This window comes from Argiope bruennichi, chromosome 11 (assembly GCF_947563725.1).
Source record: "Argiope bruennichi chromosome 11, qqArgBrue1.1, whole genome shotgun sequence".
Taxonomy (NCBI): domain Eukaryota; kingdom Metazoa; phylum Arthropoda; class Arachnida; order Araneae; family Araneidae; genus Argiope; species Argiope bruennichi.
In genome coordinates, this window is record NC_079161.1 from 17,579,306 (window position 1) to 17,708,579 (window position 129,274).

The 129,274-nt window shown below is 29.9% G+C and overlaps 5 protein-coding genes across 7 annotated transcripts in view; 3 read left to right on the forward strand and 2 right to left on the reverse strand.

Annotated features, from left to right (window-relative positions):
• Positions 1–28,122: 28,122 nt before the first annotated feature.
• On the forward strand, positions 28,123–28,629 carry LOC129957352 (histone-lysine N-methyltransferase SETMAR-like). Its single transcript, XM_056069637.1, has one exon. It carries the CDS (start codon positions 28,123–28,125, stop codon positions 28,627–28,629), a length of 507 nt encoding a protein of 168 aa, XP_055925612.1.
• Positions 28,630–45,114: 16,485 nt separating this feature from the next.
• On the reverse strand, positions 45,115–70,591 carry LOC129957222 (crossover junction endonuclease EME1-like). The gene is made up of 12 exons (XM_056069449.1): positions 70,297–70,591; positions 68,772–68,901; positions 67,794–67,907; positions 64,545–64,688; positions 59,917–60,084; positions 56,791–56,883; positions 56,418–56,536; positions 54,785–54,863; positions 51,862–51,977; positions 50,624–50,822; positions 48,152–48,208; positions 45,115–45,575 (listed from the first exon to the last, which is right to left on the reverse strand). The coding sequence occupies exons 1-12, from the start codon at positions 70,422–70,424 to the stop codon at positions 45,462–45,464; spliced, it is 1,461 nt and encodes a 486-aa protein (XP_055925424.1). The 5' UTR covers positions 70,425–70,591; the 3' UTR covers positions 45,115–45,461.
• Positions 70,592–70,960: 369 nt separating this feature from the next.
• On the forward strand, positions 70,961–72,238 carry LOC129957175 (ubiquinol-cytochrome-c reductase complex assembly factor 1-like). Its single transcript, XM_056069367.1, has one exon. The coding sequence runs from the start codon at positions 71,277–71,279 to the stop codon at positions 72,057–72,059; it is 783 nt and encodes a 260-aa protein (XP_055925342.1). The 5' UTR covers positions 70,961–71,276; the 3' UTR covers positions 72,060–72,238.
• Positions 72,239–75,220: 2,982 nt separating this feature from the next.
• On the reverse strand, positions 75,221–120,139 carry LOC129957665 (uncharacterized). 3 transcript variants are annotated; one of them, XM_056070113.1, is made up of 7 exons: positions 119,866–120,139; positions 91,976–92,114; positions 89,670–89,827; positions 88,110–88,150; positions 86,220–86,356; positions 80,579–80,738; positions 75,221–75,602 (listed from the first exon to the last, which is right to left on the reverse strand). In XM_056070113.1, the coding sequence occupies exons 2-6, from the start codon at positions 92,099–92,101 to the stop codon at positions 80,637–80,639; spliced, it is 564 nt and encodes a 187-aa protein (XP_055926088.1). In that variant the 5' UTR covers positions 92,102–92,114; positions 119,866–120,139; the 3' UTR covers positions 75,221–75,602; positions 80,579–80,636. The 3 variants fall into 3 exon arrangements, with proteins under 3 accessions (XP_055926088.1, XP_055926087.1, XP_055926089.1); XM_056070112.1 differs by having other exon boundaries at positions 119,732–120,139; XM_056070114.1 differs by lacking the exons at positions 91,976–92,114; positions 119,866–120,139 and adding an exon at positions 90,040–90,076.
• Positions 120,140–128,050: 7,911 nt separating this feature from the next.
• LOC129957204 (RIMS-binding protein 2-like) overlaps positions 128,051–129,274 on the forward strand; it is a 388,720-nt gene continuing 387,496 nt past the window's right edge. Inside the window, exon 1 of the mRNA XM_056069422.1 lies at positions 128,051–128,079. The gene's annotated coding sequence lies outside the window, so the exon portion shown is untranslated. The remainder of the gene's footprint in view (positions 128,080–129,274) is intronic.

The following is a 129,274-nucleotide window of genomic DNA, read 5'->3' on the forward strand; positions in this document are numbered from 1 at the left end:
TTTACTAATTTAAGTAACGTGGGATGGAATTAATTTATCTATTTCCTGCTTACTTCTTAAATTTGATTTTTTTCAAAGCTATTTATTTAATTTCTTTATTGGAGTAAACCATTTTCTGAAATATTTGAATTAAATATATATGTCATTTCTTTAAAATGTTTACTTTAGTTCTATATTCTACCAATAGATGGCGCCAGCAGTAAACAGAATATATGCATTCAAAATCATGCCACAAGCAATTAAAAATGATCGTTATGGAATAGCGCATCGTCAAATGCAAATATTGGAAAGTCAAGGTTACTCCCATGACGTGGAGCAGTGACTTCGCACTTTCCAGTGAAGTCACCGCTTCGATAAATTTCAGTGATACGATAATTCCAAGATAAATCCGTTCACTTTTCAATCCATTCACAGATTTCTCCTTTTCTGTTGTGTTCGAGAGCTTCCATTGGACAGATCGTATCGATTTTTACTTTCTATCGTGATCTTAGAGCTGTAATCGAAATATCACCAGTAAGATCGTATCAAGGATTTGAATAACCCACCTCTATGAAAAGTATGGATCACTGGTATTTGTGACTTTTTGATATTGGTTAGGTAATAATCGCTCTTAAAATATTCGTCATCCCTAATTAAATCACGAAAATTAAACAGATCATTTTGATCTTTCTAAACCAAGAGTCTCCTTTTGGTTTTCATAAAAAGAGATCTAGAGTATAAGAACATATACCGAAGTGTATATTCGATAAAGATTTGGCTTACTTTTTAGGTTCCGCACTAATTTCGAAATGCAACTCGGGATCCATAAAACTGCTGACTTCTCTTTTTTCTTTCACTGGATCAAAAATATCTCCAACAAATCTGCGAGTCAAGAAGTAAGTGGCCAGTCCGCAAAGGATTGCATTTTCTTCGTAGTTGTTGTAGGAAAGTTGATGAGCAGTTTTTATAGCCACACCTATCACTGAAAATGAATACGATCTTTCACCTTAAGATTAGATCCAATCTAATAATAAATTTTTTTAAAGGAATTATTTCAGAGAATTGAAAAAAAATATTATAACGCCATTAATGTGCCAGTAGTTCTTAATAAAAATATATAGAAAGAAATGTTATGATTTTGCTAGAACAATAAAAGAATAAAAATAAATTATATTAATCATTATTTTAGATATGATTTTTAAGATTAGTTTATTTAATAGCTACTTGATAACCTAGATCTATTCGTATCAAATATTTTTGGTGTCCCCACATTCTTTCTTTTTTCTACATATATTATCACTAACTTTCCCCATTAAGCAGTTTTGACAATGGAGAATAAACACACAACTTAATCCATTAAAAACCATAAATATAATTAATAACATTTAAAGTATTTTTACTACTTGGTGAAGTCATATACGATACACATCTATGATCAACGAAATTTAAAACTTGAACTGCAGCAAAATCAAATAGAAATGATAATATTGACAATGCTCTATCAGATATTTAATTTTAATAATAACATAGCATAATAATTAGCTGCTGTTGCCAACGCCACAGGTATAATGCATTTGAGCTGAACAATTTGAGCTCCTATTGCCAACGCCACAGGTATAATGTATTTGAGCTCCTGTTGCCAACGCCATACAGTTAAGGCCAATTTGAATTCATGAAACCAAAGAACACATTGAACTTTTTCCATCATTGGTGCTATTTTGATACAAATCGAATATAAAACCACTATTTCTGCATTACTTGCGTTATCTATTGGTCTAAAAAACAATTACGAATACGATTATTTCACAGTGAGGATTTTGTAGTATTATATCCAATGATTCTTTTGTAAAGTGAAAAACGTTATGTCTACACTGTGCATAGATACATGTATAGTATTGTAGAAGAGTTGGAAGCCAATAACTGTTCAACCACAGACAATAATTTTGGAATATCCTGCACCGTATAACCTATATGTCAAAACAAATAAATACAAGTCCGTTTGGTACAAGCCCATTTCACTGATACCCCAAACACTGAATAAATGTCTGCAACCCCATTATTATGCATTTCCTTTCAACATCAAATGTTTACTTATTTGACTCATATGGTTCGTTCCATATCTCATTGCTTGCCCCCATTTATGAGGTGTTATTAAGGATTGCAATACCGGGATACCGAATACCGGTATTTTGAGCCATTTGTACAATTTTGTAATACCGGTATTCACAAGTTTAAATACCGGTTTTTCGGTATTCACTAGAAATTTTTTAAATTCTTTCCACTATATGTTCAGGGATCACCAACATAGCAAAATAGAATACGTTTTTGCTTTTATTTCTTCCCAACGGGCGAAATCAATTAGACTGTGAATACAAAGTTGCATCGTACAATCAAGAGAAGTGATAAAATATTATTTGACAACGAATTGTAAAACTCTTCACGTTTTTGAGCATGCTTTAGGATGGATGGGTTTAATTTGACAAAAAAGGGGTGAGAGGAAAGATGAAAGGAGATGCTTACATTTAACAATGAAGACTCGCGGTTTTATGAGACATAAAAATTACAGATAATTAGTAATATAGAAAGTCGTACGGTATTTACATAATTTTAATTTTAAAAATGAAAATGAAAAAGAAGAAAAGAGACTAACCAATTTAAATCTGATCAAGTTTATAATAAATTTTCTTTAAATTTTTTATCCACATTCAGAAGAATTCGGTAGAGTTATCGAAGATTATGATGACACTAATGTCGATAGTGAAAAGGAATTGTTTCTTGAACAAAAATTAGAATTAGCAATAAATAAAAAAATGTCAACAAACCAAAATATAGAAATCAGCTATATTCAAAACCATCCGACGAGAAATCTGTTTATTTGAAGATGAGGGATTTAGAGGTAAATACTTGGAAAAAGTATATCGCACATTGCCAACAGTACCACCAACTAGCGTAGATGCCGAAAGAGCGTTTTCGACAGCTGGTCATTTTTGCACAAAATTACGTTCCAAGTTTAATGACAGTACAATTAATGCATTACGTTTTTTAAGATCACATTTCAAAAATTTGTAATAGTAGCACAGACTGAATAGTGATATTTACACTTTTTTTTATTTAAATAAATAAGATGTTCCTTTACTTTTTTGTGATTATATACTGTTATAATTTATAAGTTACAAATCATTTTTGTGATGTTTACACTCTCTAACAAAACTGACAAATAAAACAAAGAAACACCTGTGTTTTCTTTCTTTTTCTAAAATTTCGAATACCGATATTAAAACCGGTATTAAGATCTAAAAAATACCGAATACCGGTATTGAACTTTTGGTCCGATATTGCAATCCCTAGGTGTTATGCTATTATAGACAACTTTGGAGTATTTTAAGGCCTTTATTAGACTCAACATAGCGATATACATGTTCCAAGCATCCATTACAGTTACAGGCAAGTCAAGCTTCTGACTCACGATATAATGAACCACAAAGGCTTTACTTGTAGTACAATTTCAAGCAGTGCTCTGTGTAATTCGCGATTGATGTTTTTATTTGTAGCGAATACCTATCCGAATTTGATTTTTGCTGTATGATACTACCCGCTCTATTTCTAGTATTTCATGTATATTTTTAAAGAATCCGTTCATGCAACATTTTAAATGCAAAGAGAAGGATTAAAATGCAATTCTTACGGCACCATTCCATTCTAGTGGGAGGTCCAATAAGTCCGCAAAATATCAATCCACTCGATATGCCTATATTCACCTGCCTGCAAAGAAAAGACGAGAAGAATATAAATAATGTTTTTCTTGTACCGTCAATGTATGAAAAAAGAATTTTATAATGATCGACATATTCAGTTTTAAGACGTTGATTAATCTTTCCAAGTTTTTCACATCCAAAATATCAATCAGTTATTTTTGGGGGAAAAATAACTCTTTGGGAATTGTTTGCGTATATCCATTTGTCACCATGCTTAAACATCATATGTATATGAACATCATTATGAAAAATAGAGGGACGAACTATTGGATAAAATTTAGAATAATCTTGTACCTAAAATTACAGATTTCAACAGAATTCCGGAGAATTTCATACAGGAAAAGATAACAACTTCCATTCTTAGATTGATAATTTTATTTATTTGTCTTGAAATTTCATACAATAAAGTATAATAAAAAAAGTCTCTGCATAGCGTTTAGAAATTTCTGGAAGAGTTTGAGCACTCTTCAAAATGGCGGTTAAAAAATAACTTGTATTTTCGGTAAAAAAATACGAGGTCCTTTTAGCTGCAAAATAAGTTGAAGAAAGTCTATTTGGCAAAAATATTCTTTATTCCTAACGAACCCTTATTTTTTATTCTTTATTGTTATCATTCTTTATCAAATAATTGATGCATATTTATAATTTTGGTGTAAAGGCTGATAATCAAATTTCAGCCATGCTCTTTTGTTGCAGATTTTGACAAATGACAATTAACTGATACTCATAGATTAAATTTTCGCACTAATAAACTAAAGATTTCTAAGATAATCTTCTCCGATTCAGGGATATATGCATAAAATTCTACTAAATCGAATATACTAACTTTATAACAGTTTTTCTGTGTATATTAATTTTTTCAATGTGTACATGAATAGGATAAAAGTTAATGTTATATGTATATTGTTATGAAATTTCCCGGGGTTCGTTTGGATAGTGGGGGTTATATGGTGTGAAGAACGCTCAATCAACAGGCGGTAGTAGAAAATGAAACAACGACGTTTATTTACACGAACACACACAGGACAGCACAAAGACGACAACTATATACAGCACAGAAGACGATTATCTTCAGCCGAGACGTGCAGCATACAACAGCAGCTCTAATCCGTCGCTACTCCGCTAGTGCCTGAAAGACGAGTTCTTCACTGTCGCTTCCGACTACTCCTCGACTCCACTGGTCGACGACTCAATTCACCGTCGGTTCACAACTCCACCCCGGCAGCTACAGGCTGCCCCTTTTATAGGTCTCAGGAGGCGGGGCTAGAAGCCTCTCAATCAATCAGGAACGTTCGAGTCGTAACTCGGTTCCTACTGGACGGTTCGGGAAAATTCTCGATGTTTCGGGTATAATCTATTTTGGCGCCAAAGTCGCCGAATTCGTCGCCAAGTCGCCACATGGTCGCCAAGTTTGTCGCCAAGCTCTGGGATCTCCTATGGAACCCACTATGCTGGGAAGCCGCATCACAGGTTCGTAATAATATGATAACGATACAATTTAACAATTTTTATAAGCAAATATTATGGGCAATATATTTTCGTTGCAAAAAATAAGTAAGTAAAACAAAATACATACCATGCTCTTTCATTTTGCTGTTTTTGCGGTTATTTCAGATAGAAATATATATTTAACTTCTAAAATAAATCTTATATGATAAATATATCCTAATTTTTGAGAAAACGCTTAAAAGGTTACTTACAAACCAGCTTGCTTGAGTGTTTTAAAAACTTCTTGGCTGAATTGCACACTTCTGATAACGTCATTTGAGCGTTTAAAGCCAGGATATCCAAAATATACACTGACAATTATACCCTGAAAATAATGTAGTTAAGTAAAATAATTGCTATAAAATTGCCAATACTAGTTGAATTTCTGTTCAGCCTTTGTAACATAATAATGATAAAAATCCTTTTAATGCTCACGAAATAGAAAGTTGCGTTTTAAATCGATGTTACAGTCCTTGCACATGTTTCTATGCAATTTTAGTACATTTCCTTAGCAACAGATGGTCGTTGGCTGTTACTAATTTGAATGAGGTCAAATGCCGGCTTCCTGGCATAGGGGTAGCGTCCTCTTCCCCGTGATCTGGTCGTCCCGGGTTCGAATCCCGGTTCGGGCATGGTTGTTTTTCATCTGTGTTCTATCTGTGAGGTGTGTGAATGTGCCCCCACCCCATGTAAAAAGGGGTTGTTCAAGCGAATGTGTGATTTTCATCTTCATATGAGCTAGAAGTCAGACTTCTGCCCTCGGGTGCTCAGGGGTCTTTACCCCCTTTCCGTGGTAACGCGGACACGACATCATCATCATCATCATCAATGAGGTCAAATTTGTACAAACACAGGAAAAAGAAAAATTAATCCTACCAGTGCAAACTTTTGCGTGATGTTACAATAAACAAAACAATTTCTCCAATTTACTTAATACTTCCACTAATATGGTGGAACACTTTCAAATGTTTGTATCGAAAAATTCTCATTTCTTCAGTTTTTTTTTTATTATTATTATTATTATTAAAGATTCGAATATAAAAAATACATGTTTATTATTAGCAAAAAAAAAAGACTACCAAACACACGAGTTTTTAAAATAAAAATTTGTATAATAAAGAGTTAATCAATAATGAAAAATGTATATATTTTTATAATAAGGTTAAATGACTAACTATGATACAACGCTGTTCGAAACGAAGCATCGCGGTATTTCATCTAAATTTGATGCTTGTATTAATTTTTATTTCATTAGAGTTAAATAATATTTTAAAGGAAAAAAAATGAGAGAACCATCCATCTAGTTAAAATAAATCATTGATGATTTTATTAATTATATATTTCAAAATGTTGCCATTTAGTTTTTAAACCGGTAAATCCCATGCATCCTCTTTAAAATTTGGTATGCATTTGATTTGTTTTTGGAGTAATATGTGAACATTAAAATCGATTTTAATCAATGATTATATTGAAGTTCTCTGTAAAAAGCGATTGCTAAAAGATTTTGATAATTTGCCTAAATACAAGCATTTATGAGAAATGAAAATATTTAAAATTATTATTTCTATTCTTCTTTAAATCATTAATTAAGAATTTTTAATTATAATTTAGAAAATAAAGATAGTATGAATATTTCTTTCTCTGAAAAATGCATAAATATATTTTATGCCTTGTAACATTCCCCGCTTCCCAGTACTGATAAGACATTTACAGCCAGCTGTGTCGTCGCTGTTACTTACTAAACTCCTCGAGATAGCCAGATGGTGGATCTTTTCACCTTTGTGGTCTCGCCTCTGTCAATTAGCGACTACAGTAAAAGACCACATGTGGAATTCCTCGTCCAAGACGTATTGATCGTACCTTCAAAGAGAAAAGGATGTCCAAACATCTGAATGCTAAATGTTTCTCATTGTAAAAGGACTATGATAACTCCGTGTTCCAGAATAGTCAGTTGTGAAAGGTGCGTCCCACAAAGGACCTTCCCACGACCGACTGGCGCCGCTGAGAGAGCATATTGCTGAACCCCGATTGGTCGAAAGAGAGCTCAAATGACCAATGTAAATGAAGAGGCGGAGATTATCGCCGAAATAAAGTGCGGAGATTTTTTTTAAGAGAAGAGAAGAAACGAATTGCAGGAGACTGTTGGACTACGCCCACGAGTTCGGAGAACTACCCCTATAGTGGTCTTGTTGACTATCAACCTGTGAGTTCCCTGTCGGGTTGTTTCTCCGTATTGATGGAGAACTGAGTTTCAAGAAAACCTTCGATTTCGACTGTTGTGTCTGCTACTACAGGTGTAAATAACTATTTGTTTAACCAAGATTAGAACAAGTTGTTCTTTTGTATATATATAGGGCTGTAAAATAAAGAATTATCTGGAAATTCTGCTTCGTTATTTGATCAGTCTAGATCAAGACATTACAGCCTCCCACAGACTCATATTCTAAATGAATGAATACGAATTTTAATGATTTACCTGATTATAAAGAATTCTTTTCACGACGCCTGTGAAAAGAAAAAAAAATGTGTTAGTTTTTATGTCATAGAAAATATATTAAGGACCTAGTATTTTAGCTTTAGGAACGTTATCTCAGTGTCTGCTTTTGTTATTATTCGTAATCTTTTATATTCCCTTTGATTAAATTGATTGCGAAAAATCAAATTTTAGAAAATAGTACAACAGGACTTAAATAATTCTTACTAAAAATGTATCAAATAGAGAAAACTTATTTCTAATATTTAGTTATTTTTAAGGGGGTATGGAGTATATTCCAAGCTTTTAGTTTAGACATTAAAGTTCTAAAGCAGAATACAGATTTTCAAACCCTATTATCAATATGATAACAGGGCAACATTGGCAAACTATGTGTGAATTTCGACAATCATAATGAAAAAGCAATAGCTTGATTGCAATATTTAACATTTTGTCACTTCTTACGTAACAGTTTGTTGTAAAAGGGAATTTTCAAAACTGAATTAGGATTTTGATTATAAATTAAATACTATTTTAAATATTTCTTGTTAGTAACTTCAAGGTACAGGGTGGTTATAATTAAACTTCCCTTATAAACAAACATCCTACGAGGCAAACGGGTGAACGGATTGCAACGAAATTTGTTATATAGACTATACACGAGATACGCTCATGCAATTTGGGAGGGGGGGGATTTCAGTTCCAAAATGCCCGCTAGAGAGCGCCTTTTTCGGAGAAACATTAAATTTAACACAATATACGACCAAAACGGAATACAGAAACAATATTAAAATTTATTGACTAGTTTCTGATCACCTTGTCATCGAATCATATTAAATAAAGGTTAATAAAAATAAATGAAAAAACAAAATATATATTATAATAATAAATAAAAGTACGCTGTTTGAGAAAAACAGATCAGTTTACAGAAACAAGAACAGATTAGGACGAAATTGCAAGAGAGGAGCAGTTGTTAACCGCGTCCATGATGATGTTGGGAACAGTTAGGGATGATGAATATTTTAAGAGCCGATATTAGGTAACCAACATCAAAAAGTCACAAATACTAGTGATCAATACTTTTCAAAGAGCGGTGTTATTCATAACCTTGATACGATCTTACTGGTGATATTTCGATTACAGGTCTTGCATCACGATAAAAAGTAACAATCGATACGATCTGTCGAAGGAAGCTCTCGAACACAACAGAAAAGGAGAAATCTGTGAATGGATTGAAAAGTGAACGGACCGGTTATAGAGATGCATAATCCACAATTTTTTTAATAACAAATAATTTTGTTATTGTTATTTTTAAATATTTGCTCAAAATATCTGTTATTTCAACCATATTATTAACTAAAAATTATTAGTATAAAATATAAAATTTATTAATTGTAATTAATAGTTAATTTACTAATTTAAGTAACGTGTGATTGAATTAATTGATCTATTTCAGCTTACTTCTTAAATCTGATTTTTTTTCAAAACTATTTATTTAATTTTTTTATTGGAGTAAACCATTTTCTGAAAAATTTGAATTAAATATATGTGTCAATTCTTTAAAATGTTGATTTTAGTTCTATATTCTATCAGTAGATGGCGCAGCAGTAAACGGACTAAATGCAAAGTCAAATCACAAGCAATTAAAAATGATTTGTAAGAAATAGTGCATCATCAAATGCGAATATCGGAAAGTCAAGGTCACTCTCATGAAGTGGAGTGGCGATTTCACACCTTCTAGTGAAGTCACCGCTCCAATAAAATTTCAGTGATATGCAATTCAATGATACGATAATTCCAAGATTAACCGGTCTGTTCATTTTTCGATCCATTCACAGATTTCTCCTTTTCTGTTGTGTTCTAGAGCTTCCATTGGACAGATGGTATCGATTGTTATTTTCTATCGTGGTCCAAAACTTGTAATCGAAATATCACCAGTAAGATCGTATCAAGGATTTGAATCACACCCCTTTTTGAAAAGTATTGATCATTGGTATTTGTGACTTTATGATACGACGATGTGATGGGTATTTCGACAGAGCACCTGGACTCGTAGGTCCTGAATCTCCGAAACCTTATAATAATTTTATAAATTTAGCACTAGTATTTATGATTTAAACCTGAATATTTAATTGCCTGAATAACTATTGAAACTTTATGATATTGGTGACCTAATAACCGCTCTTAAAATATTCATCATCCCTAATCGGTTATTCTTGGTATTATCGTATCATTGAATTGCATTTCACCGAAATTTTTCGGAGCGGTGACTTCACTGGAAAGTGTGAAGTCACTGCTCCACGGCATGGGAGTGACATTGACTTTCCAATATTTGCATTTGACGATGGCGCTATTCTATAACGATCATTTTTAATTGCTTGTGGCATGATTTTGAATGCATATATTCTGTTTACTGCTGGCGCCATCTATTGGTAGAATATAGAACTAAAGTAAACATTTTAAAGAAATGACATATATATTTAATTCAAATATTTCAGAAAATGGTTTACTCCAATAAAGAAATTAAATAAATAGTTTTGGGAAAAAAATCAAATTTAAGAAGTAAGCTGAAATAGATAAATGAATTCAATCTCATGTTACTTAAATTAGTAAGTTAAGTATTAATTCCAATTAATAAATTTTATATTTAATACTAATTAATAATTTTTAATTAATAATATGATTGAAATAACAGATATTTAAAAACAAATATTTAAAAATAACAACAGCAAAATAATTTGTTATTCAAGAAATCGTGGATAATGCATCTCTAGGAACGGTGCTCCATGTGACCACCCTCATTCACCTGCAAAACTTCAAGTCGATGGACAGTGTGTTCAACAGCAGATTGTAACTGATCAGTTGTGATGCTTCGCACATGAAGCGTTATGGAATTCTTTAAGTCATTCCATGTCGCAACAAGATACCGTCATCATTACAGCCGGAAACATCGACATAAAACATGACAACGCCTGCAAAGTATCTTATCATAACCTGTTTTGCATAAAGCTTCCTCATCTTCGCAAGCATGCAGATCTCGACATTTTTTTTCCAAGAATTGACAGCATTTCCCGGTTTTACATTTTATTACTTATAATTCTTGTTCTGGATGAATAATATTGTTTCTGTATTCCGTTTTGGGCGTTTATTGTGTTAACTTTAATGTTTTTCTGGAAAAGGCGCCATCTGGTGGACATTTTGAAACTAAAAGATTTTTTTCGAAATTCCATGAGCGCATCTCGTGTATAGTCTATATATCAAATTTCGTTCATCCGCTTGCTTTGTAGAATGTTGTTTATAGGGGAAGTTTAATTATAACCACCCTGTACATCATCACTAAAATAAATTTTTCAGTGATGTCAGTTTATTTCCTCTTACATTTATTTTTAATTTTAATGAATTTTCAAGCATATTTCAAGCATATTTTACGTTATTATGTTTTATTGTTTTAATAACTATGGTTATTTTCATGAACGTCGAGATGGTAAAAAATCTAATTTTTGTAAGTACGTTATCTTTGCTATATGATTAAGACTAAATCTCTCTATTATAAAAAATGTATGTAAATATTGCATTATATTCGCATTGTGATTGGTAGATAGTAAGTCACCTGACCCATGACATTTGAAATTTGTTTTACTGTCTGTCGATCACAAGAACAGCTCCCGCCAAGAAGTCTATCTAGTGGCGGTCGCTGTAGTAACTAGTTAGTTCATTTCTAATGGGGATTAAACGTGTAGGGAATTGCCGGAATTAAAGGTTACATCACGTCATTCGTCTTCTGGGATTTAAAAGACTTGCACGCGTTATCTTATCGTTGTGTTTATTTTGCTTTTGCTTTTAAAATTATTTGTTCCTTACTGGTTTAATTGATTTTGCTAATTTGCTAAACTTGCAAGATGTAAACAAGTTAAGGAAGGGTGAAATTTTGAAATCGCAGGCACGTAAAATTGTATATAATGTTGCGGAATTTTGTTCCAATGAAGCTTCATCGAAATCTGCGTTAATTCCCCTCCCACAAGCTCTGAAAAAGGCTTCTCAAGCAACTGGAATTTCTGAAGCTACAATAAAAAAATAAGAAAGGAAATTTCATCATCGGGCTCATCGACAGCTTTAAAATCACCCGGTAAACACCGTAAAAGATCTAGTGAGCGAAACTGTGAAATAGACGACTTGGCAAACAATTCAAGACTTTTACATAAAAGAAAGGAAAGTACCATCCCTCAGAAAATTACTACCCGTGTTGAAAGAAAAAATTGGATTTTCATGGCAAAAAGACACATTGTGCAAAGTCTTACATTCAATGAATTTCCGATGGAAGAAGTGCGTGAATAATAGAAAAGTACTTAATTAAAAGTAATTAAAAAGTTAAATAATTACTTTTTTATTGTAATAATTTTCATCTTTATTGCATATTCATTAATATTTCATTTTTATGTCTAAAAGTTTAAATATTATTATATAATTAATATATTAAACAATTTTTTTCACTCTTTATAAATCAATTTAAAAAAATCTCCAATACGTTATCAAGGCGATCAGTAAGCCAACATGGATTTCTTTTTAAATCCCCTATTGAAAATAGAGCAGGTCTTGTTTCAACGGCAACAGACTATCGTAGACATATTGGCGAGAGCTATTCTTGAGGTAGACAAACAGTACCAGTATTGTTTGTTAAGAATTGTTAACCACTTGATCTTCCTGGGTGAAGCTAGAGCTGCCAATCATGTATCACGTGGTCTCCCTGTTGTTTAGTATACTTTTTTTTTCAGTAAAGGCGAACTTCACTCCTGTACTAGGGGAGAGTGTGATCTCGGCTCTCTCTCTCTCTCTTCCGTGAAATTTTTATGTGTAGTTAGTTCTCTAGGCCTACTTCACTATGGCGTATTCATGTGCCTTTTATTGTTGATGTTACCAATAAACCACATAAAAGACAACATGTGTCTTCAAGTCATTTCACCCAGACCACAATCTTCACTAAAAAATAAATTATTGTGTGTGGTGGTAACTTGATAAGCCAGATAACAACTTCCAGACACGAGTGTAGACTTTTGTCTAGTGGCTTTGTTACTCGGCTATGAACCCTAACGTTGCGAGTTCGAACCTCAACTTGCACATATGTATACAAGAAACGCAACAGTAATTTTTACATTGTTTGAAACATGTAATAAAAATTATTACTATTTTGTAGTAAGTATTTATATTGCAAGTTTTTATTAACAACAAATTGACATCAAATGAGTTTAAAACAATATTATTTCTCAATTCTTCTTTTAAACACACCGTTTGTAGTAACACTAATGTATAGCTTTCCGACTGTTTACGTTTTTCTAGTAACGGAAAATTTTCGCCACTCGGCTAGTAATCGTCTGAATACCTAAGCAATACACAATTGTAACCTGCATTGTTTTTTCTTTTTCAAACATAATGGAGCGACCTGCTGCGTTACTATTTAAAATGAAGAAAAAATACGAATAAACACCGAGCAAGAATTTGCCAATTTAAAAAATAAACACTAAAAAGGAATAGTATGTATTTATAGATATATCAGTAATAAAAAAAAAATAATTTCTAATGATGATTTTTTATAGATTATTCCTATTTTCGTTTTCTATCATTCCTAGCAATTGGACGTTTATCTGCTTTTTGGTTTTTAGGTTGTAGGTAATCAACTGATGTAGTTTTTCATTTGAAAACTTTGTTTTACTTTTATAAAATTTAAAATATTACCTCGTTGCTTCTGAGCAATTTCAGTGATATTTTCAATCGTTTCATGTAGATGATCTGGCGTACTCAAATCTAGTTCCCTGATTAAAATGGCCACACAAACCACATCGGACACTGAACATAAAAACTGGATCTGCTGAGTTGTATTAACCTGGTCATTGAAATAAAGGCAATTGTAAATTTATTTTATTTTATTTTTCCCTAAAATCATTTTATTTTCGTTTTTATAATCATGTTTTGGTTTTAAAGGTTCTAGTTCTTTTACCTAACTCATTTACAGTAATTTAAATTTTACCATTTTATTTTATTGGATACCGTCTCATGTAAGAAATCTAGGCAATGAAGAAGCAAACAGGGCTGCCAAATTGGAAAGTATTCCAATAGATAACTCTACCCCTGTGAGAGATTTAAAGAAGTACACGAAAATGTTTCTTTATTCTAAATGGCAGATACAAAGGGACCTTGAAAATAAAAACAAACTCATGCTGTCAGACCTGTTGTGCAAACTTCGCCTTCATTAGTGAACAGAAAAGTAAATAGAGGTTTAACTCGTTTACGCTTTGAGTTACGCCCATGTTCACTTGTTGATGGGTGAATAACCACCATTGTATTTTTAATGTGATTCTCAAATGTCTGTTTAACATATCTTGTAAGAATGACAAAATCTCTATACACAGCAGTTGCAGCTTTTTCATAAACCTACCATATCTTTATTTACTTTACTTTATAAAACACAATATACTCAAAGTTTTGCATTTTTGAAGCCCACAAAGCTGTATCCAATCGTTCAAATCTTGTCCGCAATTTAGAACATCTTCTTACTTCGCCTTTTTTTTCATTATATTGATTTGATTTTACATCTTGTTTGGTGCAACTTGGTCAGAATCATGGCTTTTGTGCCAAAAAGAAAAAAAAAATCTAACTCACAAAAAATAGCACAGCGGGTATCTGATAGTAGAGTTTTTGCTTCAGGAATAAAAAGTTCCAGATTCGAAACCTTGTTTCCTTAAAGGTCTGCCATGAATAATTTCAAATGATTGCTGAAATATGGCGCCGAAGGTAAAGCGCCTTACAGTGAAAGCTTGGAGAAGAAAATGTAGGCCGAAATATATGCCATGATTTTAACTATGATTTTATGAATTCAGTCCCGAAATTCCCAAGGGGTTGCTTTAAAACACAGTAATAAAATTAAACTAAAAGTTGTAAAGTTTAATTTCTATTGCTCTGTATTTCTATAAGTATGAAAACCAATTCAGCCATGGATCAGTTTTATTGTTAAAATTTATTCTTTTCCTTACTTTTAATAAATTATTACGGAAAACCTTCCTTCCACATCATAATATTGTTATGAAATTTCCCCGGTGCTCGTTTGGATAGTGGGAGTTATATGGTGTGGAGAACGCTCAATCACCAGGAGACAGTAGAAAATGTAACAACGACGTTTATTTACACGAAGACACACAGGACAGCACAGAGACAACTATATACAGCACAGAAGACGATTATCTTCAGCCGAGACGTGCAGCATACAACAGTATACACAGCAGCTCTACTCCGTCGCTGCTCCGCTAGTCCCTGGAAGACGAGTTCTTCACCGTCGCTTCCGACTACTCTTCGACTCCACTGGTCCACGACACTACAATTCACGACGACGAACCTGGTTCACTACTACTCTGCTCTGCTCTGTCGCTTCCGACTTCTCCTCAATTCACCACTGCCCGGCAGCTGCGGGTGCTTCCTTTTATAGGTATCAGGAGGTGGGGCTAGAAGTCTCTCAACCAATCAGGAACGTTCAAGGCGTATCTCCGTTCCTACTGGACGTTTGGGGAAAATTCTCGATGTTTCGGGTATAATCTATTTTGGCGCCAAAGTCGCCAAATTCATCGCCAAATCGCCAAAGGGTCGCCAAGTTTGTCGCCAAGCTCTGAGACCTCCTATGGAGCCCACTATGATGGGAAGCCGCATCACAGATTCGTAACAATAAGAATTCATGAAACAATTATTTTTAATATTTAAACATAAAGGAACGTTACATTTGCTACATGACCACTATATGGTACCCTTACATAGCGGAATTTTTCACCTCAATTTGTTTGAAAATATATGCCAGTGATCAACCTGTCTTTTCGTATATCCATAGATGGCAAAGAATGAGATTACCCTCTAGGTTTAGTGAACTAATGTAGAACCGATTTTGCATATTGATGTGCTTTTACATAACAGAAAAAACTACATTTTTTTTGCATAAATTTATCAGTATGTGCAAATATATAAATATATTATTCGTGGTTATTAACTTATTTCTATTCAAAAACAGTTTCCCCTGTATGTTTTTAATCCACTGGTCCACGACTCAATTCACCACTGCCCGGCAGCTGCGGGTGCTTCCTTTTAGAGGTCTCAGGAGGCGGGGCTAGAAGCCTCTCAACCAATCAGGAACGTTCGAGGCGTATCTCCGTTCCTACTGGACGGATTGAGAAAATTCTCGATGTTTCGGATATAATCTATTTCGGCGCCAAAGTCGCCAAATTCGTCGCCAAGTCACCAAATGGTAGCCAAGTTTGTCGCCAAGCTCTGGGACCTCCTATGGAACTGACTATGCTGGGAAGCCGCCTCACAGGTTCGTAACAATATTGAGGGAATCACAAAATATATTCGACGGAGATAAAAAAAAAATTATGATTTTGTCTTGATTATTAAAATGGCCTTACTTACGCCTTGGTGCAAAGGATGAAGATAATTAACGAATTCTTTTCCATATTGCTGCTCATATGATTCCAGTGAAAGATCAGAAGAGCTTGCTGCAAACAAACAAAAATCTTTTGTTAGCAAAATGACAAATCTTCTTTCAAACAAAATGACAAATGCATTCAGCAGTGAAAGCTGTTAATGGTGGAGAAAATTGAAAGAAAGTAAAGTCGTTTTATATATGGATGCGTTCAGATCGGAACAACCCTCTGTAATGCGGTTTTTGATTCTTCGACTGCCATAGACCACGCGATTGATTTCGTGCCTCAAAGGAACACGATCAATTCTACACAATAATGCAGCACTCTGATGAAACTACGGAAATCAATCAAAAGCAAACGGTCGGGCCTTTTCACATAACAAGTGATCCTTTCCCATGACAATACCGGTCCAGACGTCTCCCGTGAAACTCGGACGATCTTAAAAAAATTCCGTAGGGAAATGTTGGAACATCCACAGTCCGGATTTGTTACCCTATGACTTCCACATCTTTGGGTCATTTAAGAGAGGGTTACAGGAAACAAGTTTCTATTCGGACGACGAAGTGAAGAAATCTGTGCATGACTTTCTCAAGAATCAATCACCATCTTTCTACAGCAAAGCCATAGACCTGCTACCTAAACATTGAGACATGTGTTACAACGTCCTTGGCAATTTCGTCTGATTTTCAATAAAGGTATTCTTTTCACTCAACTTGTCCACTTTTCATTTGGACAACCCATCATTGGTCCTCAGATAAACTTCTTTGCCAATATTAGAATTCTCTCTTCCAATGTGCTGATATTTGTTGGAGTTCAGCAGTTCTGTTTTTTTTAACTCACTGTTGCACTTACTTGTCTTACGTGACCCTCGGGGGGGGCACCTCGAAATGAGGATGAGATGCTTCCGGCATGGTGGTTGGATCTCGCCACCCTGGAGGGTACACTAATAGGTGGGGAATCTGGCTCCTCCCATCGATGACGGGACGTACTTCCTTCGGGGAGGGTTGTACCGTGGCCGGTGACGGCCCTTAGGACTCAACCACAGTTCCCGCCAATTGCTGTTGCGGCGGTCCGGTCATTCAGTTTTATGGTTTAAATCCGTGTGCCTTAGGGCTGGTCGGAGAGTTAGATGGTTGACTTACTTGTCTTACGTGCACCGTGTACGTTAGAGTAGGAAAATCGAAATGCGGTTCATGAAATCAAAGACCTACTTAGCATTATGTTAAACAATGTATTTTCCTTTCCATGTCAAAAGTATTTAATGCTCATTAATGCTTTCAGTTTTAGTTGAATTGATGTAGCAAAGTATTGTTACAAAATTTTTCTTCTACATATACCGCTAATCAATCGCAACACATTTAATCGCTAGTTCAGCAACTTGCTTGCTTGCTGTCTAATCCTCTCCAAAAATCCCTCGGTCTCGATTGCTTGCTTTTTTTATAGTCTTCCCACAGGAAGTGATGTCATTTACAGGAAGTGGCGTAATCTTAGGAAAGTCCCAGAACTTTCTCCAAGTTTCAAGGAAAAACTGGTCTCGGTGATATAATGTTGGGACCATCTGGAGTCTTCTAGAAAATTCCTTTCGTCGCCAAGTCACCAAATTTGGTCGCCAAGGTCGGCATGTTAGGGATACGTTTTTATCACTTCGTAATAGTATGCACTCATCTTACGTTCTCGTTTAATACTAAACATTTCTGTCGGATCTAAGATATGAAATATATGTAAAGCTCGCTCTTTCAAAAAATTAAGGAAACTTACCACTAAGAGTTTGTTCACTTGACGACGATTTACTTGCCACTACTTCAGGATCCGCCGATACATCGCTATTCTTATCCACAGAGTAAATCTAAAAATACAACAAAAATGTATCATTTAAGGCATGAAGAAATTTGTTGAAGAATTTTACTAGAAACAATTTACTGTCGAAAATATACACCTTTATTTAAAATACCATTTTGCCAATTTTAATGTAAAATAGATCATTTCTTGTTATATGTAAGAGTAGGACTTCTTATATGTAGCAGATTTATAAAGAGAAAGTATCTAATCGTCAAATTGTTGAGAAATGATGTTTTGATGAATATCCATAGCTCAGATTTCTGGGGAGTCCACAAAATCTTTTATGGAATTTTGTTGTTTGCCTGTAAATGCGATATCACAAAAATGCATTGAGCGAGATGAAAACAATTTCGTATATGATCTTTAACCAAAAGCTGTAAATTTGCTTCAGGTTTTGGCGAAAATCCGTCATTGTGAAGTCTGTCTATTTTGTTCGCGTACATAATAAATGTTCGTTGTTAACATAACAATTCAAAAACGTCATTGCGTTTTAGAATTATCGCTTTTACATGTATGCGAAAGTACAGGCGGACAGATGGTCGGCCTAAATGGATTCAAAATTTACTCCAAAGTCACATTTTAAATGCTATTTGAGTACAAAATTTTATTTACTTAGGTGCTTACATTTTGTCATTATTATGTTCACTTGTCTCATGAAGACAGACAAATTTCAGATGAATGGATTTCGTTCAAAATTTGCTAGAAATCTACAAACTTGATATAAAGACCTCATACGAAATTTCAGTTAATCAACTTAAAATGTTTTTGATTTATCGTGTTCACAGACAAACAGAGATCTTTTTATTTCCTAGTATATGTAGTACAGAGAACATATTGCAATTGTCAAAAAATTCGAACACGAGATTCTGACGAATCTTTACGTTTTAAACGCTCCTGAGCTCGAAAAACATATTGTTACGAAATTTCCGGGGTTCGTTTGGATAGTGGGAGTTATATGGTGTGGAGAACGCTCAATCAACCGGCGGCAGTAGAAAATAAAACAACGACGTTTATTTACACGAAGGCACACAGGACAGCACAAAGACGACAACTATATACAGCACAGAAGACGATTATCTTCAGCCGAGGCGTGCAGCATACAAAACTCTACTACAGACAGTAGCACTAACTTCACTCCGTCGCTGCTCCGCTTATCTCTGGCAGGCCAGTTTTTTATCGTCGGTTCCGACTACTCTGCCCTAGCAGTTGCGGCCGCTTCCTTTTATAGGTCTCAGGAGGCGGAGCTAGACGCCTCTCAACCAATCAGGAACGTTCGAGGCGTATCTCGGTTCCTACTGGACGCTCGGGAAAATTCTCGATGTTTCGGGTATAATCTATTTTGGCGCCAAAGTTGCCAAATTCGTCGCCAAGTCGGCAAGGTTGTCGCCAAGCTTTGGAACCTCCGTCCAGTACAGATGACTGTAAAACATTATTTCCGATGGTGGAACCAACTATGCTGGGAAGCAGCATTACATATTCGTAACAATATTTTTGGAAATTGTCAGTCTGTCTGACAGTGACAAAGATAAATCTAAAACGCTTTGAGCTAGACGGTTGAAATTTCGTTTAAGGGCTTTGCACCAAATTTGCAGATTTCTATAAAATCCTTTTAGGAGAGACCTGTCTATCCAGTTGTTTGAATATAAGATTGCACGATAGGTGCAAAATGAAGAGAGCTGGATAGATAATATTCAGTACAGAGATTAACATCTATAACGTAGGCATCCATCAAATTTTGAGCCAAATCCAACAATGGGTTGACCGTCTGAGAGTCTGTACTTTTAGAAACATGTAAATGCGATAACTCAAAATATGACTTAATATATTAGGCAAAGTCTTATATACTTAGTTTGGTATGAGATTTTATGAGTATAAGTGCAATTTTGTAGCAAATGTTTGTTTTATTCAGATGGGAAAAACGTATCTAAATCACAAATTTGGTTCTTTACAATTACTATTAACCGTATGCCAGGAATTAATCGCCAAAAAAAACTCGCCAAGGAACAAGTGATAGATTCCGTAAAAATGCTAAATTCACGCCAAAGATTAATATTTCGTAACTATTGTAAGCTAATGCCACGTAAGGCGTTCTCTGGCGTGACAAATTTATTAGAAAGTATGCGAGAAAGCTTTGGGGAAACCGCGCCTTTTGGTTTTAAATGTGTCTTTCCAATTCAAGGAGATCTAAAACTTTAAGATACATCAGGATCTCGAGTTGAAATTATTTGAAGATTACAAAAGTTTTTCTTTGTATACAAGATGTAAAGCTCACCGTGACATATTCATCGGGCAGAGTCTGGTATTTATAGTCTTCTATCTGAATGACGGATTTCCAAAATTCTCGTGAAACGACGACTTCGTTGCAGCCGCATTGAGAGGCTGCATGGAAGGAGTTACTCACAGCATCACCAATGAGGACGAAGTGAATCGTCTTGCAGCCGACAAAAAAGCATTTGATGTCCCCGCAGGAGATGCCTAAAGATATGTAATTTATGGAATTCTTTTTTATATGTTTTTAGAAATATAATATAAAACTAAAATGATAACTAATGACACTTTGGTTAAAACATGACACTTTTTTTTATAGCTGACTGGAAATTGATCTAAAATCCAAAGAAGATTTAAACTCCAGTAAAAAAACGAGATATTTGACAGAAATATTATATGTGAGTGGCTAAAAAGTCAACAAATGAATAATTTTACTTCCTCTTCTGGTTAAGTAAGGCTCTACAGAGATGCTGAAAAATAAGGGATTTTTTATTATTTTAGAAATAGCTAAAGAATAAAAAATTTCTTTACAATAGCAAATTTGATAAACCATTTTTTTCTCCTGTTTTTTCAAATGCTTTCCAAATATACAACAAGTAATATAATTTTTTTAATTCAATTTCTGCATAGGTCAACAAAGAAATTTTTTATTTTAGTTACTTTTTATTAAATAATTATCAAAAAAATAAGTATAAAAATTTTCAGATTAAATTGAAGGCATTATTTAATAGAACCTATAGAATGTTTTTATTGTAACCATAAAATTTCTAGAACTTCCACAAGGACAAAAAAAAAAAAAAAAAAACTTTGAGAAACTTACTATTTACTTACTTTGTATAGTACTTTGTAAAGTACTTTGGGATTATCCCATCGACCTGTCAACGCTCACGAAAATGCGCCAAAGGATTGGCAAGAATGCGCCAAGGATTGCGCATTCTTTTGGCGATAATATCAGGTTTGGCGAAAATGGTAGACGGAATTAATTAAATTTAATTAATGAATTAATATTTGAAAAAAACCGTATTAACATCAAGTGTCATCCATTACAAGTTTAAAAAAATATATTTGAACTTGAATGGATGAATAAAAAGTATTTTATTAACGATTGAAAATTTGAACAAGATATATAAATAAATATATATAGGGAGAATGTGAACTAATAGTAGGAATATGAACTAATGATGAACTAGTAATGAACTAATTGTAGGAATATTGAGGTTTATGTTTTTATAAAAATAAGATTACAAATTGTAATGATGCTTCCCAGCGCATTCGCTTTCAGGGTAAGGAATGTAGTTTTACGCATAGCTTTAATGGATGACAGATCAATGACTTCCGATTTTTGCATAAAATTTGACGACCATTTGGCGACTCATTTGGCTAGTTAGGTGACAAAATAGAAGCTTCCAGAAACAGCAAGAACCTTGGTGATATATTGATTAGGAGCGAAGTTACGATGTTTTCCGGGAGCTTCTTTATTCTGCTATGAAAATTATAAAAATCTAGGAGACAAATCTGTAATTGTCGAATACTGAGTAAGTAGTGAGTCAGTCGATTTTGACTTCCATTTCTTGATTATTTTTTTTTCCTTATCTCCTGAGTTGAGTCAAAGAGAATAGTTAAGCGATTTCATTCTTAACGTTTTTGCTGTTTTCATTATTTATTAGGGATTTCAAACTAGTGAGCTACTATTTACTGCAAAAATAAAAAATAAAAAGTACACAAAATTTGTACTCTTTAGGTTTTTTCTTTTTTTCCTGCCCTTCTTTCCCTTCTTTCTGCATCCACTGCACGGGACCTTGATATTTGAAAAATTTTGTATAAAAATATCGTAATACAAAAACATCATTGATAAATAGCGCTACCATGAATGTAGCCTCCTGAACTATATAATGAGCATAGCGCTATTATGAATGCACCTTCCTGAACTATATAATGAATTTAATGCATGAATTTAAAAACATTTAACTGCTGTGCTGTGCCATCTATTTCAACAATTCGCTGATTCAATTAAATAGATAATGCATTTTGTAAAACTACATTGTCTAATTACAGATAGCATTCGTTCAGTGACTTCCTCGTCTGTATTTCAAAAGTTGGTTCGTTAAAATGGTATTGATATTGGACGCATTGAAATTTTTATTTGCTGTCAAATATCCGCCATTTTAGTAACACTTTTAAAGAAAATGTCATTTCCGTATCACCTTTTCTTTTTTATGCTACTTTTAAAGTGCTACAAAATTTCTTTAGAAATCAAAAGAGGGTCTATAAAAATAATCAAAACTGGATTGTATATTTTGCCTTTGTGGTGAATAGCTTATAAGCCAGTTAACAGTTACGCTACCCGAGCAATTGCTTTTGTATCGTGGTTATGTTCTGGACTGCGAACCACAAGGTCCCATATTCTATCCTCGCTCATCGCAAATTTGCTACACCTTAAAATCCCTTATTGCAAATCAAACATTTTACACTGAATTTGTGTGAAAATTGAAAGACAGGGATATAGTTTTCCAGTCATCCTTTTAACTAAATTTCAAAATAATTCTTAAATCTAAAAGTTAAAAGTTGATTTCACAAGTCATGTCCATTTACAAGAGAATTTTTTTCTGTTAATATTCATATATACTCAAAATAAATCTAGATTATTATTTTTTTCTTTTCTTCTTTTTACCTATTTGATTTCTTATCGATCTGCCGAATCGCGTTTCTGTGTTTCCATATTTTCTCTGTATAGAAAGAGCTACGTCCAGAATTTTTGACGCAAGGTCGCTCATTTCTTCCAATCTTGCCAACCATAAACACTGGATGTATCCAGCTAAAAGAATACATAGAGAGAGAGTAAAAAAAAACCAGGTTTTTATATTTTATTTTTTTTAAATAAAATAATTTTTTTATTTAAAAAAGTATTTTAAAAATAGATTAATGCTTAAAATTAATTTAACCGTCTGTGTTTTAATTAGTGAAATCGTGCTCTTTCTGTAAAATATGTAAAGATATGACTCCGGATCAAAAAACACGAATCAGCTGTGCAATAAAACTCTGTTGAGGTTCATTGATTAAATTTTATTTTTGATTGAATATTCTATTAATGTTCATTGATTAAATTCAATCTTTGGTTGTATATTCTATTAGTGCTCATTGATTAAATTCTATTTTTGACTAATACTCTATTAATGTTCGATTGAATTATGTCTATTTTTTAAATATCCTAGTTATCCTATATGTTGAAAACAATCTCATTCCAGTTCAAAGAAGCAGAAAGAAATTGACATGATGCTATCATGACTCAGTTTTTATTAAAGAGTAATTTAAATCATGTAATGAATTTCACTGCTTATGCTACACATTTGTTACCGATTTCTGTTCCTCCAGATGGCGCTGTCGAGCGTCATTTTTATAATTGGTATGAGCCTCACTTTGTGTGGCAGGCAACGGAATGGAAGATTGGAAGACACTGGAGTTGTCTAATAATTTGCTCCCAAAGTAAATTTACTGTACATAGTTTATATAATTTCAAGTAACTTCCAAAAATAAATTATTGAAAAGACAATTTGAAATTCTTGATCCACTGGACCACATATCCAATAGTATTATTCTATTTCAAGCCATCTTAAGCTGTGAAGCGATCTTGCATTATTTTTCATTTTACACAATGCACATTGGAATAGCAAATTAAATTAGCATAACACATTTCACTTGAGCATCAAGATCAATTCACACTACCATAAAATATGCTCTGTAAAACTCCAGTTCAAATGTTGCATCTAATGTATACCATGTAAGTATTGTTCTTGATGGAAGAAAAATACTTTTGGAGTTCGAAATTATCATTAAATCCTTGCTCAATAATTTTTTGGACGTACAATTCTCATTTCGACATTAGAATCTTGACTAAAACTACATAGAGGTCACACTTTTTTGCTTTTTATTAGTGATTAAATTCTTTTAGCTATTTATTAACTTTTTCTGTTTGTATTAAAACATATAAGCATTGCCTCTGAAAGTAAGAACAGTTCTTTTGGAGATTTTAATAATCTTCTTCTTACTTTATGATTTTTCAAGATATATAATTCTTGTTCTTACATTAAAACCTTACTTAGAATTTGCTTTAACTATTTAAAACCGTTTTCTGTTGATGTTAAATCATTCATGCTCAGCTCTTTATTAGAAAAGTGAAATTTAAATCGTATTGATGGCATTTGAATTTGTTCCTAGTAGTCTAAAATTGCAGTTATTTTAAATTATATTGAAATTTTTCATTTTTAAAGTACTGATAACGAATGAGCACTTTAGAAAGAACTAGGATTTAACTAGAATTATAATAAGAACAAGAAATATAAGAACATTTTGTTCTTTATTAGTTTTTCAGTTTTGTTTAGCTATTTAAAAGACGTTTTCTGTTTATGTTAAATAATTCATGTTCATCATTTTTATTAGAAAAGTGAAATTTAAATCATATTGATGGAATTTGAATTGGTTCCTAATAGCCTAAAATTTCAGATATTTTAAATTACACTGAATTTTTTCTTTTTTATATGATGGATAATTAATGCATACTTTTATGTTTAAAAAGACACAGGATTGTACAGCTCTACTGGCTTTCATTGTATATTTAATAAGTCAGGATTCAATAAAAAAAACTAAACTAAACTCAGTGGCACGATAGCCCATATGGACTAAGGCTTACAGTGTCCATATCTGCTTTCTTGACCCAGGACCCTGGGGTGCAAGGCATATGCCCAGGTTAGGTGGTCAGCCTAACGCGGAACCCCCAGTGTTTAGTTCTCAAGCATGTGGTCCTCAATTTATCGACCTACTAAGGGGGTGAAAGGCTGAGTCGACCTTGAGAAGAAAGAAATAGATTAGAGATTAGACTTCGCTAGAAAATATTTTTTAAATGTTTTTAAATATTTTCTAACGAAAACTTCATTTCAACTTTTGTGTTATAACTGTTAGAAGCAATAAGATATTTTTCCTCAAAAAGTTTGGGTGAAATTCCATAAAATATAAATGCAGCGCAAAAAATTATTTTATATAAGGATGGAATTGTTTCAGACTTTATAAGATTTAATTACATGTTTAAATGACCTACACAGTTATTTTTGACATGCTGCGAAATCTAGCAGCTACAATTTTATGATTATATATGTAGTTAAAAAAAATGTTTAACATTGCAATTGAAATTCCTTGTGACTTTATGAATTGATTTTTATATCTTTCATATTTATAATTTTAAATTTTTATCATTAATGGAAGTTGTTTTCTTTAATTACATTCGCAAAATTGTATTTGAAAAAGAAAGCAAAATGTATTTAAAATACATGTATGTTACCTTCCAGTCCTATGACGTCACCTCCTGCGGCCATGACACCTATAATAGCAGTTAAAAAAAATATAGTCAGTTATCAGATATAAATAACTTATTCTGATTTTAAAAATATGGAAATTGAAGATTTGACGCACTAAATGTTACACAGTACACTGGCAATCGTATGTGTGTTTCTGAGGGCGATATATGATAACCTACACCTGCTCTGGATTGGTCAGTGTGTGTGTGCGTGTGTGTGTATGTCTGTGTGTGCATGCGTGTGTATGTATGCGTGTGTGCGCGTCTGTGTGTGTACTACATACATAGTGGAATTACGCGGCTTTATAAGGTTACTGTTTTATGTTACTTCATTTAAATTTGAATTACGCTAATAGAATAAAGAAAAATTCTTAAAATAATATTTTTAAATACTGTATTCTTCATTTTTGTTTGTAAAATTCTAATAGTTATTAACATTAGTGTAAATCCGTAATATCTAAACGAAGTAAATACTTGTAGAATGGTGTAGAAATATCCAAAAGAGCGCAAGGAAACTGAAACACAAGTAGAATCAAGATTGGAGTAGGCATGAAATCCACACAGTAAGACGGTAAGAGAAACCGTTTCACCAATGTAAACGCTATAAAAACTATACGTTTCTGCTCATATTCTTAATTTACCCTCTAGTAATGCTTTTTTTTATGTGTTTGTTATTCTAGACATGCTTTGTATTTTCACCTTGAATTTGTACCATTCCCCTATTTTTCACTTTATATAATGGGATAGATATATGATTTTAGATATTGGCACATTGTTTGATATTTCTATATGTCTATGTCTACCAAACTACTATGTCTTCCATCCTTTGGACATTGTGATATTTTTTTAAGCTTATGTGTGTCGCTGCTTTCTATATGTACTTTTCAACTTAATCTCCTGAACTCAGAGTTGGTTTGCTAACTATTCAATTTAAATGAACTATAATGTATACCATAGGTTCCCAAAGTGGTCCAGATGGACCCCCAGGGGTCCATAGGAGGCCACACGGGGGGTCCACGTAGACGGGAAAAAAAACAGGGGTTCACAAGTTGTAAGTGGGGGTCCACGAAGAATTTTCTGGTTTTCATAATAAAGAACACAAATTTTGGCTTGGATTTACCTATCAACGCAGGTAGGTAGCATCATTCACCAGGTAGGTACTCTGAAATATTCGAGACTCAGTTCAAACACAGAATTAAATAGAACAATAGATAATAGTACAAGTGTACACCACATGTCGAGACTTCCAAAGTGCCGCCCGTGCGCCCGCTCGTCCGGAATGCTTGTTTAGGCCTGCAAAGGGATGAAATGCGACTTGCGCTGTGCTACTTTTTTAAAACTGAAAATGTGCTACTTTTTTTTTCTTCTTAACACCCCCAATTTAGGGTGATATTTTTTAGGAGTTTTGAGAATACAGTAGAAATGTAGCAGCAGAGGGTCTACCGAAAATAGTAAAACTTTGAAAGTGGTCCACGTGAAAAAAACGTTTGGGAACCTCTGATGTATACCCTTATTTACCACCCATATTCTGGCGATGACTGCAAGTCTTTTATAAATAAATAACGCTTCCCTTCCCGGTGACCTTTAAGATCTAACACTTTTTCGGTTAGGCAGGTAGTCGCGCGGTAAAAGTTTGACCAATATGAACGGTTGGTTACCTATTCAGCCAAGACAAGTAATTCTGATATTACTAATTTTTCAAGTTTCAATCCAATAAATCATTAACTTACAATCGACATATATGTATACAGCATAAATAATTAATAATAGTGGTAAACAATACGAGTTTGATACAAATAGTGGTAAGAATTTTGCATACTCATTAAAAGATTGTTTAGGTTTTTCTAATAATATCTTTCCAACATTTAATACTATAATATTCAAAATTTTAAATATTTTTGTTAACTTCATGATTTCTATAATGTATTGCGTTTCAAAAATAAATTCCTATGCTGCTTACAAAAGACAAAAAAAAAAAGAAGAATGGAGTCTTTTTGACACCATGTCTCTGGCCACGTGAGGAAATTCGTCTCCAGTTACGGGTTAACGTTCTTTATATTGGCTTGGTGCATAATTATTAGGCGTGTCTTTGACGTAATGTATTTTAATGGAAAAAAAATTTTTAATTTATAAATTTATGAATTAAAATATTCTTCTACTTTTAGATTATAAAATTGCGTGTCTATAGTCTGTGGTGATGTTCATGTAGAGTGTTGTATAAAGCATTTCATCGCTATTAGAAAAATAAACTCTTTTATTACACTAACAACTATCGGAACATCGCTGCTTAGCGCACGTATACATAGAACGGGGATTCCCCGGGAGAAGTATTAACATAGATTGTATTAGGGAAAGTAGATAGGTAGCGCTTTAGAATGACATGAATAAAAGATGGCGCTACGATCACTACAAGTCATACTCATGTTATATTGCACCACTTTGAGAAAGGTTGGAATTCAGCGCAGTCATTTCCGATCTCAACGAACTTTTCACTGAGGTCACAATCAGCGAAAGTCGATGCAGGAATTGTTTTCCCGTTTCAAATCTGGCGACACTAGCCTGGAAGAGAAGCCAGGGAGAGGCCGACCCTCGGATTTCGATGACAAGCCAAATTTGGCAACCGTGGAAGGGGACGAAAGCTTGACAACTCGAAGGCTGGCCGACAACTTCAATGTGGGCCATTCAACCATCCTCCGTCGTCTCAAAAATCTTGGAAAGATATGGAAATTGGCCGAATGGGTCCCCTACGAATTCAGCGACAACAATAAAGCCGAACGTGTTCAAATTTGTACCGATTTGCTTCAACGAAACGAGCGGGGTTTGTTTCTGAAGGATACAATCACTGCGGATGAATCATGGCTACTCTTCAGAAATCTCAAAAGGAAGAAGGTTTGCGTTTCTCCAGGAATTTCACCAAAAGGAATAATGAAGGATATGCACTGTAAGAAGGCAATGCGGCGCGTTTGGTGGGCCAGAAGCGGAATCACTCATTGGGAAATCCTCTTTAATGGGATTTGTTATTGATGAAATGGCGACGATGGGCATCAACAGTGGCGAATTCCAGACAAAAAAGGCAAGCGGTAATTCAACATCAAAGCAATGTCTATCTGGCTCAACTCGGCCGCCTTCACGCTGCAATCGTCTGATAATTTAAAAACGCCTGCTAATTATGCACTAACCCAATAGCATTCGCATTTATTCACTTGATTTTTTTTTTTTTTTTTTTTTTTTTTTTGCAAACTCGCCAAATAATTTATGGTATTTTTTTTTAATGAAATAATTCCTTTTTCTCATGAAACTTAGAAGATGTCACACAATGCGTCAAACATATTACAGAACTGAAAGCTTGATACCATATAGCAATGGGATTTGGAGCTCCAAATTACGAATTTTCATTGACAAGCGTCGAACATTCGAGTTGAAAGATGTTCCAGTAGTTGGTCTTTTTCATCAGAAACGCGAGAGAACGATCATGCAGTGTTAACGGACTTAGAAATTTTCTGAGTTGGAATGAGTTTTTCTGCGCATGCTCAGATTTAAACAGGAGAAAACGAGTAATATTCACTCTATTACTTAGTAAGAAATGGAAAATATAAATGAGCACAGAGAAGGGTTTTTTTTCCGCATTTGGAAATCGAAGATTTTAAGAAAGATGCCATTAGATTTTAGAAATTTTTCTATTTACTAAAAGAAAAAAAAAACTGAACAATTAGGACACACTAAATTCTGTCTTGGTTACGATTATTCATATGAAACGCTGTATTTATCTTCTTTGATGCAGATATAACTTTGAATTGCTTTTAAAATTTCTTCCAAAAATATCACGGTATTCTGTGATATTTGGATTCTATTCATCTTCACGTTCCTCCCTGTGATCATCCCCTGATGAATTCACGATAATTCGATTTAAAAACGTATTTTGAATGATTCGCGCATTTCTAAACAGAAATCTGTGCATACTATAAGAGGAATGCAATTAGCAATCACGTTTCAGGCAGTAAACAATGACCTTGCCCTTAATACTTTCGCCTATACCAACACAGAGTGAGAGACATCGATTAGAGGGGCCTAGTATATATTTACCCCTAAAAAATAACCCCTATAAAAACCCCTAAAAAAAGTCCGATAACACTGTATGATCGTTCTCTCACTATCCCTACTTTTTTCATCCGTGCCAAAGGAAATCTTCAGAGTTCGAAGCAAACCATTCATTTGAGTTTGCGTGTGGCTGCACGGCATGGGTCATTTTGCTGTCATTAAAAAGTTACTTATTTTGTCTTTCCTATAGGTCTTTCTTATTGTACTTATGATTCTTTAGTATATTTGAGAAATTATTTTGAGGGAAATAAAGGTTATTTGTGCTGTCGTAAGTTGACGAATTTTCATTAATAGTTGCAGCATACTAGATTTTTAATAAATACAAGATTTTTTTCATATTTAGCCAAATAAAAAAAGTGGATATGTTTCGAATGATGATAATCTGGGTTATTTCATTTGTTTCTTTAAATGTTTGCACTAATTCAATGTATAAGTACCATAGCATTGAAGCTTGGAAGAGCATCTAATCTTACTTAATTGTCCTTAAATTAATATAAATTCAATAGAATATAATCTCAATTCCACCAATGTCACTTGACACGAGCTCGAACCCCGCTATTCGAAGAATTCTCACGTGTGTGGTAGCTGGCGCACGTATAAATCTGTCGTGGTCACAAAGTCCTCCATGTCGAGAGTAATACCACTGGGGATACCGGGTCAGGGATGACCGTTCTCTGACTCAGGTCTAAAGTACGATCTGTGGATAAGCGAGTGAAATGCATGAATGAAGTCCGCACCGTAAAAAGGGTTGTGACGTGTGTGTAGCTAAGTCGTACTCTTGGCCCTAGATGGCGCTACTGAAAAACAAGAGACGCACCCTTGGTTTAAAATCTAAAGTCAGTGGGCTTGTCTATGATAAGTACCATTAGAAACAACAAGAGCTTCATAGATGTAATAATAAAGTCTTCCAACAGAACTAATTATTGCTCTCTTAAACTGAAACAATATCATTTAAGTATTAAATATTCTCAACCGTTTTTATTAACATTCTATATTCGGACAGCAGTCTTGGGATTAAAATTTATAAGGTGTTTTCCCCCCTTCCATCGACAATTTTTCTCAATATGCATGCGAAATTAATTTCAAAAAGTACCAAAACAATGAAAAATAGTTTAAAGTCAAACTAATGAAAAACTTTTTTACTTTTTATCAGGTTTGACACATGCTGGTTCAACAAGTAAGAAATGTCTTCTGTAGAATAATCAATGCTGATTGAATAATAGTAGACGATATCGGCCAAGGCTGAAACAGAGTCGCATAGAAATTCATTTATATATGTAATAGTTTATGAATATTTTTGCATTTTGTAATAGTTTGAATTTTCATAATTCAAAACACTCAGGATATGAATATTAGACTACACAAAAATGTACTCATATTTGTATACATATTGTTACGAATCCTTGATGCGGCTTCCCAGCATAGTGGGTTCCATAGGAGATCCCAGAGCTTGGCGATAAACTTGGCGACCATTTGGCGACTTTGGCGCCAAAATAGATTATACCCGAAACATCGAGAATTTTCCCGATCCGTCCAGTAGGAACCGAGTTACGACTCGAACGTTCCTGATTGATTGAGAGGCTTCTAGCCCCGCCTCCTGAGACCTATAAAAGGAAGCAGTCCTGCCGCTGCCGAGAGTCGAGGGCCAGTGGAGTCGAAGAGTAGTCGGAAGCTACGGTGAAGAATTGGTCTTCCAGAGATAAGCGGAGCAGCGACGGAGTCAAGCTAGTGCTGAACTAAGCTGTGTGCTACTGTCTGCAGTAGAGTCTGTTGTATGCTGCACGTCTCGGCTGAAGATAATCGTCTTCTGTGCTGTATATAGTTGTCGTCTTTGTGCTGTCTTGTGTGTCTTCGTGTAAATAAACGTCGTTGTTTTATTTTCTACTGCCGCCTGCTGATTGAGCGTTCTTCACACCATATAACTTCCACTATCCAAACAAACCCGGAAATTTCGGAACAATATTTTCATTAATGGGCAAGACTCATATCATTAAGCTTTGCCTTTTATTTGGAAATTAGTCATTGAATTGAAATATTGGACTTGCTTGAAATATTGGACTATATTTCATCTCAGTTAAATCCTTTGAGTATAACGTGATACTCATAAATTCTCTTTTAAAAAGTACAAGAATCAGCTTCTGACACACAGTAAAGAAGGGTTTAAGGCGTGTAAAATATTTAAACTGCATTATTTTACAAACCTTACATACGTTCTGCTTATTGTGTGAATGAAACTTCCTAGTGATACTTGAACAAGTCTGTCACAGTATCACTAAAAGCGAAACTGTCTGAATCATGTTCTCTTTGCCTTTCGTAAAACTGTAACCTCTCTTTCATAATCCTCATGAAAGCTGCGAGAATGTTAAACATAATTTTTCTTCCTTAGCTTTTATCAACGGAAGGAAAATAAGAACATTTAAATATTTGATGAAACAATAAAAATACTATAGTAAATTATTTTTTTAAAAAAAACCAAGAAAGAAATTCTTTGAAAAATTATCAAAATTCAAAACAAGTCATATAATTAAATTACATTACTTTAAAAAAAACATTTTTTTTTAAAATTTAAACTAGTATAAATATCGTTTTGTGCTATAACATTTAAAGAAATTATCGTGAAAAAATGCCAAAAGATTGCTTATTTTTTTAATCGAAATTTTAAAAAACACTCCAAGGTACACATTACCCCTTTCAGAGTGCCAAGTTTTGTGCTCCAGGTCAAACAATCTAACATGTAGACAACAGACATAGAGATATCCTTTAGTATTAGTAAAGACAGAAGTATAGAAATATAAAATGTTGTGCGAATTATAATACAGACTTTGAAAAAAGAAATGTTGTCAGATTTTTTTTCTATGAATAGGAAAGCAGCTTTTTTTAGATAATAACAGTACCTTTAATTTTACTTACTCTTTTCAACTACAGAACAATTGATAAATACCACATTTCATGGTAAAAGGAATCAGTTAAGAAGACATCACAGTATAGGTTATTCTATGTTTTATGGTAAAAGACAGCGATAGTCTGATGTGAGTTATCTTCGGATTTAAAAGATCGATAATCCAGCATATAAACTCATCTCTTGCCTATTGCACATTTACTGTTTTATATAGAACTGAGTTAATGTGGCGTAAAAATATGGAGATTTGGTTGCACACTCCGGTATCATCAGATCATTGATTAAAAGTTACTAACTCTGTTAGAAAATAGCATTACATCCGTGTAACTTCAATAGATACATTATTACGGAAGAATACATTTTAACAGTTGTTTCAGCACAATATATTCTCTCTAAACATCTTGCGCTGTAGAATCCAATCCAATTGATATGAGACGTTAATTTAACTATTTCGTTGACATTATTTCTTTTTAATTCTAAACCTTATAATATTCTTAATTTCATACCTTAAAAACCACTCTGATCTCCAAATAAAATCTTTAATTTGTTGATTCTGTCAGAAAACAGTTGTCACGGGTTTTGGAAGATCTCAGCACTTAATTTTTTTCTTGATTAAAATCGAATTTTTAGATTAATTTAAAGTCTTATTGATACTTTAGTTTTGAAAACATTGATATATTGAATTGACATCGGAAACACACTACTATAAAAAAAAACTTAAACTCGAATTTTCCAACAAGCGATTTAAAAAAATCGATAACAAAATTTCATGTTAAAAAACAGGAAAGAAATCAAATTGAATAAAATTAATAATGTTCAATATGTTTTAAAGAAATTATAAAGTGCTCATCTATGAAATTGAACGAATAGTTAATTATCTGTTCCCTGTAACCCACGTTGTCTTGAATGTATTAAAGAAATGTTGGAAAAGAAGTTAATGAAGAGAGAAGCAAGTGCTTCATCTTCCACCTGGTATTTCAAAAGTCAGAACGATGCCTGATGTTTTCTTTTCCATTGGCTTCCTTTCTTCATATTCGGGTCTTTCTCCCTGCAACCTTATAAACTTTCTTACAAATTCTGGCAGGAATACAGCATTGCAGAAGGTTTCTTGCCTAGGATCACCTAAAAAGAAGCCAATCAATGTTCGAAAACCAAATTTTTTTTTGAGTAACTTGATATTTCACTAAAGTTTATCATTTACTTATTTGTAAAAAATTTTATTTTTCCAAAAATACTTTTAGATCTCAAATTTTTAAAAAAAATTGCTTAGCTAGTGTACAAGTTAAAAACGAAGAAAAATTACTTAGCCAATATACAAGTTAACAATGTAGAAACTTTACATAGTAAATATAAAAGTTAACAACGAAGAACACTCGCAATTAGGGCACCAATCAAACCAAAGGGATGCTTGTGCAGCTATTCTGCTTGATTGTTTGGCTTCACAAACTTAACTAACTTGTGGTGGTAACATCATAAGCCAGATAACAACTTCAGGAGAAGAGTGGACACTTTTGTCTAGTGGCTTTGTTACTCGGCTCTGAACCCTAATGTTGCGAGTTCGAATCTCAAACTCGCACATTGGTGACCCTGGTTCTGAACAACCGCATCCTTCATTCAGCTGTCGTGGCTCCATCTACCGGCAGCAACCACTCACACACGCTTGCTGTCGCCCGCCAAAACACTTGGCGCGATAACAACATTCGTCGCTCGCCATAACTGGCGCGATAAACTCTACCGACTCGTTGGACGGGGACTGTTGTGGTGGTAACATCATAAGCCAGATAACAACTTCCGGTGAAGACTGTACACTTTAGTCTAGTGGCTTTGTTACTCGGCTATCAACCCTAAGGTTGCGAGTTCGAATCTCAAACTCAATTACAGATTCTAATGCTTATATTCTGCACTTCTGTAATTCATATTAGATATTTATACTGCAGAAATTAACATACTGTTGTCATTACAAAATTTCATTTATTTTAGTTCAGTCTGAGATTTTAATTTCTTGATTCAAGCTTTAAAAAAATGTCCAATTGACAAAATTGACCATCTTTTGGTGATTTCTCGCCATATGAAATACTCCTGACAATGTTTACTATATTCCTAAAGCAGCGTTCACACGAGGCCAACTATTGCCCTCAATCGAAAGTCACGCCTTCTTCAGAAAGATCACGTGATAGTAATGGGACAAAGGGAAATAGTTTTGATGAGGCAACCATTTGTTATTGTCCCAATGTGGTCACGTGATATTCCTGAGGTTGGCGTGACATTTCGATTGTGCGCAATATTTGCCTCGTGTGAATGCTGCTTAAGTAATTTGTTACCATCCAAGATGATGGACATTTAGCACGATTTTGGCATACTTGGCGGATAACTGTACATTATTCATTAGTCTGCTTTTTCAATAAGTTGTTTCGTCAGGGTAAAAGAAAAAATAAAAGAATGATTTGTTGATTGATTGAAATAGGATGTGAATGGGATTTTAAATGATTTGTTCTGAACTCTGTATATTACTTATTATCTACTAGTTGCCTTTGATGACCAGCTGTTTCACCGGGGATAATGATTATCTTTAATTTCATTTAAATTATTTAGATTTATCTTCGTATCCATGATTTGAAGTAATATCTGAATCGTTATATCTAAATTTTGAATATCCGTGAAATTGCCAGATATTCAAAATGTGTTATTTTTATTGTAGTTGTAGGTCAAAAGGTCTAATCTGCACAGCGCCAGCACGCATACTTTATTAATAGTAGAGATTACTTCAGTAGGTATAATTAGAATAAAATGGAAAAAACTGCTTATTTTTTAAAATGCGAAATAAACAAACAAAAAACATATCAAAATTTGTGCTTGAACAATGAATAGTCAAAATCATTTAAATCAAAACTTTTTTAATAAAAAGAAATATTTTTGCACAAATTTTTTACCTGAAAATCTTTTTTCCGTAAAAGTTTCAAAAGCCTCTTCTTCGGTTGCTTTTTTCTGCCAATTACAACAAGGACATATTCTTTTTACAATAGAATCCTCTGTACAAATTATAATGAATAAGTATTATGAGCACATTATTTAGCTTCCAATTGTTAAATTCTTTAAAATATTAAAATTCACGAGGAAAACATATTTCTTATTTTATAGTGGAGATGAAATTCTGAAAATAAATATCATTCGAAATAATCAGTAGCTTTAGAAAATTGTAACATAATCGAAAACTAAATTCGAATATATATTTTTGAAATTGATTGTGATATAAGTTATTGAAAACAGAAACAATATCCAAATGATTAATAAAATTTCGTTAGGATCAATGTTAAAGGCAAGAATTGATAAGATTTAAAGACAGTTGTACATTAACTGCATGCCAACAATCAGCAACAACAACAACAAAATAAATAAATAAAAAGCAAAAGAAAAATTGCCAAATGGCATACGGTTATTACATGTGGGATTTCAGATTAAAGTTCGGTTTCTTTCGAAGCACGACAAAACCGTGCCAACTATCCAAAAAACTCGCCATTATTCTACAAAAATAGTAGCAAACGACATTTAAAGTTGCAACAAAATTATAGGATTACTACTACGACAAGAAATTGCCAGAAAATTTTTACTTTAGACAACTACATTACATTTAAGTCAGACTTCAGGAAATCTTGCTTTCTACTTTGTCTTTTTCAGTAAATTTCAATTGAAATATAATAGTAGAAAACATATTAAATACGGAAATACATTCCAAAAAATTAAATATACATTTTTATTGTCAATCATAGCAAAAATTTTGTTTAAAATTAGAATTGAATTTAATGAAACTAATTATTAAAAATAATTTTAAGTACACGTACCTTCCATATTGAAGGTGACTTCTTTTCTCATAATAAATGGATAAATATAAAATAAACAGATTTTAAGACGATGCCAATGAAGTAAGGTAAAAAAAAAAAAAAAGAAGCAAAATTCAGCCGATTTGGAGAAATATGATTTGGTCAATAGATTAAGCAAAAAAAAAAAAAAAAAAAAAAAAAAAAAACATGTATTGTCTAGAAATTTAAAAAGAGCAATTTAAAATGAAATCACCAAATGAAATTTTTTAAAATTAATAAAACTATAAGTAATAAATTCATATCTTTTATATTTGCACACAGTGGAAAAAAAATCAGATTCTGTGATATCTAGTCACAGCCGACTAGATTTTACTCAAACCCATTTCTGAGTTCGGGCAAGGAAGTCAAAGTTATGATGGGCGCTGATTTAATAAAAATTTTCCACCCAAATATTAAAATTAAATTAATTTAAATGTCTTTACTAGCTTTGAGTAGCAAGAGAGAGAAATAAATTTAATTTTATACTTATTGTAAAATTGCAATTTAATTTTATACATATTTTTATAATTGTATAATATATAAATGCTATTACAAAATGTTTGTAATCATTAAATAAAAAACTAATATTTAATATTAAATATTAACGTAATCTTGAACATCTGAAGAGTAATTCTTCTTCCACTACGTGTTGTTTTAAATTTTGTATCTTCTGCCTTTCCATTTCCATTCCCGTTTAATGGAATATTTTTCTTTCTTTCTTTTTTTTTCTTCTTTTTTTTTTATTAAAGATGTAAAGAATCATTTTCACCTGAGACTAATATATAAGCTTATTTCAATCGATCGACAGAAAGATGCGGTCCTTTCTTTTAATTCTCACTGTATAATCCTGGTCATTTCTGGTAACCGCAAGATACGTGTGACAGGTGGATGGACACTTTCTGTGCCGCTTTCTGTGGTTGGGTATAGGGATGACGAATATTTCAGGAACGCTTAGTACGCAACCAATATCATAAAGTCACAAATACCATTGATCAATATTTTTCAAAGAGCGGTGTGATTCAAATCCTTGATACGATCTTAATGGTGATATTTCGATTTCAGGTTTTGGATCACGATAGAAAGTAACAATCGATACGATATCACTGAAATTTACCGGAGCGGTGACTTCACTGGAAAGTAACAATAGATAGGATTCCTCCAATGGAAGCTCTCGAACAAAACAGAAAAGGTGAAATCTGTGAATGGATTGAAAAGTGAACGGACCGGTTATTGGAATAATCGTATCATTGAATTGCATATCACTGAAATTTATCGGAGGGGTGACTTCACTGCAAAGTGTGAAGTCGCCGTTCCACTTCATGAGAGTAACCTTGACTTTCCGATATTCGCATTTGATGATGCACTATTCCATACAAATCCTTTTTAATTCCTTGTGACTTGACTTTGCATATATTTCGTTTACTACTGGCGCTATCTATTGGTAGAATATAGAACTAAAGTAAACAATTTAAAGAAATGACATATATATTTAATTCAAATTTTTCAGAAAATGATTTATACTCCAATAAAGAAATTAAATAAATAATTTTGAAAAAAAATCAAATTTAGGAAGTAAGCTGAAATAGATAAATTAATTCAATCACACGTTACTTAAATTAGTAAATTAAGTATTAGTTACAATGAATAAATTTTATATTTAATATTAAGTAATAATTTTTAATGAATAATATGATTGAAATAACAGATATTTGGAACAAATATTTAAAAATAACAATAGTAAAATTATTTATTATTCAAAAAAAACGTGGATTATGCATTTCTACTGTCAATCGGGAGCTTTCTGCAAACTGTCGGTAAAATCAAAGAACCCCGGAAAATCACAAATCAGGGGAAAGAGGGCGAAATGCACTTGTCTCAAGACGCGTAGGGCAGTGGGAGTAGGGAGTGTTTGGAATCTGGCTTGGATCATCTTTCTTCTATTCGAGGGCAAAAGTAGCTTCTCCGTAGAAGGAGCGTGACAATACTCATCCTTTGTCTAATCTTGACTAATACTCATCTAGAGTCTTCACAAATAGGGAATTCCTCTTTATGGACTACTTTTACATATTGTTCTAACATTTTCGGCTTTCGCACCCATTTTGCTGGTTTTGAAAAATCAAGACAATAAACACAGTAAAGAAGAAAGATATAATTTTAAAAAATCTAAGCAAATGCAAAATAAATATTATTAAAATTCAAATAGTAAGCAAAATATTTAATATGCTGCACGATTGAGATGAGATGTTATTGCAATCGCACATAGATTTAACAGGAGCAATACGGTAGCTATGATTTCGGATGGTAGCTGGGGGCGCTGTGGTCGTTGATCAAACTTCTGAGTGAAATCTCTGATTCAATTTCTTTGTGAATTATCCCATAAGTAAAATTCAGCAGAGCCAGGTGAATTTTTTAAATACATAATTTCCATTGTTGGCATCTTTAACATGATATCACAAAGAAAGATAAGACCACAGAGAAAGAGTCAGAAATTTCACTCAGAAGTTTGGTCAGCAATTGCAGCGCCTCACATACAGTTTTTGTTAATCTAGCACTGTGCGATTGCGACAGGACGTATTAAAAATAATACAATCTATTTTTCTTACTAATTGGTATTTTAATATTATTTATTTCATGTTTTCTTATTATTTTTTGCTTAGATTTGTTATTTTATTTCTGTTTTTTTTTCTCATATGTCTCATTTCTTATTTTTTCTCAGTTTTCATATTTCCATTTCTTGGATCATTTTTCATATTCATGGAATTATGATAATTTAAATAATTTATTTATTCACAATAATAAACTAATTAATTAAATACGGGAATTTTGAGAGGTAGTAATGTAAAAAAAAATGATACTACATAATCTGATTCGAATCAAGAATTATTTATTTTTCTTATATGACCTGAATATCTAAATTACAACTGGTTTGAATTTGCATCTGATAGAAGAATATTAAGTATTTTTACGGCAATTTTTATATGTAAAGTTAATTTTTATTTAAAAAATATTCTTTTTGAAATAGTGAATTTTAAAAAAGATTTTATTCATAGATTTTTTTCTTAAATATAATGTTTGTTCAATAACATTACTTCGATTATTTCCGTTGAGAGTTGGATTGTTTCGAATACAGAATGCAGCAAGAATAATTATAGGAATGTAATTTGTTTTCAGGTTGGAAAAAACATAGAATTTAAGAAATGATTTGTAACACTTTTTTTTAGTGTATTTAAGGAGTTAACATGCATTTATTAAAAACAAATTACTGTTGAATTTAAAAAATATGCCGAGAGTTAGTATAATAATAACTTAACCTTTAAGCTTCGGCAACCCAAACTCGAAAAAGTTACTTTGGATGCGGGCATTCAGTGAGAGAAACTAAAAGATGCTTTCCCCTTCTTTTAAAGGCGTTTGTTGAAAATAACCTCTTCGATTTCAACCACCCGTAGAGTTAACGGGTCATCTGTCCCTTCCGTAGTAAGCGGGTTGCTTTTTTTTTGCAGTTTCGCCTAGTCCGAACCCTAGAGAAGACTTTTAATCTCAATTTTATTTATTATTTTTTTTTCCCTGAAAACTATTCCAGCAATTCTGTAGGAGAAATTGCAAATACGATATCTGCTGAATAGTTTAGTACATTAAACAACAATTTTAATTTTTTTCAATTATATTTAAAATTAAATCAATTTCTCAAGCATTACAGAAGCTGAGAATTTAGCTGACAACATTTAAACACATCGTTGTGAATTTTATTTTATTTTTATAATTTTCACCAATTTTAATAAAATGTAACGATATATATATAATGTATTAAAGATTCTAATTATCTATATCTTGTTTTTAAAAGTATTCACATCTCATCGTGCATCACACAGATAACAATTATCTGCTGTTTCGTAAATTAAAAACATCTTTTAAATGATTTTATAATATTATATTGCTCCCATAGAAATCGAATATAATTTTTATTCCTAACATAGTTTGAACGGTTTTTAATATAATTACTAGTAACGTTTTCCTATTCTATTGTCGATTCTTACAATTTATAGTAGTGATTTATTTTATTTTATTTATTTATTTATTTATTTATTTTTTTTTTTGCTGAGAATTTCAATTACTCTTTGCAGTGTAGTATTTTTGAAAACTATGCTCAATTTTGCAGATAATGAATACCTGAATTATAACGAAAAATTATTTTTCTGTAGAAAAGTTTACTAATACTTAGGTAATCACCAGATTTAAAACAATTAATTTTTTAAAAGTAAGATTAGATATGGTTTACTTAGAATTCGATACAAAAGATTACATTGCGATAATATTACGGTGAAAAGTAGTTAACAAAAAACTTTAAAATAAAACTTAAAACAATATATCTGGCATTCTAAATGATCAGCATTCGTTATTAAGTACAAGTTTTACTTGCAGCTGATTTAGATTATCTTTCAGGAATGCTTAAAATTAAATCTAGAATTCCTGACTTTTTTATGCAGCTACTTTATTTTATTTCAATACAAATATTTCTGGAATACATTAATTGCCTCAGTGGATTGAAATGAAGGTATAAAGATTTTACTATTTTCCTTCTGATATAGAAATACTAATCATTATTTTTGATAGATTTTAACAACCTCCTTCAATATTTTAAAAGTAGAATTATAATTTTTAATAAATGATTAATTATAAATTATTAAATCAATCGATTTCATAAATTATGAAAATCAATGATAAAACCAACAGCTTACTTAAAAATCAAAACCAAAATGTATTTTTAGCAGGAATATATCCTGTTCAAGTATTAAAATTTAAAGCTGGAAAAAACGGTAGGTCGTTTTAATACTGTGTTAGACCAATACATAGTGACTGGGAAGTATATAGGCCCAATGCCTCCAGTAAAAGGGGGAGGGACAAGCATGAAGACAAAACAAAGTGTTTTGACTCTTTTCAATGTAAAATATAATGACAGAGTGAAAAAAAAACAAAAAAAACCCGAGGTTCCATTTAGTTTTTCTGCACCATTTGTGGCGAATGGGAGCGAAGAAGTAACAATTTGTCTAGGGTTCCGATTACCTTCATAATACCATTCCGCCAGAAATTCTTTTTGTTCAAATGATTAGTGAATTCTTTCAAGTAAATCCAAAGTAAATTTTAGCTATTCAAAAGATGCTGAATTATTTCTGTAAAAAAAAAAAAAAAAAAAAAAAAAAAAAAAGAACGCTTGAAGAAATAAATATTTAAAATACTCAGGAAAAAGAAAACTGTCGCACATATATATATATATATATATACGTAATGCTTGGATATTGAAGCGTTAGGAAATAAACGTTCATAGATGGCGCTACACAACTAGTGCGAGTGTAATTAAAAGAGTGATGTCATTCGAATGTTTGCTGTTGGCGAAGGATTTACTGAGCAGAGTAACTCGAACGAATCTGCTATAAATTCGTTGTTAAGTTTTCTATTTGCCTATTTATTCAAAGCACTCACGAACCAGCCACGACAATATATATATATATATATATATATATATATATATATATATATATATATATATATATATATATATATATATATATATATATATGACTATTCTAGTTTGGAATCTGAAAATCTGAAACGAGTGAATAATTTATTAATGAATGTTACAGACAAGAAAGAGCCTTGAAAGTATGTTCGTTCATTTTCAAGATCAATCCTATTAACACACACATACACAAAAAAGAAGATATGTCCTCAGGTTAAAGCAAAGTGCATTGTGCCAGTAAGCCATAGGCTCACTGCTTGAGGATACTCAGTTGATCCCAGCTGTGGCACTTTTCCGCCTTACTACAGGCCATGACTGATTCCCCCGCATACTTGTATTGACTCGGGCTTTGTGACTCTCCCTTATATCCTCTGTGCGGACAACATCAAGTTTTTGATACTACTCATCTTGACTCGTGCTTTTAAATTGTAAAGTTCAGAAATATTGGCGTCCTAGCCAATCTTCTGGACATTTATAATAGATAAATATAAATATATAACACATTTTTATGGCATCTATACGATGTTGGCCGACATTCGGAATGTTGGATAACATCATGGATATATTGCACAATATCTTGTGCTAACACAGGAATGAAGATCTTCAACGCCATGTTTTACACTGAGGTATTTATTAAGATGTATCAACCTGAAATAGCCTTCACGCGACGTCCACTCAAATAAGCCTTTTTTTTCTTCATTTGATGAATTAATCGGGGATGATAGTGTTACGAATCTGTGAGGCGGCTTCCCAGCATAGTCGGTTCCATGGGAGGTCCCAGAGCTTGGCGACGAATTTGGCGACTTTGGCGCCAAAATAGATTATACCCGAAACATCAAAAATTTTCCCGAGCCGTCCAGTAGGAACGGAGATACGCCTCGAACGTTCCTGATTGGTTGATAGGCTTCTAGCCCCGCCTCCTGAGACCTATAAAAGGAAGCCTCCGCAGCTGCCGGGCAGTGGTGAGTCGAGTGGTGAATTGAGTAGTCGGAAGCGACAGAGAAGAGTGGTGGTGGACCAGTGGAGTCGTCGTAGTGGTGAACTGACGGTGAATTGGGTCGTGGACCAGTGGAGTCGAAGAATAGTCGGAAGCGACGGTGAAGAACTCGTCTTCCAGGGACTAGCGGAGCAGCGACAGAGTAGAGCTGCTGTGTATGCTGCACGTCTCGGCTGAAGATAATCGTCTTCTGTGCTGTATATAGTTGTCGACTTTGTGCTGTGCTGTGTGTCTTCGTGTAAATAAACGTAGTTGTTTCATTTTCTACTGCTGATTGAATGTTCTCCACACCATATAACTCCCACTATCCAAACGAACCCCCGGAAATTTCGTAACAATAGCCTCTTGTCCGTCTTTAAATGCTCCTAAGTGTCAATATTCTCATCACATTTCTCAAAGTCATAATCGTTATAGTCAAGGTCATAGTGGTTTCGTAATGTAATTGTGTAGTTTAAATTCTGAATTTCGCTGTATTATATTTTTACTCTTTTGTTTGTATAGTAAATTGTAAAGAAATTAAACAGTCTTTCTTTAGCTTTCAACAACAGAAGAGAATCATGCGATTACCCGTTTGATAAAACAAAGAAAACCGGTTTGATTTTCAGGATAAAACTGAATTGTTTTTGAAAATTAGACAAAGAAATATTCGTGTAAAATTTGTCAAAATTAAGCAAAAAAATGATATAATTTTTAAACTGATATAATTAAAAAGACAGTTTTTAATGACATCAATTCAGTTTTTTAAAAAGTGTAAAATTCATTTCTGTGTAGTAATATTTCTGCACGTTATCGCAGAAAAAAAATTCAGTTTAATTTTGAAAAAAAATTCAGTTTAATTAATGAAAATTCTAATTAAAATCTGAAAAAAAAACTGGCTCTAAAGTACACATTCCCATCCTTCCAAGGTATATAGGTTTCAAATTTGGCAAATATTGGCCAAATGGTCTGGTCTATTAGCATGCGTGGTGAACACACATATACACATTTATTTTTATTATTAGTAGACAAAAAAAAAAAAAAAAATAATAATAATAATAATTTGTGAAACTTAAAACAATATTTTTTACAAGCATATCATTTTGATGTTTTTATATAATAATCTGTATAATTACAAAATAATATTCAATAGAAGCTTTGAACTTTTTTTTAAAAAATGAATAAATTTGAGCATTCATCTTTCAAAATTCGTTTTTCATTACATAAACCATATCCATAACCCATTATATACACTATGTTATGCCGGATGCACACTCTAACTGTGACCCAATAGCTAACTTCTAAACCATTGTAAATAGGTATATACTTTCATTTGGAAAAATATTTTAGCTGAAGTAAAAAATTTCCTTTAAGGTTAATCGAGTCAATACATCGGCGGCTGAAAAAAATACAAAGTCTAAATTTTTATTCAATCCCCCAGTCCTATAGCACACATTTTATAAAATACATTTGACACACTTGCATTTTAAACAAAAGAAAAATAAACTTTTCTGCAACAAAAACTTGCTGTTATGAAGTTCATTATTTTAAGTCAACTAACTGTCACCCTAAGATATATAAAATGTTGATTTGCAAACCTCTATTGTAGTGCCCATTGAAATTATTTAAAAGAGGGGTAGTTGAAACTTCATAATTCTATTAGTTGTAGTTTTTTTTTAAAAAAATATTCTATTAACTGCACCTCATAGGATTGTAATAAAATATAGAGATTATAAGCTTTTAGTATTATATTTATTGATTCAAACAACATAAAATATAGTTCTTTAATCCCCTTAAAGCATTTTTTTTTCAGTTTGAAGTATATGCCTATTTTGAATTATTGGATCAAAATTAGTGGACACTCTATATAAAAATGTGAAATGCTCTGATAATTACATAATATTAAACAATAAAATATTCTTTATTTAAAATAATTTTATTTTGTCTTTGAAATGAAATAAATGCAAAGTCACATAAAATTGTCAGTGTTAATTTACATATTTTCTATTTTTAATTATCACAAATTAAAGAACATCACACATATTCCAAAGTAAAAAACTTTTTATTATTTTTTTAATCTTTTCCTTTTTTTCTTACAATCACATTATAAAAATATTTTTAAGTAAATTTCAAGATTTTAAATCTTTTTTCCTTTTTTTGTCTCAATACCACAGAAAGCTGCATATTTAAAAATAAGGATATAGTTTTATAAAAGAATAATTCAATAACTTTAAAATAAAAGATAATGATGAAACCAAAAATATAATTAAAAAAAAATACCCATGCTTTCAAATATATAAAACAAAAAGTGATAAAAGAAATATCACCTGAAGATAAAAACAGATGTACATACATATCACAGTTTAAACGATTGGTGTCTTGATTGTACAAAAGTATAAAAATTCTGTTCATTTGTTTTCTTTCACTTGAAAATGGAGATGAAGACAATACATAACAAAAATGACATGGTCATATACAAAAAATATATATACAAAAATAATATTATTGTCCCTCTTATCTTTGAAGAATTTGATTTCCATCCCTTGAATTATAAAAAAGATAAATTTTGTAAGATAATTCAGGACCAATACGACGCTGAGTACCTAACGGGCCATAATTTCTTCTGACCTAAAAAAAAATAAATATATATTATCTTGATTAATTTCAATACCAATGTACTAATATTCCAAAATACATAACATAAAACATGTAACTCAGGTATACACATGTTTGGGCCTTCTTTGCATTTAAACATATTAATATTTTAATTTATTAGAGGAAAGCGATAAACATAAAAGAGATAAAAACAAAACAGGATAAAGAAACAGCTTCATCAAAGGAAAGAATATAATAAAAAAATAATTTTCATATTATATATATAATAAAAAAATTTCATATTGAAATAATAGTGTTATGCAAAAAAGTACACAATGTGGAATTATTTTAATGTTGATGGCTTCATCAAATATAATAATATCATCTGACAACTTAACAGCTTTATTTCTTTTGCAAATCTTCTTCAAAGCTATTTTTTTATTCCCTGCCTTGTAGCTAAAATATATTTATCAACATACTTGTAGTATTCTTGATAATATATACTGCACAACTGTACAATATTCAGTGTATATTGTACTATACAACAGTACCTGTAGTATAAAAATTCTGTTCATTTTTTTCTTTCCCTTGAAAATGGAGATGAAGATAATACATTTCAGTAGGTAAATCTTATTTTAAATATCAATTTTATAAAATAGAATCAGTTTTGACTCATGAATGGGAGAATCTCAGATTCTGATAATATCACAACACCTTAACAGGTTCATTCATGCATTAAAAGTGATTACTCTATTTTTCAAAATATACATTTAAGACAAAAATTTACCAACACAAGAGCATTACACAGGCACCAAAGGAACTTGTTTTGAAAGTAAAACCATTAAGCTTTTATCGCATATTGCCATTACAGTAATAAAATTTACCAAAACAAGAGCATTACACAGGCACCAAAGGAACTTGTTTTGAAAGTAAAATCTTTAAGCTTTTATCACATATTACCATTACAGTGATAAAAGCTCAGACTAAAACATAAATTAATGCTTACTAAAAGTCTATTGTCTCCCAAATTGGAAACATCAGCTCATACTTTCTGTCCACCTTAATTGTTTTTTGCTTTTATGGTGATTTGGTCTGAGATATTGGCTTTCAAAGAAAGAGTTGCTTATACACCTTTATATGCTCATCGACTAATAGCTCATTGCCATACAGGTTCAATAGCTTATTTACATCACCTTCCAAACATAATTTCTGATATTCAACATCTTATTAACATATCTGTTAAAGGAGGTTTTTTAGCTAATGGTTTTAAAAACACTTCAAAAAAGAAAGTCTTTAATCTTGAGTAGATCTTATGCATTTATTTTATGTTAGTAAATACGAATATCTTTATATAAATTCAAAATATAAACACAATTAATAAAACATTACTTTACTTTAAATAAAAAGATACTTTTAAAAAAATTGAAATTCTAAAATAATAACATCTACTGTTTTAACATCATTGTAGGTTTTAATGAAAATAGACATTTTAAGAAATTGGGTATTACAAAAACAGAAAAATCTTAAGATTGTAGATGTCACATATGACACAGGCTTGAAACAAACAACCAAACAAAAAAAACAAAAACAAAAAAGAGCTTCATAACGTAATGTACGGTGCCATTAACACCGAGAAGTAAAACAAATATGATTAATTGAATTAATTTATACAAGTGTTTGAGATATTAAAAATATTGCAGAGTTATATAAAAAGATAATTTATTCTTCTTAAGAATGATAAGAGTTGATTCCAAAAACATTGATATCTACATTTCTGCAGAATGTGTCATGTTTGGTAGGTATTAAAACTCATTGAATTATGGAATACAAAGCTTTTCCTTTTTTTAAATATTAAAATTAGAAATTTAATGCCTGTCAATGAAGAAAAAAATATACACAGTTAATACCTCTTAATGCAATGCAAAATTTAAATGCACAGACATTAAGATATTGCTCATATGTTTCTAAGAATTTTTCCCTTCCATAAATCACAAAATTTTGTCTATAATATTTCCTTTAGTGAAAAATTGATTACCCGATACTTCTTTATTTCAGATGGACAAAAAAGCATAAAGCATAGAATACACACTTTCTGCTATATACAATATGGGCTGATATATATAGAATAAAACTAAACTGTCAGGTATACTCTGTATATTTTTAGCACAAAGTGATGAATGTAAAATTCTAAAATCCTAAAATGGGAATGGTGGCAGCTAATGGGTTAAAAATTCTTGTCTTTCCATGGAATTTCTCAATTTATAGGATTGTAGGTTAAAAGGAGTCAGTTTTTGGATAAAAATCAGGTTTTTCATTGGAGGTATCCCTATTTGAATCTTTCCCTAAAAGTGATCCTTATTAATCTCTTCAGGCAAGATTCATTTTCATTTAACCCTTAATGTAACTATTTGTTTATTCACTCTAGTTTGATATCTTTCAAAACAGATATTTCTACTTTGGATAGTTTCATTAGTGTTTTGTACACAGTAACATGTTGTGCACTCGAAATACTATGCTTTTTATATAAATTTTAACAGATCAGTGCCCTCTAATTATTACTTTTTTAGCATAAACTTTATTTCAAATTGTTTGAATATTCTTGTACTTACTACTATATCTTGCAACAACTGCTCAGCTTCTTTAGTAGAATTGCAAGCTTTGTAAGCCTAAGATATGAGAACATGAGATTAGAAAATTATCCAACGTGAAATAGACAATAATAGATTAATAACAGGAATCTATAACATTGTTATAATGAGAACATTGTAAATATATTTATAAAAAAGATGTTCTCAGATGTTTTATTTTACTACAAATTATATAGAAAAATTCCTACAAAGTAAAAAAAAAAAAGTGCTGGATACAACAATCCTCACACTTAAAATTATATCAATATGTATAACATATCAATACTTAAGCCTTTCACTTCTGTTTGACCCATATAGTCATGCAAATTCTATATTTGTGGGTTGGTTTCTGTTTTAAATCAGGAGTGCAGGATGTAAAACAAGCTATCAGTAAGGATGTCCTTCCTTTACATCTTGTACTCTTCATTTGAAACAGAAACTGGCAAGCAAATATAGAATTTGCAAGATCATTTGCACCAGATTAATAATGAAAGAGTTAAGCAATAAAGGACTGAAGAAGACTGATGTCATCTCCACTCCATAAATGAAATGTTAAAAATTTAAATCAAATTTACACCAAAAATTTATCATGTAAACATTAAAACCACGAATATTTGAAAATTTTTACATTGCTGCAATGAAGAAGTTTAGAGAATAAACTCAAAGTGCCATTTTTACTAATTGATTATAGTTTAAACTGATGAAATTTATTTCCAATATGCTTGATGTAACTAATAAATAAGAAGTTACTTTAACACTCAAAGTAAAATTCTAATAAAGGATATCAATTATCTGAAAACATAGGATAAACTTTTATTTATAGTTTCTTTTCTCTGTTGTGTTATCAAAAGAGAAAAATATCTTAATTGTACTTGAAATAAAGTAGCTTTAACAAAATAATCAAAGTATTTTTGCATTAATCAATATAGAAATGAAAACAATAAACATAACAATTTCAAATTTTAGGATTATGAAAAAGAAATTGGAAAACTGAAATGCAGAAAAGGATAAGTAAACAATTCTTAATATAAAACAAATTTAATCATTTTCACATAAATAATTCGAAAATAGTTCCTATTTCATAATTTTTTTCAATAATTTGTCTCGAGATTTGGTAGTTTAAATTCCATTGGATTTTTCTTTTTAGAATTTTGAAGAAAATTTAATTCTAATAATCCAATCTGTATTTGCAACAATGATTTTTTAATTTTATTCTCTTACTTCTTTTTTTTTAAGTAAAAATGTCACACTTGCCCAGATATGGTAATTTTTCAATTTGACTTATTCTAGATCAATTCCACTATCAGAGGATTGAAATCAATGCTTTTTTTAAAATCATGTTCCAAATACAGAATCCTATAGACAAATATATAGTTGAAACGGGTAATGACTGATATTTAATTTTTTTATATATCTTTTTTATCCTTAATTTCATACTTGGTTGCAGTTACATTTTAAATCTCGAGGGTAGAAGGTTTGAGGGCTATTCTATGTGATGGATTCTTCACTAGGAAATCTATAATGTACATAAGATTTAGAGCAAGTTAAATACATGAGGGTTAAATTCCTATGGATATAATGTGTAAGTTTGAAGAGAGTGATATACCAGGTCAAATATCATCTTTGTTATTTGATCAAATTATTCAAAATTATGAGGTCAGCATACCCAATAACATTGATCTCATAACATAACAAATTATTGAAGAATACATATTTTCAAAGAATTTTAATTACTTAAAACAAATATCTTCAAACATTACACAAAATTACTTAACAGACATTTATTAATGACTAAATATATAAGTGAACATTTTTTTAAAATCAAACACAATTTTGATGATGAAATAAATTAATACTATTATATTAAAATTTTGTTTCATTAAACAGCAAGTAGTTTTTTTTTTTTTTTTTTTTTTTAAATTATCACTGCTTATTTGAAAAAAACCCACATATTCATTTTTTTTCATGAGGAGTGACTTCACTATTTTTGTATTTATGCTGGAATAAAATTCAAGTTTCTTTTCTTTTTCTTTTTTTCTAACCATGTGAATAATGCTTTCACTCGATATATTACTGTCATTGAAGATTCAAGAAAAAGGGCCTCTTCAGCATAGTTTGTAGTTCTTTGTATATATAACACACTTTTTTTAATTTTTCTATATTGTATATATTCACTGTTTCAGTGTTCCATATTTTTTCATTTTATATCCATAATTTTGAAGTTTTTACCTAATTTCTGTAGTTGCTTGAGAGTATGGATCAATCCCAAATTAGAATGGTAATCTAACCAATATTTATATTTGCATTGGAATGAAAATCCTTGAACATAATGCTATTAAGAGTAAATCTGTGTGCTTTACTAAAATTATTTGCAAATTCACCGTGCGAAATCTCAACTACAAGAATCATTGTTAACATGATTCCTTCAATGATGTTTTTAAATATAATAATTACCTCCATTAGTATCTGTAATGAAGGATATTTAGCTACAACAGCTTCAGCAACTTCGGGAGCAACATTATTGAACTGCTGAATTTGTTGCTGCCATAATTTAATAAATCCAGTTCCATCCTTCCCAATTTTTACTGGGCAGCTGCTGTCAGCATCAGCGTACCACGAAAATGCTAAGCACTTTTGTGCCTGCTTTTCTCTCCTGGAAAAAAAAAGGCAGTAATATAATAATAATAATAATAAACCTCAAATGTCTTTGATATTTCCTTAAAAATTTGTCGAATAATCAATTTTTATAGCACTTTATATAAATTAAAATCTACTGATCATAAGGAAAATAAATAAATGAATTTACAGAAATAGCCGAGCTAAAAGGACATTAATCCCAATATATAAACAAAAAACAATATAAAAAGCAAAATTACAAATGAATGCTGAAAGTTTAAATTAATTTGGATAATGAATCTAGTCATCAAATTGTGCACACACACACTTATTTTTTTATATTTATCATAAAAAGAAATATTATATCAAATTGTTGGACGTTCAACTGAAACAGTGTCAGTAAAATTACTATCAAAAAGCCTTCTGTTTAAAATGAATATGCTTCTTGATTAAAATAAATAGGAAGTGAAATTTCATGTTAAGCTTTTTAAAATTATATTGTCATTAAAATGTCTTATTAAATCACAAGAAAATATTTTGGAAGTAGGCTCTAGGAAAGCAAGTAGAGAAAATTATTTATAATTTTATTCACAATTTAATATATTTTTAATATTAATTGGAAATTTCCATTACAAATGAAAATTGATTCCCCCCCGCTTTCAAAAGACAATAACAAGCACTTTGATATATCACTAGCTTGAAAATATTGCAGAATTTCATACTGCCATGAAATTTTCGCTTAACACTACTGCTCTTCAATTTGAAACTTGCAGTTATATAATAATGTTAAAAATTTGGTTTATAAACATCGAATAAAGAATTAACATCCATAAATGAGAAAAAAAAAATCTAGTATCTAAAATTCCAAGTTTTTTATTAATATTGAGAATTATTAATAAATATATTATGTTCCTCTATATTCATATAAAGATAAATTATAAATTCAGTATTTTAAAATTATAAAAAAACAATATTTTTCATTCTAATTTAACTCTCTGAAACATGATCATGTAATTAGATTTAAGAAAACAAGATAGTGTTTTGTTTTTTTTTTAATTTTGACACATTTACCATACCTTTGAGGAGCTTCAGCAATGGCTTTTGAAAAGCGTACAAACATTTCACCCAATTCGCGCATAGTATTTAAAAAGTTGAAATTAACAAAAGCCTGGATCTGGACTTCAGTTGTAGCCTAAAAGTAAAGGCAGCATCATTTTAGGGCAGTTTTCTATAACAATATAAAAATATCTTGAGTAGAAATTCATTAATTCAGATACAAACAATACTGTAAATAATTCATTTTTTAAAAAAATTGCCTTATTTCCTGTAGAAACCATCATGTCAATATCAAAAACTTACTTAATTTCCAGTATTTAACCATTACTAAAATAATAGCATTAAAAATTTGCTTAATTTGAATTGATATTTAATAAAGATTTGTTATAAAAAAGAATTTTTTCTTCATAATAAATCAACTACTTTCATTTATTTATATCAAAAGAAATAAAGAATTTTTAAAATAATATATGATAAGAAGAAAACTGCATGCAATGGCGTAGAAGGCTAGGTGGCATGCCAATGCATGTAGAGTTTTAACTTGTCGCTCATACATAAAATCACTCATAAAATAAATTTAATTGACAAAGCAATTAGTATTTATACAATTGTTTACATAAAAAGGGCATAATGTTAATTTTTTTGTCAGCATTTTCTATGAAGAGAAAAAGTAAAATACCTTTACATTTATAAGCCAGTTATGTACAATGTTATGTATAATGCAAGCAATTCTTTTTCATAGTGTTAGTACTCAATGCATTCTTTATATTTATTACAACACAACTTAATAAAAATTAAATTATTTACAAGCTTTGTTCTTTAATATATAACGAACTAACTATATTTTAAAATCATACTAAGAATCTCTTCTTTCTAATCTTTATGTTCTATAATTTTGAAATTGTACCATCAAAATTTATTCTTTTAGCTATATTATTTTTAAATAAGAATCAGCTAAGCTGGAAAATTGTATTTGGATCATAGAAACTCTGAAAAAATTAGTTTGAGTTTTGAAACAGTCCTTTCATAAGATGAAACACAAATACATAAAGTTAAGAAAAATCTTAATAGTTAAGCGAGATTGGATACATATCGTGCATCATACAATAAAATTAAATCATTACCGCGAAACATCATTCACTTGCAATTTGTTGCAATTAAAGGTTGTAAAGGCTCTTGGAAATTATTTAACATGTAGTAAAAATATGCTTAAACACAAAACTTGTAATTTTGGGTCATTTTCTAAGAACTGCACCTACTTTCCTGTGTCACTGATAGCACGAATATTTTAAAGGAATGGTTTCAAACAGTTTATTACACTGGAAAGAGATAAAGATTATAAAATAAAAGAAAAAAAGTGTCAACTTCTAGTTTGTTCCACGGTTAGGAATGGGATGAAAGAATCTCAAATTCTAAACATTGAAATAACATTTCTCCATGTTTCATTATATATATATATACATACACTTTTTTGTCATAAATATTAAATGATTTTGAAATCATATTTGAATTATTTTATACTGAGGAAAAAATCAACTACTTGATTACAAATGAAATTTTGTACAGTAGTCATCATAAACAATGTATCAATTTAGAAAATGTATTATATTGAAATATTTCATTCATAGGGAGATTCGAAACTTATAAAGGAGATTCAATGCTCCACAAAAAGTGAATTTAGTCTTTAATGTTGCAAAATTTTAATTTAATATTTTGTTTTGTATTTTATTTTAAATGCATTTGCTCATAATGTCATTTCTAATGATTAACAGGAAAAATATTATCAAAATATAAAAGAAAATAATGATTTTATAAATGTTCATCATAATTCTGTGGTAGAAAGAAATCTGGAAAGAATTTGGAATGGGGGGTATTACTGAAATGTAAGTATATGAAACCAACCATGGATATACTCCATAGAGGGAAGTACAAGAAATGGTGCATACCACTAGTGTTCATTGAACATTCGAAAACATAATGATATGCACAGATGTCTTTAATTATACAGCACATATTGTTCACAAGCAAAATAGTAAAAGAGTCTCTTATTTCAAACTAAACACTTAAGAACACATTTCAGTAGGGGAATTGTTATTATCTTTTTGAATTCATGAGTGGAATTTCACTAGAAATCCACAAACAAAACTGAAAAACAAATAAAATTGGCTCTATTAAAAAAAAATGTGGCTTTAAAATGTAAATTGATAAACTGAATTTAAACTTTCTTTTCAGAATGAATTTTATTGAAATTGATGTTGGACTCTGACTTCAGAAACCTATTAATCCATTTGAAATATTTAACATTTCATTCTTCTACTTTTAAGACTTTATTTGTTTGTAGATATTATTTTTAAGATTAATTTTTTTTAAAAATAATGTCTATGGATATTTTGACTCATAATTGTTTCTGATATTCATAATTTAAAATCATGCTTTTTAATGGATTTAATTCAAAATAATATAAGTCATCTAAGCTATTTGTAGCAAAGAGCAAAGATTTATTTCATCAACTTAAACTGAATAATTATTCAATTTTAGGAGGTGAGCGTATTAATCATTCTAAAAATCATGAAAAATATTATTATACTAGTTAAATTCTAATTGAATCACTTGTAAAAAAAATGTATAATTTCATTTTCTCTCTCTTATTTTATTTAAATGTATCATGATTTACTACAGATAATTGCTTCGAGTTTTATCCATACACAATATGCTGTGCAGGAAAATAAATGGGCAAAATCTTCATTTCTTTCCCCCCCCTCTTCTGTTTTGATTTCATTTTCATGATTTTATTTCATGGTACAATTTAACTGACACTCATCATTTGTCAGATGGCATTCGGGTTGTGTTGTTTGCAAAGTAGAATTAATTAAAAACTACTCTGTAAAATATATTGTATAACTTACGATGTAAATATTATTTCTTCATAAAAATATTAAATACCTCTTCAATAATGGTTTTTGAAACTTGCCTCACCATCTTTTTCATTTCAATATCACACTTATCATTCTCTTTCACAGATCTGAGAGAAGAAAGAAAACTTTAATTACAATAAAAATACAAGCAAAGTTTTTGTTCCATTTACATTAAACCATTGAAAGAAATATTTGAAAATTTATATTTTATAAAATGTACAGTTGAATATCGTAATATTTTGATTTCATAAAAAAAATTTTAAAGGCTATGATCATTAAACCTAAAATTAAACAGATTCAAATCTATTTCATAAGACATTTTATCTATATAAAAAAATCATTGTTAATTATTATCTATATTAAAAATCATAATTTATAACACAAGTATAGATATAAGACAGTTTATTAAAAGAAAATTTACTACAAGAATAGAAAATTTTATACTGAAAATTTACTTTTATTTAACACTGCTCAATACTTAATAGCAAAGAGTTTTTAGAAGAGACTTTTAAGAATATTAAAAAGGCTTTCAAAAATATAAAGAGATTTTCAAATGCAAACTATTTCCAATTCAAACATTCATTTTATTTTAGCACTGCAATCATGTTCAGAATTTTAGTTACATCATCATGGCAATATTTAGAGTATATATATGACTATATCATTAAAAATTGCAATATTTCTTTTGAGTAATGTAAAGTTTTCATGTCATACATAAAAATTATAAAGTAGCAGCATATATATATATATATATTCTCGTTTAAATTACAGAGTAAAAAACCCCCAGGGCAGATGTTAAAACAAACAAATCAATCTCTATCTATAATAATTGAGCCCATGAATGAAAACATTTGGATTTAATATATAAAATAAGCATCTTTAAACCTTTTTTAAAAAGAATCTTGTTTTAAGAAAACTTTGATGTGATTATAGAGAATTATTTAGAATTGTTTTTCAGATATAAATACCCAACAAGAATAAATGCAAAAAAAAAAAAAAAAAGTAGTCAAAATGATTAATACTAATTTTTAACAAAATTCAAAACATATGTAAAAAGTGATTAAATTTTATCAATCAGTTAGTGATTTGCCTATTATTATCTAGTAAAGAATCCAACAAAGTGAAATGCTAAAACATTTCTTAAAATTAGAATAATAGAACAACATTCAAATGAATAGTATAAGGAATATAATTTACTGAATTTTAAGATGAAGTGAAATTTTATTTTCATGCAATGCCCATTTGCTGGATGGTGGGAAAAAAATAATCAAAAATATTAATGATTTGAATAAGTTTTCATTAAATAAAAATTTCATTACAATTATAGAGTTGCCTATCTTCAGGACCAAAAATATATTCATCCCAAACATAATATTCTGAGTACAACAGTCTGCTTAATAGTGTACCAAAAAGTTGACAAATAAAAATTGACCTTTATTGAATTAGATACACATTGAATGTTATCTCAAAACATAACATGTTTTAAGCTTACTTTAGAAACAATTATTGGAAAAGGTCATTATACAATATAGTAAAAAAAAAAAAAAAATTGTAAAATTGAAATTAAGAATGTAAATCTTCTAATCTTTTCAACTTATTTTCGACAAAAATTTAAACTTTTCTTAAAATTATCAGACTTGTCTGGAATGTAACATCATTACCTTTGATACTTATCTAAGCCAACAACAGTGCAAGTAATATCCATTTGAGGAAAAGCAATCTTAATGTTGGTAATATAATCCACTAGAGTTAATTCATTGGCCATTTTTCCTTTAGATTTCTATTAAAAAATCAAACAACAATTGTTAATATTTTTATTCATTAAAACATACACACTTCGACAATATAAATTTTATCTTTGAAAGTGCATCATTAGATTATATGTATATGGTCTCCATTTCCAATACTGAATTAGAATGAAAAATAATATTCATGCAATAAAAAAAAAATTATGTAAATTCTGAAGAATTACAATAATTCATTTAATTTGTAAAGATTAAGTAGTTTTTCAGAACAGAATTCAATTTATCTTACCTGCATATATGCATAAACCATCTTGATGAAATTTTCACTTGGAATAACTAATACTAACACATTTTCTAGTTGTTCTTTTTCCAACTTTATAACCTACAAAAATTAATTCCAAGTTGAAAAATGTATTGAGATAAAGAGATGTTATAAATGTTTTATACTAGCAACCTTTGGCAACCAACTGGTTCGCCACAGATATTGGTTCTATTTAATTTCAATTAAATTCCTTTAGATAAAGCTGCATAACAATGATTCATTCGCAACAATGAAAATAATGTTTCGAAATCTAACATTTACTTATTAAAGATGAATGCAAGTGTGTGTGTTCTCGCTCAACAGGCCAGACTGTTAGAGCAAGAGCTATCAAACTTGGTACATAATACTTTGAAATGTGCACTTTGGGCCATGTTTTGATTAGAATTTCCATTAGTAAAAAATTAAGAGAAACTTTGGCATCTTTCCATGATAACTTCCAAAAATATTACAGCAAAAAAAAAAAAAAAAAAAAAAAAAGGTTTTGGATCATCTTAAAAGTTAAAATTTTTTTTTCAAATATAAAATGTTTTAATCTATAAATTATGTTTCTATTTTTAATGAATTAAAATATATTTCAATTTTATATTTTAACAATTTATTTTGTCCAAAATGAATTTTAAATTAATTTGCATGCGTATAATTAGTGTGTGTGTGTGCGGGGGAGGGGGGGGGATAAGCTTTTATCATGTTACCTTATATTGGCAAAAGGTCAAATTAACTTAATCTTTTAACTCGTACTGTAAACTAATCATAGGAAATTCAACAAATTTGTATGAAACATAATAAATGTGATATTTTGTATTAAAAAAATGTCAGAAAAAAAAATTTCCAGACACATTTTAAAATATGTTATTAATTCAATAATTTAGTTTTATTTAATGCATACAGATTTTAAAATTCACAGGATATCCACTCTAAAACAGAGCTCAACAGCTAATTTCTAAAACTTTATTAATTGACATATATATCTAATAAAAAGTAGTCTAAATGAAATAAATAATCTTATTTTATGAGTTTGAATCAATACATGTTCTCATGAATTACATACTTTAAATTTTTATACAGAACCTTTATTCTGTGAGTCATATTTCAAAAAATGTTTCCTGATACACTAATATTTTAAATTTAAAAAGGTCTAATTTTTTTTCAATCAAAACTGATTGAGTTATGAAAATTTGAATGTGTCTATTCTATAAAAACGTTCAATTTTAGATCTCTCCATCTACATAAAAATACACCAGTCAGCATTTGGACTTCCCCAAGATTGATTGTCCAAAATAATGAAATTGTCAATTGTCTTAAAATAATAATGTTCAAAACTTCAAATAATAATATAATTTAGTCAGGCTTGAGCACAAAAGATTGAAACATTAGATTGTCAAGATAATTTTACTAAGTATGATTAATATGATTACAGGGTTGTATAAAATTTAGACTTCATAAATGTTTTCACAAGTACATTTACTGATTGAAAGAAAATTAAATATTATTTACCACATTTAAATCTTTTTGTAGATAAAACTGAATTTTATGATGAATCAGAGAATTTTTTTTATTAAATAATTCTTTGAAATATTGCATGAATTATTTAAATAATATTCTGTTGTACACATAAGATTATAATGCTAAAGATTCAATTATCCATAGCCTATATTTTTAAAAATATGTTTAGTTTCAGAAAGACAAAGCTTTTGTATTTATTAATTTTATATCTTCCATTTTAAATTTAAATCTAATGGCAGATAACAGCAAATTACAGAGATATATTGAACAATGAGCAAAATATCTTAATGTTTCTATAATAATATGAGTTATATGACTGTTGAAATATGAAGCTTAAATCATTTTGCTGAAAATACAGCAAAATATTTAAATACAGAAGCTATTAAAGTACATTAAAAATTTAGAGAGCCCTCTGGATTGCCAGTTAGTTTAAAAGTATGTTTAAAAGTTAAGCTAAAGAAATTTCCAGTAACTAAATTCGTATCATAAAAAATATAACTTTTTTATTGTAAAACAGCATAAAAATCGGTTTTGTGTATAAATACTTTCAAAAGTTACGGGAAAAAGGGGGGAGGGGTCTATTTTTTTAAAAAAAAAATATCACACTAAAGTGCACATTTCCTATTGTTAAAATATATATGGGTCAAATGAAGTCACCAGAACTTGAAAGAAGTAAGAGATTGGGACTTAAAGCAACAATGGGAGTGGTCTGTAGGAAGTTATAAAACACACACAGAGAGTGAGAGAGAGAGAGAATTCAAAATATAACAGGAAATGCAAAATTATAACCCACATCTAATAGTATTACAGAAACATGATGACATTATTCATTGATATTACATATATTAGTTTATTGACAAATCGAAGAAACATTTATAATTCAGAAAATTTATTATTTCTGACAATAATAGTCTACTGTATATGAAAATCTTAAACAAAATGAACTTTCATACACAAATAAAATAATTGGTGTGTATGTACTAAGAACTGAAATGAATTATATGCTTTTAAAGGTCACATTATAGTGAAAATTACATTAGATTTATGTACATGTATTAAACTGAAACATCTAAATTCATTTTGAAACTGCCTCCTCCTCCCCCCCCAAAAAAACATGTTTAATAGAGGATTTTTTTTGTTGCATTTTTTTAAAAATTGCATCTTTTGAAAAAAAAATCAATTTTTTAAAATTAAAATTAAATTTTAAATTGCACCTTTATTTATACACAATTTTTGCAACTAAATAATGAAATCAATACACACTATCTAGCAAGGCATTAAATTCTCTTTCAAACATTATATATAGCATTTTTAATAAATAATATAAAACATTTTGAAGATACATTTTTATTTCTAACTGTATTTTTTTTCTTCTACGATATAATAATATATAAAACCACAGAAAAAGCAAGGTGGGAAAAAAAAAATGTCCAATCCAATCAAGGTTAAATTTTTACCTTTGTACAGAAACTGATAATCAATTCTTTTATCCATTTTTGGACTGATACATATATTATGCCAACGAGTTGTTAGCATTTCCTGTCATGACTTAATAAATTATATAAAAATAAATTCATTTAGATAACTTACCTCGCCATTTTCAACTGTAACATCAACAGTTGTTCTATACCAGATCACAGACATATTAATAGGATTTTCTTCAATATTATATCTTATATTTGATTCATCTAAAGCAAAATATATATCTTCACTTTCATTTTCAAAAATTATACTTTGATCTATGAGAATTTTCATACCCTATAAGATAACAAAAAAAAAAAAAAAATTCAAAGACAATATAAAATAATAAATTATAGCCACACAAAAATCTTAAAACCAACATTTAAAATTTTATAAAATCTTTCATATCTCATTCCAAACAACAAAATTCAAAAGCAGAAGCTACATAGAAAATTGATTAAAAAATAAAACAGTAGTAAACCCTTTAACTATTCCAAACTAAAAGATTTCAGGAAAGCAGTAGAGTTCGAAAAATCAATAATATGAATATACACAGATGACTTTCATATGTTGAAATATACAGTAGGAAAACAAATATTTCAATAACAATCAACCAGTGTCTTTTAACTTATGACATGTAATCTTCCATGATATAAGAAAGAAAAATATTTATATCTCTAATTTAAAAGATATCATTCATACAATCAAATAATATTTTAACTTGGTTTTCTTTTAGCTGACAATAGTCAAAACTTCAATTTTATATCTATTTTTCAAATTAGGGATAATTTTTTTTTAATAGAAAGACTCTTTAATATTTAGATTCCATAAGAAATCTAAAACAAGAATATTACCTTAGCAAAATGTGATCTTTCAAAATGAATTTTTACTGTAATATATATATACTAGCCGCCTTTGGCGACCAGCCGGTTCGCCAATCTTAATGCTCGTTAAAATTTTAATAATTAAATATTTTATGTAATTCCTACTTTAATAGCTTCTTCATCAAATATTTTAAAGCTTCAAATTTTGATAGTCACGTAATTCACTCATAATAATATAAAGTCCTTCAGCCATAACATAATATGTATCTCTCTAATTTTCTGTTAGTTCCGGTAGAATTTATGCTTAAAATTAAAATGGAAATGACTAAACTGCAATTAATATAATAATATTTTTTACTGAAACAAAGCATTTTTTTAATAATATGATTACTGATAATAGAGTCACTGAGCGTTTAAACTTTATGGGCACTAAAGAATATCTTTCTTAAGTTATGTAATATCTCAAGAATTTGTCAACAAAATTCTCTCAGATTCATCATGAACAGATCGATTAATAAACAATGTTTCATTTTAAATGCATTAAACACTAAGAAAAAATGAATCTTTTAAAATAATCGGTCGAAAACAGGTTTCAAAAAACTACTTAAAAAACGATGTACTTAAAACTATAAGCATATATCAAAAAATATATAACTAACATAAATATTGATTAAAAAATAAAACAGTAGTAAACCCTTTAACTATTCCAAACTAAAAGATTTCAGGAAAGCAGTAGAGTTCGAAAAATCAATAATATGAATATACACAGATGACTTTCATATGTTGAAATATACAGTAGGAAAACAAATATTTCAATAACAATCAACCAGTGTCTTTTAACTTATGACATGTAATCTTCCATGATATAAGAAAGAAAAATATTTATATCTCTAATTTAAAAGATATCATTCATACAATCAAATAATATTTTAACTTGGTTTTCTTTTAGCTGACAATAGTCAAAACTTCAATTTTATATCTATTTTTCAAATTAGGGATAATTTTTTTTTAATAGAAAGACTCTTTAATATTTAGATTCCATAAGAAATCTAAAACAAGAATATTACCTTAGCAAAATGTGATCTTTCAAAATGAATTTTTACTGTAATATATATATACTAGCCGCCTTTGGCGACCAGCCGGTTCGCCAATCTTAATGCTCGTTAAAATTTTAATAATTAAATATTTTATGTAATTCCTACTTTAATAGCTTCTTCATCAAATATTTTAAAGCTTCAAATTTTGATAGTCACGTAATTCACTCATAATAATATAAAGTCCTTCAGCCATAACATAATATGTATCTCTCTAATTTTCTGTTAGTTCCGGTAGAATTTATGCTTAAAATTAAAATGGAAATGACTAAACTGCAATTAATATAATAATATTTTTTACTGAAACAAAGCATTTTTTTAATAATATGATTACTGATAATAGAGTCACTGAGCGTTTAAACTTTATGGGCACTAAAGAATATCTTTCTTAAGTTATGTAATATCTCAAGAATTTGTCAACAAAATTCTCTCAGATTCATCATGAACAGATCGATTAATAAACAATGTTTCATTTTAAATGCATTAAACACTAAGAAAAAATGAATCTTTTAAAATAATCGGTCGAAAACAGGTTTCAAAAAACTACTTAAAAAACGATGTACTTAAAACTATAAGCATATATCAAAAAATATATAACTAACATAAATATTGATTAAAAAATAAAACAGTAGTAAACCCTTTAACTATTCCAAACTAAAAGATTTCAGGAAAGCAGTAGAGTTCGAAAAATCAATAATATGAATATACACAGATGACTTTCATATGTTGAAATATACAGTAGGAAAACAAATATTTCAATAACAATCAACCAGTGTCTTTTAACTTATGACATGTAATCTTCCATGATATAAGAAAGAAAAATATTTATATCTCTAATTTAAAAGATATCATTCATACAATCAAATAATATTTTAACTTGGTTTTCTTTTAGCTGACAATAGTCAAAACTTCAATTTTATATCTATTTTTCAAATTAGGGATAATTTTTTTTTAATAGAAAGACTCTTTAATATTTAGATTCCATAAGAAATCTAAAACAAGAATATTACCTTAGCAAAATGTGATCTTTCAAAATGAATTTTTACTGTAATATATATATACTAGCCGCCTTTGGCGACCAGCCGGTTCGCCAATCTTAATGCTCGTTAAAATTTTAATAATTAAATATTTTATGTAATTCCTACTTTAATAGCTTCTTCATCAAATATTTTAAAGCTTCAAATTTTGATAGTCACGTAATTCACTCATAATAATATAAAGTCCTTCAGCCATAACATAATATGTATCTCTCTAATTTTCTGTTAGTTCCGGTAGAATTTATGCTTAAAATTAAAATGGAAATGACTAAACTGCAATTAATATAATAATATTTTTTACTGAAACAAAGCATTTTTTTAATAATATGATTACTGATAATAGAGTCACTGAGCGTTTAAACTTTATGGGCACTAAAGAATATCTTTCTTAAGTTATGTAATATCTCAAGAATTTGTCAACAAAATTCTCTCAGATTCATCATGAATAGATCGATTAATAAACAATGTTTCATTTTAAATGCATTAAACACTAAGAAAAAATGAATCTTTTAAAATAATCGGTCGAAAACAGGTTTCAAAAAACTACTTAAAAAACGATGTACTTAAAACTATAAGCATATATCAAAAAATATATAACTAACATAAATACAATTTAATTACAAAAGCATGCAATTAGCCTAAAAGTAATTTAAATCATTGAAAACAGGTTAAAAAAAACTACTTAAAAAACGATGTACTTAAAACTATAAGCATATACAAAAAATATATAACTAACATAAATTCAATTTACTTACAAAAGCCTACAACTAACCTAAAAGTAATTTAAATCGTCCGTTGATAATGGTTGCCATGCCAACAATCAGAACACAGTGCGCATGCGTGAATTTTCTTCGCCTTTTACGGTAACGCAAATGCGTGAATTTTTCTACTCCAGTTGGGGTAACGCTATGCAGATTATACATTTTTAATTTCCTTTATTCTGTGTTATTTTAATTCAAAAGTACTCCAGAATGAATCTGAAACATGGATTAATTAACAATGTTTAATTTTAAATGCATAAAACATTAAGAAAATAAACAGAATCGTTTGAAATAATCCGCCGAAAAATCTTAAACCTAGCCTCATTACTGTTGGGAGAAAAAAAGAACTAAAGCCTAAATCATTTGGCGTTGGGGAAAATGGAAGATTATTTTGGCGAAAAAGTTGGCGGTGGGGAAAATGGAAGATTTTTTTGGCGGGAAAGTTAGTTTTTAATTAATAATTAAAATTCTAATTAAAATTTCAAAAAAAGGGACCCCAGGTGCACATTCCCGACCTCTAAGGTATACATGTACCAAATTTGGTAGCTGTATGTCAAATGACCTGGCCTGTAGAGTGCCAACACACACACACACACACACATTGAGCTTTATTATAAGTATATAGATATATATATAATGTAGAGCTTAGAAATGGAAAGATATATAACTTTTAAGCCTTTGATCTACAGAAAATTATTAATTTCAGGAAAGAAAAATTAGAATAAATCGAATTCAATTTAACATTCTAAACAGCTAAATCCTTATCTTGAATAGCTTTGATTTCTTAGAGTTTGACTTTTAAATATGATAAATCTACCTTTTATATGTAACAAAATGGAATCACTTAAAGATTGTTTTCACCTGTAAATTCTAGGAAAATGCATAAATCAACACAAATTTGTTATTTTGAAGATAAACATTTTAATGAAAAATGGAAAAAGCCAGTTCAACAATGTAGAGTTAATAATGGACATTAAAAAATAACTTTTAATTTTTTAAAGATACAATGACCAGATTAATTGATTCTTTAGTAAAAATTACCTTTAAACATTCATCTGGCTTTTTACTTTTTTGAATTTCTTTTTCAGATGCTTTTATAGCTTTAGCTAATTCTTTTTCCTTCTTTTTTTCTTCTCTCAATTTAAGTCTTTCCAATTTTGCAACTTCTTTCTCTGAATCTGTATCCTAAAAGAGACGACAAAATTATTTTTTTCATACAATTCTAAAATTTATATACACACAAAGAAAAGAAGATTACATTGATAGATAAATGTAATCTTAGGTTTAGCATTTAAAATGCTTTTCAAAGCAATATCTTAAAAATTGTGTTGTTTTTATAAGTATTGTCAATTCATCTACATAGTGTGTGGGAATGTTTCATTCAAAAATGCTTTATTTATTCAAGGTCAGTCTTCAATTGATTAAATCAACTGTTTACAAAGGGATTCCATGATTAATTTCTATGTCATAATGCAATACACTGTTAGTTCTGGTGAGTGGGGAAACATAAGCAAGGTCAGTCTTCAATTGGTTAAATCAACTGTTTACAAAGGGATTCCATGATTAATTTCTGTGTCATAATGCAATACACTGTTAGTTCTGGTGAGTGGGGAAACATAAGCAAGGTCAGTCTTCAATTGATTAAATCAACTGTTTACAAAGGGATTCCATGATTAATTTCTATGTCATAATGCAATACACTGTTAGTTCTGGTGAGTGGGGAAACATAAGCAAGGTCAGTCTTCAATTGATTAAATCAACTGTTTACAAAGGGATTCCATGATTAATTTCTATATCATAATGCAATACACTGTTAGTTCTGGTGAGTGGGGAAACATAAGCAAGGCAAGCAAGCCCTATACCTTAAATATCATTAGCAGTAATGATATTTAGGTATAGCAAATTCAAGAGATCTAGATATTTTTGTTTTCTTCACTTAAGATTTTTGGTTTCCCAACATATAATTTTTTAGTAGATTTTTTCCTTATTTTCTTAAATATAAATAAAATAGGGGGAGAATTCATGTATGTAGTTTTTTTTCTAAGGCCCGAACTATGGAAAGATGTTAAAATAAGCTCATTAAAGGATCATATTATGTTACAGAAATGCAATTCTGTTTGGGTCAAGGCATAAAAAAGGGGAGGGGTGAATATTGATGAATTATAATAACCTTCAAAAATTGTGCAGTTCAGTCAGTTCAAACTCAATCGTGAAAGGAGAAACTTGACAGTTTTGTCAATTGTATATTTATTTCTTCAGTGTGGGAGCAGGGCAGGATAGGCTTGATTATTTTCAAATTTAAATAAGGGGAAACAGTCAACAAAAACGATTTTTTACATGCAGATTCACATATTTACATACAGAAAATTCAAACAAAAAATCAGCATTTTTACTGAATGTTTCTTCCAAGAATCATGAAAAATATTTAGGAAAAAGGTTCTCTTCTGTTTTCAATCAGCTGCAAATATAATACATATTTGAATGACAGGAATACTCCCAATTATTTGATAAATTCAAAAGAGAATTTGCTAATTTGACATTATTTTTGCTGTAATTAGCATAATACTTATTCTGAAAATATATATTATTCAATATAGGTTCAAAATCTGATTCTTTATTCAACTAAAATAAAGATTTTTCTTAAATCACCTCAAAGTCATTAAAATGCAGCAAGATATCAATTTTATTTCATTCTTGTAAGTTGACACATATGCAAATTCATACTGAAACATCTATTCGCTTAAAGTTTACATGTTCATTGTTTTCCATTATATCCAAATATACAAATTACGTAGCAGACTTTTTTTAAATAGGATTCTCAAAAAGTCCAAGGGACTCGGCTGATAAAGTATACGAGTTCTAAATAAATTAGCACACAGGGACATTTAAATATACAGAAATAATGCATTAAACAAAATCTAAATTATTACAATAAAATGAAAAACAAGAGCATGGAAGCAACATATTGTTACAAATCTGTAATTTTGCTACCCGGCCCGAATAGTGTCATCGTAAGAAAGACAATTGTACGATCTGTCCTGTGCATGTTGAGTGGATGCTGCGTCAATAACATCAGAGCTTGGCGACAAATTTGGCGAGCATTTGGCGGTTTGGCGATGAATTTGGCAAGTTTGGCGACTAAATGGATACTACTGGAAAGTTCGAGAACTTTCACGATCCATCCACTAAGACCCAAGATACAGCCAGGTACGCCCTGATTGGTCCGAAGATTCCAGACCCGCATCCCGGAACTATAAAAGACGGGAACTCTGAAGTCGTGTCGTGTGTATGGGAAGAAGTTGTGTGGATCGTCAAAAGTTATGTGTGTGTGAGAGGAGTCGGAGTCGCCAACAAATAAGAGAAATTAGAGGATGAGACAGCAAACAAATTGCTGAACTAATGAACTATTAGAGATTGAATGCGCTGCGTCATTAAGATTAATTGACGGTATTTGTAGTAGAAAAATTTTTCGTAACAATATAACAAGCATGATAATCAGTAGAGTAAAAACAAACCAATTTTCAAAAGTGAAGCAATAAACTGAAACAACATACAACTGAGCAAGTAAGGACGTAAAAATATATTAAGATACTAAAAATTTAACCTACTGCTCTTTCACCTCTGATAAAAATTTAATGTAAAATAACAACAAATTAGTTACTTAATTGAATATTGTTTTCAACATGAAATAAAAATTATAAAATATATATTAATGATACGTTGCAAAACTTCAAATAAATAAAAGTGCCACTTTTTTGCCCAATTACATAAACTTTTAATTTTAATACAAGTAAAGAATATTTTAGGCCTTTGCTTTTTGAAACTGTCATCAATAATGAGGTTGAAGTTCAAGTCAGCACACAATCTCTCTCTCTCCCTATATATATATATATATATATATATATATATATATATATATATATATATATATATATATATATATATATATATATATATAGATAGATAGATAGATAGATAGATAGAGAGAGAGAGAGAGAGAGAGAGAACAATGAGATGATATATATCTCCATGAATTTAAAATCAAACAGATCAACATATACAAGGTATAAATATTAAATTTCAAAATTTTGATTTAAAGAAAACTGAGAATCTAACAACACCAGACCATTTTGTTATTAAAACTGTCAGTTCGTAATTGCAGAGTACATGCCAAATTCATGAAATCAAACACAATGAACATAAATGTGTTTAAAAAAAAATCCTTTTTTTAAATTTTTAAACAAGTACATAATCATATGCCTGGTTTAAAACACACATTTTTATACTTACCAATTTTGCTTTAGTCTTTTTAACTTTCTTAGGAATGGAAGCCGAGGCTATTTTAAATTCATCATCACTTTCTGGACTAATTGCAGGATGATGTATGTTTAGTAAATCTTTCAGCTTAAAAAAGAAATTCGTGCACAATTAAATGGCAAAAATATGAAAAGCAGCAAGTATTGAATAAATTGCATGTCTTTAAAACTGTACCTCACAACAAATTCAAATTTTATTAAAATGAATAAACTAATAATGAATAATTGTTAACAAATTTCAAGTTTATTTTAAAGAGTAAACAAATATAAAAAAAATCTATATAGTCTTAATTTTTCTCTGAAAAATTAAGACTGAATGTTGAAAATGAATGCAGAATTTAAAATATAAAAAAAGATAATCCAAATTCTGCTACAAGTCCATGAAATGCCTTATATTAGGCTTATTTTATACCTCACACAGAACATTCTATTTCAAATCTGATTTACCAAAAGTGTACTTGAAAATTCAAAACATAAATGCTTTTTAAAATCATGAAATAAAATTTTAAAAAGATAAAAAAAAAATTTAGTACCTAGTTATAAATCCTAACACAACGTAATCATAAATGGTACAAAAATATCATAGTTATTATGAGGGTTTGTATTTATTACTCAAAATACTAAAAATTAAATTGAAACTTATAAAAAAAATACAAAGCAAAACTTGAATGAATTATAAACATCTGTCTACATAGCACACAAATTAATAAAATATTTAATTTTGCACGTTTTTAAGGGCTTTCAAAACTTACTATTTGATGAGTGCCTAAAACACAATAAATTAAGCATTAAGGAATTATAAGTTGACTATATTCTTTTGTACCTGAAAATCATACAGGGAAGTACTTTATGGCAAATAGAAACTGTCAGTTTATTGGTATTTCTTTAAACTTACATATTTATATAAACTCAGAGACTGATTAATTAGAATTTCAAAAGAAAACACACTTACATCTGGTAATTCATCACCCGAGCTTCCATCAAAATAAGATTTTATTTTTTCCACTTCTTTATTTAAATCCCCACTTTCATCATCTGACACAGAATGAAATCTTTTCTTCACAGCAGGTGGAGAACTAGGTCTATAAATCAATTCAAATGAATTTCTTATACATTACTGAAATTAAAACTAAAGTGTATAGTAATGACATGAAATGCTCTACACTGAGAGAAAGAAAATCAATCATAAAAAAAATATATTGTTTCTCTTTTATTTAAACATTATTGGACTAGCTATTGTTTCTGGCAATCAGTTGTTAATGCAATGACTTCACTGAGTTTTTGGTACTTGTGTATTAACCACATGCATGGGTAAATTTTAATCTTAATCCACATATCATTAGTGAACATAGTCAGTAAACTAAAATAATATCTGATAATTAATCACTGACATTTAGTTAATACACAAGCTCTAAGTTTTCTAAGAACAAACACTTCAGTCAACTGAATTGGAAATAATTTTGAATTTGTACTAAAAAAACATAACAAAAAAAAATTTAAAAAAAACTTTGCCTGTATTAAAAAACTGAATTGGAAAATCAACTAAAATAATTTTCGGGGTTTGATTTTTAAAAAGAATCAAATTTATAAATATGCATCTTTTTCACTAACTATTATTATATAACTTCAGGATTATATTAAATTGATCTATAAAATAATTCAATACAACTACTGAAACTTCTGTATTATTACTACAAAATCAAAGGCAGGTTAGGAAAAAGTTTCTTGTGTTTTTAATATTATTATAAGTAGTTGCTTTATTTTATTGTATTAATACTGCAATGAAATAAGATGTAGAGATAACAATTAGTAGCTTTGCTTCAATATCGATATTACTATTATTTATATGCTACCGACTAACATTTAATTTAATAGCATGCCATTGGTGAACTTTAATAATCTCAGGTTACTGTCAAATATAATCGACATATTTTTGATGATTATTTGCAGACAAAAATAAACATAATATATTTGCTGCATTTTGTTATTGATTTAAAAAAAAGATGTTAATCAAATAATATGTACAATGTTTAACCTCGTAAATACATATTATAAGATTACTGCTTTTTTTCTTTATTTATATAATTTAAACTGGAGTCTGCAATTTTTTTTTTTTTTTTTGGACAACAGACTGGTGATAAATTTCTGTCAGTAAAAATAAAAATTTGTATTGTAAAACACAACAGAATACAAATAGTCTCTTAATCTTATTCGTCTTAATGCTACACTAAAAACTGATACAAATGTAAGAAGTACAAAAGTAGGAGTAAAACTAATACAAATGTGATTCCTAATTTCACAAATAATCAGACTGCAACCAGGAAATTAATCAAAAGTCTTATAAAAGAATGTTTGTTCAGTTTATAAAGAATCAATCATAAAGCATTAAAAACATCAGTGGATATCAAGATTTTGATTTCTTCCCATTCATTAGAAATTTCAAAATGACTTTTCGATGGAAAATATTTTAAACTTACAAGTGAATTTTGTTTCCTTCTTTCTGTTTGCCCATTAATAATATTCTATCTTGAAGAGACAAAAGTTCTTCCCCATCATCATCATTATCTGAAAAAGTTAGATCAACAATTTGCGGCTGAATATCCATTGCATAAATTATTACACTCAACTAATTTTTATAGTGATGAAAACAAATGTTTTTAATATTAAAAATTGAAACAATTCGTTTCAAATCAATTTTATATCAGCGTTGGAGTGTTTGCGCATTATGAATTTGAGTTTATTTGAAAGTTCGATCAGCCCGCTTTCAATAAAAAAAACAAACCTTGAAAGAGAGCTAATGGTAAACAGTTGCCAAAGCCCAAATTAAGAAGATTTTGTAATTTAATATGTGTCCTGTCAAATTTATTTTAATTTTCTTTCTCTATATATATATTGGAATTAAACTTAAATACAAAAAAATTAAAGCCATTAAGATTGAGAAACTTGAAATACATTATTTTAAATAAAATTAAAATTACGTTAGCTCCAATGATTAATTTTGCGACAATCAAAAATTTTAGCTTGCAAATTAATTGCTCCTTTTTAATTTCCGAAATTCTTGATTTCACTTTTTATGCATCTCTTATTCTAAATGAAACTTTTGTATTGTAGATGAGGAGGTCGAAGTGAAAAGAGTTCAAGAAAATATACATCGTAAATAAACAAGATTCCCGCAGTAGTCAGACCGTTATTCGACCTTCTAACATTTATATAATAGTGCCCCGAATGAAAATCATTAATAAGAACTAAGGGCAATTTTAAATATTCACTACTCGGGTATCATCTGTAAGTTTATGGTGTTATTTTAACAACTGTATTCTTATTCTAGAAAGTATAAAATTGGATGAAATAAAATTTAATTGTGTATAATTATTGCAATTTGATTGTTTCAAATCAATTCTTACAAAAAGTAAGTTTTATAACATATGTATAAGATTCTGTGAGCATTGGAAAGAAAATGCAATTCGTATATAAGACCAGGATTCTTCAAAGAACTTTAAATTACTCTCGAATCTCCCAATTATTCATTTCCAATTCATGCCCTTGTACTGGGTTATTGGTACATAAAGGTTGCATCTTACCTCAAAAAGTACAAAAATATGATGTAACGAAATTTCCAATGATAAATTTTTCAACATCCACAGAGCTCAATGGAGCAATAGCATCCGTTAAAAAGAAACTTTCTGATTTTATGTCAGCTTCATCGAAAGCCAAATTGGGTGCATGTATAGCATATGAAAAGTGCGCTGACACAATCGATTATCCTGAATTCTTTAAATACTTTGACTTGCCTGATACTTTTCAATCATGGTTTCTGATTGTGCAGTTGCATGTTTGGATGTGTACACTTATTGCAATTACAGAGAAAAGTGGCCTAGTTTTCCGAACTCATATAGTTGATGCCATGTGGGTTGATGTTGAAACACGTTTGGGCCATTTGAAGGAAGTTCGACGATCTTATAGGAAGCAGTTTCTTGCTGAAATAACTGATCAATTTCGTGCATCACAGATTGCATATGATGAAGGTGTGCTTTGTGATGATACAGTACTTGCATCTGCAGTTTGGCGGACAATTTTTGGATTCCGCAACATGGATCCAAGAGTTTTGGAGGCCATGGTATTTTACATTCGAAAGCAGATTGATCATTTAGACCATCAGAATTCAGAAGAAATTTTGTTTAAAGGAGCTGTTGAATTTTTACCTTTAAAATCTGTTATTGATAAAATGAATACACTATAGATCTTGTTGGAATAAAATGTTACTAGATCATTGTGATTTATTTATTTGGATTAAATTATTGTTCGAATATTTTACCATGTATACTTTTGCTACTGTTCCACTCAGAACTTGTGTAATAAATGTATGCATCTAAAATTCTAAAAATTTAGTGTGGAGAATAAAAGTTGTAGAAAGGTTCATTATTGTGTTATATTGACTGTGTCTCATAGTTATTAATTGTGAAACAATTACTTGACATACTTGATTGTAACTTTAACTTTTAAGATGAACAATTGTTGAAATGTTGTCTTTAAAAAAATAGTTACTGGGAACTTTATAGATATTAATTAAAGAATAGTCATTCAAATATTTCTGATACATTTACTTTGAAGAAATTTAATATTGATGATTAAATGAAAAGATATTGAAATAATGAGAAGACATCTATTGCTCTTAATAATACATTTTTTTCTTCTATAAGACATTATTTTTATGACATACTAATACCATGGGATCAATGTCTATTTCCCATCAACATGATTCTTGGTTTAAGCCCAAGTAAATGCTGGTGAAATTTTATCAAACCACTGTTCTAAACATTTTTTTCTATGTCCTAAAAGGACTGTCTGGAACCTAGAGCTAAACAAATATAAGTAATGATAAATTAAAGCAAATTAAATTTAGAACCCTTATTGGGTTAATTTTTTTTAGTGCTTCAAGTAGCAATGGCTTCTGGCATTTTAATTTTTGTTTATGAGTTGTAAAGAATTCTTAAGGAATTATTTTTAATAATTGTTTTTTTTTTTTTTTACTCTTTTGTCACTTTTTGTGGGATATAGTATACAATTTAAGAAACTTTGATATAAAAGACTGGATTTCAATTTACAGTAATCCTTAATGGATCCTTAGTAATATTCTGTCTGTAAAAGTTCACACTTCTACTTTGGTTCAGTTTTTCAATATTATATAACAAAAATAATTAGATAGGCATTTGTAGTTGAAATTTGTTATTGTGGTTTACCAAATAATTTATTTATTACAAAGTACTTTTTTTTCTCCCCATTGATTAGCATTTTTTTTTTTTTTTTTTTTTCCCCTGAGATGCAGAAGATATCTGGAAATAAAATCTGGTGGTGTGGCCATTTATTTATGATTCATTAAATTTCACAGGCAGATAAAAATTGACATTTCTTATGTAGGTAATCAAAATTTTAGAGAAATAGTGGCATACAAATGTTATTGAATTTTATTTTATTTATTTTTATTGTTATGAAGATACTTGTTTAGTATTTACAGATAAGAAGTTACTTTTGTTCAAAAAAATAATAGAAATCCATTTCAGAAACTTGCTTTAATCATTAAGGAAAGGATATAGTTTGCTTTCTTCCCATATAAATTAAAATTATTATTGCAGCTTTTTTACAATAAATATTGTTTAAACACTGTTAGTATTTTATTCTACGTTGTACAAAAATTTTGTTCTTTATTATCAGTTATTTTTATTGAAGGGCTGTTACATCTTGTCTAAACTGAGACTTTTACTTGCATCATTCTCTCAAACACACATTTTAGTTTATTTATAAAAAAATATCATTGTACAATTGCAGCTCATGAAGTCAATTTATTTGAAAAATCTTGAATGGTGTGTAGGTATGTATGCTATTGTCAGAAAAAAAAAGAAAATGGGATTCCATATTCCCAATTATTTTTTAGATTAATTAACCTAATCTATGTGCTATACTATTTGATAAATATATATTAAAACTTTACATTACTTTCCTGTTAAAAGTTGCAAAATTAAGCAAAAAATGAATTAAAAAAATCCAAATCAATTCTATTCTTGTATACAAAGCATTGTAATTGTCAAAAAAATTCGATCTTGGAGTTTTGATGAATCTCCATATTTTAAACCTCCCTGAGTTTAAAAAATAAAATTTTGGAAAATATCCATTTAAAGATAACTCAAAATTGCTTTGAGCTAGATGAATGAAATTTGGTTTATATTCATTATGTCAAATTTGTAAGTTTCTGTCAAATTTTGAAAAAAATTCATCTTGAGAAAGTTAGATAAAATTCGATACTTAGATTTGCCATCTACAACGTTGACACATTTAAATTTTGACAAATCCAACAAGGGGTTGACTGTCTGTCGTTCTGTACTTTCAAAAGCATGTAAATAAAATAACCGAAAAATGTGAAGGACTTAAATATGTCAAATTTGGTATGAGATTTTGTAACTACAAGTGTAATCTTGTATAAATTTCTATTTCAATTGGTTAGAAAGAATGCGTCTAAAATCCAAATTCACTTTTTGGATAATTTTAACCATTTTCCAACAAATGAAACTTGCCAATGATCACAAGATAGATTCAGTGAAAATACTATATTCATGCCAAAGGTGAATATTTAGATATTTAGTAACTATTGTACAGCAATGTTATGCAAGGCATTCTGTGAAATAACACCTTATCTGTTAGTTAAATTTCTAACTGTCCCAACAAATCTATTTAACTGAAATAACAATTAGAAAAAAAAAAGTACCAGATGATTTATAAATGAATAAAATTGTCATACAAAAAGAAAAAGGCATAAAGATAATAGAAAAAAATTGTAATTGGAAACATGTGACAGTTATTATTAAACATTTCCATTAGAATTTCAAAGTAGTAATCATTATTTATCCTTTTTTTTTCAGTATATAGATTGGCATCATGGTATTAATTATTAGCTATAAATTTGATTCATTAAAAAATTATCCCAAGCTTAAAAAGCAATTATGAAGACTCATTGTTTATACACTTTGGCATTAAACATCATGACAATATTAAAACTAAGTATAGTTACTAAAATATATTAACTCAAGTACTTGATATTTATATGTTACACTTTTATTTATAAATTATAATGTAATTCATATATAAATTATAATATTTAAATTATAATTTATGTACTCTTTTTTTTTTATTCATTATACTTTCTGCAGCTTTGTGATAAAAGTAATTCAATGCAGCCATTATCAAACTGATGTTCATGTATATTGTCTAATTGATAATATTTTGTGATATATTTTCCTAAGTATATGCATTGCAATCTCTGTTTCTCTAAAAGTTAGTACAAGATTTTTAACTCCCAAAATACTGATTAATAAATTCAGATCTGAAATAATTGAAAACAAATTTGACAAGAGGTAGAAGAAAAGCTTTATTGCATTCATGTCATTATGAAAAGAAAATGAGAAAAATGAAACAGAAAAGTTTTGTTTTTTTGATTGAACATATCTAAAATGTTTATGCAATGTATAATTTTTTAAGTAAAAACATGAAATTTTCAATCTTCCTCTAGTCTTTTCCATATGTATGTATGTAAAAAAATGTCTTGCACTGAATTGTCTTTCTCAATTCTTAAAAAATGCTTCTCAAAAACGTCCGAATCATTTTTGACATTGCATTCAATTCTTCAAAACTGAAGAATTGTAATTCCTCTATTTCCTTCGTTTTTCACTTGAAGCTGAATGCATATCCAACTCTTTAATGTGAGCATTGTACCACAAACATGCACTTGATCCTGCAAAATATAAGGTAAAGTTTAGAATTTTACTTTTAAAATAAAAGTAAATCTTATAGTAAAAAAGATGAAATTCATATATCTATCAGAAGGCATGCAATATGGCAGAATATATAACTAAAATATGTGATGAAAGATTATGAAAAATACATTTCTCTTGTCAAGCAGAACAAACTTAATACTGGAAATTCTTGTATTTTTATTATTTATTTTGTTCAAAAGTGCTTTTTAAGTTTTGACTTCGACTATTTTTAACTGGACAAAGTTCTATGGCTGATTTCAGTATTTCACGGCTTCTGAGTAGTGTACATTATGGGGCTTCTTTTTTTAATAAATGATCAGTTCAGTTTCCTGTTTTTACACATTTTTATTTCGAAAAACATATTAAAGGTTGATATTTTCGTCCCTTTAAAATTCAATTTTTAATAATGCCAACTTATTTATCTGAGTTTCGATAGTTTTTAAAAATTGTTGTTTACATAATTTTCGTAAATATATTATATTGTTGAATTGAAATTCTAACGATTTTTATTATTTCATCAAATATTTAATTGCATGGTTCTCTATAATTGCTGAAAGTTAAAGAAGAATTCTGTTTATTGTTTCAGCAGTTTATATTAGGAATAATAAAGTGAATTTCCAATACCGCGAAGGACGACATGCAAATTGTCATGGGACCTTTTTTTCATTATCTCCATTAGGAAGGCTCATTCACACAAAACATAGAACAAGTGCAAGACTATTAAATTATACTCTGTTTCACCCTAACTTGGCAGTAGTGTATATTCTAGGCTAGCCGAATCGCAATCGTTGTCAGGGGAACTGGGTTACTTTAAAGTACAAAGTTACTAGAAATGCAGATCGTTGGCGAAACTTTATCTCGCAAATTTTTCACCAAATAGTAAATATTTATTTACTTTATTATATTATCACTTTTTTCGGAGAATTAATTGTTTCCTTATTTTCATTATTTTTTCAATATTATTGATACATTATTTTAATAAATAATTAATGTTATTTCATTTCGTTTCATCGTTTCTCAAAAGAAAACCCTAAATCTTTCAATATTCTGTAAAGCGTAGTTCGGCTAATGTTTTTCGAAAAGATATCTGTATCATCGTTCACATCTTTTAAAACTTTATCTAATGTTGGGATCTCATTTCTGCGAAAAAAAATGCACGGATTTTTCGTCAGATATGGGATAATGTAAAATCATCATATTTTACAAGACCTGAATGTTTACCTACTAAGCCAGGTCGCTTCTTTCCAGGGGTACTTCAAGGACTGGATGCCTTTTTTTTTTTTTTTTTCAAAAAGAAAATTGTTCATTGCGAAACAACTGTAAGGTGCGAAATTTTATGGACGATTTGATTGATGGAATCTTGAGGGTTTTCTCGGAGTCGAGAATAAACATTTTAATATGTTTCTGCATGCTTCACTTTTTGTTGGTTTCACTCGTCTTGAAGGTGTGCACAGCTTAGTCGGTGATAACACTTTCTATTTTTCAGATATTTTAGAAGTGAATAAAAATGACGAATCGAATAAATATTCAACAATCAAAACTAATAACTACTAATGTGATTAATAGTATCAAAAATATCAGCTGCTAAAAAAGTGAGAATTAAAAAGTACGAAAGATGATAACGGTTGCGAACTGAATGAAGCTGAGTTGGCGGAGATGTAAAAGAAAAGCGCGCCAAATATTTGACCTTGAAGACCGGTTCTAGCCAAAGTGGAATTCATTATGTCAATCTTTTAGTTTCATTCGTTCGCTTTATTTACAAAATACTTAACAGATAAGCACTTCTAACTTGAGAATAATTTTAAATACATACTCATCAAAAAAGGATTTCAGTAATTTATGATATTATTTGATAAATTTCCGCGCATTTTAACTATTTTAAAGTCGGAATTCATGGGGAACTCTTTCCCAACGCGGGGCGTCACATTTTCTACCTTTTACAATACTGCCAAGTTAGGGTGAAACAGAGTATAGCACGGTTCTAATGTCTGTTGTTAACTTCGTTATTTAGCTATATAATCAAATTAATTTTTTTTTCAAGTTCAAAACTAAGCATTTATTGGACATTAAAAACATACTCGTAACTTAATGTACAAATCGTACACAAGCATTCTACAGTATCATTTTTATTTTTTTTGGTTCCAAAACATCTTTGCTATTCCGCTATATATATATATATACTGCCTCTAATATCAATTAATAACTATCTTGTTTTTGTTAGTTTTTATTAATAACAAAGATGAATGTGAATGCGTGTTGGCATCCTACAGACCAGACCGTTTATAACTTTTGCTACCAAATTAAAAACATACATACATTGGGAAGTGAAAATATGTACCATGGAGCAATTTTTTTGAAAATGTAATTAGAATTTAAATTAAGTAAAAACAAAGCAAATGTTGTATTTTTCCGCAATAGCATCCAAAAATATTGCACAAAAGTGAATTTTACGCCATTTTAAAATATAAAATAATTGTCTTTTCTAATGACACCAATTCTATAATCGTGGGAATTTTTGCAATTTTTTGAAGATATTTTTTCTCTAGTTACTAAGGCCTAGGAGATTACATTGTTATCCTGAAATTCAATACGTTTTTCATTGTTTCATCAAATATTTCCATTGTTGGAAATGAAGAAGAATTATTCTGTTTAATATCTATGTTGTTTACAAAAAGAATTTAAAAAAAGTGAAATTACAATATCGCGAAAGTTAGAATTTAATGAACCACATATTTACGTTTTTAACAGCGTTAAGATGTTATATTACTTATTTCCATAAGACAAGCTAATGTACACAATAGACAAAATTTAAATAAATCACTTAAAATACCACTGCTTTAATGTCGCTGATTTGACGGAATCATAGATATGAAATTATATCTAAATTATTTATCTGAAAACATATCCCATATTCTTAACGAAACAGTTGGTCGCTTCAAGCGACTAGTCACAAAAATATATTCACATTCTGTGATCCGGTCCCTTTAATTGTCCTCAATTGAGCCATATATTAACATACATTATAATAAAAAAATATAATTATTGAAAAAAAAAAAAAACGTTTCGCCCGAGCTACATGAAATGTACTTTATCAAATTCATGTGAAGTGAAACAGAAACCTCGATCTGATATCATATTATTCGGCTATCCGAAATCTTAAACGAAACTGATTATTGATTTAATATCATTCTTAGATGTTATGTCTCTCACAGGACAAAACCTGATGTCTTTTAAAAAAAGTAATTTTTTGATGTCGTAAAAATATTTTTTTGCATTATCTTAAAACTCAAAAGTAATTTTTTTAAAGTTTTAAGATAACGCCTTTTTTTTGAGATAACAGTTTTATAAAATATGATCATCAATTTCAATAATATAGCGATTATGCATTTCTCGTCGGTTAAGCCTAATTTCGAGCTCGATTAAACATTCTGTTTGAAAACTATTTCTTAATTTCTTTCGCTTCTTGTTTCCTCTGACTAAATAAAATTTTGGGGGTCGTAGCGAACATTCTCCAAAGCATTTCTTTTAATATTTTAAAACTTCACTAATTAGCGAAACGTTGAATTTAGCACAGTTGTAGAAAGTTCAAAGAAGCAGTCTGCAATGTTCAAATAACGGTTTTTTTTTTTCACATTAGAGTGTTGCTATTCACTAATCTGTACTTATATAAAGCTCAATGTGTCTGTGTGTTGGCGCTCTACAGGCCAGATCATTCGATCTACAGTTACCAAATTTGGCACATTCATACCTTGGAGGTCGGGAATGTGCACCTAGGATCCCTTTTTTTTAAATTTTTTTTAATTAGAATTTTAATTATTAATTAAAACTAATTTTTCCGCCAAAAAATTTTTTCATTTCTCCTCTGCCAAATGAGTAAGGCTTCAGTTTTTTTCCCCACGCTAACAAGGATAGGCTTAATATATTTTCGGCCGATTATTTCAAACGATTCTGTTTATTTTTTTAATCTTTGATGCATTTAAAATGAAACATTGTTAATGAATCGATCTTTCAGATTCATTCTGAAGTACTTTTGAATTAAAATAAAACAGAATAAAGGAAATTAAAAATTTCTAATCTGCGTAGCGTTACCCCAACTGGCGAAGAAAATTCACGCATTTGCGTTACCATAAATAACCCGCATTCCATTGTGTTCTGATTGTTGACAGCTATTTTCAACGAATGCGGACTTCATTAAAAAAAATTTTAGGTTAGTTTTATGTTTTTGTAATTAAATTGTATTTATGTTAGTTATATATTTTTTGTATATGCTTATAGTTTTAAGTACATCGTTTTTTTAAGTAGTTTTTTTTAAAATCTGTTTTAGACTGATTATTTTAAACGGTACTGTTCATTTTCTGAGTGTTTGATGCATTTAAAATCAAACATTGTTAATGAATCGATCTGTTCATGATGAATCTGAAAAAATTTTGTTGAAAACTTCTTGAGATATTACATAAATTAAGAAATATATTCTTTAGTGCCCATAAGGTTTAAATGCTCAGTGACTGTGTTTTCAGTAATCATATTATTAAAAAAATGCTTTGTTTCAGTAAAAAATATTATATTAATTGCAGATTAATCCTTTCCACTCTAATTTAAAGCATAAATTCTCCTGGAGCTAACAGAAAATTAGAGAGATACATATCACGTTATGACTGAAGGCCTTTATAATATTATGAGTGAATTATATGACTATCAAAATGTGAAGTTTTAAAATATTTTGATGAAGAAGTATTGAAGTAGGAATTACATAAAATATTTAATTAATAAAATTTTAGCGAGCATTAAGATTGGCGAACCGACTGGTCGCCAGAGGCGGCTAGTATATAATAAGAACGATATCTGTGTCACGTATTGTAGCATTTTATATGTATTCATTGATGTTATTTTTTACGTTCAATGTTCACTTTTATGAAAGTAAGTTGAGAATACTTTGCAAAAGGTTAATACTTACTTGTCCTTGGCCCGCTTCCTGTTGTAAATTTTAGATCTCAAATGAATTCGATTTCGTGTCAGGACTTTTCATTTAAACTCGAGAGTAAATCGAGAATGTCGTTAGATGACGGTCTCTTCACTGGATCTAGGACTGTACACTTTCTCACTACTTGTCTTAACTAAGAGGGAGATAGAGAAAATAAAGCTTAAAAATTTTTATATGCCATCAAAATCACACCGACAATCTGATAGAAAGTACAATATCCTTAATATACAATTAAAAGTACAAGGATAATGCTGAAATAAAGAACAATACATCTAATATACAACTAAATTATACAGATAATATCTGCTACTAATAAAGATTAATGAATGTACGTGTTGGCACTTTGCAGGTCAGATTGTTAGACGTAGAACTACCAAACATGCCACGTATATATGTTAGAGCATATAAATTTGCCTTTCGATGCTAGTTTTTTTAAATCAATTAATAAAAAAATTAAGCGAAATTTGAAAATATTACAACATAAAAATGATTTTTGAGGCCATTTGTGATAGTATAATTTTGGTAGTTACGTGGTAGATTTTTGAATGAATTTCAAATTTTTTTACCACAATAGGAATAATTTTGACACACAGGAGCAAAGACACGGTACTCACGTTCGCACCAATAGATAAGAGGGTAAGTGATAGAATTTTTCCCTTTAGTGATTTTATTACTAGATTCTGAAAGGGATTTATTTGACTCATATCAACTTAAGAAACGGGTATCTTAGGCATCTTTGAAACAGATTTGCTCTCGCTAGAAGCGTTTCTATTTTAAGTTTCACTTAACTTTCTTCCATTGGAATTTGCGCCATAAAATTCAAAACTTGCCTTATATCGCCCGGACTCTCGACTGGTTGTAGGCTCAGGCGAGTTCGCGTATGCGCTCAAGCCAGAAAGTGACAGAATTTTTCCTGTTAATGATTTTACTACGAGATTCTGAAAGGGATTTATTTGACTCATATCACCTTAGGAAAGGGATATCTTAGGCATCTTTGAAACAGATTTGCTCTCGCTAGAAGCGTTTCTATTTTAAGTTTCACTTAACTTTCTTCCATTGGAATTTGCGCCATAAAATTCAAAACTTGCCTTATATCGCCCGGACTCTCGACTGGTTGTAGGCTCAGGCGAGTTCGCGTATGCGCTCAAGCCAGAAAGTGACAGAATTTTTCCTGTTAATGATTTTACTACGAGATTCTGAAAAGGATTTATTTGACTCATATCAACTTAGGAAAGGGATATCTTAGGCATCTTTGAAACAGATTTGCTCTCGCTAGAAGCGTTTCTATTTTAAGTTTCACTTAACTTTCTTCCATTGGAATTTGCGCCATAAAATTCAAAACTTGCCTTATATCGCCTGGACTCTCGTCTGGTTGTAGGCTCAGGCGAGTTCGCGTATGCGCTCAAGCCAGAAAGTGACAGAAATTTTCCTGTTAATGATTTTACTACGAGATTCTGAAAAGGATTTATTTGACTCATATCAACTTAAGAAACGGGTATCTTAGGCATCTTTGAAACAGATTTGCTCTCGCTAGAAGCGTTTCTATTTTAAGTTTCACTTAACTTTCTTCTATTGGAATTTGCGCCATAAAATTCAAAACTTGCCTTATATCGCCCTGACTCTCGTCTGGTTGTAGACTCAGGGGCAGTTCGTGTATGCGCTCAAGGCGTTCACCTCAAGCATCAAAATTTTGGTGATATCAAAATCTATTTGATGCGAATGCCAGAATTAATTGATGGTGAAATGACAGCACTCAATAGAGGGGAGGGGTCTCAAAACAAATTTGGACCTCTGATTTCATATTTTGAAAATCTACCTTAAAAAATCCAAAATCCACCTATAGATTAAAATAATCCAATGATCAATACAAGAGCTAATTTAAGATTCTTTAAGCTGTATCAAATTTGTTACAAATCAAGACTTTGCTCTGTGAATAAATCTACTTTCATTACTTGGAGGTTCAGTTGACGAAATAAATAAATAATAATAATAAACAATAATTAATAATTATTTCATTAAACAGTTTGAACAATTTTCCAATCGCCTGATTTGATATAACTGCTTTATTTTCTCAGTAAAATATTTGTTAACGTTCTACTTTTTAAAGAAAGTTAAGAAAATAATGTTGAGATCCTCTAACTAGAATGAAATATTCGCAATGAATAAAAGAACTAATTTTAACATTCGTTAAGTTGAATCAGTATATAAATATAATTAACTTGTGAATGGAGTTTGTTGCTGATAAAGATTTTGCCCTTTAAATAAATCTTCTTCTATCTTAGAGAACCAAATTAACTAATAATTACTTCATTAAATAATTTGAACAATTTTTAGATCGCTTAATTTTATATAACTGTGTCATTTATTCACCGAAATATTGGTTTATGGCGATAAAGCATGAGAAATAACAGAGAAACATGCTTAAGTAGCAGCAATGATTTCATTCCAATAGAAAAATACTCTAATTTCTAACAAATGTGTAATTATAATATATTCGTGACTGACGATTTTTTTTTACTTTAAAACCAAACTTTTTTTAAAACAAATAAAATGAAACATATTATTTCGATTTTGTTTAGAATCACATAAAAATAATAACACGATAGAAATTTACCTTTGGTTATTTTCAATAAATATTGCAAGAAAAACACTCGAGATTTCGACCTGATAAGTCGAAGGTATTCTCTCAGAAACATGTTTATCAGTATTTTCATGAAATAAGTCATCCACCTATTTCTTTGTAAACAGATTTCTCAAAATTCTCAGGATTGAGTAAGAGTGGAACTGATTAACCTTCGTTCGACCCAAATTTCTTTTTCGATGAAGATGAAGATTAAGATTTTTTCATGACTGCCAGATATTTTTTCTCATTTTTCAACTGTCACTCATATTAAGATCATAATGGTTGTTAGAATCTCACAAAATATAAAACATGGATTTGAAAAATTTCTTTATTTTCTAATAAGAAATTTCAATGCAATATTTGCTTGGGAAAGTGGGAACTTTCTTTTTGTTTGAAAAATATGTTCCATCATTTTTCAATGCACTAAGTACCGACTGAATTTTTACAAAATTCTTAATAAAATGTGATAATTTTGATTGAAAATTCATATAATTTTTCCTTATATTACTTAAATAATATTTGCAGTAGAGATTAAATATATAATTCCAAGTTATTGTTTCTAGTTTTTCAGTTAAGCATTGAATTTAATGTTGAATTCTATGTTAGGCTGATAAAGGAAAATTCAAGATACTAACCGCCTTTGGCGACCAGCTTGTTCACTCGAATGATTAATATGGAATAGTTAAGTCGTTGCGATTACCCATATGGCGGCGGTTAAGCTAATTTTAGTGCCTGTCCCATTTTCTATTTTGCGCCTATTTCTTCATTTCTTTCACATCTTGTTTTCTCTGACTGAATGGAATGTCAAGCCTTTCCAAAATATTTTGTAGCTCCTTCTATTAATAAAATATTGAATTAAGCGAAATATAAAATCATTCAATGAAACAGACTAAAACCTTCGTATATTGATTGGTTTATATATCACAGTTGCTATTCAGAAATAAGTAATAAGAGACGTACTGCCACGTGCATTAGATTTATATATACACTGAAGAGCCAAAACATAATGGCCACCTATTCAATAACACGTTCCGCCACCTGTGATCTACAAAACAACCGTAACTCGCCTTGGCATGGATGCCACAAGTCCTTGGTAATAGATTGGAGACAACTTGTACCAAAATTCTAACCAACGGTCACACCAACCTGAGATATTCCGACATAATGCTATTTGATTTCTGAGCTTTCTTTCCTTGAAATTCTAAATGTGCTCTATCGAATTAAGATTCAGCGAGTTAGGTGGCCAGGACCTTGATTAGAACTCATCATTATGCTTCTCGCACCATCCCAATACGATTAATTCCTTATGACAAGTAATGTTAATCTGTTGGAAGGTTCCATTTCCTGTTGGGAAGACACAAACTTAATAAAGGTGCAACTGATATGCATTAGGATTAGATAGATAGTCCACAATTTTCATGGTCTGTTCAACCATAACTATGGGCTCCAAAGTTGTCCATGTGAAAGTCCCTTTAAGCATAATACTGCAATCATTACCTTGTGTATGAATTGCTGAGGGGAGCAACTGTTTGCAGGAAGACGGCGTATCCTGACACAGGCATCGACGCGATGAATGAGAAACTAATTAATTGGACCAGGCAACTGTCTTCTACTTATCCATGCTCCAGTCTCAATGTTCCCGGGCTTACTGTAGATGTAGTTGACAATGACGAATGGGAGGCTGCTTAGTCCCATATTAAACAGTGTCCGCTGAATTACTTGTTTCAAAACTTTTGCTCTGGGGCCTGCATTATATTGGGCTTTCAGCTGAGCCTAACTGTCGACAGACGAGTAATTGCTATGAGTTTGATACTCATATATTCTAAAACCATTGTTTTACAAGACACAAAATATTATTACCTTTTTTTAATGATATTGTTACGAATCTGTGATGCGGCTTCCCAGCATAGTTGGTTCCATAGGAGGTCCCAGAGCTTGGTGACAAACTTGGCAACCATTTGGCTACTTGGCGACGAATTTGGCGACTTTGGCGCCAGAAAAGATTATACCCGAAACATCGAGAATTTTCCTGATCCATCCAGTAGGAACCGAGTAACGCCTCGAACGTTCCTGATTGGTTGAGAGGCTTCTAGCCCCTGAGACCTATAAAAGAAAGCACCCGCAGCTGCCGGGCAGTGGTGAACCAATATTGAATTGAGTAGTCGGAAGTGACAGAGAAGAGTGGTCGTAGACCAGTGGAGTCGTAGTAGTGGTGAATCGACGGTGAATTGAGCCGTGGACCAGTGGAGTCGAAGAGTAGTCGGAAGCGACGACGAAGAACTTCCAGAGACTAGCGGAGCAGCGACGGAGTAGAGCTGCTGTGTATACTGTTGTATGCTGCTGTGTATACTGTTGTATGCTACTGTGTATACTGTTGTATGCTGCTGTGTATGCTGTTGTTGCTGCACGTCTCGGCTGAAGATAATCGTCTTCTGTACTGTATATAGTTGTCGTCTTTGTGCTGTCCTGTGTGTCTTCGTGTAAATAAACGTCGTTGTTTTATTTTCTACTGCCGCCTGGTGATTGAGCGTTCTTCACACCATATAACTTCCACTATCCAAACGAACCCGGAAATTTCGTAACAATATCATTTTGAATTCTGTATTATTTTTTCCCTTGATTTCAAAAATATTTTTTAATTGAATTTTATTCGCAATCTTTTTTTGAAATGTTAAGATGGAATTCAAACTCCTTCATCAAAAAATTCAGTCAGTGCTTATGGCAATCATTAACTCCGTAATACGATTTTCTCTTACGTTTTTATTTCACATATATACACTTTTTAATTTGTAGTAAATTGATTCAATTTAATTCACGTTTTCCAGTTAACAAGGTAAAATATTTACAAAAAAATCCATTTCGTATTAATTATTTAACTACTTAAAATAACTCTGTAATCGAAGCAAACAAACTGGTCGCCAAAGGATGGAAGTTTTTTTAATAATAAATCAAATTTCATTTAAATGTTATGTCTCAATAAAATAAACTTACAACTTCTAAAACATGCTCTTCTTCATCTCCTCGGATTTCATTCTTTTTCTCGTGAGCTGTTTCCGTTCTTCTCCTGAAGAAGGCAGCGCTCTCTGCCAGTCGTTCCACCGTGCTTTTCTTCGAGGAGTTAGACGTCACTGAAACAGCAAAAAATTACATCGTTTGGATATTGTTTCAGTATTCGACTCGCCTATTATGTTTACTCATGTGTGTTTGTGTAACAAGATGCAACTAGCAAATGATCTTAAATAATTATACAAACATCTATTGCTAGTAACCTAAGTGGTCTCCCCGAAACTTTCCCGCAAAATCTAATAAACTTGTCATGCCTCAGAATGCCTTTTAGAGCACTGATGTACAATAGTTACGAAATATTTTTTGGCATGAATTTTACATTTTTACTGAATCGATCGTGAGATCCTTGGCGAGTTTTTTGGGCAATTAATTCCTGGCATGCCATTAATAGTATCCGAAAATCGAATTTGAACTTTAGACACGTTTTTCTCAATCGATTGAAGCAAAGATTTGACACAAAACTGCACTTGTGGTTACAAAATCCCATACATATTTAAGTCACTGCGTTTTTGAATTATCTCATTAACATATTTTTAAAAGTAAAGACAGGCCAACAATCAACCCAGTTCTTTTCGTTAACATATATCATGTTAACATATATCCGAACAGCCGGACTTCTTCTGAACAGGTCTTACTCAAAATTTGATAGAAATCTGCAGATTTGGTGTAAAAAATGTATACCAAATTTCAAACATCTTGCTCAAAGCATTTTTCAGTTATCTTTATCGTAGGCAGATAGACATTTTCCAAAGTAAAAAATGAATGTGTGTGTTTGTATCTCTATTTGTGTTAGTGCTCTACAATCCAAACAGTTTGAGCTGCAATTACCAAGCCTGGCAAATATAAATCTAATAAATATGTTAATGTGCACACCGGAGTGTATTTTTTTGTAATTTTAATCAATTAAAAGTTAAATTTTGGACTCTTCCACTATAATTTCAGAAAAAATTAACCCCATTAATATAAATTTTACACCATTTCAAAATTTTAAGAACTGCCTTTTTAAAGGTATCAATTTAATAGTCATATGAAGTTTTGTTAAATTATGACAATGTTTTATATTATTATTTGCTTTATTTCAAGCAATAGATTAAACAAATTATTATTTGCTTTATTTCAAACAATAGCTTTATTTCAAACCATTTTCTTTGTTTCTCCATATACTTAACAGTTTGATTCTCTTCCAGTGTTGAAAATTAAAGAACAATGTTTCCTTTTAAAACCTGTTTAGTTTAATAAAGTTACAATATCGCGAAATTTAGATGATAGATGAACCGAAATTTACATTTTTAATAATTCAATGATGTAATTTGACTCTTGTCATTTGACTGATCTTTTGATTAGGAAGACAAATACACGATAAATAAGACAATTAAAATAACATGGCTTTAATGCCTGATAATTTTTTGGAATCCTGGACATGAAGTTATATCGACATCACTTAAAGAAAATTAAATATAGCCAGCATTCTCAGTGAACCAAGTGATGACCAAAGGTGAATAATTAAAAAAAAAATCCACTCTACGTCACTAAAACTGAGTGAGTTATGAAAATTTTAACATTACTATCTTATAAAAACGCACGATTTTAGATCATTTTATTTATCGTCTGTCTCAAAGAACATTCGTCAATCAAAATTTCCAAAAATTCTCCGAGGCTAATTATCCTGAAATTTTGAAAATGTTGATATTTCTAAAATTGTAATATTCACAACTTCATAATTCGATTAGATATGATCGTAAAGAAAAGAAATATCGTTTTTTAAAATTTAAAATTTATCCCTGCAAAATTAATCACACAGCTTGAATAACTTACCAGATAATTTTTCGTAGTCATGGGCACTCTTTTTTCTGTAACTAAAAGAAAACAAAATAATATATTATTCAAAATTATTTTGGAACAAATTTTTTTTCAGTAAATATTATAAAATTTTAAAATAAAAGAGATTGTTTTTTTTTTCTGTGACTAAGAAATTCTGATGTATTTTATTCTAATAAGTATAAAATAAAAATGACAATGTTTATCGGAAGCAATTACAAAACGGGAAATAAACTCGAATATTCAGTTGAAATATAGCTGCTTACTCAAAACAGAAAAAAAAAATATCAGACCTGCATTTTTCCTAAAATCAAAGCGCATATCTGTAATGTTCAAATGGCTTTTGATTCGTGATTCAAAACTTCATCCAAATGTATCCATCTTTTTTTACATTCTTTTTCATGTTTGTAAAGATGGAATTTGCAATTCGATTTTTCACTTTCCGGATCCTAGAGATTGGAAATTTTGCTCTATTCAATTTCCTAATAACAATGCAACATTTTAATAATTTCAGAACAGAATTATTTATGAGAATTTAAATTTATTTGGAGTTCAGATTTTAATCCAGAACAAACGAAATATTCTGGCACTGTTCTTACAAAAGCAAGGGCAAGCTGTTCTGACAGAATAATAATAATAAAACATTCATCAACGATTAAAAAAATTTTCACCTGCTGCTCTGTTGGTCTTATATTCATGATAAGAAATGAAGAATATCATGAAAAGATATGAAATTAGTAAGAAAGATAAAGGTTTCAACAAAATTAAAATAGAGATTTTAATTAGACAGATAATTCGAAAAGATTAGAATCTTTTGAAAAATAATAGTTTTTTATATCACAGTGAAACGGGAATAAATAAAAAAATATTTAACATTAATAACAAAAACAATTAAAAAAAATTTTTTTTTTAAATCTTTTCGAGAAATTTATGTTAAAAATCCTGAAAAACAGGAAAGATTATTTTAAATAAAAAAGATATTTCAAATTTGCAAAAGCGTGGAATACTAATTCAAATATCTTAATAAATTGAGCTGTTAATGTTTTTTATAATACATTTTGATTTCTTAGGAGTGATAAGAATTTTTTTTCTTACCATATCCATTGCGACTTATTTTTCTTATAGTATTGTTTTCGCCATCTTCCGTTATGATGTCTACATTTTTGATTAAAAATGCATTTAAATACATAATTGAAAGCGAGATTTACATAAAAAAAAATTCCATCATTTCTCATCTAATCTTTTCTTGTCTCTTTCATAATTCAAAATAAATAATAAAAATTATTTTAATTATTAAAGGATCTAGTATTGACTTTTGTTCACCAATTCAACACTAGATGGCGCTTTTTATATGAAATAAAATTCTGTCTTTACAAACATGAAATAAGTCAATTAATTAAACTCTTTTAAAAACAAATTTTAAAATTGTAAAAATGCATTTCGTACTTACTGAACAGATTTATTAGTATTTGATTCAATGATTTAACAGTGGAATTCCATGCGACACACGAATATATTACTATTATTAAAATTCAATAATACTTCTACGGGACTTACCTCGATTTCCTTTCTAACATTGGACTAGTTTGAGCTGACGAATTTGAAGGAGAAGAATTCGATCTCGAATGCAGAAACTTCGGAATGTCCAAGAATTCCACTTTTGATTCTTTGGCTGGAACTTCGTAGTACACATTGCCATCGAGATTCGTAGAATTCTACGAATAAAACGTCATCTTGAGATAAATGAAGTAAACTATCACGAGTGCAAAAAGAGAAATCACTAATTTCTAATGCAAATTAAGAATATTTTTTTAGATCTAATCGTTTACGAATCGTTTAAATCTTGGTATTATTTTTTTATACAAACGCGCATCATGTCTAAAATAAATACATTATATTTGAAGAATAAAGAATAAAACTAACGTACTTTCATCTGCTATCAGCGATGCGTTTTTAATCAGGTGTAAAGTTCGCTGATTTGCTTATTCCACCTGCACTTGAAATCTCAAAATTTTTATTCTTTCTTATTTTTTTTTTCCTGCTTTATATGGCGATAAAAAAAATCGTCGAGAGTGAATTTCTATTGTTTAGAAGAAATCAAGGCTCAAATCACAGTGCAAACGATAATTGAAACGGATGCTTATTTTTTCACGGATTTTGATTTTTAAATATTTACATTTCGACTTATATTGTAAAATATAATTTAATATAAATAATATAATTTAGATTATAAAGCATAATTTAGATTATAATTTAATTAGATTATAATTCAGATTATAAAGAATTTAACATTAAATAATTATATGTATAAAGAGAGAAAAACACTTTTGACAATGTTAAATTTTTTTAAAAATGGTCTTCTTTAAGAAATGCATTCCAAAATAGGATTTTTAATTCTGCTTTTATTATTTAGCATATACATTTTTTAATTTACATGAGCAATATTTATCTGTCAGAATCTTAAAATAGGATTTTCAATTCTGCTTGTATTTCTTTGTATATACACTTTTTATTTTACATGCATAGCAATGCATCATGCTTTTTTAATCTTATGAAATAAGAAGATGTATTATTTCTTATAAATGCTTTCTATTTTAATGGGTTTGGCTGCAGGGAAAGTGGATATTGGAGCCGGGCAAGCTGATCTCTAAAAGTAGCAAGTATTTTATAAAGATTCAATAAATATTTAGGCAAGTTATTCTTGTTACTTGTGTTTTATTTATACTAAGAATGTCTGTTTTATGTACAGTCAAGTAACAGAAAATTTTCTGAAAATCCTTGGCTTAAAATTTATTCCATCATTATTTCTTGAGTTTCGGCTTAAAATATTGTTATATCCAAGAACAGTTAGATGGAAAAAATAGAACAAACGAATTTTCATAAAGTATTCTAAACAAACAAACAAACAAACACACACACAAAAAGAAAGAATTATCAACTTTTTCTTTGTGTCATTCTGTAGATCCATATAAGCAAGCACATGGAAGTAAAGCACCAGTACCTCTATGGCATTCCAATGATTTAGGCAGAACGAATTTTTATACCAGTGGGTCTTCCTACACTTTCTCCAGTTTCCTAATAAATGCCAACATAAAAGTTCAGAATTTTGGAAGACCGCGAGTGCAGAACTTTGTATTTTCAGTATCTGGCATATTAACACTTTGTGCTTTGTAGTATGATAAAGAAAATTGAAAAAGCATTTTCGACGCTGTTTTTTACCACTATTGAACCAAAATCTGATGCAGTTTTAGAAAACATAATCACATACCAAATTTCGTATAACTAAATTCTAAAAAAACAGTTTAACCGAATGTTGGATTTAGCTGAAAGAGCCATTATAAGGTTATTTTATTAATTAATTAAAACCTTTTTTGTTTGTTTATAGTTCTTAATGCCATCCTAATTACTTCGAAAACTATTCTAGGAAGTTTCTACCCGTATAATTGGGATATTGACCCCTCTCCCTCTCCTTTTCAAAAACCGCATTAAAAGCACTGGAGAGCCAATATTTTTAAGGTTTTTTATAGTCAAAAGAATACACTGATGGCTATTAGGCAAATATATGCTCTGCTATCCTTTCAGTGTTCTTTGAAAACCTCTCTAACCCATTTGGGAGAATGTCTCTAATGAATAAAACACGCAACCTTGAGGTTTCAATTAATCACACTTAAAGAAAAGGGGAGTAATTTCGAAATGAAAACCAGACTTTCGGGCGATCTCTGTAGTTTTATTTAAAGGACGCTTGGGGACTTTCATTATTGATAAAGTTTATTTATACCCATTTCAGGACAAAAAAACTAAGTAAAAATCTTAAAAATGGCCCAATCACTTTTGAGCAGTAATAGATAAAAATGGTTACTTACGCGTGTGATACCAGAGGCGGAGAAGTCATTGTCCGATACAGTGTCGTAGTCATCCTCGACATACTGGATGTCGTCCGCGCTGTGAACCGTCAGGGGTATCGTCACGCGTCTCTGTCTTTCTGCCATACTGAAGTGGCTTCTGGAAAAAAGTGAGGTGTGGAATGTTAGAAAGTCCTTCATCTTTTAGAAGTCATATAAGTTATTAGTTTTGCAAAAGTGGGGCAGCAGAGCACTTTGAGCCTGCGCATTACATCAGTGTGAAATAGAAAGATCAAATCTCCTATCATCAGCTAGAAAATTATTTGGATTCTTGGCCAATTCTATGTTCTTAGAGTTAACTCAGTTTCTTTAGCTTTTGTTGATTTTAGTAAGTTAACTTTTATGATGTTTATCAAAGTTACATTTCATTGCTGAAAAGGAAGTGAACGAGAAAATTTAAGTAAGGTTAACACGTTGTCGACTTTTGACTATTGTAAAAAGTTTCTAAAGTCTGCTTTTTCTCTTGTAGGTATTTAAAGTAATGTTTAGAAATATATATATCCATATGGGTAACGCCACAAAAGTCATTGATTTAATTCATCAAAAGTATTGAAAATTTAAGTGTCTGATGTCAAAATTATTTCACTTTTAAATGTAAGGGGTGTTTACTTTGACATAAAAAGACTTTTAAAAAAATGAACATTTAAAAAAGTCTATAATTTATAAAATTAATCACATTTTTAATAATTTAAATAATTTAGCCTTTTTAATCACGCTAAAGATGTTTTTATTTAAACTCTACTTACTTTCCAGTTCTCTTCACTCAATTGATTAAATGTTTCCTTTAATCAATTTACTTCATCAGCACAATCGCCAAGGAAAATTTCACTTAAGATTGATAAGAAAACAATGCAACTTAAAATCGCTAAGGAAAAGTTTAAGATATTTATAGCTGTTAGATATAAAACCGTTTTCTGATGCAGATGCGTGATCAGGTTGACCAGAGGCATATTTATTTAACTTGGATCAAAATTAATAATATTCTAAAATTATAAAAAATCCTTCTGCATGTAAAAAAACTCAAATATATAAAAATAGATTTGAAAGACAGCCTAATAATAAATGTTATCAGAATTTTAAAAACTCATAATTTATTTAATTGATAAAAAAAATATCCAATCTCAAAAAAAAAAAAAAATGAAGGATTCAACTTAGGTGCTCTATGGGAAATAATAACTGTGATAATTTTCAAAAATTTCTATATGAACTAGCTGGAGTGGTCTCTCTGAAAGTTTCTCGCATAATCCCTACCAAAGAAGATATCTCCCTGCTTCCCCACATAAAAATTGCAGACCTTGCTCATGTCTGTGAAGTTTATGAATGTTCAAACTTTTTTCAAAGCCTACTAATGATCAGAATTTTTTCAGAGAATACGAATGATCAGAATTTTTTCAGAGCCGACGAATGCTTAGAATTTTTTTTTCAGAGCGCACGAATGTTTAGATTTTTTTCAGAACATGCGAATATTTAGACTTTTAGAGCCTACAAATGTTCAGACTTTTTTTTCTGAGTCTACGAATGTTCAGAATTTTTTCAGAGCCATGAATGTTTAGAATTTTTTTAGAGCCTGTGAAACTTCAGAATTTTTTTCAGACGTACGAATGTTTAGAATTTTTTCAGAGCTTGTGAAAATTCAAAATGTTTTCAGAGCCTGCGAATGTTTAGAATTTTTTCAGACGTACGAATGTTTAGAATTTTTTCAGAGCTTGTGAAAGTTCAAAATGCTTTCAGAGCCTGCGAATGTTTAGAATTTTTTCAGAGTCAACGAATGTTTAGAATCTTTTTTCCAAGCGTACGAATGCTTAGATTTTTCCTAGACTGTACGAATGTTGGGATTTTTTTCAGAACCTACGAATGTTTAGACTTTTAGAGCCTACGAATGTTCTGACTCTTTTCAGAGCCTAAGAATGTTCAGACATTTTTCAGAGCTACGAATGTTCAGAATTTTTTTCAGAGACTACGAATGTTCAGACTTTTTGTGATTCGTCATATAATGAGAGAAACAGAATTTTTGAAGTTCTCTTTTCGTCAGATTGGAGCCAAAATTTTAATAACAAAATCACATAATAAATTTCATTTCTTGAAGTCGCTGCGGATTTGAGATATCATATTTATATGTATCCGGATATATAGATTGTTAAACGGTCCACCCGTTTCTGGATTTGTTTTAAAATTTAATAATATAAACTTTATACTTTATCTATATACTTATACTATTGTTACTCTATATTTTAGATCTATCCTTTGTTTGATTAAACGATTTGCCGAATTTTAATCATCGATGTTTTAGTTCAATTGCACTCTATCAGAGAGGCTATTTTTTTCTGAATGGATAACTTTCGAAATTTGATAGAAATGTACAGATTTAGTGAAAATATTACATATCAAATTTCAGTTATCTTGCTCAAATCGTTTGTGAATTACTAAAAAAAGTGAATTGTTTCGAGGAAGAATTCGATGTCACCTGAGGAAATAAAAATATTCACCGTTGCCATATGATAAAAATCTTATTTTTGACTGATTTCAATAATTTTATTAATAAATGATTGAATATGAAATTTTAAAGCGTATGAACAAACTAAGCGCAGAATAACTATTTTTATTTTCTTAATTATTTATATTTTTAAAAAAATGAGGCCAATTGATTTGATTAAGGTGTTGTCGAAATCACATGTTTAACGTAACTATTTTAGTCTTGTCTTGGAGTATTATCTTGTCCTTGTTGAATCGAAATTACGATATATTTTAAAACGTTTTGCCAATAGTTTCCAGAAATTAAAGTGTATCACGTGAACATCTATTCTTACTTCCATTACACGTGACCGCTGACATGTTCTTAATGTTTGGTTGTGTTTTTGAGTGTGAAATGATTGCATTAGAATGATTAAACATCTATCACTGGCGAGAAACTTCTAATCCTTTTGATAACAAGATGATTAGCTTGACTGTAGTAATTATTTAAACTAATTCCTTTGCCACCCTTTTCCTTGTGTTGTTGAAATTCAGAGCACAAAGTTTACCTCTTTGAATTTTAATTTCACACACACACACACACACACACACACACACACACACACACACACACACGCACGCACACACACACACACACGCACACACACACGCGCACGCACGCACACACACACACACACACACACACACACACACACACACACACACACAACCAAAACTGTAATTGAAGGGCGTTGTTAAAACAAATATTTTATCTTGTGTGAACTGCTAAGAGAATACATTCCATTTTTATGGGCACTAAAGAATATATTTCTTAATTTATGTAATATCTCAAGAATGTGTGAACAAAATTTTCTCAGATTCCTCATGAGCAGATCGATTAATTAACAATGCTTAATTTTAAATGCACAAAACAATAAGAAAATAAACAGAATCGTTTAAAATAATCGGTCGAAAACAGGTTAAAAAAACTACTTAAAAACGATGTACTTAAAACTGTAAGCATATATAAAAAATACATAACTAACATAAATACAATTTAATTACAAAAACATACAACTAACCTAAAAATAATTTAAATAAAGTCCGCATCCTTTGATAATAGTTGTCAACAATCAGAATACAGTGCGCATGCGTGAATTTTTCTACGCCAGTTGGGGTAACGCTATGCAGATTAGAAATTTTTAATTTCTTTTAATCTGTTTTATTTTAATTCAAAAGTACTTCAGAATGAATCTGAAAGATCGATTAATTAGCAATGTTTACTTTTAATTGCACCAAACTTTAAGAAAATAAATTGAAATAATCGTTCGAAAAATGTTAACCCTAGCCTCAGTAGAGTGGAAAAAAAAACTGAAGCCTTACTCATTTGGCGGTGGGGGAAATGAAAAGATTTTTTCGGTGGGAAAGTTAGTTTTTAATTAATAGTTAAAATTTCAAAAAAAAGGACCCCAGATGCACATTCCCGACCTCCAAGGTATATATGTACCAAATTTGATAGTTGTAGGTCAACGGTCTGGCCTGTAGAGCGCCAACACACACACACACACACACACACACACACACACACACACACACACACATACACACACACACACACACAACCAAAACTGTAATTGAAGGGCGTTGTTAAAACAAATATTTTATCTTGTGTGAACTGCTAAGAGAATACATTCCATTTTTGTAAAATTAATTTCAAAAATTTCAGTCTGGGAACAATTATTAAAAGTTCTAAAATGACTTTTTTAAATTTCATTCCGAGGCACGCATAATACATAGTTTTCATTGTATTTCTATGGAATGGAAGTATATAGTGTTACAGAAAAATTCGTCCGGTGAGTGTATGGTGAAAATATCAGCATGTTCAATAACATATGATTGCAATACCGGGATACCGAATACCAGTATTTTGAGCCATTTGTACAATTTTGTAATACCGGTATTCACAAGTTTAAATGCCGGTTTTTCGGTATTTACTAGAAATTTTTTAAATTTCTCCACTATATGTACAGGTATCGCGAACATAGCAAAATAGTATACGTTTTTGTTTTTATGTCTCCATAACGGGCGAAATTAATTAGCTAATTAACGGCTTCATTAATTGCTTAAATCTAAATGAGCGAAACATGGATTATCCCAGAAAGAAAATATTGTATCCTCAACGACTGATGGAGCAACAATTATGAAAAAAGTTGGAAAGTTGATGGGTGCAAATCAGCAGTTGTGCTATGCACATGGAATTCAATTAGAATTAATAGATGTATTATACCAAAAAAATAAAGAACAGAAGAATCCAAATACTGTGGATATAGAAATTTCGGATTCCAACTTTGAAAAGAATAAGAGTGAGAGTGATATTAACAATGAAGATAATGACAATGTAAATGTTGAAGAAGTTATTGCTAATGAGGATGAAATATTAACCTATCAAGAATTGCTTCCTATCATTTATAAAGTTCGAAAAATTGTTAAAATATTTAAACGTTCCCCTATAAAAAGGATATTTTACTAAAATATATACTAACTGAAAATAAAACAGAATATATGTTAACATTAGATTCTAAAACACGTTGGAATAGTTTACTCCTAATCTTTCTTTTTCCAAAATTTCTAATACCGGTATTAAGATTTAAAAAATACCGAATACCGGTATTGAAATTTTGGTCCGGTATTGCAATCCCTACATATAAGGAATTTTTTAGTCGACACGAAAGTCCAAAACAGTAGCAGACGGAGCGTATACAAAACAGCATTTATAGAAATTAATATCTTACAAGCAGCAAATCCTTTATATACTACCTTAAAAGCATATGCTCTAAAGAGAGATTCATTTGACAACTCTTTTCTCGACTCGACTATTTACTCCCCTTTTCTGAGTGCCATTGCTTTTATAGATCTAGTAAAAGATATCAATGTTTTAAAATAACGTTGGAACTCGAGTCCTAACACAGCTATTGGCAATATTTTCAAATATTCGGGATATGTCCTTTTTTTGTTCCCAAATTAGTCACCGAGGCCATGAGAGGGATCATTATTCTGACATACATTCATCAACCATTAAATTGTCTTTAAAACTCTCTTCCTTGTCTTTAAATTTACTGCATATACAAACAATACTACAGATTTCAAACAATATTTTGAAAATGCGAACATTTTATCTAAAATAAAAGTAGCATCAAAGTGTTACAGACGATTTTGTAGACAAAATGAAATATATTAAAAATATTAAAACGAATTTCCTTTTTTATTTTAGAAATATTTCAGTAGTAGTATTTTTGTCTATACTTATAATAAAGCTCAATGTGTGTGTGTGTGTGTGTGTGTGTGTGTGTGTGTGTGTGTGTGTGTGTGTGTGTGTGTGTGTGTGTGTTGGCGCTCTACAAGCCAGGTCATTTGGCATACAGCTACCGAATTTGGTACATTTATACCTTAGAGGTCGGGAATGTGCACCTGGGGTCCCTTTTTTGAATTTTTAATTAGAATTTTAATTATTAATTAAAAACCCGCCAAAAAAATCTTTCCCGCCAAAAAAATCTTCCATTTTCCCCACCACCAACTTTCACGCCAAAAAAATCTTCCACTTTTCCCCACCGCCAAATAAGTAAGGCTTCAGTTTTTTCCCCAACAGTAATGAGGCTAGGATTAACATTTTTCGGCAGATTATTTCAAACGATTCTGCTTATTTTCATAATGTTTTATGCATTTAAAATTAAACATTTTTAATGAATCTATCTTTCAGATTCATTCTAAAGTACTTTTGAATTAAAATAACACAGAATAAAGGAAATTAGAAATGTCTAATTTGCATTGCGTTACCCCAACTGGCGTAGAAAAACTCACGCATTTGCGTTAACGTAACTGGCGTTGAAAATTCACACATGCGCAATGTGTTCTGATTGTTGACAATATTGTCAACGGATGATTCTTGATTTAAATTATTTTTAGGTTAGTTGCATGCTTTTGTAATTAAATTGTATTTATTTGAGTTATATATTTTTTGTATATGCTTATAGTTTTAAGTACATTGTTTTTGAAGTAGTTTTTTAAAACCTGTTTTCGCCCGATTATTTTAAACGATTCATTTTATTTTTTGAGTGTTTGATGCATTTAAAATGAAACATTGTTATTGAATCGATCTGTTCCTGATGGATCTGAGAAAATTTTGTTGACAAATTCTTGAGATATTACATAAATTAAGAAAGATATTCTTTAGTGCCCATAAAGTTTAAACGCTCGGTGACTCTGTTATCAGTAATCATATTATAAAAAAATGCTTTGTTTCAGTAAAAATATATTATTATATTAATTGTAGATTAATTCTTTCCACTTTAATTTAAAGCACAAATTCTACAGGGAGCTAACAGAAAATTTGAGAGATACATATTACGTTATGATTGAAGGCCTTTATAATATTATGAGTGAATTATATGACTATCTAAATTTGAAGTTTTAAAATATTTTGATGAAGAATCTATTAAAGTAGGAATTGCGTAAAATAATTAATTATTAAAATTTAAACGAACATTAAGATTGGCGAACCAGCTGGTCGCCAAAGGCGGCTAGTAGCTAATAAAACATCAGCCGTTGTATTAATCGAATAAATACTTTTACATCACTCAATTTGTGAAACAAATACGATCATAGACATCATGTTAAAAAAAAAGGAAATATTTACAATTTATTCAATTATCTTAATGGATTATCGAAAAGAAATTCACTCTGAATTTATAAATATGAATTTTTATTTGTATGGAATTGTGTCTTATTTTACACAATCAAACGCTTGTCACTTTGTTTAAAAGAATACTTTATTTTTTTTTCGTTTGTTTTCACTCTTTTTTCCAAATAAGAAACAATACCAAAATAACAATAGTAAGAAGTATAGAATAAGAAAAAGGATGTTCTGATATTCACGGATGTTCTGATAGAATCCGAATGTAAAAGTAGAGTTCACTGAATTGATTCAAATATATTGAACACGTTTCCTGTTATATTTTGTATAAAGTCAAATAGCTTCAGATTTCATATTCTTTTTAGATTTTACAAGATTCAATAAAATAATTATTGAAGATTTTTCTCTTGATTGATTTATATAACGCTATTTAAACTGCGAAAAACAGTAATCAAGTATTTTTTAAAAATAACAGTGTTTAAGATTCAGAGAAACAATTAAGAGAAGAGCTTTATTTCATCAGCTATTCCAGTCTTCAAATCTCTAACCACGGCCCTGCTTTTACTTCACTATAAACTCATTAATCCAATAAGCATTTTCCAGTTTTTAGAGGAGCTTCATTTGATTTATTGAGATTTTACAAGATTCAATAAAATAATTATTAAAGATTTTTCTCTTGATTGATTTATATAACGCTATTTAAACTGCGAAAAACCGTAATCAAGTATTTTTTAAAAATAACAGTGTTTAAGATTCAGAGAAACAATTAAGAGAAGAGCTTTATTTCATCAGCTATTCCAGTCTTCAAATCTCTAACCACGGCCCTGCTTTTACTTCACTATAAACTCATTAATCCAATAAGCATTTTCCAGTTTTTAGAGGAGCTTCATTTGATTTATTGAGATTTTACAAGATTCAATAAAATAATTATTAAAGATTTTTCTCTTGATTGATTTATATAACGCTATTTAAACTGCGAAAAACAGTAATCAAGTATTTTTTAAAAATAACAGTGTTTAAGATTCAGAGAAACAATTAAGAGAAGAGCTTTATTTCATCAGCTATTCCAGTCTTCAAATCTCTAACCACGGCCCTGCTTTTACTTCACTATAAACTCATTAATCCAATAAGCATTTTCCAGTTTTTAGGGGAGCTTCATTTGATTTATTGAGATTTTACAAGATTCAATAAAATAATTATTAAAGATTTTTCTCTTGATTGATTTATATAACGCTATTTAAACTGCGAAAAACAGTAATCAAGTATTTTTTAAAAATAACAGTGTTTAAGATTCAGAGAAACAATTAAGAGAAGAGCTTTATTTCATCAGCTATTCCAGTCTTCAAATCTCTAACCACGGCCCTGCTTTTACTTCACTATAAACTCATTAATCCAATAAGCATTTTCCAGTTTTTAGAGGAGCTTCATTTGATTTATTGAGATTTTACAAGATTCAATAAAATAATTATTAAAGATTTTTCTCTTGATTGATTTATATAACGCTATTTAAACTGCGAAAAACAGTAATCAAGTATTTTTTAAAAATAACAGTGTTTAAGATTCAGAGAAACAATTAAGAGAAGAGCTTTATTTCATCAGCTATTCCAGTCTTCAAATCTCTAACCACGGCCCTGCTTTTACTTCACTATAAACTCATTAATCCAATAAGCATTTTCCAGTTTTTAGGGGAGCTTCATTTGATTTATTGAGATTTTACAAGATTCAATAAAATAATTATTAAAGATTTTTCTCTTGATTGATTTATATAACGCTATTTAAACTGCGAAAAACCGTAATCAAGTATTTTTTAAAAATAACAGTGTTTAAGATTCAGAGAAACAATTAAGAGAAGAGCTTTATTTCATCAGCTATTCCAGTCTTCAAATCTCTAACCACGGCCCTGCTTTTACTTCACTATAAACTCATTAATCCAATAAGCATTTTCCAGTTTTTAGAGGAGCTTCATTTGATTTATTGAGATTTTACAAGATTCAATAAAATAATTATTAAAGATTTTTCTCTTGATTGATTTATATAACGCTATTTAAACTGCGAAAAACAGTAATCAAGTATTTTTTAAAAATAACAGTGTTTAAGATTCAGAGAAACAATTAAGAGAAGAGCTTTATTTCATCAGCTATTCCAGTCTTCAAATATCTAACCACGGCCCTGCTTTTACTTCACTATAAACTCATTAATCCAATAAGCATTTTCCAGTTTTTAGGGGAGCTTCATTTGATTTATTGAGATTTTACAAGATTCAATAAAATAATTATTAAAGATTTTTCTCTTGATTGATTTATATAACGCTATTTAAACTGCGAAAAACAGTAATCAAGTATTTTTTAAAAATAACAGTGTTTAAGATTCAGAGAAACAATTAAGAGAAGAGCTTTATTTCATCAGCTATTCCAGTCTTCAAATCTCTAACCACGGCCCTGCTTTTACTTCACTATAAACTCATTAATCCAATAAGCATTTTCCAGTTTTTAGGGGAGCTTCATTTGATTTATTGAGATTTTACAAGATTCAATAAAATAATTATTAAAGATTTTTCTCTTGATTGATTTATATAACGCTATTTAAACTGCGAAAAACAGTAATCAAGTATTTTTTAAAAATAACAGTGTTTAAGATTCAGAGAAACAATTAAGAGAAGAGCTTTATTTCATCAGCTATTCCAGTCTTCAAATCTCTAACCACGGCCCTGCTTTTACTTCACTATAAACTCATTAATCCAATAAGCATTTTCCAGTTTTTAGAGGAGCTTCATTTGATTTATTGAGATTTTACAAGATTCAATAAAATAATTATTAAAGATTTTTCTCTTGATTGATTTATATAACGCTATTTAAACTGCGAAAAACAGTAATCAAGTATTTTTTAAAAATAACAGTGTTTAAGATTCAGAGAAACAATTAAGAGAAGAGCTTTATTTCATCAGCTATTCCAGTCTTCAAATCTCTAACCACGGCCCTGCTTTTACTTCACTATAAACTCATTAATCCAATAAGCATTTTCCAATTTTTAGGGGAGCTTCATTTGATTTATTGAGATTTTACAAGATTCAATAAAATAATTATTAAAGATTTTTCTCTTGATTGATTTATATAACGCTATTTAAACTGCGAAAAACCGTAATCAAGTATTTTTTAAAAATAACAGTGTTTAAGATTCAGAGAAACAATTAAGAGAAGAGCTTTATTTCATCAGCTATTCCAGTCTTCAAATCTCTAACCACGGCCCTGCTTTTACTTCACTATAAACTCATTAATCCAATAAGCATTTTCCAGTTTTTAGAGGAGCTTCATTTGATTTATTGAGATTTTACAAGATTCAATAAAATAATTATTAAAGATTTTTCTCTTGATTGATTTATATAACGCTATTTAAACTGCGAAAAACAGTAATCAAGTATTTTTTAAAAATAACAGTGTTTAAGATTCAGAGAAACAATTAAGAGAAGAGCTTTATTTCATCAGCTATTCCAGTCTTCAAATCTCTAACCACGGCCCTGCTTTTACTTCACTATAAACTCATTAATCCAATAAGCATTTTCCAGTTTTTAGGGGAGCTTCATTTGATTTATTGAGATTTTACAAGATTCAATAAAATAATTATTAAAGATTTTTCTCTTGATTGATTTATATAACGCTATTTAAACTGCGAAAAACAGTAATCAAGTATTTTTTAAAAATAACAGTGTTTAAGATTCAGAGAAACAATTAAGAGAAGAGCTTTATTTCATCAGCTATTCCAGTCTTCAAATCTCTAACCACGGCCCTGCTTTTACTTCACTATAAACTCATTAATCCAATAAGCATTTTCCAGTTTTTAGAGGAGGTTTATTTGATCGCGTTTCAAAATTGCAATATCCAACCGGAAGGAGCTATTCTGCCTCTTCAAAGAGAAATGTTACTCTAATAAATTATCATTAATCAGAACTTGGATAAACACATTCTGAAGATTCAAATAAGTTTGTTTTGCAACACTTGAAAATTCGTACTTTTCCCAAAATAATAGAACATTTTAAGATCCTTTTCGATTTCATTTGGGAGACATATATTCCGTTTTAGTTTTAGGAATTCTATATAATTTTTGAAGTTATTTGTGACGATGATTGATATTGATTAAAAATATCAAAGTCCAAATTCTTTTTAAAAAAATCTACATAATTAATATCTGTTAAAGAATGCTTACGCCATGAATCATTTACTTGACATATATATATATATATATTTGAAATACGGAATTCAATGAGATTATGACTTTTTTTTTTGTATTCAGCATCAGCAAAATCTGTTAGCCCCCAATCATTTACTTGACATATTTTCTCGAAAAACGGATTTCAATAAAGCCAAAAAGTTCTGTATTCAATATCAGCAATGTCTGTTTAAAAATTCTCATTCCGTCATTCAATTTTCTCGACATACTTTCTTGACGTACGGAACTCAGTAAGACCACAATTTTTCTTATTCCACAATAGTCACCTTTGGCCACTAGCTGGTTAACTAGCTGGCATTAATGCTTGTTACCATTTTCAATGAAATATTTCATGTAACTTGGGATCTTGACAGCTTCTTCAGCAAAATATTTTTTTGCTGAAGAAGCTGTGTTTTATGACAATGCAATGTTTTTATCTGACGGAAGAGCCAATGTATAGACTTCTCTGTACCAACCAATAGGTACAATTATAACAAATTAAAATAGTAACGAATTGAATATAAAAAGAGTTAAAATTTTAATAAGATTTAAACGAGTGAATAAAACTTTTTGGACTTTAGAAGAGCAAAGAATTAGACATGAAATGCCTTATCAGATAAAGAAGTTAATGGAGTATTAGGCTTTTGAAAATACTGCAAATGCTTGGTATTGAAATTTGGGCATTCTGACAGTATATGTATATGTATTACATATATGTATACTGTATTACATATACTATATTATACATATACTGTCGGAACGTAGGACATAGAATTTCTATGCCGTCTGTTTATTATATTATTTCTCTTAATTTTTTGTCAAATTACATAAAATTTGAACCTTAAACTGAAGCACAAATGATTAAACTTGACAAATTAAGGCAAAAACAATTTTCCAGAAATCATACAAGTATTTTAAAAATATGAATACAGAAACAGAATCGTTCGGTAATAATGTCTTATGTACTCTAAAAAAAATATTTTTTTTATAATTTATGCAATGTTTTAAAGAATTATTCAATAAAAATTTCTTCGGATTCATTATAAAATTCAGCTTTTAGTTATGCTTTCAAAAGAATTCGAATCAGCAATATGTGTTAAAGAATTCTTAATTCATCAATCATTAATTTGAAATAGAATAGAACACAGTAACTCCCTAAAAATTTTGTATTACAAATAAACAATGTCCATAAAATGCACATTAAGCTATAGTGACACGTGCATTTAGTTGAATACCATTTGATAAATTTAGGATCCGGAAACGAAAAATTACGTCATCTTCTTATCAATACATGAGTGTTTATCACTGCAATTTCAAATCTCTTTGGTTTTTATCAGAAATATGTATATAGCGACACTTGTGTGTGTGTGTATTGCTCCGTTGTAAGATTATTTTCCTGTTTACGGAAGTCCACTGCCATTTCTTCATGAATTAAAAATAGGTGCAATTAAAAAAATTTATATTTTTAAAATTCTTCTCGTGTTTTTTTCACGTGACAACATTTTTTATGTGGTAAGATACATCATGGTAAAGACAACTGGTCATGATTTTAGGTCTTTCACTTGGGCAAATTATTTGCAAATTTCACAGCATATTTATAAATTTGATGAAACATTATCAATTAAAATTTATGCATTTTGCTTTACTGGGTTTCTGAGGTATTATGTTTTCACACACACAAGCATGGACAGTCAGACAGACTTTCCATTGAGGATTTTATCCAAAATTTGATGTGTATCTATAATTATGGTTTAAAGATCCTATGCCAAATTTCATCCGATTAATTTGTTGCCTTTTTAAGATATCAGATACTTATACAAGAACAGAGATTTATTTCTTTGAGAAGGATTTAGTCCGATATTTGACTGGGACCGATAATTTTGGTATAAAAAATGTACACCAAATTTTATTTTCCATTTAACTCTGTTTTTGAGTGTTCCCAAACATATAAGTTATGAGTGTTATTCTAAAGTTGGGTTTTTGGACTTAGAGATGTCTAAACGTAGATATTTATAAAAGCGTCGAATTTATTAATTCATACTTGATCGTAAAAAAAAAGTAAGAGCAAAACGAAGACTGTTTCTTTAATATTAGCAAGAGTCTTTTAATATTCTTATTGATGGAAGAAAAATAGTAACAACAAAGACAAAAAAGATTTTTTCTTGACAACCTGGAAGTCAAAAGTAAATTATTTTTATCTTAAAAGGGAAGAACAAGGGTTGAAAAAATTTATTCGAGGTGAAATTTAGCATAATGGTAGTACATTTTTAGAATGTACATTCATCAAAATATTAAAGCGCAATGGCCAAAGCAAAGAAAATAGCCTTCACATTTTTTTTTTTTTCGCATAGCTGATATACTAGTAACTAACGTCCGCGCTCAATGGCATGGTTGCCAAGACAACGCTTCTTAAGTGGGAAGCCAAAACAAGGTCTTCAGTGCATCTTCTTTTCTTTCTTTCCTTCTAATTTTTTTCAAAATTATTGAAATTAAATAAAAAAATTGTAGATACTTTTAATTAATAAGCTTTTTCTTTTTATGAAAAAATAAATGTACCTTCTCCTTATGCTTGAATTACTATTTAATTTTTAAAAGAAAAATGGTTATGAATATAAGTTAAATGTGCATAATAATTTATACTATTATCATCTTAAAAGAACTAAAAGTTTTTAACTTTTGGATTTTAATAATGGCAAATTATTTGTTTTAATTCGACGAAACCATATTTATGTCGAAAATTAAAGAGAACAACTGATAATTTTTTTTAAATGTGTAAGCAATTACACATTTAAATAATTAATAATTGAATAGAAACACTAGATATTAATAATTGAAAATACTAGAAAGCAGATGTTAGTTATTGAAGGCTAAGCAGATGTTTTAAAATTGATATGTATAAAATGCTAATGCACATGGCACATCGCTCTTGTTATTTATCGTCGAATGGCAACAGTTAAAAGTAAACAAACTGTCATACAAATTTCAGAAATCGCTCTTGTTATTTATTGTCGAATGGCAACAGTTAAAAGTAAACAGTTAAAGTATCTTATGAATTTCAGACTGCTTCTATGAAGGCTTTTTTTCCTGTATTGAATTCAACTCTTCGAGTAGCTAATTATAATGGAGCCGCAAAATATTATTAAAAATGTTCTGGAAATAATTCACTGTATCACTAAATAGTACAATCAGCCAGAGAAAAGAAGATATAAAAGAAATCAAGAAATAGGCTTTAAATAGAAAGTTTAAACAATTTTTAATCTCCAGTAAGCAGATTGAATTGATGCTTGTTAGTCATGAAATAACAAGATAAAATGGTTTTTCTTTAAAATTTGTAAATCATTTAAGAGCCTAAAATGCCAATAATCTGTCAAACATTTTGGTCGTCAAAGGCAGCTAGTTTCTAATAAGATGCCATGTTACTCTTAGCAGAAAGATAAATATTTTTTAATGTAAATGAAATCCATTTTTTAATTCATTTCCAAAGGAACCGTTGCACTTATAAACAATCAAGAGACAATGATTTACCGTGAAAGACGTCAAAATTTATTTTATTTCTAATGTCTTAACGATAATTATTAATTTTATTTTTGCTAACGACACATAATTAGTAGTTGGAAAATTCGCACATTGAATTTTTAGGTTCATATTGACGTTTTTAAAAGATTAACAATATCAAAGAAAGGCAATCTAAAGGCCTGTGATTTAATACTTGATGTGATAACACATGGGTATTTCTACTAGAAAGAGAATTCCATAAATTATAAATTTAGATAATACTAAAATAAATATTTTTTAAGGAATGGGCATTGAAGATGCACACGCATATATAAATTAACATATATTTAGAAAATATTATTGGTTATATAATTATTGATTGAGGAAATAATTGTGACTTGTTGCAGATAAATAAGATTAAAAAAACAAATATTATAAAAATAAAATACAAATAGGTTTGTTTCAAAGTTTAAAATCATTATTGAAAAGGTTTAAATTTTAAGCAAAAGCTATCACATTTTATCATCTGCCAGCAAAATAAAATTCGTCGATTGCATTTTAAATATATTTGAAGAAATTAATTATCGTTTGCAACGTTCCTTTTTTCAATTAAATTCAGAGAATAATGTTTTATGATAAAAATCAAGAGTCAATCGTTTGATTTTTTTTCATTTATATTGGAGAAAAATATCGTCTGCTTTTCTTAATTAATTTTGGAATTCAGATCTTATCTGTTGCAATTTTAAATATTCAGCTATAATTATTAACTGGAATGAAAGCGAATATATCATCTTTTTTTTTTAAATATACTTGTGTTATAATTAAAGGTTAAAATTATAACAACCTTTTTTAATACGGTATAACACTTAATAATGCAGCAGTTAATAGACTAGAGTTTCCCAGATTAACAAAAGATCCGGATCAATGAAATTATTTTTTTAAAAAAAATCATTGAAACAAAATTTATGTTTATTGTTCAGAATATGCAAAATATTAGTTTAGTAATAAATTTTGAAAAATATAATTAAAATCTGAGCAACACTCTACTTTAGCCATTTAAAGGTAATTGATACTTTCTTAGTAAATTAGTTGATCACTATAAAATTCAGTTTTATTATAGGCATTTCCTTTGGATAAAAAATATTTATTAAATCTTTCTGACAGTGTTTTAATGATATTTCCCGAATTAGTCTATTATTTAAGAAACGAACATCTGCCAAATTTGAAGTGTTTGTAATGTTAAAGATATTTCGTAATCAGTAAATGAGTGAGTAATATTTCTCTTTCATCTCTATGGTAACGAAGAAAATTCAGTATTAGAATATTATTCTATTTATTTTAGAAGGTGAAATAAAAGATAATGATTAAAATCAAATGCATTGAAAATAATTGTTATACACGGGTTCTGGAATTTATTAATTTTGATAATCTTTTCTTCATCTTTAATAATATTAATAATAAACCTTAAAAAAATCTATTTTCTTCTTTATTTTTATTTAATTAGTTTTCTTCAAGCTGTTAAATTTTAGTTCACGTGTATTTAAACAAGTTTAAAAAAATGAATGAAAGAATGCATAGTTTTTTTGTTTGTTTATTTAAAGTGGTAATACACGCAAATAATCGAAGTTAATAAAACACGAAAATAGGAAAATCGAAGTTAGGAAATGTAGAAAAATACTTTTCAACCACTAAACTGCAACTGCGGTAAAACATTTTAGTGAAAGGCTTGTTTATTTTTATCTATAACCGCCCATATACGAAAGAACACATGCGCACACATACATAGACACAAGATCAAAAGTAACTGGAACACTTTTGGATTTTTGGAATTAATTATTTTCGAATACCTCTAAAAAGACTTTGGCGAACTTTTTTTGTATTTCAGTTCAGTAATTTAAAATATAACTCGCAATTGATTCACGATCCCACTTGGGGATTCAATAACAACATCAGAACACATTTACATCAGAATTTGACGAAAAAGAAAAGGATTTTGGCTTATTACACTGTAAAGAAGACTCTAAATTGAAACATCCAACAATGATTTTTTTTTTTGCTTTGAACGATACTTTCATATATATTAGTAAATACAGCTCACAATTTTAGGAAAATATAAAAGTGTTTTTTTTAATCTGAAATTGCAGTAAATTTGACGTGATAAATAAAAAAAGTTATTTGTTATCCATTATTATTTAGTCAACATTAAACTTCTGACATTATGTAAATATTCTCTCTATTTTTGTTTAGTTATTTATCTCTAGTTATAATAAAGATGAATATATGCGCGTGTCTGCAGTCTAGACAGTTTGACCTAGATATACCAGAATTGCCATATATATATACTTTGAAGTGTGGGAAAGTGGAATTGCGAACGATGTTTAAAAAAAATTAATTAGAATTTTAGTTAATTAGAAAGTAAGCAAAATTTTGTTGTTTTGCCGCAATAACTTCTGAAATTGTAACAATGCAAATATGATTTTTGCATTATCTTAAAACTTAAAAGATTATATTTTCAATGATACGAATTTTTATCTTTGAATATTTATTCTGTTATTTAATTAATTAAAAAATCTTTTAATCATATTTCCCAACAATTAACTTCGCACAAAAATGAAAATTAAATTTAATCAGCATGAGCACGTTATGAACGCGTGGGAAAAATTAGTTTTTATTAATGCGTTGCCACCAAGTTGACAAAAGCTCAGATTAAAAGATTAAGTTAACTATTAAAGCAAATTAAACCTCGAAAATGGCAATTTTCGGCACGTGTCTGTAAAAAATAAAATAAACAGAAAACAAGATATTTTTTTATAAAAGCAACTGAGAGAAAAAGTTTTTTACGAGCTTTTAAAATATCCATATAATTAATTCAGTAATTCTGAGTTATTTAAGACAAGTATGCTTTAATATGCACAAGATATTCACTGTAATCGTGTCCCCATAGCGAATTTCTAAACCATTATTAATAGGCCTACACATCTAATAAGAAAAATGGCTTATAGAAGAAATCAGTACATTTTATATATTTCAGTCAATAAATGTTCTGATGAATTACAGAATTTTAAATTTTTATATAGGCTCTCGGTCCTACGAGCCCTAATTAATAAAATATTCAAAACCACGAATTAAAAAAAAGTTCCACTCTTTTTCGATAAAACTGATTTAGGAAGATCTGAATATTACTATTTTACAAAAATGCCTGATTTAGATTATTTTCCATTACCTAGTGGAAAACTGTTAGCACCCAGAGTTTCTCTAAGGCTGATTGGCCTAAAATAATAAAATTGTTGAATGCACTGAACTAAGAATATTTAAAGCTTCATATTTCTGTCAGATATAGGCATAAAAAAATAAAACGTTTTTTTGTTGTTGTTGTTGTTGTTAGAGTGCCAAAAAAATATTTTGGGCCTCGGTTGCCTGGTATTAAGGTCTTAGTTTCGGAACCGGAGGATTTCAGGTTCGATACTCGATTGCACCGTCGTGTAAGCGGGTCTGGTGCACTGTTAAATGTTCTGGCCAAACGTCCTCCCGCTGGTGTGGCTTGCTGTAGATAGGGGGATTGCCAGCTCAAGTGTCGTCCTCGTCCTCTGACGGTTCAATATTACGTTGTTCGTCCCAAAATAACCCTAGTGTTGCTTTAAAACGGGACGTTAATTAAACTGAACCAAAAATATTTTATTAAATTACGATTCATAGGTTCGAAGGAATAAAATACATAATTTTTCATAAGTACATTTATTGATTGAAACAAAATTTTTATTATTTATATCTTTTAAATAAATTTGTAATTAAAACAAAAAAATTAATTTTATTATAAAATAGAGAAATCTTTAAAGAATAATTTTTTGAGATTTTTGTATAAATTATAAGAACATAATCTGTAGGATATGTATATGATTTAAATGCTGAAAAATTCTTTTTCTCTCTCGTCATATTTTTAAAAAAATATGTTTAATTTCAACAAAAAAGTGTTGTCAGCAATTTAAATTCGATCACTTCCGTTTGAAATTAAAGTTAAAAGTTAAAAGAAGATGATGGAAAATTAGGGAATACATAGTATAATAAACATAATAGTGTAAGGCGTCTGTAACCGTATCACTTATAAGATTTATCAAATCTCAATCCTTTAGAACACCTGTGAGATTAATTGTACGATAAATTATTGTTATCTAGTGAAATCGAGGGATAAATGATTGTCATCGTGGCAATAAGAAGGCAGGGACTAAGGTTGAATATGAATGGTCAATACCGGCCACAGCAAAAATCCCTCCTGAAGTAGATGCGTCCCTGCATAGAAGTTGAGGCAACTCTTCCCCACAGCATTAAACAGCCCAACAAGAAAGACACTACACCATTCTGATTATTAAATATGTGTGTAATTGACAGATAAATAAATAACCTGTTTACCTGTTGATGGATTTTGCTCAAAATTAAACACAGATTTACAAATTTAATGGAAAGAATATTTGAACAAAAATTCTCTACTTCAGATTTTTCCGTTTATGAATAACTGCGATCACACACACTAACATCTATTGCAAGTAAACTCGTTGACAAATTTGGTTCAAAATTTGAGTCAAATTTGCAATATTAATAATTGCAACAACTTTTGTTACAGTGTTAAGTCCAAGGATAGGAACACAGGTTTCTGTAGACTCATTAAGTTTAAAATTTTGTCAGGAAACCACAATTTGGATGTAAATATTGCATACTAAATTTCCACTTCTAGTTTGTATTTTTGAATTGTGGTACTGTCAAAATGGCATTGACGAACTAACATATCAAATCACCACTTATACATCTGTGATTATAGCTTTATGTTTACCTAAACAGTGAATCGGACATCAAATGTAATAGTTTTATGGAACACGCTGTCCGACTACTTCTCTGCGGATATCTCTTAATAAATATAATAGGGAGGGATTGACTCAAAGTATCGTACAAGTGATTCGGACATCGTACAGTGATTCGGACATCAAATGTAATAGTTTTATGGAACACGCTGTCCGACTACTTCTCTGCGGATATCTCTTAATAAATATAATAGGGAGGGATTGAATCAAAGCATCGTACAAAAAAAATCCATACAAATTAGAGTTCGTCACATGAAAATTAATATCTTATCTCTATCTCTGTCTATACTTATACTGTACGCTTCGGCGCTCTACAGGCAGGCCATTTGACCTATAGCTACCAAATTTAAAACATGTATACTTTGGAGGTCGGAAATGTGCATCTTGGAGCGATTTTTCTGTATTTTGTATTAGAATTATAATTAAAAATTAAGCTAAATGTTGATGTTTTTTTCGAGATATTGCCGAAAATATTCCCGCACAAAAATGATTTTTACATCTCTTAAAAATATAAAAAAATTATTTTTCCAAAGATGCTAGTTGAATTTCTGTAAAATTCTTTAATCTAGATGCAATTAACTTTTAAACATATTTTTAATTATATTTCAAAACAATATTTTCATTGTTGTTATTGAAACTTAAAACTTTTTTTCTGTTTTCATCAAATAATTGATCGCTGATATTCTTTTATTGTTAAAAGCTAAGGAATAATTCTGCTTAGTATATATGTATTTTACCGGCGTAATAAAAAAAAAAAGCAAAGTTACAATACAATTAAATTAAAAAAAATAGATGATCAGACATTACAGCTGGGATTTCATGGGATTGATATCCATTAAAAAAGTTATTGAAAGCAATAAACAGATCCTATGTAAGACAGTTGAATTAACGTGGCTTTAATATCTGACCATTTGACGGAATCATGATCGTGGAATTACGTTTAAGCAGTCTAAATGAAACGAAACATAGCTTTTATCTTCGGAGACCGAGTAGCTCAACAAAGGCGACTAGTATTTAAATATAAATATGAGAACTAACTATAGAACACTAAAAAAATGAGAGCACGAAGTTCACGAACAAATGTTGCCAAATACAACTGCATAAGAAAATACTTAAATACATGAAGGAATGGAAATTGATTTTATTGATTTGGAAGCAAAACCATTAACACCAAGTTATAAAAATGCAAAAAAAGAAATTAAAAAAATCAATATGGGCAAAATCAAGATAACACTGGGGAAATTTAATAGGATTTAAAATTTTACATATACATATACATGCAAATATTTAAATTAAAAAATATATATAGAAAGAAAATGAAATCTACGATCGTAAATTTCAAGTTATCATGTGAGAACATTATTATTTTTTAAGTCATTATTTGTCTTACTTAATTTAAGTCATTAACCAGTTTAAACCGGTTTGAAACAATCACGAGACTTCTCTCTCAGTCTCTCTCTCTCTATCTATCTATATACATAATTAAACTTTCATTTTCAATTTTTCTAGCTGGCAAACAAAGTTTTGAAGTTCGACCGATTTTGAAATGGGAGGAAAAAAAAATCGTTTTTTAAAATATCGACGCATGCGTAATATGATAGTCTCGTGATTGTTTCAAACCAGTTTAAACTGGTTAATGACTTAAATTAATTAAGACAATTTGTAAGAATTCAAAGAATGAATAATTTGGAAATCAAGTTGTAACTTTAGTTGGCGATAAATCGCCAAATGTGACAACCTTCTGCATTATTTTCTAATAAACCTAAAAGCGAAAAATGGATGCCTCAAAAGCGATAAATCTCCAATTTGTTACCTACGTACTTTGAGGCTCCAAAACCCCTCAAACCAAAACAACATCATGTTCTCACATGATCAAAAAAGAGAAAGAAAAATATCTGCAAATCATCAGCCTTTTTGGTATTCGGGGCTCACAAGTAAACAAAATAGGTGATGTAGTTCTAAAAATACATTTTGTCGAACTGAGGCAGATCGGAAACGTTGAGAGTCATCATAATTTTAAGGTTGTGCATTTTTAAGATTACAATAGTTTGCCTTTGCAGGTTCTTAATTAAAAATTTTAAGGTTGTGCATTTTTAAGATTACAATAGTTTGCCTTTGCAGGTTTTTAATCAAAATTTTAAGGTTGTGCATTTTTAAGATTACAATAGTTTGCCTTTGCAGGTTTTTATACAAGAAGCTGATAATCTATATATGACGCTTCTATTAATGGTGAATTACAACTATATAAATTTCGCAATGAATTATGACATTCATTAAAAATTCACAAAGAAAGAGTTAAAATATGACTCCAAAACTATAAATTTATATAAACCAATTCTTTTTTATATATTTGCAAATCATTTCTTTTTTTACATTTCATTCGCATTGGGTTTTTTTTATCTATATTATTTTATCTATCTTTTTATCGATATTTAAAAATTTATACTTTTCTGTTATTTTGAGTTATACTTATTCTTTATTTTTATTTACTTATTATTGTAAATTTATTTTAGTATATGGTATTATTTTCTTAATATTTAATTATTTATTTATTTATTTTATATATTTATATTTATTTATCTTTACTGTTATACTAGATAATCTCCAATAGAATAGATCTCAGCTATTTCACCTGAGAAATTGAATATATTTAATTTCAGTTAAATATTTAAGATATAATTTCGTATCGATATTTCCATTAATTGAAGTTGTGTTGCTTTAACTATCTTACATATGTTCTGTTTATTATGTATACTATTAGAGACCAATCCCATGACATCGTAACACCGTCAAAAACATAAATTCGTGCCAAAAGCAGCATAGATATGAAACTGGATCCTTCGCTAGCTTTCAACAATGGAAGAAAATCACGTGATTTAATACTGGATGTAACAATAAAAAACTGTTTGAATTGCAGGGCAATAATGCAGTTGTTTCCGGCGTCCTGGCCTAGGGGTATCGCCTTTTCCCCACGATCTAGACGTCCCGGGTTCGAGTCCTGGTTCGGGCTTGGTTGTTCTCTACCCTGTGTTCTATCTGTGAGGTGTATGAATGAGTCCCCATGTGAAAAGGGGTTGTCCAGGCGAGTGTATACGTGTTTTTTCTTCTTCATATGAGCTAGAAATCAGACTTCTGCCTTCGGGTGTTCAGGGGTCTTTACCCTCAGAAGCTACTGTGCAAAAACTTGGCTTAAATAGCCACACGACAACAACAACAAAAAAATGCAGTTGTCGAATATTATGGAAAAAAAATATTTCTTAAAAATTGCCAGAATTCAGAAAATTTAATCAATACGACTGTTGACCCTCCAGGTGTATATCCCGCGATTTCCGTGGGTTGGCAATCAGTCCATTTTCTGTTGCATCCCCCGTTTTTTGCAGTTTAGAGTGTTTATTTTTACGATTACAGATTTTTATTATATTATAATACTATCATGTAACACATAGTATCATATCACTTTCTTTGACAAATATTTGAACTTATTTGCAAACATCGCATACAAATAGTGATTTTAAAAAATTACGCAGTCAGAGGGTTAAATTGGTATCATTAAAAAGACAATATTTTAAATTTTGAAATAGATTTTTTTTTCATTCCGTTCCAAATTTATCGTGAAAAAACGTCAAAATTCTGCTTATTAATTAATTAAAATTTCATAAAGATCACTACGAGGTACAATTTTCCGCCCTTCAAGGCATGTATATACTAAATTTCATAGCTTTAGATCAAGTTTTGTGGTATGAAAATCGTCCAGAGGCACATACTCGCATTCATCTTTATTATCATTAGATTCATTGTTGTCATTATTTATTCAATATTATTACTTTTGTTATTATCATTTTAATAACCATTAAGTAATTTTAATAACCCTATAGTAATAAACCATTTTAATGAAAAATAATGTGAAAGGCCTCACAGACGATGCAATTATGTTTAAAATATAAAGAACTAAACGAATAAGAAAGGACCAACAGTCCATAGTTAGTCGGTGAGAGTTTGATGACATTGGGGCCTCTTGTACACATTTCCTTTCCAAATTGGCCCCAAATCATGTTTGAATTCAAAGGATAGAGTCATTTTATGATATTCAAAATCAGAATGTTAAAAAAATAGGAAATGTCTAGATAAAAATATTTGAAAATGGAATAGAGGAGTTCTACATTACTTAGAATATGAAGACAATAATCAAGCAATTGTAAAACGTCATCATTACAAGAAAAATTTTTCAATAACAAAATGTAGTCAATAGTTTTAATTTCATCAACATCACAAATACGTGGTAAAGGTCGATATAAATATAATACAACGTAATACTTTTCAATATTGTGGTATCTTCTTTCTCTTAAATCAAGATATGTAATGAATTAAAAATTAATGGATTCCATTTAAGTAATATGACCAGAAATGTTAACATGAATTAATTTCATTATATAGGGTATCCACTGTAATCCTGTCCCAATATTTAATTTCTGAGCCATTAGACAAAGGTATATACGGGTGGTTATTAAAATAATGGAAGCACCTGTGAATAAAAATGACATTTTTGAATGCGCTTCGTAAGCATTAAAATATAATAATAGTCACCAGTTTCGTTTTATAAATAGCAATGTATATATTTTGGTAGTATGTTTTATCTTTATTAAAGTTGTGTAATTCTTGAATTTTTTTTTCAAAAGCGTAAACTATTGGACCTATCAGGTTTTCAAAGAAGCCAAATTGTAGGAGCCTGTCTAGGTGGAGCAAGTGCGATTGAAACATCCCAACTTTTAGGCGCTACTAGAGGTATAGTATCTGAAATCATGACCGCATACACACAACGAGGCAATACAAGCTCGGCAAAGCAAAATAGTGGGCGGAAAGAGAAGCTAAGTGAAAGAGACCGACCGGTATTGAAGCGGATTACAATGTCTAAAAAGCGAACAAATGCATCAAAAGTGACCGTAGAGCTGGCTCAATACCCATCTGGAATCTAAAGTGCCAGTGATTACAGGGACCTCAGAGATCAATATCCATTTGGATTCTCTAGTGTCAGTGATTACTGTTAGAAGGCTCCTTCATAAACAGCGCATATTTTGCAGAGCAGCAATTCTTAAGCCACTTGTCATAGATGTTAATGATAAACGTCGTCTACAGAGATGTCACACTCATAAAACCAGATCGACTGAAACGTGGAAGAAAGTAATATGGTCAGACGAATCGTGTTTTACACTTTTCCACACTTGCACAGACGTATGATCGTGATTGTCTCCTTCCAGCTCTCAAGCTGGAAGTGGATCTGTCATGATATGGGCAACCATGCCGTGGTTTTCTGCTGGACCAATCGTAACCCTGAGAGGATGGATCAGTGGGGAGAAATGTAGAGAACTTTTAGCTGACCAAGTCCTTCCTATGATGCAAATTTTGTTTCCTGAAAGAGATGGGACTTTCCAGGGGGATAACGCACCTATTCATGCAGCAATACTTGTCAAATGTCATTGTTTGTCGTGTTCATGATTTGATGAACACGAGGATAAAGTTAAACATCTGCCTTGGCCCGTGGAGTCACCAGACCTCAATATAATTGAGCCATTATGTTATATTTTAAAGCTTTCGATATCTTCCACCGGAATCTCTCCCAGAACTTTCACACTAACTCCAGGAAGAATGGTACAATATTCTTTTAAACACTATTCAATACTTGTATGAATTGATTCCTAGGCGAATATAAGCTGTAGTACATGCCAAAGGCAAAAAGGTTCTTTATAAATCTAAGGTGTTTCCATTATTTTGATAACCACCTGTACCTTTAATTGCAAAAAAATATATATATATTTTAAACGGCATAAAGAATTATATTTCATGTTGTTTCTGTCAATAAGTGTACTACAGAAAAGACTATGAAGTCTAAATTTTTATATAGTTTCTCAATCATATCAAATGTATTTAATAAAATATTTTTGACACTCTAATGCTATAAACAAGATAAATTCCTTACTTTTTCAAATAAACCGATCGAACTTTAAAGTTCGAATATTAATATTTAAGGCTATTTTTTGACCATTTCAATGATCTCCTTGAAGAAAATTGGTCGATAAATGATGGGGGTTTCCTCACAATAACTATTGATTGGTTTAAAATAATGAAATTGAAAATGTCATAACTCAGCCAGTTTCTGATAGCAAAAGTGTGGGAATTTTTGTGAGTAAAAGTTAATAGGAAAAAGGTAATGTATAAAAGTTTAGATTTCATACTTTTTTTACCATTATATTTATTGAGTTAAACATTAATTACAATTTTTTACATCATTTAAAACATTATTTTTTAACTGTAAGTATATAATTATCTCCCAAGCTTTAGAAATTAGCTGTAGTTATGCAAATAGAATGTCTACTCTGTATATTCACGGACAGAAAGAATTCGATATTATCACTCAAATAATACGCATGAAGGACAGATTAAAAAGATAAAGTCGGCGATTCCACTTTTTAAGTCCATGATTCGTTATGTGAATGAGTTGTAGTAGTGATATCTAGTGTCTGGCTGTTGAAATTTTAGTTTTCATATTCTCACTCTAATAACAATAAATATAAACTTATCCTGCTTTTGTCAGCTAAAATTAAAATATTATCATCGATACTTGCTCAAATTGAGGCACACGAACACTTTAATTTAACTACAAGCTGCCCGTTTCATAACACACTTATCAACAGAATAAATGAGAGTCAATAGACGCTTATTATTTATTAAGAAAGTTCTCGAATTATGTGGAATAGAGGAGAAAAATCCAATAAACAATTACCAACGCTATTGTAGCAAGTCTCAATACACCTGAAAAAATAGTAGCCATATTCAAAACAGCTTATGAATTTAATAATACCCGTATCCTTACATACAGAATATATTTTTTTGTTGCCTTAAAGATAAAATTTACATTTTTGAAATAAAACTTTAAATTCCTTATAATAAGTATGCAAATAAAGGGGAAAATAAAATGTGATATTATAAATCGTAATTTATTTTAGTTTAACGTTTTAGAAAATGACATTTTATATTTTACCGCAAGAGAGTGTTCTTTTATAGTTCAGAGAAGTAAGTGTAAATTCTTTTTTAATAAAGAAAACAACAAACAATTTAATTATTAGATAGATTTATATGTCATATGGAGGTAGATATTAGGAAAAAATTCGCACAGATATTTTTTAACTAAATGAATATATTTTGAGCTGAAATATTTTATGAAAAACCGAAGACAGAATAAAGTTTTATATCTACTCTTTTGCGTCAATTAATTAATTAATTTAATTATAATCAAAATTAAGAACTGATGACAACGAAGCATTGCAATGAAATATTTTTTAATTCAAAACACAAATGAAAATCAATTTGAAAACCCGGTTTTTTTCTATATCTTAATTAAATTTTTAATTTTTGCATGTATCCATTGAAAAGTTATATAATACAAAATTCAATTTTACTTAAAAAATCCAAAGGATAAACTAATCAACTTTTTTATAAATTAGATTCAACTATAAGATATTAAAATATGTCAGTTTTAGCTTTAATTATTTTAAATATTTTTATGCAAACGTTATTTTTCAATATATTTGTGCCAATTAATTCTGAAATAAGAGTTTTTGCTTCGTTAAATGTCTTTCAAAGTAGATATAATTTTGATTTTTATATACTTAGATATGAAATATAATGAACATTTTCAAATTCAGACTCGCAAGTTAATTAGAGTTCACAAATTAATAATTATTAAATTTAATGAATATCCTTTAAAGACTTTTGGGAGTCATTACCTCATAAAAATTTGCATCAAATATGTGATTTTTTAAAAATATTGAGCATGTATGAAAAAAAAACACATTATACTTTTTATGACACAACTTTATATAATTCGATAACTTATATGAGTATTTAAAAATTGGTTTTAAATCTATTTTTTTCATATATTTTATCATATATTATTAAAATTTTATTAATTACTTGATATTAATAGAATCTTAAAAAAAAGATATGACAAATACTTCATAGAACACTTACCAATAATTATTTCATTAGTATTGCCACTCATACTGATGAAAAGAGACCTTACATCAGTTGAGTCTGTTATCCATTTATAAAATATCACAGCTTATATCCTTTTTGAGCTATAAATTAAAAGATGGAATATTTACTTTTCAATTACAGCTTACGGACGAAAATATCCATTTGACGTCATTTGATTTCACAAAAGGTTATGAAGTTGAAGTTATTCACATAAACAATAAATCGTCTGCTAATTTTTCCTCAAAATTTCGCCTTCAAAATATATTTTTACACGAGAATTTCTAATCAAAAATCATTCCAGGTGATTCTCTAGAATAAAATCTGTACGTGAAAATGTGAAGTACTTGACTGATTAAAGGCTGTGAACCTATTATTATTTTTTTTTCTTTTTGGCCCAACTTTCTTCTGTTTGATCTGAGGTAAAGTGTTTATTTATCAGTCAAAGATAGATTTGGCCGTCACGGTATCTTTGTTCACACTATTTCTTCCCAATGATTAGATCTAGAGCAGAAGTCAAAAGATAACGCCATTTTGAAATTTCGATTGTTTCGAATTGAAGTGTAATTTACTGTTACAGAAAACAAGCGACATTTTGAGCTGCGTTTTTAAGAAGTTTTCACAAGATAACCGTTTTCAGCTGGGTAAAGGCATGGATACCAAATGTAAATAAAAATAATTAAATTGTTTGTTATTTGAATATCGACAGTTAGTGATAAAATTCCGGTTGAAACCCGAATGATTCGGAACCGAAGTATCGTTGTTATTATAAAAAATAAGATACATAGAAAAATCAAATAATTGTAAACAAACTTCCATAATTCAGTGATATATTTTTCAAATCGCACGTGCATAAAGGTGTAAAAACATTACTCAAAATAAATATTATTAAGAATTATTATTTAATAATTGAAAAAAAAGTGTAATTCTATTTGATATGTACACACTTGAAACTTCGAAAATCGTTCAAAATATCGAATATTTTTTTTATTGCTTAATAATGTTCTCTGATCCTTTAGCTTTCAAACCATACCAAGATGTTGTCAATATTCGAAATGCTTCTCGAGTTATAATTATTTTTCTTGAGATGCTTTCATTAAAAACTCTAGTTACGGTGTTTTTAAAACTCATTTTATGAAGAATGATATTTTTCCACTAGGTTGCTTCATTCAAACAATCATAACTCAACAAGAAATGAACCAAATACAGTTATTTATATATCAAAATAATCTGTATGAAATAGCGGATGTTTTGTGCCTCAATCGAATTATATTTATAGAAATAAATTTTTAATAGCTGTTTAAAAGTTAAAATGACAGAAAAAATCTCGCTTTTTCTATTCATCGTTGATGAAGAAATTGTTTAAAAAAACTATACATTTTTATATCTTGTTTGAGGCAGACAACATGAAGACTCATATTAGGCATCATTTCCATCTAGAATTGTGTGTCTGTACAAATTAGAATTTAAGATATCATGTTTCAAAAAATAGGCTCATTAGCTCATTAAATATTATTTAATTAATTAATAATGAGTGTAATATGGTTTTTTCTCACTGAAACGAGTTTAAACATATATTAATAATCTACTCTGAAAAAACTGGATTTTTAAAGTTATAATTTAAAAAAATAATCTTCAAGTGTGTACGTACACTATTTCCAATAAAAATGTAATTTACTATTTCTGAAAACAAGAAATACTTTATATTATGTTTTTAAGGTGTTTTTACAGGTAACAGAAATTTGAAAGTTTGTTTTAGCCCTAAAAGCGCATATTCTAAATTTGCATTGTAAAAAAAAATAATCGATAACTTTTAATTTATTTTTAAAATTATTTAATCAAATCTTTAGCTGTTATTTGAATAGTTAAAGATTAAGTTATAAACATTTAATAACTCACTTTTGTAGGCAAAAGGGAAATTATTGTTGATGCACACGATTTTATCATAGTAAAGTCTATAGTCAAGAGTACAATCTGTAAATTACGTGATATGAGAAATATTATTCGAAAGACATTTAAAACGCTCAAAAGGGAAAAATCGTTTAATTTAAATCTAATAAATTTGAAAAGATTTATTTATTGTAAAAGAGGGCTAACAATGAAAGTTTTTTTTCAAAATTTTAATTAGACTTTAAGTGAACTAAGGTTTGATCAAAATCTTTCCCTCTCAATAACCTCGGAATATATTGTCGCACAAAGTCTATTTTTAAGCCGCTGTAAAATTCGAAAAATTAGTTTTGTGAAAATGCCGATATTTATCGTCTTTAATCTTTTCAAAATCGAAAATTTTAATAATTTTCTAAGAATTTATTTTAACCGAATTTTTATTACAATTTTTTTTATAAAACTGAATGCAATAAAATAACATAATTGTGAATAATGTATGTGTATTCCTGAATATGTCTAGTGCAAGTAGGGAAAAATAAATATTAGATTTTTTTTATTTAATATTAGTTAATACAATGACAAATTACAAAACATTTTTTTCACACTATAATGATTTTATGTTGGCATATCGTCTGTAAACTGGGTTATGTAAGACTTGTTCAAACAGAATGAAAAGGCTGATGCAAGCAATTTAGATGAAGACAAGATAAATATCACATTATCACATTAGAGTTTTCCATCCCCTTTAAGTTTTTTGCGAACTGAAACGCTTTTGGAAACAAAATCGTTTGAACGTTTATTGGAAAAAATTTTTATTCCTTATGAAATCTTAAAGACGAACTGTGTCACACACAATATACAATACAATGTACACAAAATAATCTACCTAATACAAAAAGTTTTATTTTTTTATGTAGGTTATATTCAAAACTGCGGTTTTGAAAAAAAAATACACAAAGAATCCTTTTTTATTTTTTGTCTCCAATGAATAGTACCAATGTAGTACAAAGTATCATCTAATAACATACACAAATGAATCAAAAATGTGATACAAATTTAGAAAGTTGTTGACAAGGCGACATATCGAATTCAATTTGTCATTCCGTTTTGGAATTTGTTTAAATTTTCGCGAAATGTAAACCGAAGTTCTAAATTTCGGTTCTGTTCATATAGATATGGTAGGTTGAATCAGCATTGAAAATTTTCAGAAATGTGCAAATTTGGTGAAAAGATCAAACATTAATATCGTGCATGTAGGTCGTTGCCTTTTTTTGGCTGGTATATTTATAGAAAGATAGACAGAAAATTTTATCCAAAATTTGCTGGACAAATACTTGATGATTATTTGATTTTCAAATAATACTGCAGTTTAACCCTAGGCAGTTAATGCTACCGCATTTAGGTCCTGAAAAGTGCAAGAAAGCTAAACCATCGCGCTAAATAAATCATCTAAAACATTATCACATTAGAGGCTCCAAACCACTTTAATCTTTTGAGAACTGAAACGTATTGTTGCGAAATTTCCCGGGGTTCGTTTGAATAGTGGGAGTTATATGGTGTGAAGAACGCTCAATCAGCAGTAGAAAATAAAACAACGACGTTTATTTACACGAAGACACACAGGACAGCACAAAGACGACAACTATATACAGCACAGAAGACGATTATCTTCAGCCGAGACGTGCAGCATACAACAGTATATACAGCAGCATACAACAGTATACACAGCTGCTCTACTCCGTCGCTTCTCCGATAGTCCCTGGAAGACGAGTTCTTCGCCGTCGCTTCCGACTACTCTTCGACTCCACTGGTCCACGACTCAATTCACCGTCGATTCACCACTACGACGACTCCACTGGTCTACGACCACTCTTCTCTGTCACTTCCGACAACTCAATTCACCACTGGTTCACCACTGCCCGGCAGCTGCGGGTGCTTTCTTTTATAGGTCTCAGGAGGCGGGGCTAGAAGCCTCTCAACCAATCAGGAACGTTCGAGGCGTAACTCGGTTCCTACTGGATGAATCAGGAAAATTCTCGATATTTCGGGTATAATCTATTTTGGCGACAAAGTCGCCAAATTCGTCGCCAAGTCGCCAAACGGTCGCCAAGTTTGTCGCTAAGCTCTAAGACCTCTCATGGAACCAACTATGCTGGAAAGCCGCATCGCAGATTCGTAACAGTATATTTGAAAACAAAAGTTTTTTTTATTCCTTATGGAATTTTGAATTGTGCCAAACACAATGCACACTAAAATATACATACAATGCACAATAAAATATACATAAAAATATAAACCGAATTAGTTAGAATTGAATTTAGAATTCAAGTGGCTAGAAAATAAGTAATTTTAAAAATGCTGATAGATAGAATTTATTATTAATATAGAGATGGAAATTTTATTTTTTAAATTGAATATCACGCTTCAGTAGAAAACCTTCTTAGAATCCCATAACTGTAACTATTGTGTTACTGAATGCTTGAATGGGTATGAAAATATCACCTTTTTATTAAAGATTACAAAAAAGATCGAGATTTACTTATTACATTCTTAAGGAATTACAAATGAAAAAGGAAATATATAAATACAGAAACAAGCTCTAATACCACTGAAAAACGTGAAAGTATTTTCGGTATTTAAACTGAATATAGAACAGTGGATTTAAAAGGAAACTGGATAATACTTTAAATATTGTTACGAATCTGTGATGCGGCTTTCCAGCATAGTTGGTTCCAGGGGGGGTCCCAGAGCTTGGCGACAAACTTGGCAACGAATTGGCGACTTTGGCGCCAAAATAGATTATACCCGAAACATGGAGAATTTTCCCGATCCGTCCAGTAGGAACCGAGTTACGCCTCGAACGTTCCTAATTGGTTGAGAGGCTTCTAACCCCGCCTCCTGAGACCTATAAAAGGGAGCAGCTTGCAGCTGCCGAGTCGTCGTGGGCCAGTGGAGTCGAACAGTCGTTGGAAGCGACGGTAAAGAACTGGCCTTCCAGAGCTAAGTGGAGCAGCGACGGAGTGAAGCTAGTGCTGAACTAAGCTGTGTGCTACTGTCTGCAGTAGAGTCTGTTGTATGATGATGTTGTATGCTGCACGTCTCGGCTGAAGATAATCGTCTTCTATGCTGTATATAGTTGTCGTCTTTGCGTTGTTCTGTGTGTCTTCGTGTAAATAAACGTCGTTGTTTTATTTTCTACTGCCGCCTGGTGATTGAGCGTTTTCCACACCGTATAACTCCCACTATCCAAACGAACCCGGAAATTTTGTAACAATATTATGTTAAAAACAAATTGTAATAAAAAGAAAAATATCAATGGAAATGCTAAAATATAATTGAGAAAGAAATATTTAGATTAAGAGAAAAAGAATGACAATAAAAACAGATCATAAGCACACAAACAGCAAATGTACTTAAAATGCTCAAGTGCGTTTCAAAAGTTCGAAATTTAGAAAAACAGTAAATAAAAAAGTATTCAATTCTATCTCCAAATCGGAATGGATAAACAAATACTTTAATTACAAAAAAGTAGTTTTTCTTTTGAAGAGAATCGGGGATTAAATCTCTTGAAATTAAAAGCAAAGAATGAATGTTAAAATGATCTGTTTTGAAGAATAAAATTAATTATTTAGAGAATTCTTTGTTTAGATAGATTATAGGATGCAACTTCCTTCCGCCATTTTGCAGCAGTAATTGTTTGTAAATCCAAATATTTTGAAGTAAGCAAGGAATAGGTCATGTTTTAGAAAGAAAATGAAATCTTCACTTTCTCCATTCGTTGGGTAAAAATTCTCTTTTAAGATAATGTTGAATACACTCCTGTTAGTTCCACTTTCATTTCAATTTACTTATCATTTATTGATAATTTTGCATCAAATTTTATAAAAAAATTAAACAAAGGGCTTTCTCAAGCAAATAAAATAAATTTTGCTCAAATTTTAAGCTTACAGCACTTACTTTTCATTCATTGTAAAAAAAAAATAAAGAAAGATTCATCAGTGTCTTCCAAAAATTTCTTCTTCCCTAGACATTTGAATATTCACTTCCCAGGTCATTATTCAGTATTATGTAATAAAAGTTTTAAGTTATTTTTGAAATGATTTATATGATATACGTATTTGAAATTGATAATTTACGTTTTTTGCACAAGTGTAGTTTAGTTTAAGATTTAAATTTTGATTGAGAAAATTGGCTAATTACAAACTTTATGATAAATAAAATCAAATTCCCTTTTTCTATGAAAGTATTCTCAAAAATGTAATAAATAATTATCGTTTTATAAAACCTTATAAATAAATACGTCTGAAAACAAATAATATTATTTTCTTATTGATTGAATTGATATCTAAATAAAACTGTAACAACTGTTTTCCAATATGATCTAAGTGAAAAGTTCATCTAAGTGAAAGTATCTCTGACATTTCTTGGTTAAAAAAAATTCTTGCTTTCTTAGGCTAAGAAAAATACATACGTCTTTTGTTCATATGTATTTATTTATATATTTACATTCATGATCAAATATAACTTAGCCAGTATAAGCACAGCTTATTCAAAAAATGTATTATTTTTCAAGTTAACATTTAAATTGCATAATAAGATAGAATAATTTGAGATTTATTAACTTATAAATATAGGAATTAATAATTCATTAACTTAATAATACATATACATTTATAATTAAATAAATTCTCTTGGCTCCCGCAGATATAAGGTTGAAGTTTCCTATATGGTAGTTCTCTCCGCTATGATAGATACAGAAATGGTGTTATTTCCCTACCGGCGACGGGATGGGCCCCCTATGGGAGGTGTTGTACCGAGGCCTGCAACAGTCCTTAGGACTGCAATGTCTTGATTTAGACTGATCAAATAACGAAGCATAATTTCCAGACAATTCTTTACTTTACAACCCAATATATGCAAAAGAACAACTAGTTCTAATCTTGGTTAAATAAATTGTTATTTACACCTGTAGTAGGAGACACAACAGTCGAAGTCGAAGGTTTATCGTGAAACTCAGTTCTCCATCAATACGGAGAAACAACACCACAGGGAACTAACAGGTTGTTAGTCAACACTACCACTCCAGGGGTAGTTCTCGGACTCCGAACTCGTGGGCGTAGTCCAACAGTCTGCCTGCTATTCGTTTCTTCTCTTCCCCTAAAAAAAATCTCTGCACTTTATTTCGGCGACAATCTCCCTCTCTTCATTTACACTGGTCATTTGAGCTCTCTTTCGGCCAATAGGGGTTCAGCAATATGCTCCCTCAGCGGCGCCAGTCGGTCGTGGGAAGGTCCTTTTAGTGATGCACCTTTCATAACTGACTATTCTGAAACCCGGAGTTATCATAGTCCTTTCACAATGAGAAAACATTTAGCATCCAGATGTTTGGACACCCTTTTCTCTTTGAAGGTACTATCAATATCTCTTGGAAGAGGAATTCCCACATGTGGTCTTTCACTGTAGTCGCTAATGAACAGATGCGAAACCACCCAGGTGAAAAGATCCATCATCTGGCTATCTCGGGGAGTTTAGTAATTAACAGCGACGACACAGCTGGCTGTAAATGTCTTATCAGTACTGGGAAACGGGGAATGTTACAGGACTCAACCATAGACCCCGCCTATGCATTAAACGCGTTTCGATTATTCAATTTATCCGAATGGCTTCAAGTGATGTATAGTAACCATTTTTTGTTTAAACAGTTAACATTCAAATACAATTAACATTTCTGCACTAATTATGGGAGACGAGCTTTTCACAAACCAATAATTGTTTCGTTTGATGAACAAACACCAAATGATTGTGTTGCCAATAAGCGATTGCCAACAAGCACCAAATAGTAAAACCGGCCTAATAATATAATGAGAATTTTAAATATTATGATTGCTTTTATTATGGAATTGTCTATAAGTGTCTATTTTACAGAATGAGATTTAAAACAAATTTCAATATCACTAAGCATGATGAAATAGGTTTCTTTTCTTGCAGTAAAATAAAAGAATTTGGCGCTTTCTTTCTGAAAATTTTTAAAACATTGAAGAAAGTTTCAGGAAAGGAAATATTTAATCATTGAATTTGTGTTTTTTCATTTCTTAGAATTTTTTAAATTCATCGAAAATCGTTGATCGGTGAAAATTTAATATACCATTATTTCGAGTTTCAAAAGAAACTGACACCTTTCAAATTTTGTTAAATGTAATTTTTTTTTTCGAAATTGACGGTAAAATAATAATTTCAAAATCAGCCATTATTCTTGTTAAATAAGTAATATATTATGCAAAATTAAGTACTGCAATATTTCTATAAATAACATTTTTATCGGTAGATGGCAGCACGACAAGTCTTGCTCTTGAAATGAGATATTAACGACAGGTGTGCATTTATTTCATAAGAATGTGCATAAAATCTCATCTCATTCAGCATATATTTTCCATTTTGATTTTAAAATTGTATTAGTGGTAAGTTTATTCAAATGTCGTGCAAGTTTATTATGAATTTTTATCTCGAATAGGAAAGGCTAAAATTGAGAAATATAACGACATGATTTTAAAAAAAGCTAGAAATCATGTGGAAATTATGGAAGAAAATATCTTAATAACTCAACTGATGCATTAGTAAAGAGAATTTATTTGAAGTTTTAGTTCTAACACTTTTAATGGAAATTAAAGTGGCAACACTTTTACACGACAGATGTAATTCCATTAGCTAACTATATGTTTGTCCAAGGTTAGATTACTGAATAAGCAAAATATGCAACTATCTAGGGACTCTGGAACTTTCGATTCCACTTTCTTGGGATTGTTTTTTTAGGTATTTTCAGAGTAATTTGATACTGAGCTTTCATTGGATTTATAAAGCTATGTAATCATATTTATTCAAATTATTATCAAATATTATTCAAATTTTGAAGCAATATTCTATCAACATTCTTTGTTTATTATTTTTTTTTTAGTTTTATATTATGCTAAAATTTAAAACAATTTTGCTTAATAATTAAAAACAAATATTCAATCCTGAAGTTGAATAGAATATATATTGTGTTAGAAATTTTTGACCTTTTTCATTTTTTTTTTTACTATTTCTTATACGATTAAATTAAATGTATTTAAATTTTAATTCTCCAATTTTTTTCATGCAGTTTATAATGAAACCAAAAATGACGTGCGATATGACGTTTTGCGAACTCATTTCGTAAGGTTTTGTTGCTTAAAACTGTTTATATAGCAATTAAATTAAAATCAGTAAAAAAATCTGGTTTTGGAAGCTGGAAGGGGGGGGGTGAGATGTATTGTCTAATGGCTTTAATTATCATTAACTTCTGTGCTACACTAGTGCCTTTTAAATACAAATCGGAACTTTATAATTTGTGTGCATCATGTATAGAAATATTAAACATGTTTAGGCCAGATTCATTCGTTTAAGAATTACATACTGTAGAATACAATAAGGAGTAGTTAATTGATACTTATACCATTTTTACAGATTTCTATATTACTTCATCGATCTTCGTTATTTTTAAGTATATAAATATCTTTTTTAATCTTTTTCAATCATTTTAAAGGTTTTAGTCAATGCGATTTTTCAAAATTATGGATATCACTAAATAATTCATCCTTTTTCATAGAGTCTTTTTCATATTTTTCATCTCCCTTT

What these genes read in the sequence shown, in the direction of transcription:
- LOC129957352 (XM_056069637.1), top strand. Translation starts at nt 28,123, where the DNA reads ATGCAGGAATTGTTTTCCCGTTTCAAATCTGGCGACACTAGCCTGGAA.
- LOC129957222 (XM_056069449.1), bottom strand. Translation starts at nt 70,424, where the DNA reads ATGGATATTCAGCCGCAAATTGTTGATCTAACTTTTTCAGATAATGAT. An exon ending in CGGGTGATGAATTACCAGAT is followed by an intron (nt 67,908 to 68,771) that starts GTAAGTGTGTTT and finishes TTCTTTTTTAAG; the next exon opens with CTGAAAGATTTACTAAACAT. An exon ending in ATTGCTGAAGCTCCTCAAAG is followed by an intron (nt 50,823 to 51,861) that starts GTATGGTAAATG and finishes TTTTTTTTCCAG; the next exon opens with GAGAGAAAAGCAGGCACAAA.
- LOC129957175 (XM_056069367.1), top strand. Translation starts at nt 71,277, where the DNA reads ATGCAATTCGTATATAAGACCAGGATTCTTCAAAGAACTTTAAATTAC.
- LOC129957665 (XM_056070113.1), bottom strand. Translation starts at nt 92,101, where the DNA reads ATGGCAGAAAGACAGAGACGCGTGACGATACCCCTGACGGTTCACAGC. An exon ending in CCGCCTCTGGTATCACACGC is followed by an intron (nt 89,828 to 91,975) that starts GTAAGTAACCAT and finishes TTTTATTCGTAG; the next exon opens with AATTCTACGAATCTCGATGG. An exon ending in TGACTACGAAAAATTATCTG is followed by an intron (nt 86,357 to 88,109) that starts GTAAGTTATTCA and finishes TTGCTGTTTCAG; the next exon opens with TGACGTCTAACTCCTCGAAG.